Source organism: Scyliorhinus torazame, chromosome 10, assembly GCF_047496885.1.
Source record: "Scyliorhinus torazame isolate Kashiwa2021f chromosome 10, sScyTor2.1, whole genome shotgun sequence".
Lineage (NCBI taxonomy): Eukaryota > Metazoa > Chordata > Chondrichthyes > Carcharhiniformes > Scyliorhinidae > Scyliorhinus > Scyliorhinus torazame.
The window spans coordinates 60,015,900-60,160,078 of NC_092716.1; positions in this window are offsets into that span (position 1 = coordinate 60,015,900).

Genomic DNA, 144,179 nt, shown 5'->3' on the forward strand with positions numbered 1-144,179 from the left:
CATAGGGCACATATGACAGGGGCGAGGATGAGTAGGTTTTTTGGGGTGGAGGACAGGTGTGTGAGGTGCTCGGGGAGCCCATCAAATCACGCCCACATGTTCTGGACATGCCCGGCGCTGGAGGGGTTCTGGAGGGACTTTGCGAGGGCTATGTCCAAAGTGGTGAACACCTGGGTCAAGCCAAGCTGGGGATAGCATTATTTGGGGTATCGGACGAGCCGGGAGTCAGGAGCCGAAAGAAGCCGGTGTTCTGGCCTGTGCGTCCCTGGTAGCCCGGCGAAGGTTCCTGCTATTGTGGACGGATGCGAAGCCCCCAAGCGTGGAAGCTTGGATTAACGATATGGCAGGGTTCATCAAGTTGGAAAGGATAAAGTTTGCCTTGCGAGGGTCTGTGCAGGGGTTCTCCAGGCGGTGGCAACCATTCCTAGACTTTCTCGCGGAACGTTAGGTGGAGGTCAACAGCAGCAGCAACCCGGGGGCGGGGTGGGGGGGGGGCATTTGGTTTTTCTGTTTGTTTAGGTTAGAGTGGGGCATTTTTCCTTACTGGCGTGTTTATTTGTTAAATGGAGGTTATTGTATTTTGTTGGAAATCTCATGTATAATTTTTGCTTGTTTTATGCTTTATTCTTTTTTCTGGTTGGAGTGTTTTGTTGAAAATCGTTGAAAATTTGAATAAATATATTTTTTTTTAAAAAGAATAACAGGGACTTGCTTTCTCAGTAACCTGAGCAATATTGCTCAATCCAAACGAAAGGGTAAATAAATGAACAGACCATTCAGCCCTGCGTGTATTGAGGTCTTACGCTGTGCATGATTGCTTACATCACAGTCACTGAAATTTAAGACGTTTGCTGCATGTCTCACTTTCTAGTAGTTGTGTATACTTCACTATAAACAGGTAAGTGTTCCTTTACTTTAAATCTAATAATGGCTTTCAATCATCTAAATACATTTCCTGTACTGTGACTTTGAAGTAAGATTGTTTTTTACTTTGGCATGTAATTAATGCAATGTGGCAGCAGTTAATACAGAATTCCCAAATTTTGTGATTTTGTTTCTGCATTATGAGGGTGACCATCTTGCCACATCAAACATGACCTGCTATTCCTCCAGAAAGAGTTTTTCTTTTTAATTTAGAGTGCCCAATTATTTTTGTTTTCCAATTAAGGGGCAAATTAGTGTGGCCAATCCACCTACCCTGTACAACTTTGGGTTGTGGGGGTGAGACCCACGCAGACATGGGGAGAATGTGCAAACTCCACACGGACAGTGACCCGGGGCCGGGATTCGAACCCGGGTCCTCAGCGCCGCAGTCCCAGTGCTATCCACTGTGCCACATGCCGTCCCAGAAAGAGTTTTAACACTGACATGGACGACATTGAAAAATGCTTCTTTCACCTGACCATGCAGCTGCAATGTCTCAAATCTGGTTGTACAGAAACCAAACTTGTCTGAAAGTTCCATGCATTGATTTTAATGGAGCAAAAATTTTAAAAACACCTACTTGGATATTTTGGCTAGGAGCTGCATTGGTACAGCATGGCTCCAGCCTAGTTATCCACTTTGCATGCTGCTCTATCCCACATTCTAAACAACCCTTGACCCCCACCTGACCCAGCTTGACCCAAACTGCCCACGAATTGCCTGACCCAAAACCTGGCAATCTGAAATCTGGCAGGTCCTCAGTCCCGAGGATGCCAGATTTAAGGTACTGCACCTAGATAACTTAAAAATAGCAGAACCTTTGTAATGGGATTAGTAAACTGTTTATTATTTATGCCAATTAGATGATTTATTAAGGTGCTCATAAAAGCACACGTATGATTAAAACAGAAATATGGTTGTCTGTATTTTCTCATTGCCAATAATAACATTTTCATCATTTTATGACGTTAAGAAGCAAATATAAAGGCAATTTACAAGAAAAAAATGACTCAAAGAAATTTTAAGTCATTATTGTTTACCTAATTTCAATATTTTTGATTTCTTTTCAACAAAACAGTGAAAAAGAAACTAAATAGTAGGATTAGGCTACCTCAAATTTTAAAGCTACCTCAGAGATAGATGCTGGTTAATTATCATCTTTTATGTCCCCTAGCAATAATGCATGATTTAGTGCTTTCTCACAAGCTCATTTACCCCTTGTATTAGGTTAAACCATCCAATGAAAGTCTGGATGTAATCAAGCAAATTAAAGAGCTTAACTGGAAATTAAACACATGACCTTTTTCAAGGACTCCAACTTGCATTTAACCATCAAAAACTGAAGCAAAAAATGCAAAAAGCTCACAATCCAGGAGCCCTGCACTTCTTAAACAAAACAAAATAATAATTTAACAGAAAGTAAATAATTTATGGGCTTTATGCAAAAGAGCAAATGGTTAATCAGGTGTTGAACTGTTTTAGTTAAAGTTCCCAGTAAAGAAACTTTTGGAAATCTAGAGATCCTCAATGGCCTGCTGGTGATATTTTAAGAAGGATAGCAGGCTGAAAGTCATGCATAATAAAAAGCAGACCTGTAGAAATAAATGAAGAGTCATACTTGTAAAGTCTCGAGGTTGTTTCTCCACTTTGCATGCGATCACTAAGCTCATGTAAAGTAAGCTAATAATCTATGTATATCACAACACATCATGTATGTGACAGCATGTAGCCTGGAATATGGTGCAAGGCATGTGGGGTGTTTAGTTTTAGCTTAATATTGGATTTTTAAAAATGTATTAATTGGTTAACAGCTAGGTGTATTAAGAAATTACCTCCCTGTTTAACTTGACATGATTGGGGTAATTTTAACCAAACCACCAGGATGGAAAGTGGCAAGATTGGGCACAAGATTAGTTTTACTCCCCGCCCCTCCTGCCAGCGATGCCCCAGAGTGCCACTGGAAGATCACCTCCATTTAGCTGGCCGCCTCTCCACCTGATGAGACAGGGGTGGTTCAAACCGCTGTTGACAAAATGCTGCCGACATTGGACAATAGCCCTTAATAGGACCCTTTGCATATATAAATAAGTTATCTGCTTCGTTGTGGCAGGCAATCATTACAATCCTCTTTCTGCCTTTGACAAAATTCTCGAACACTTGAGACGGTGGAACAGTGGATCTGATCCCCTATGGTTCCCTGCAATTTAACTGCCCCCTGCCCCTCCCCCCACCACCCCCACAACCTGTTCATCCCTCAGGCAGGCCAGTAAAAATCTATCCATCAACGAGGTTTCTCTCCCCATAGATGCTGCCAGATCCACTGGGTATTGCCCAGCATTTTCTGTTTTTTGTTTGCTGGAATGTTTATGACCTTTAGTTTTGAGGGGATACTGGAGACGCTGGGGTTTTACTTTTGGGGCAGAGAAAGGTAAGAGGAAGGTGTCCGAAATCAGAAGTGGTTTTAATAGAATTAATGGGGAAAAGGTTTTCAGTGGCAGGATGGGTCAGTAATAAGATGATAGCATCTTGGCAGCCATTATATATAAGACATCCTGAAACAGCCATCACATTTTGGCACAGATACAGAAATAGAGCGGTTACAGTTATTCTGTCAATAGCCTGCAAAGATCAGAACCAGCTACAATCACTCAAATTTACTTACTTAGATAAATTGTTTTAAAGGAACAGGTAATGTTAACAGCTGAACATTCCAAACATTTTGCTAACCCCAGACTCCAAAACCCATGACCCGGGATTAACATTTTACTGTGTATTATTTGGTGTGAATTTGGGTGATTGAACCCGGTGGCATTTTGCTAACATGAGTAGTCAATAATCAGGCTTAGAAATTATTTATGGAAATATTAAAGGCCACATAATTAAATGTGCTCACACGAGATTCCTCTGTCTATAACATTAACCTAAGTATTAACTGTTAAATACATGGACTGCAGCGATTCAAGAAGGCAGCACACCACCAACCTTCTGAAGACAATTAGGGGTAGACAATAAAAATGTTTGCCGAGATAGCGTTGCCCACATCCTGCAAAAGAATAAATAACAAAAAAAATGTACTTATCGGGTTTACACAAGCAGGGCTGTACAACTGGAGGAAATAAGTGAGGTCATCTGGGGCAAAGGCGTGAGGAATTTCAAACTGAGGACAAAGATTTGAAAATAAATTCACTGAGACGCAGAGCCACTGGAGCTTGACAAGTATGGGAAACTGAGAACTTAGGATTTTCACATATCAGTGACAAAAATAGGGCTATCAAATTCACCTTCAACTTTTGTCCAGGCGCGTGCTTTGAGTTTTTTTATGATGGTTGCTACAAAATCATAATCAATTGTTGTCCAAAAGTTTTTGTAAAAATAAAGGTGACCAGAGAAATTATACTCCAAACAGTTTGGAATGTTGCTGCAATCTTTCAGTCACTAATTTTCTTGATTTTGATGATTCGTGAATTTCCTGAAGTTTGGGTCTGCATCTGGCTGGGCAGAGATCACAGGAGGCAAGTGCCGAATAGCATTACCAGAGCCATAGTGATCTCCTGGACTAGTTTCATTTGCCTATGGGTGTCAAGGACAAGTTTCCCAGATACCATTTTTTCCCAAACTGGCCTGAGTTTTTAACTTGCTTTTTCACCTCTCCATCATTGTTTATATATTCAAATGAAGCAGAGTTGACATTGTGATTGATAGATGATGGCTCCAAAAAGGCTAAAGGCTCCACTGTAAGCCAATATTAACATGAGCAACAATATGGCAGTGGTTTGAAAGGAAGCTGTTTGTGGATGGAGAAATGGTGCCTCAGTACAGTGGTCAGTCATGCTGGAGTGGCCCAGTTTGGCTTGACTTCATCAACTGTAACTCATAGGTGTCACTGCATTGGTCATCTCCCGACTATCCCTTTCCATGGATCGGTTCTTCAGCTAGCACCAGGCCTGAGAGTGCGTGGCCTAGCAGATAAGAGTCGCTGCATTGGAGCTGTTCAACAGGGGGCTTTTAGCCCAGAAGATCTCTGTAACAAAGCAGACTGGCCCACCAAAACAGGCAGTCTCCTTGGCCTTGAGCTTCTTGTTAATGGAGGGGTAGCAGGATATTAAGGATGGTCAAGTGTCTGCCAACAGAATGGGACTACCTAAGATCATAGACATAGATACATAGAAGAGAGGAGCAGGAGGAGGCCTTTTGGCCCTTCTATCCTGCTCTGCCATTTATCACGATCATGGCTGATCATCCAACTCAATAGCCTAATCCTGCTTTCTCCCCATAGCCTTTGATCCCATTCTCCCCAAGTGCTATATCTAGCCACCTCTTGAATATATTCAAGGTTTTAGCATCAACTACTTCCTGTGGTAATGAATTCCACAGGCTCACCACTCTTTTGGTGATGAAATGTCTCCTCATCTGTGTCCAAAATGGTTTACCCTGAATCCTCAGTCTGTGACCCCTGGTTTTGGATGCACTCATCATTGGTAACATCTTCCCTGCATCTACCCTGTCTAGGCCTGTTAAAATTTTATAAGTGTCTATGAGATCCCCCCCTCATTCTTCTGAACTCCAGCGAGAACAATCTTAACCTAGTCAATCTCTCCTCATATGACAGTCCCGTCATCCCTGGAATCAGTCTGGTAAAACTTTGCTGCACTCCCTCGAGAGCAAGAACATCCTTCCTCAGAAAAGGAGACCAAACTGCACACAATATTCTAGGTGTGGCCTCACCAAGGCCCTGTATAATTGCTTCTGTACTCGAAACCTCTCGCAATGAAGGCCAACATACCATTAGCCTTCTTTACCGCCTGCTGCACTTGCATGCTTACCTTCAGCGACTGGTGCACAAGGACACCCAGGTCCTGCTGCACACTCCCTTCTCCCAATTTACAACCATTCAGGTAGAAATCTGCCTTCCTGTTTTTGCTTCCAAAGTGAATAATCTCACACTTATCCAAATTATACTGCATCTGCCATTGATTTGCCTACTTGCCCAACCTGTCCAGATCATGCTGTAGGATCCCTGCATCCTCATCACAGTTCACCTTCCCACCAAACTTTGTATCATCTGCAAACTATGAGATGTTACATTTTGTTCCCTCATTCAAATCATTAATATATATTGTGAATAGCTGGGGTCCTAGACCTTTCTAAAACTCCATATTTTGCCTCATCGTCATTCCATTTTCACTTACCTATAATGTGACAGGTGAGGCAGTTTGGTCCTCACAGTCTCGCTTGCTTTGTTATTCAATGTTACATTTATGCTAAGGGCTTCAGCTGACGATTTAAGATCTCACTGCATCTGTTGCAAAAAAATCAAGAGGCTTGTCCTTGAACTCACAATGCTTCATCTTATACTGCCTGTGAAGTTTTGAGGGTTTTAAACTTTCATTTGCCAGTATTTCCCTGCATATAACACACATGAACTTTGCACCCTGATTTGCAGTGGCACAATGAATAATCCATACCTCAAGAAATCATCTTTATGCTACTTTGTTCCTTTTTCAGCTTCTTCATGGGTTGTTCATCAGAGGCCCTGGATCTTACACCAGCACTGCTGGCAGCTACAAAATGGAGGAATCTCTCTCGTGCCCAGAGCATGTAACATCAGCGCATGACCTGCTCTCTGCCACCGCTTCTTGAGGGAAGACTCCATTGATTTGTTAAAAAGAATCTGCTCCTGGGTCGGTAGATTGAAGTCAGGGGGAGGCAGTCTGCCTCACTGGGCTCCGTGCCTGCACACTGCTGAGAGAGAGTGCATGCATGGGACACATGCATGCATGGAATGGCCGGCATTCTGAAAGCCAGTCGCCACGGGCATTGCTAAAAGCCGGTCACGGCTGTTGGGCACTTCTTTCGGCAATCAGGAATGCCGCGACTGATAGCCTTACGGCCCTCCCGACACCGGCCCGCGACCCACTTGCAGGTCGTGACCCTGACTTTAAAAATGGCTGTGCGGGAATCTCCGTTTCGCCGGCCCCCGGGGGTTTCCCGACGGCGTGGGGTTACTCCACAATGGGAAACCCCATTGACCGGCCGGCATCACAGAGAATCCCGCCGGTGGGTCGAGGCAGAAAAGTGGCACGGCGGGGCAGAGAATCCAGCCCGGCTGTTCCTGAGGACATGGTCATATCATCAATTTCAGCATAGTTAACGGATATACCTGTGCTGGGGTGGATGCAGGTTGTCCTAAGACTCCTTTTCCTATCTATCTCTTCTATGCTTTGACTGTGATGTTGGTGCTGCATTGTAGCAGCACGGATTATTATATTCCTATGTTATTCTTGTTGGTTATGCATAAGCAATTGTACCCACAACAAATTTCCGTAAGGACAATAAAGTGTACTGAATGGAATTGGAAATTGAATTGAAATTGTAATTTCTGGCTTCTTTGCCAAATTGTCACATCTTTATCCTATGGGCTTTCCTGCTTTAATTAATGAATGTAGTAAGTGATTTGCCTTGAGCCAATTCATTCATTAAAATAAGTTGTTTACAGTGCAATTCCAATTAATCTCCGAGTTGTTACAATCCCTTTCAATACAGTACAAGAATCATTGCGCTTCACATCTAGCGAACTGCTTTGAAGGGCATTGGTACATTTCCGAGCTGAACTAACATGCACTGTGTATATGAGTGTACTTATGGAGAAAGTAAAACCAACGTAGGAAGCTTATAACATTAATTTTTGTAGAATTTCTCGAATTGTGATTACATTTTGTTACATTGTATTCATTAGTAATTGAAATTTGTTTTATAACCCACTTCAATTCCGAGTGTACCAGAATAGGCCGGCTAATGATTTTCATGACTTTCTGTCTGCAAAGTATGCTTGCTTGAAAAGCGATTGAGTCAAAATAGCTAGATTTATGACTTAAAGGTTCTTCAGTTCGACCGGGTCGAATTTCCACAGGGGTTCCCTGATCTTGTGCCACAATTTCAGTGGAAGATTGGCAGAATCTTCAGAGAAGAGGTATGTGTCGTCTCTCTGGAGTTTCGTCCCTATTCCAATAAATGACAAGCAGGAAATTGAGAAAACCTCTGCAGACATGATTGGTATATATGTTGAGCATTAGAGAGTGTTGCATTAATGCGAGTATTAGCTTGTGATTTACTATTTGGGCCGTAACACCTGACACCCATGGCACAAAGTACAACTTAGTAGCCATAAATGAAAAACATCCAGTTCAGTAGGACCATTAAATGCATCCAGTTATAAGGACGGGCATTTACACTTTCCACCTCTTGAGTAATCTTTTGCTTTGTCATAAAAATAGAGGTTGCCTCCCGAGTCACTTTTCAACAAAAGACCTACCTCCCGTTATCAGCTAAAAAAGAGGTCTTAGCAACTCAACGCCTTCAACCTTAAGGCGATGAAGTTGCACTGAGTATTAAACATCACTTGAGCGCATGGTAATTTTAGATCCCCCTAACACGATGTTCCACAGAAGAAAATGTTTCACTTAAAAAGTGATAAAGACAAATGGCAGTTTTCTCTTAACCATGTTGTAGCAGCGTCGTACCTGTAAAATCAGTCGGTCTCATCATGCAGGCAATGGCATATTGCCTGTTGTGTTCCCCTGCTGATTTACTCTGCATGTTTCTCAATAAAAATGGTCCCAGCTGCAAGATATTATTCATAATATTTGGATACAACAGTATTAGAGAACCACTGCTCTAGATAATGTGTTTCAATGGCAACCATTTATATTTCATAGTGAAGTTAACAGGGAAACAAACAGGCAAAATGTAAACAATATGGATGATGCGGCAACACAATTCCAAAGAATGGGCAGAAAATTCTATTCATTAACTTTGTGAAATATATTCATTCTCAGGTTGATGCGTGTTTCCCATCACTCCAAATTGAGGTAGAGTGCTCTCTCTCACTACACCAGGTTACAGTTTGCACATTCCCAAACCGAGGGCAGGATTTACGTCCGAATCTGGAGTGGGAGGAATGAAACCGGGCCAGCATGAAGATTTGTGTCACCGGCCGCTGTGCCAGTTTGTTCTCACTCCTCTGATTCTTGGCATGTTTGCTTAGAAGTGGAGTCGGGGGAAGGGGAGACATGGACACGGGCCGATTCAGATCAATAGCCAATTAAGCTTTTAATGAGCTTGTTGACAGCTCGTTATGAGCCAGTTTAGAATTTTTGTTGCTGCGACGGGTCACCAGTTATATAATGGATCAGAAACAGGCCAAGTGGAAGGAAGCAGCAACACAGCGGGGAACTAGACACGGTCACACCACCCAATTAGCTGGCCTCAGAGAAAGGTGCAATCAGAGGCCCTCAGCCAATGACACACAGCTACCGTCTGGTGAGCCGAGATAACTGAACAAGAATGCACTCGGTCACTGAAGAGGGCCGTGATCCTCCAATGATCACAGGAATGCCAGAGGGGAGTCCAGGAAGCATTGTGAGTGCAGCTAGCTGCAAGCAAGGCAACATCTGGGCATGGGAACATGGATGAGTAGCAATGAGGATCAACATCCACAGGAGCAGATGTAGAGCCCACAGCATGAAATGAAATGAAATGAAAATTGCTTATTGTCACAAGTAGGCTTCAAATGAAGTTACTGTGAAAAGCCCCTAGTGCCACATTCCACCGCCTGTTTGGGGCGGCTGGGACGGGAATTGAACCCACACTGCTGGCCTTGTTCTGCTTTACAAGCCAGCTGTTTAGCCCACTGTGCTAAACCAGTCCCTAACAGAAGGAAACACTCACGTATCCTTCACATAGATTTTCTGTATCCGACAATTTGCAAAATCATATAGTGAATGAAAAGCAGCCATCAGTGGCAACAATTCCTCAGCTATTCAGGTTTGGATATGAATGCTGGGTAATTCATGCACCAATACACCAACTATTACTTCGAAGTCACAAAAAATGAATAGAGAGAGAGAGAGAGAACATAATGGCCTATCTTGCTGTTAACAAGTGACACAGAAAACGAGTATTTTAAAGAAATATTAAGTGAAAGGGCAGGGTCATCTAATCTGCTCCATCGCTTCTCTTTTGGAAGAATTGAACAGGTGCCAGATTTCTCTATCTTTAATAGGGTCAGGTCTAATAGCTTGCTGTGGGTTTCACACAACTAATAAAAAGAATACCAACTACAGTATTTTTTCTTTTAAAAACTCGGCATTTATGCACATTTTACGGATCACAAAGAGATATTTAAAAATGAATGCACTATTCTCCCTTAAAAAGTCTCATCAAGTATTTCACTCGCAGCTATTCCTGCCTTACATTCTTGGGCTGTATCATTGTATCTCAATATTCCCAGCAGCGGTATACTGGAAGTACAGCTCAACAGGCAAGCTCATCTACATATGGCCGCTGGTCGTGTTCTGCGAAGTAACTTACAGAGACAAATTATGGTGTCAGGAAAAGAGCTCATTAAATTTTTATATCAGATTGTAGCGCTACCCTTGGTTCCCTAAGTGCTCATCCCTCTTGCTACCTCCTGGCTTCAAGCCCTCAGGGCCTCTGCAGAATTTGAAGGTGGTAAGTACAGCAATGATGACAAATGGTGTGTACTTATTCTCACAGAGACAAGACAAGTACAGCTTTGATTTGTGTACTGTGCGTGCGTAAAATGTAAATCCTTAATCTTTTCAGAGCACGGATGCGATAAACAATTAAAATTAACTGTGATGGCACAATTGCATTTTCAGTTGAAGTAGCAACACCACAGAATGAGTATTCATTTGTTATCTAAGCGAATGTGTATCTATGCATTATTGAAAATCTTGTGGAGGGCACTGATTTCCTGAACACACATCTTACTTTGTATTTTTGGTTATGTCAACCTTTCTGGTTGCAAGCTGTTCCAGCAACATTCTCATTTGGTTTCCCCAATAGAGTTGAAGGCCCCAAGTGGCTCTGGAGGAATTGTCTTAAGTCTCTCTGCCCACTCAGTCGCCACTTTGCATATAAAAAGAATTGCATTCATCAGTCGAACATGGCAGTTCCCTGAGTCATTTAGTTTTTTAAAAAGCAACACATATAATTAGATAAATTGTGGTACTGGTACATTTTATTGCCTCATGTATCGAATGTTCAGTTTTTCCACCTGTAGGGACAAGAATTCCTTCGATTTGTGTGTGTCAATATTGTGAATATTTTCTCGGTTAGGTTTTCTGTTGTTTTAGAAATGTTTACAATTTTGCTCGAAATATAAACCAACTGAAATCTTCAGAAATACAATTTGGGTGGCGGCTTTTCCGGCGCGTTTCTCGGTGGTGGAAGGCGGCCCACCATCAAGATCCCGCCACTGTCAATGGGATTTCCCATTGAATCCACCCCTTCTGCCCCTGCCAACAGAAATGTGCTGTGGGGGTTCGCCTTTGTCGGGACTGGGAGATCCCGCTGGCGAGAATGGCTGGAAAATCCACCCCTTAGTGTTCCTATACACTTTTCTCCCCCAAAGTCATAATGCTAGCTTCTTCACCGGCTCTGTACCAGAAAGTGTTAAAGAGAACCTAATGGTGTTTTGTAACAAATCAAACAATTACTCAGTGTGTTGCTTCTCATGAGTTGTCACAGAACTATTACAATCCGCCATAAGTCATGTTCATTTAAGAGGTGGGCCAGACATGCATCATGATCCACTCAGCAGTCTAGCTTATCTAAACAATAGTTCCATCTGCCAGGAGTGCAATGCCCTAACTGTGTCATAGAAAGAACTATGAATTTCACAAGCTCTCGATCACAGACTCCGCCGCGAGCTTTTCCACATTTACTGCAGAAGAAGACAAATGAAATCATTCTATAAAAACTAAACTGCTGGCATTTTCTCTTAAATAGTAATAAAGGTGCCATCTCTCCTGACATGTCAACACTTTGATTACTCTACGTTGAAGGAGAGGGCCCATTAGATCCTGTGCCTTGCACCAAACTATGCTCAGAGAGCAAAGATTCGCAATGATATTGGTTAGAAAGCCTCTCCGTATATGTTGCTGCTGCTTGCAGCTACTCCTATCAGGAGGTCTGCTGTCATGCTCTGCCATGCTCATCTGTCTTGTGCTCCCCACACATCTACTGTAGCTCATCTGCAAACACTCTGTGACATCCGTCATCGAAATACATCTAGGACAACCGCTCTTCCTGCTACCCTCCACTCAGCCCTCTAGAAAAGTCTCTGTATCTTTTCAACTCTGATCAAATGGCTGTAACACTGACATTTTCTTTTCTAGACGTCAATTTTGAGAGTTCTATTTGCTCTTGCAGTTTCAAGCGCCTCTTTATTTGTTTTATGGTCTGTATATTGAATTTTGTGCATCCACCTTGGCATCTATATTTCAATGGTTTCTATTTTCTTCCACTGACCTTTATTTACTGTCCAGGTTTCTGAGGCATAGGAAAGTGAATAGAATGTAGCATCTCCTGGTTTTTTCCTCGGCACAAGCTTCAGTTTCCTTGTGGTTAAGGCATCCGTCATCTTCACAAAATTACTTCCACCTATCTCTGTCCTTCCTTTAATTTCCGCACCGCGCCTTTTATCATTTGTCCCAAGTAGACAAGCTTATCTACTTGTTCCAGTCTGACACCATCCACATCAATCTTCACTCTGCTTTATTCTAATGTATTCATGTGTTCCTTTTAAATACCATTGACTTTGTCTTCATGGTGTTCATACTCGATCAGTATTCTAAATTTCTAGATTTTACTGGATCTACGATTCTGCAAATTGTACTGCGTTGTCAGTGTAAGTTTGAAAAGAACAATCAATCTGGTAATGAATAGTGCTAACATTTCAAACAATGCATGCAGTGTGACATAGTTTTCAAATGTGTCCAAATAACAAATCTCATTCCAGTGGTCGGAAAAACGATGATATGTAAATTCCAATAGGTATTGCTCTGCTGGACAACCTCCCAACCTCTCTCTGCCCTCCGCCAACTTGAACTCGTCTAAAATTCTGCTCCCAATATCCTAACTCACACCATGTTCATCCATCATTCATCTGTTCAGTAAGGTAATTATGCTTGGTATTCAATTGTACTAATTGCGTTAACATTTAAAGGAATTACTTTCAATTATAGTCAGTGTTCAATCATGTTAACATTCTATTTTGTAACTATTGAGACCACCAAGGGACTGCAGGGTGATTAGTTTGATGCATTTTAAACAGTTCATGTTTGTATAATGTATCCAGGGACAAACACTGGTTTGGACTACAGTTGCTAAAGTTTGATTGCAAACCTCTTTAACTCCTGATCTTAGTTGTACATTCAAGAAGCTATGTGGACTTTGCTTGAAATATAACCTTTGGATATGCAGGACTGCTGATATAAGAATGTAAATTAATCAAGGGAAGTGTATGTAGTTAGAAAGTAGCAGTATGTGTCAGTCACATGAACATAGCTAATCCGACTTTGACAAACCACAAAACAATTATGTGCCTTCAGAACCAGTCATCAGATAGAAATGGATTGCTCTCAAGGGAACCCTCATGTCAAACCAGGATACAAGAGCACAGCCCTACATGGGGGAAGCCGGAAAATCAACGGACTTAGATCTCGGATGGGAAGGGTGTGGGGAGGGGTCCCTCCATTCTGAAGTGGGATGCCCCCCTTTAAGATCCAGACCTCCCTCCCTCCTTACCGGCTTCTTCGCTGAGACCCTGATCAACCCCTATGTGCCCCACTGCCACCCCGGGCCTTCCTTAGCCTCCCCATCCTGGGAGTCCTTGAATTTGCCCTGGTCTCTGGACATAGGCGTGATTCTGCAACCCTGTTGCACTCAGCGCAGAGCCAGGTGCAACGGTGAATCCCGGGAAAGCCCCAAACCGGGCTCCGCGTGTGATGAACGGTTACTGCCTTATTATCATGTAAGGTGATGTCCCCTTTAAGACCAGGCTTGGAACCCTGGGGACTCCGCCTCTGGCTCCGCCCATCTGGGAGCCATACATAAAGGCCTGCCTCATGGTCTGTATAGCAGTCAGCTCTCGTCCAAATCTGTAGCATAGTTATTAGCCTAATAAAGCCTTCTTTACAGCTTAATCTCTAAGCATCATTATTGAGGGTACCTCAATTTATTAGGCTAAACTAGATTCAGGATGGACGCAGGCCTAAAACCAGAGAAGCTCAATCTGGAAGCACGAACGCCGGAGGCAAAGGAAATTTTTAAATACTGGCTGCGGTGCTTCGAGGCCTACCTGGACTCCGCAGAGACTCCCATCCTGGGGCCAGGCAAGCTGCGTCTACTCCACGCCCGGGTGAGTCACAGAATCTCTGCCACGCTCGAAAAGGCGACGATTTATGAGGAAGCGATTGAGTTGCTCCGCAAGCGGTTTGTCAAACCCGTCAATGAGGTGCACGCCCGGCATCTGCTCTCTACCTGCCGGCAGCGCTCGGGGGAATCGCTCGACGAGTTTGTTGAGAAACTCACCGCGCTGGCCAGGGACTGTGACCATCAGGATGTGACAGGGGAAGTCCATATGAACCTGCACATCAGAGATTCTTTCGTGTCCGGCATCCGCTCGACCTACATCCGGCAGCGACTGCTCGAAAACAGGGCAAAAGACCTCCAGGAGACGCTAACGCTCGCCTCCTCGCTGGAGGTGGCCCGACATAACTTGGGTACGTACCCCGCGGACTCTGCCAGCCCCCCCCGGACTTCCTCAGACTCGCCCGTATTACAGGCCTGCGCCACGCGGCGACCCGCTCACCATGGGGGCACACCTTGCTACTTCTGCGGGCAGGGCCAGCACCCACGCCCACACTGCCCAGCCCGCTCCGCGATCTGCAGCGACTGCGGGAAGAAAGGGCACTTTGCGAGGGTCTGCCTGGCCAGACCCAGGGGCCAGCAAAACAAAGAACAGCCGGCCCGAAAATCAGGCTCTCAGGCCTGCAGGCCTCGCAATGCTGCTGCGCACCGACCCGACACGTCCTCTTCTGACGAGTCATCAGCCTCGTGCGAATCATGGGAGCGGCCATCTGGTCGGCGGCCATCTTCTCGACCCGACACGTGCGACCAACGGCAGCGGCCATTTTACGACTCCGACTACCCGCGACTGGGTGCGATCACCCTCGATCAAACTCGGCCAAAACACCTGCAGAACTCCATGATGCAGGTCCAGGTCAACGGGCACGACACTGCATGCCTCTTCGACTCCGGGAGCACGGAGAGCTTTATCCACCCTGAAACGGTAAGGCGCTGCTCCCTACGCACCCATCCCACATCCCAAACCATAGCCCTCGCATCTGGGACCCACTCGGTACAAATCACGGGGTACTGTATTGCGGATCTCTCGATCCAGGGTGCCAAATACACCCGTTTCAAATTTTATATCCTCCCTCACCTCTGTGCCCTCCTGCTGCTCGGACTGGATTTCCAGTGCAGCCACCGAAGCCTGACACTGAAGTTCGGCGGACCCTTGCCCCCCCTCACGGTGTGCTGCCTTGCGACGCTGAAAGTCGCACCCCCCTCGCTATTCGCTAACCTCACTCCCGACTGTAAGCCCGTCGCCACCAGGAGCCGGCGCTACAGTGCCCAAGATATGGCTTTTATCAAGTCAGAGGTCCAGCGTTTACTGGGAGAGGGGGTCATCAAGGCTAGCAACAGCCCTTGGAGAGCGCAAGTGGTGGTAGTCCGGTCCGGGGAGAAGAAACGGATGGTCGTGGATTATAGCCAGACCATAAACCGATTCACGCAGCTTGATGCGTACCCCCTTCCTCGCATCGCGGAAATGGTAAATCGGATCACCCAATACCGAGTCTTTTCCACGGTCGACCTCAAATCTGCCTACCACCAGCTCCCCATCCGACCAAAAGACCGCCCCTATACTGCCTTCGAAGCAGCCGGCCGGCTCGTCCACTTCCTCAGGGTCCCCTTTGGTGTCACAAATGGGGTCTCCGTCTTTCAAAGGGCGATGGACCAAATGGTGGACCAGTACGGTTTGCGGGCTACATACCCGTACTTGGACAATGTCACCATCTGCGGCCATGATCAGCAGGACCATGACGCTAACCTCAAAGTTCCTCCAGACCGCCCGAGCCCTTAACCTGACCTATAACGAGGGCAAATGCGTTTTCCACACCACCCGGCTGGCCATCCTCGGCTATGTCGTGGAAGACGGGGTCCTAGGTCCCGACCCCGACCGCATGCGCCCCCTTAAGGAACTCCCTCTCCCCCGCAGCCTCAAGGCCCTCAAACGGTGCTTGGGGCTTTTCTCCTATTACGCCCAGTGGGTCCCCAAGTATGCGGACAAAGCCCGCCCACTCCTAAAGACCACCACTTTTCCCCTCTCGGCTGAGGCTCAATTGGCCTTCAACCGCATCAAGGCCGACATCATCAAGGCCGCCATGCACGCGGTGGACGAAACCATCCCTTTCCAGGTAGAGAGCGATGCATCAGACATCGCCCTGGCTGCTACCCTCAATCAAGGAGGCAGACCAGTAGCGTTCTTCTCCCGAACCCTCACCGCCTCCGAGATTCGACACTCTGCAGTCGAAAAGGAGGCACAAGCCATTGTGGAGGCTGTGAGACACTACCTCGCCGGTAGGAGGTTTACCCTCGTCACCGACCAACGGTCGGTCGCCTATATGTGCGACAACACGCAACGGGGCAAAATAAAAAACGATAAAATTTTGAGGTGGAGGATCGAACTCTCCACCTACTCGTACGATATCAAGTATCGTCCAGGGGAGCTCAACGAGCCCCCAGATGCCCTGTCCCGCGGCACATGCGCCAACGCGCAGGAGGACCGCCTGCAAGCCATCCACAATGACCTCTGCCACCCGGGGGTTACCCGGCTCGTCCATTTCATCAAGTCCCGCAACCTACCTTACTCAACCAAGGAGGTCAAGGCCATGGTCAGGGCCTGCCAGGTCTGTGCGGAGTGCAAACCGCACTTCTATCGGCCAGACAAGGTTCGGCTCGTGAAGGCCTCGGGCCCCTTTGAGCGACTTCAAGGGGCCCCTCCCGTCCACCAACCGTTATGCCTATTTCCTCACCGTGATCGATGAGTTCTCCCGTTTCCCATTCGCCATTCCCTGCACCGACATGACCTCAGCCACGGTGATTAAGGCACTGCACAGCATCTTCACCCTGTTCGGTTTCCCTGCTTATATCCACAGCGACCGGGGTACATCGTTCATGAGCGATGAACTGCGTCAGTATCTGCTCAGCAAAGGCATCGCCTCGAGCAGAACGACCAGCTATAACCCACGGGGAAACGGGCAGGTGGAGAGGGAGAACGCGACCGTGTGGAAGGCTGTCCTTCTGGCCCTGCGGTCGAGAAATCTCCCAACCACCCGCTGGCAGGAGGTCCTACCCGATGCCCTACACTCCATTAGGTCACTCCTCTGCACGGCCACAAATGAGACCCCTCATGAGCGATTGTTTCTCTTCCCCAGGAAGTCTACCTCCGGGGTCTCGCTTCCACCTTGGCTGACGGCTCCGGGACCTGTTCTTCTCCGGAGGCACGCGAGGAGCCATAAAACGGACCCCCTAGTTGAAAAGGTCCGACTGCTCCACGCCAGCCCCAGTTACGCCTACGTGGAGTACTCCGACGGCAGGCAAGATACGGTTTCCCTCCGGGATCTGGCGCCCGCTGGATCCTCCACCACAGACGCCCCTTCCCGCGCCGCTCCCCTGCAGGACCCGTCGCCCCCTACAACACACCCCCTTCCGGCCCTACCACCCGTTGGTGAGCTCCTACCGTGCACCCCCCCCTTGCGCCCCCCCTTTACACACCCCGCCGGCGCCGGCTCTGCTACCCCCGGCCCTGCCTAGTTCCTCTGCCCCGACCCGGACCGAAGCTCCGACCGCTGTGCTCCCGGATGTGCCCTCAACCGGGACGTCCGTGCCCGCCACACCACCGCCCGAACTGAGGAGATCGAGGAGGACGATCCGGCCGCCGAGATGGATGGACCTATGATGGCACTTCACCCCCGCCGGACTCCTTTTTAAACAGGGGGTGAATATGATGAACGGTTACTGCCTTATCATCATGTAAGGTGATGTCCCCTTTAAGACCAGGCTTGGAACCCTGGGGACTCCGCCTCTGGCTCCGCCCATCTGGGAGCCATACATAAAGGCCTGCCTCATGGTCTGTATAGCAGTCAGCTCTCGTCCAAATCTGTAGCATAGTTATTAGCCTAATAAAGCCTTCTTTACAGCTTAATCTCTAAGCATCATTATTGAGGGTACCTCACCGCGCCAGGCTGATCGAGGGTCACCTGACATGCTCCTCCCACCATGATCTGGATCTCGCCCTCATTGGGCATGATCCAGGTCATAATATTTAAATTAGCCTAATGGCTCATTAAATATCCAGATGCCAGATTCACCCGGCACCTGGGACTCACCAGTCGTGTAACCTCACCATGATGCTATTTAGTACTGGTTCACACAAACATGGAGCATGTCGTAATGGTACCTGGGGATGGGGGGGGGGTGCTCACAGGCCATTGGAAAACCCCCGGGTGGTCAGCGACAGGGCAGGGTGGTACCTAGCACATTGACACTGCCATCCTGGCAGCACCCCTCTGGCAGTGCCAGGGTGCCCATGTGCCAGGTTTAGCACTGCCAGGGTGTGGGCCCAGGGGTGGGCCTTGCTCATGGGAGGAGGGGTAAGGGGGGATTCCCAGGGTCCCCAAGAAGGTTGAGGGTGGAGGGGTCTAGAAACTGGGGCATAGCCTGAAACGGGGAGGAAAGATCGGAGCTGCCGGACTAAATAGCGCACCGATCTGAGAGCAGCCTTTCCTGTTGGCGAGATCAGCCAGTCGGAAATCTCTTTTCTTTAAGTACATCCAGCGAGTAGAAACCCTCCAAAGCCAAATAAAACCCGGCAAAGTGCTGCTGAACAATGGTGCTGCCACCGGTGATAAACACCCGCTAAACCTGATAACAGACTGCTTTAAATCAGCTGAATCCCGCCTATAGTCTCAGACTTTCTCATGCAATTCCTATTCAGTCCACTGCAACTTTCATCTGATTGGCTGGCAGCTCTCTAAAGTGGGATTTCCTCCCAAGTGAGGGGCCGAAGTCCCACCTGCAGCCACTTAACACTCATTCGAGCATGAAGTTGCTGTGGGACACTCGGAGCCGGCGGGAGAACGTTCCCCACCAACACTTCGGATGGTGGGAAGCAAGACACTGCCATCCGAAAAATTCAGGTTTATGTGATTGATTTTTAATCTGTTTATTAACATCTTAAAATATTTATCGACCGAAAGAAATGCTTTTGTTTTGATAAGGAGTGGTTGAAAGTGAAATGAAATGAAAATCGCTTATTGTCACAAGTAGGCTTCAAATGAAGTTACTGTGCAAAGCCCCTAGTCGCCACATTCCGGCACCTGTTCGGGGAGGCTGGTACGGGAATTGAACCGTGCTGTGGCCTGCCTTGGCCTGCTTTAAAAGCCAGCGATTTAGCCCAGTGTGCTAAACCTGCTGAGCCCATTCATTACCCCCAGGCAGAGTACTGAAGATGTGTAATGCCAAGGACAAGGTTCCAGCTGTATTCCAATAGGAAGAATGTACTTAAAAAAATAAGACAGGCAGCGAGAAGGCCAGTCTGTAAACCACGGACAAGTGAAAGCTATGTAGGTCGGGATAGTAGTCCCACTAACTCACCCAGCAGCACCACCAGCAGCCCCTCTCCTTACCCTGATAAAGCTCTCCAGCATTGGAGAGAGAGGAAATGTGAATTGTGGATGCCACTGGCAGTTTAAAAATGACAAAATGGTAACAGTGACTCTTTACTCCCAACAGAACAATCAAGGCCAAAGTCATTAACCCAGAGTGCTTCCGTAATTATGTCATTGCAACTGAACATATTAATTCAGCTCCTTCATACTGTTGGTTCAGTAACTCATTCAGTTGATGCAGCGTCATGTTAAATAAAAGGTTTATTAAAAATCAGCAGAAGGAGATAGAAAGGAAGTAAGACATGACAACGATAATACCTTTTACCTATTAAAAGTATGCAGTTTGCTGAGACTCCTGAACATTGCAGCAATATGGCCAGGGTGACATTTTATAGATTAGTTCATAAAGCAAAATGAAACTGAAATTAACTTATTAAATGTTCATATTGTAATTTAGAAAGCATAGTGCACTCAAAATGAGCTCAAATCTGACCTTGAAGGTGAAATAGCACCCTGAATTGATGCCAGAATTGTTGTGTTATGTAATTTGGAATAACACAAGCTGCCACTTGATGCAGTTTTGAGTAAAAGATGCTCCAGACTTTGAAGTGAGTTCAGTGTATTTTATTGAACTTTTAGAACAGTTCTCAATGAGTTCGACTCTCTGCTAATCTAAATGTAGTAACTCAGTCTAACTGAACCAGCCTTGCTCTAAGCCACGTGCTGGGGATACACCCTCTCGCACTCTGTAGATGTTGGTCTGTGGAAAGAGGCGGGGTGTGAGTGCCTCATCCCTTTTGTAGTGAGATAACACCCCAGAGTGTCGTGACTGCTCATTGGTCGTGTCCTATTCTGTGTGTTCATTAGCTGCATATTTTCATATCATGACATCTCCCCTTTTTTTATGTTTTGTTGGCATATGTGAATGTATTTACATGTGAATGAGTCTGTCTAACATGGCTGATGGAGGACAACAGAACAGAGCAAACAAAACAAACGTTCACAAGTCCAGTCTCTGAGGTTTTCGTCTGATCCTGATCGACCTCTGGAGAGGTGGCGGAGGGGACGACTGCGCCTTGACAGGTGGATGGAAGCCTGACTGGTGACCTCATGGTGCGAGGTATCAGGAGGTGGCAATTCAACATATGGAAATGGAGGAGAAAGTGGTTGCGGGCAGGCAACTTTGCACAGTGCCCGTCGATTCCTTCGCACGATGGAGCCATCAGCCATACGTACAACATAAGAGCAGGGCACGGCCTGTCAAACAACAACAGCTGGGGCAGACCACCCACCATCCGGTATCTTGATCCTGACAGTGTCTGCCACGGATAGCACGGCCAGATCGGTGGCATGGGCATCAGAGCCCTGCTTTTGACGGTCTCTGAGCTGCTGCATCTTCTGCAGCACCGGGAGGTGATCCAGGTTGGGCAAGTGTATGGCTGGAAGTGTCGTCCGCAGGTCCCTGTTCATCAGGAGTTGAGCCGGCGACATGCCTGTGGACAGTGGGGTCGCCCTGTACGTGAGCATGCAAGGTGTATGTTGGAAGCAGAGTCCGCGGCCTTGCAGATGAGCTGTTTCACAATGTGCACCCCTTTCTCGACTTTTCCATTGGACTGCGGATAGTGCGGACTGGAGGTGACATGTTGAAAATTGTATGACCTGGCAAACGTGGACCATTCTCGACTGGTAAAACACGGGCCATTGTCGCTCATGACGGTGATTGGGATTCCATGTCTTGAGAACATCTCCTGACAGGCTTTGATGACGGTCTGAGAGGTAAGGTCCAGGACCTTCAGCACCTCAGGGTAATTTGAGAAATAGTCAATGATCAATACGTAGTCGTGACCATTCGCATGAAAGAGGTCGATGCCAACCTTGGACCACAGAGAGGTCACTATGTGATGCTGTTGGAGCGTCTCCTTGCTCAGCGCTGGCTGGAACTGCTGACAGGTAGCATAGTTCAGGACCATGTTCGTGATGTCCTGGCTGATGCCGGGCCAGTAGACAGCTTGCCAGGCTCTGCGTCTGCACGTCTCGACACCCAGGTGTCCCTCATGAATCTGGCACAGCACCAAGCTCTGGGGACTGAGTGGAATGACAATCCTGTCCAGCTTGAGGAGGATACCATCAATCACCGTCAGGTCATCCTTCACATTGTAAAAATTGTGGGCACTGCCCTTTCTGCCAGCCATTGATGAGGTTGTGGATGACGCGCTGCAAGAAGGGGGTCTTTGGCTGTCTCATCACGGATGAGAACTACCTTCTCATCTGTCGTCAGGAGAGTGCGAGCTCACAGCTGCACCTGGGATTCGATGTGTTGGATGATCTCAGCGGCTCACTGGGCGAGGTGACGGAGGGGGACAATGCATCAGCGATGATGAGCTCCACGTACACACGAACCCCTTCAATCACTTCCATCATCTGCTCCATGATGCGATGGAATATCTCCAATGCCGAGATGATGCCAAATGGCATGCGATTGTAGCAGTATCTGTCAAAAGGCGTGTTGAAGTGGCAGAGCCTTCTGCTGGACTCTTCCAGCTGGATTTGCCAAAATCCCTGTGATGCATCCAATTTGGTGAAGAAGCGCACATGTGCCATCTCACTCGTGAGTTCCTCCCGCTTCAGGATGGGGTAGTGTTCCCGTATGATATTCTTATTGAGATCCTTGGGATCAATGCAGATGCGCAGGTCCCCCGAAGGCTTCTTTACGCACACCATCGAGCTGCCCCAGTCAGTCGGTTCGGTGACCTTGGATGTGATGCCTTTTTGTTGAAGATCCTTGAGCTGTGCCTTCAGGCGCTCTCTCAGTGCAGCAGGGACACGTCATGGTGCGTGGACCACTGGCTTGGCATCAGGTTGTAGTTGAATCTTGTATTGATACGGCAGTGCCCATCCCGTTGAACACATCTGGAAACTGGGCGAAGATGTCGTCGATGCCGACCTGAAGATCCACATGGGAGGATGTCGTGGTGTAAACCCGTTGAATGAGGTTCAGCTGCTTGCAGGCGTGCGCACCTAGTAGGGATGCCCTGTCTGGCTTAACAATTTCAAAGCGTAACCGTGCCTGTGTGTGTGGGTTGGGTATGTGCAGATGGCAGAATCCCAGTGCCGTGATGGCATTCCCGTTGTAATCCAGGAGCTTGCAGCCAGCTGGAAGGACCGTGGGGGGCTTTTTAATGTGTCTGAAGTCTGCCTGTGGGAGGAGGTTGACAAAGGCACCCATGTCCAGATTGAACTGGATGGGGCAGTGGTTGACCTTCATCACTGCTCGCCATTCGTCCTCGGAATCCACAGCTAGGATTGACTGGACTTGCGATGAGTCTGGTGTGGCATATTCATACGTTGTAATAATGCCCACACGGTAGGCGTTGTCCAGGCATTCATCATCTGGATCCATTGCACTGCCGGGATCAGAATCCTGTAGGCGTTGTTGCACACTTCAGATGCGCCGTCGTCGGAATTGGGAACGCTAGCTCCTGACTGGTGGTGCAGATTTGCACAGGGCTGCATAGTGGCCTGGCTTCCCGCAGTTTAAACAGCATCTGCCTCTTGCAGGGCAGTGTTTCTTTAAATGGGCGGTGCCACAGTTCGAACACGTCATGACGTCGGCATCCTGACGCTCCGTACGTCGTTGCACATGCGCAGTTCGGTTCTAAGACGCCTGCACCTGCGCAGTGCGGGTTTCAGCCGCTTCGTTATCCCGTTCGCATCGTGCATGCGTCGGGCCCCGGGAAGAGTGCACAAAATGGCCGCTTTCATCAATGTTGAGGCGCTGCATCTGGGAGATGGCCAGCACACTCTCCACCTCGTGGGAGGCTAGTTTATCATTTTCTGCCGTTTTGTACTGGGAATAGCGATTTTCAGCGTGCTCATGTGTTGATCCCCAAATTTCTTTCTCTGTCAGTCTGGCCTCAATAAAAGTTGAGATGGATTCGCACGTAAAAAGAAGTTATTTATTTAGCTTGCAAGCTTGATTCATTTCATAGAAATATAAGAGACATCCAGTTTCCTATATCCCAGAAAGCGAATGAACAAAGAAACAAAGGGATCTCTGCAAATCAATTCAAATGGTATCAAGTTTCACATACTCGACGGACATAGGTCAGCCTATGTCCCTCCTGACCTGTTCGATCTATTCTGATTGGTTCACTTCCAATCCCTTTCTCTGGCCCCTATCAATGCAGCATCACTCTCATAGACACACCTCTTCCTGCTTTTTCCATGCGGTCTCAAACCCCTTTGTCCCTAACTGCCAGAATCAAAGTGGCTTATTTCTACATTACATTAACTAGTATCTCTAAAGTAACTATTTTATATCACATTCGTCATTCCCTCCTTTTATCATTCCATGATAACCGAACTATCCAATCCATAGCTACGGTTCCTCATCTAAAAAGATCTGTCGCTGCATTTCCAATTCCTGTCTTAGCCCCCCTTCATCTGCCTCACCCTCATGGATTTTAACAGTTAAATTTTTTTTTTCCGGTGATTGGGGCGGTGATCTGATCTAGTGCACCCCGCATTCTACCCATCACACATTTAAGGATGGCCAGGCCCACAAAGATGCAGCCGATAGCTACCACTAGATACATGGCCATATTTATCAACCAGTCCTTCCATCCTCCAAATCCCCAGTTACCCCAAGAGCCAGGATCCTGCATCCCGTCCAAGTGATCCCGTATGCGATCCATAAATTTAGTAATGTTAGCGGTCAAGTCCTGAACACCCATGATACACTTGCCCTGTACTATGGCGCATACCCCACCCTCACGGGCCAGAAGATAGTCAAGAGCATGCCGGTTCTGCATTGCAAACAACCGTAGCTGAGACAACCCCTTGGTTATTGCCCCGAGGGCTCCCAAGGTTTACTACCCGGGTTTTCCTCAGTTTGGCCTTTAACTAACTTAAGTGTATCTCCCGGTAACCTACGTTCTAGCTGTACTTCCCTTCTCATACGCCCCGTCCTCTCTCTAGTCCCTTTCTCTTTCTCATGGTCTCTTCCTACACTCTTCTGACAGCCTGATTTTACCTTTATTGTACCACTCTTAACACATCCAAAATCAAATTTACACGTATTCCAAAAACAAGGCAATGTCCATATAATGTTCCCTTCCCATCGCCGGGACCGGTGCAGCTGCTTCATGACTCCTGCATTCTCCTTAACTTTGATGACCTTCCATGAGTCGATACCATGTCCTCGTATATGGGGGCAGCGAAGAACATCACCTTTGCATAGGTGATGTATCCTTGTACATTGGTTGGGGCTACACAGATACATAATATTCCCCTTTTCCATGTCCACCGCCAATAACACGCCAAGCGAAGTGAGGCCAAATATCAGACAGACGATGCGTAGCCACTCCATCATGCTCCACACCTGTAAAATAGCACTGGAGAAGGGAGGCAGGTTAGTATCCGACCTTTTACAGTAGTGGAGATGGACTCAATTTACAGTGATGTAGGTGGAACCAAGCACTTCGCCCCTCCACTTTAACTGCTGTGGGGGTGGTAAGGAGAACTTGGAAGGGCCCGTCCCATCGCGGCTCCGACCCCTTCCTAGTCCAATTTTTGACCATGACATAACTACCGGGCTGGACTGAAAGTGAGCTAGGTACTGGGGCAATGGCTGGTGAGCCGCGCGGACTTGGCCATGGAGTTCCTTGAGCACTTGCGTAAGGGCTAGAACATAGGTGGTCATTTCTTCAGTCATCTGATGAAACTGAACCCGTCTGGGAACCTGCAGGCTCCAAGGAGTTCTAAGAGGCCTGCCATAAAGAATCTCGGCGGGAGAGAGCCGGGCTGGTCCCGCAGGTGTAACCCGCAGCTGGACGAGGGCAACGGGGAGCAACTTAAGCCATGTCAGTCCCGTGTCTGCTCTTAATTTAGCCAATTTAGTTTTGAGGGTCTGATTGTGTCTCTCAACCAACCCGGCCGCCTGCGGTCTGTAAGCACAGTGTAACTGCTGGCGTATGCCCAACTGGGAGCAAAACTCCTTGTTAATTTGTCCAATAAAATGAGGCCCATTATCAGAACTTAACTGAGCTGGTATACCGTACCGGGGAATGATTTCCCTCATCAAGACTTTAACCACAGTAGCAGCTTTACTATAGATAGTCGGATACGCCTCGACCCATCTGCTGAACACATCCACAATGACCAAAACATATTTGTAACATTGACACCTTTCCAACTCAATGTAATCCATTTGGAGCGTCTCAAAGGGACCACTGGGCAACGGGGTTTGCCCCTTCCCACAAGGGATACCTTTTCCGGTGTTATATTGCTGACAAATCAAACACCGATTACTGATACTTTGGGCCAACCCCTGCATTTTAGGGTGCCACCAAGTGTCCAGCAACAAATCACTAGTCCCTCGAGCCCCACAATGAGTTGCAAAGTGTACACATTCAATGACCCATAAAGCCAGCACATCAGACATACAAGTCTGATGTGCAGGCGTGGTCCATAAAGAGGAAACAGAATCATATGTACAACCTAACCGTTTCCACATTTGTTTATCACTCTCAGGAGCGTCCTCCTGTAACCTTATGACGTCTTGGATGGTTGGCATTGGCTTGTCAGAAGCAGACATATTCATAGTAGATCGTTTAGTCTGACTTAACATCTTAGGCACCATCACTTGCTGAATTTGCGCGGCTGTCCGCGCTGCACAATCTGCTCGTTCATTACCAACGTCAACTGGGGTTGTACCATTCGTGTGGGCAGCGCATTTAATAACGGAAATCTGCGCGGGCATAAGGAGGGCCTGCAGTAGGTCATTAACTAAACCCCGGTGGGATATTTGACCACAAATAATCATGTCAGGTTGTTCTGACGAAATGTCACTCAAATCGCCCCTTATTGTGGTAGTTTCCTGAATCAAGGCTAAACAGTCGTGGCCAGGTGCGTCTTCATGGACAGGGGGACCACTAAGAAAACAGGCTGGATTGATAGTGGTACAGTATTTAAATGTCAGACGTGGATTGTTCAAAAGGTATATCTCATACCTATTCTGACGAGCTGCGGTAAGATGCTGACCATTCGCCCCATATCCCTGGCATGGTACTGGTCATGGACCTGACGTGTAATATGAGGGCTTACCGAAGCTGACTGTGGCCATAAATGTGGTGATATTGTAACAAAATCGGCTGTACCTTCTTTTCCCGTGACTGTGGCTGTAACCTTGACTGGCCATTCGGCCTCAAGTAATGGCCGGTATTTGTCCTCCAACTCCCTGTTTCGTCCAGTTCTGTCATAGGCCAGGGTAACGTGATGCAGTGACTGTTCAACGTCTAACGTCCACCACTGGGGGGTGATAGAAATATAGCACTGTTGTCTCATCCTCCTCTTCGCTGATCCACCCACCCAAAGTCACTATATTGGGGCTCCTGCTGGTAAACTACCATTTCTGCCGCTTGTTGGGGTCGCAGATCATCCTTTTTCATTACATACTCAGTCTTAACCTTTGTAACTGAGCCTCCTTCTTGGCCTACACCCTCCTTCCAGTAAAATCTGACTGCCCTTGCCATCTGGGAAGGGTCGTTCTCTGTCCAATTCATGTTATTACATTTCACAGCAGTAACCACAGAAGGTGGTAGGCAATGCATTAACATAGCACAGTATTGAGGGGAATTCTGACCATTTTGATACAGCAAATCGCCTGACTGCCCCCGGTAGATTTCATTAAAACGCTCCAGACATTCCTCTGGCTCTTCAATCTTCCTAGGTTTTAGGTCTAAGATAACAGAAAGATTTATGGGCCTTTGAAATGTGCTATTCAACGCATTCAAGATCTGTGTCCTTCTTTTCTCTATTTGCTCTCTTTTTTTTTAAACTTAAAAATGTTTGAAAATTCAAATTGAATTACTGCAACTTGCAAGCTTAGCTCTGATCTCAACTCAGAACTAAATTTACAATTTGCTTAACACAAACTTGTATAACATTTACAACTTAATTATTTCTTTATCTTAACAATTTTTCTTTTAACAAGTTTTTTTTTTCTTTTACATACACATAAGTATTAGCAAAATCAACTATCATCTCCAGATTGACACTTTTTAAAATGGTGTCCATGATCTTCTTTAAGTTTCTATTAATCTCCAGATAAAATGAGATAAACCTTATTTCAAGTAAGTAAAACTTAAGATTCTGGCAATTTCAATCAATTGCTTTCGAAAATAATAACTTTTATCAAAGAGGTGGAGAAACCCACTGGTTTCCTTTAATTAATTCAAAACGTAACTTTGCTGGTGTTCACTGACTCAAAGGAAAGGTATCCAATTACACTACGGCTGCTGCTGTTATCTCAAAGCCTGAGTGAGAAGCATTGTCTGTTTTCAACTCCGCCTGCTACTGTTAACCCTTTGAGAGACTTCTGCTTCAACCAATATGTAGCATTCCTCACAATCTCAACTAGACCTCGGAACTTTACAGTCCAAGGAGACAATTTTAGCTTAATCAACTATATATTTAAAACACTCACACATAGAGTTGAACCATCTTCAGATTTAAAAACAGTTATACTGGACTGAACCTCCATCTATTGAAGTCCCATCAGCCCCTGAACCCATATAATAGACTGAACCTTCATTAATGAAGTCACATCAGCCTCTGAACCCTTATAATAGACTGAACCTTCATTAATGAAGTCACATCAGCCTCTGAACCCTTATAATAGACTGAACCTTCATTACTAAAGTCCCATCAGCCCAAAACCCTAACCCAAGCCGAAACAACAATATGAAATCCCATCAATTAAAGTGCTAATCCCCAGACTGACCTGTGATTTCGTCGAGGCGGTCTTTCTGTGCCAACCGCGAGTGACCAGACTAATCAGACGATAAGAAGAGGGGAACAATCAATGCGCGGTCGTTTTCCAGTTCTACATTGAGGGCCCTTTGCTCCCCATCCTCCTGTTCATAATCAGTCTAATTCTGATTTCGCAGTTGGATCAGGATCGCCCTGAGAAATCCCGGTTTTCGGCACCAAATGTTGATCCCCAAATTTCTTTCTCTGTCAGTCTGGCCTCAATAAAAGTTGAGATGGATTCGCACGTAAAAAGAAGTTATTTATTTAGCTTGCAAGCTTGATTCATTTCATAGAAATATAAGAGACATCCAGTTTCCTATATCCCAGAAAGCGAATGAACAAAGAAACAAAGGGATCTCTGCAAATCAATTCAAATGGTATCAAGTTTCACATACTCGACGGACATAGGTCAGCCTATGTCCCTCCTGACCTGTTCGATCTATTCTGATTGGCTCACTTCCAATCCCTTTCTCTGGCCCCTATCAATGCAGCATCACTCTCATAGACACACCTCTTCCTGCTTTTTCCATGCGGTCTCAAACCCCTTTGTCCCTAACTGCCAGAATCAAAGTGGCTTATTTCTACATTACATTAACTAGTATCTCTAAAGTAACTATTTTATATCACATTCGTCACATGCACTGTGCATGTTTCAATCGTGACTGGCAGGGTCATCTGCTTGATCTTCAGTAACTGCTCTCTCAGGGGATCAGGGTGAACTCCAAAAACGATTTGGTCTCTGATCATGGAGTCAGTGATATCACTGAAGTTGCAGGATTGGGCTAGCAGTCTAAGGTTAGTTAAATATGAGTTGAAGGATTTGTCTTTACCTTGCAATCGCTGCTGGAATATGTAGCGCTCGAAGATTTTGTTGGTGTCCACCTCACAGTGGCTGTCAAACTTGTCCAGGATGGTCTGAAACTTTGTCTTGTCCTGGTCTTCGGCGAAGTGAAAGGAGTTGAATATTTCCAAGGCGTGATCACCCGCTGTGGTGAGGAAAAGAGCTATCTTCCGTGCATCGGGCGCACCATTGAGGTCTTATGATTCGACGTAAAGCTGAAATTTCTGCTTGAATGTCCGCCAGTTGGCACTGAGATTGCCAGAGGTCCTGAGCTGGTGAGGAGACGGTATCTTTTCCATTGTGCCGGTATACATTCGCTGGTCGTCACAGATCTTGCTGAGGTGAACTAATTAGATTGAACAGACTCCTGGTATCATGTTGTGTTATATAATTTGGAATAATACAAGCTGCCACTTGATGCAGTTTTGAGTAAAAGATGTTCCAGACTTTGAAGTGAGTTGAGTGTATTTTATTGAATTATTAGCACAGTTCTCAATGAGTTCGACTCTCTGCTAATCTAAATGTAGTAACTCAGTCTAACTGAACCAGCCTTGCTCTAAGCCACATGCTGGGGATACACCCTCTCGCACTCTGTAGATGTTGGTCTGTGGAAAGAGGCGGGGTGTGAGTGCCTCATCCCTTTTATACTAAGATAACACCCCAGAGTGTCGTGACTGCTCATTGGTCGTGTCCTATTCTATGTGTTCATGAGCTGCATGTTTGCATATCATGATAAGAATAACACATTTCAATGGTTCGTTTCACTTCAGTAGGGATTCAGATATAAAACTCCCAGGAGAAGTGGAGGTCAAATTACCTCCTCTCTTCCTCATTTCAGTCACCAATTTCTCCCTACATATTTACCAAGTCTTCCTAGGTTCCCATTTCACACATACCCCATCCTGCACATTAGATGTTGCCAAGTTATTTAAGCTTAAAATGGCTGTCAGGGGCCGCGTGTTAATACATTTGAACGCTCATCTTTTTGAAAGATCATGATCTGAAATGTTAACCCTGTTTCTCTCTCCCTGGAGGCTGCCTGACGTGCTGGCTTTTCAATAATCCGCCCAGCTGCACATGCTTTTTTAGCAGTCATGGAGGAGACGGGAAAGGAGAGTCAAAAAATGGTTTATATCCGAAAAGAACCTATTGACAAGTAAGAGGGACATGGTGGTGTAGTGGTATTGTTGCTGCGCTAGTAATCCAGAGACCCGGAGTAATGCTCCGAGGACCCAGGTTCAGATCCCACCACTGCAGAGATGATTTAATTTTGGGGCAGCACGGTAGCATTGTGGCTAGCACAATTGCTTCACAGCTCCAGGGTCCCAGGTTCCATTCCGGCTTGGGCCATTGTCTGTGTGGAGTCTGCACATCCTCCCCGTGTATGCGTGGGTTTCCTCTGGGTGCTCTGGTTTCCTCCCACAGTCCAAAGATGTGCAAGTTAGGTGGATTGGCCATGATAAACTGCCCTTAGTGTCCAAAATTGCCCTTAGTGTTGGTTGGGGTTACTGGGTTATGGGGATAGGGTAGAGGTGTTGACCTTGGGTAGGGTGCTCTTTCCAAGAGCCGGTGCAGACTCGATGGGCCGAATGGCCTCCTTCTGCACTGTAAATTCTATGATAAAGAGCCTGGGACTGGTCTGGAGCTTGGCTCCTACCTTGACCCGCTTTTATGGGACTGAATTAAATATCCCGCTGATGGGCCTCAGCCCCCTCAGCGGGGGAGCTCATACTCCACGAGGCTCACGGGGAGATTAATTGGATCGTACCCATGGGTCTCGTGGGAGTTATAACAGCTTTAATAATATAATAATCGTTTATTGTCACAAGTAGGCTTCAATTAAGTTACTGTGAAAAGCCCCTAGTCGCCACATTCCGGCGCCTGTTCGGGGAGGCCGATACGCGAATTGAACCCGCGCTGCTGGTCTTGTTCTGCATTACATGTCAGCTGTTTAGCCCACTGTGCTAAACCAGCCCCCTTTATAACTCCACATGGATATAAACAGTTGACATAAGCCATCGGACTGTCATAGCCAAGTTTAACTAGCTTCAATTGACCTTGACAAACACTCACTTCCAGTAAGAATTCCTACAATTCAATATGAAACAGGAAGACTGGTTGGTTTTCTCCAGCCTAGGCAGGGCATTGAGGCTTATTGCAAGATCCATCCCATTAGAATCTTACCACATTCATAGCCTCATTAGAGAGGTCCCATTGTATATATGTTTAACAATTTGACAATTTATTATAATGTCTTTCATTGGAATTTCTACCAAGCTTTTAGTCACCCATCCTACTAACTTCGTCCTTGGTTTGTTGTCATGCTTGTGTCTGATTACACTCCTGTAAACTTCCTTAGTACATTTTCCTACATGCGAAGGTGCTACACAAATGCAAGTGGTTGTGGTTATAATATATTTCACGTAATATACTGATGGACTTGTTCCAATGGTTGAACAGCTGCTCTCTTACTCCAGTAAAGTTCATAGGAACAAAAGGCACATATCACTGCCCAAAGCCTGCTTCATTCATATCCCAAAATCAACCACAACTCATACTTCACATGCAAAGCTTCACTTCGCTTTCACGCATGTCAAACTGCTACAAGCCACACAGCCATGTGTCACAGCTTGGACACACTGGGGCGAGCTATGCAGCGATGCCACGCACATCTCCCAGACAGATTGCACCAAACTCACTGGTACACTTCCCTCTCTCTTGGAGGACATTGAGGTGTCACACAACCGCAAACAGCTGCACATAACCCATCACCAATCAACCAGGGCCAAGTGTCCTGACTCCGGAGGAAGAGACATCATTCACCATCATTGGAATAAGACTGAGCCCTGGGCAGTGGCAGGGCTGAAAGTATTTAAGATGAAAGTATATTCATAATCAATCTTCTCACATCCTGCTCCCTCCTCATCCCACAATTTACAAATTGCTGATGGTGTAAGCATCCACCTCATGATTCCCCGTCTCCCCTCATAGCAACACTACCCTTGTGCCTTTCTCCTTTCTGATACCCGAGCACAGTCACCTGACCAGGCAGTGTTGCATGTGAAAGACGAGGAAGAGGAAGAAGAGACTGATCATTGATCATTTTAAAAAGCAGCATCGCTCACTCTGATACTAACAATCATCAGCTCAGCTACTGACAATGGCCATACTTCTGTACTTCTACAATAGCTCTGCATATGGGCAAGATACCAGGCACAACCTAGTTGCAGAAAAGGGTAGCACAGATATCAGTTTGTGGAGGTTGAAATTGCACATGTGTTCTGCTGCAGGGGTCTCAGGTGAGGACTGTGATGGGATAGCATATAGAAAAAAGCTGAAGGACTGCTTGGTGTAGTGACAGGACTGACAGAAAGTATGTAATCAATGGCAAGGAGCACGAAGGAGGCACCAACCTTTCTCATGGCTTTGTATAGAATCTCCAACCAATCGTTTCTCGTGTGAAGCCTGTGGACAATTCCATTAACACACAAATGGTGCCAATCGTGATGCAGCATCTGAAAGCATAAGCTTCAGTTTGTAGTGGAAGCTCAGACACAAGTCAGGCAATATCAGCTTGTTCCCACAAATACTCAGACTGTTTCCACAAGGCTCCAGATACCAGAGTTCAAAGGGACCAGCAAAATTTCACAACATTCCAGTCATCTGCCTTCTAACAGATGACTAGGATTCAGCCAGCACCCTGGGACTGACAGTGGCTCTCTGAACCAAGTTGCTGTCCCCTATCTGCATTTGGCTGCATTTGACCTCCCACCACTGCCATTCAGCCAGTGCCCTTGCTGCTGTTACCCATGCCAAGGTGGTCTAAAGTCAGGTAAGTGGGGCCAGAGTTGCATGAGTTGTGCTAGGCCATCGACAGTCTTTCCCACTGAAAGTCACCAGCCTCCCATGAACCATGCTGCAGCCACTGATGTAGCACGACATAGGAACATTAGGACAAGCAAAAATACGTGGATGGCAGGAACTAAGGGAATGCACTGGAATGATTAGCTCACTGCAGGATCAAATATCAGATGGTTTGATGGACTAAGTTGGTTTGAAGTGTTTGTTTTTATGATGAAATGGAGAAAGCACACACACTTTTTTACTCAGAGGGTGGTGGGAGTTTGGAACTCGCTGCCTGAAGGGGTAGTGGAGGCAGAGACCCTCATAACATTTAGGATGTATTGAGATGTGCACTTGCGATCCCAAGGCATACAAGGCTATGGACCAAGTGCTGGTAAATGGGATTAGAATAGTTAGGTGGTTGTTTTTGACCAGCCGAGACATGGTGGGCCGAAGGGCCTTTTCTGTGCTGTATGACTCTATGACTCTATAACTGTTCCTCATTGAGGTTGATCGAGAAAAATGTCCCCTATAAACCCTGGGGGATAAGGCCTCTTGCTAGTAACTCTTCTTCTCCTTCTTTGTGCAACTTGCCATGCTCTGTGTCACCGCTGCTCATTCTCCCTGCCCTGCCGCAGGTCAACAAACAAAGAACAAAGAAATGTACAGCACAGGAACAGGCCCTTCGGCCCTCCAAGCCCGTGCCGACCTTACACTTCCTGGGTCCGTATCCCTCTATTCCCATCCTATTCATGTATTTGTCAAGATGCCCCTTAAATGTCACTATCGTCCCTGCTTCCACCACCTCCTCCGGTAGCGAGTTCCAGGCACCCACTACCCTCTGCGTAAAAAACGTGCCTCGTACATCTACTCTAAACCTTGCCCCTCTGACCTTAAACCTATGCCCCTAGTAATTGACCCCTCTACCCTGGGGAAAAGCCTCTGACTATCCACTCTGTCTATGCCCCTCATAATTTTGTAGACCTCTATCAGGTCTCCCCTCAACCTCCTTCGTTCCAGTGAGAACAAACCGAGTTTATTCAACCGCTCCTCATAGCTAATGCCCTCCATACCAGGCAACATTCTGGTAAATCTCTTCTGCACCCTCTCTAAAGCCTTCACATCCTTCTGGTAGTGTGGCGACCAGAATTGAACACTATACTCCAAGTGTGGCCTAACTAAGGTTCTATACAGCTGCAACATGACTTGCCAATTCTTATACTCAATGCCCCGGCCAATGAAGGCAAGCATGCCGTATGCCTTCTTGACTACCTTCTCCACCTGTGTTGCCCCTTTCAATGACCTGTGGACCTGTACTCCTAGATCTCTTTGACTTTCAATACTCTTGAGGGTTCTACCATTCACTGTATATTCCTTACCTGCATTAGACATTCCAAAATGCATTACCTCACATTTGTCCGGATTAAACTCCATCTGCCATCTCTCCGCCCAAGTCTCCAAACAATCTAAATCTTGCTGTATCCTCTGACAGTCCTCATCGCTATCCGCGATTCCACCAACCTTTGTGTCGTCTGCAAACTTACTAATCAGACCAGTTACATTTTCCTCCAAATCATTTATATATACTACAAAGAGCAAAGGTCCCAGCACTGATCCCTGTGGAACACCACTGGTCACAGCCCTCCAATTAGAAAAGCATCCTTCCATTGCTACTCTCTGCCTTCTATGGCCTAGCATGTTCTGTATCCGCCTTGCCAGCTCACCCCGATCCTGTGTGACTTCACCTTTTATACTAGTCTACCATGAGGGACCTTGTCAAAGGCCTTACTGAAGTCCATATAGACAACATCCACTGCCCTACCTGCATCAAACATCTTAGTGACCTCCTCGAAAAACTCTATCAAGTTAGTGAGACACGACCTCCCCTTCACAAAACCATGCTGCCTCTCACTAATACATCCATTTGTTTCCAAATGGGAGTAGATCCTGTCTCGAAGAATTCTCTCCAGTAATTTCCCTACCACTGAAATAAGGCTCACCAGCCTGTAGTTCCCTGGATTATCCTTGCTACCTTTCTTAAACAGAGGAACAACATTGGCTATTCTCCAGTCCTCCGGGACATCCCCTGAAGACAGTGAGGATACAAAGATTTCTGTCAAGGCCTCAGCAATTTCCTCTCCAGCCTCCTTCAGTATTCTGGGGTAGATCCCATCAGGCCCTGGGGACTTATCTACCTTAATATTTTTTAAGACACCCAACACCTCGTCTTTTTGGATCTCAATGTGACCCAGGCTATCTACACACCCTTCTCCAGACTCAACATCTACCAATTTCTTCTCTTTGGTGAATACTGATGCAAAGTATTCATTTAGTACCTCGCCCATTTCCTCTGGCTCCACACATAGATTCCCTTGCCTATCCTTCAGTGGGCCAACCCTTTCCCTGGCTACCCTCTTGCTTTTTATGTACGTGTAAAAAGCCTTGGGATTTTCCTTAACCCTATTTGCCAATGACTTTTCGTGACCCCTTCTAGCCCTCCTGACTCCTTGCTTCAGTTCCTTCCTACTTTCCTTATATTCCACGCAGGCTTCGTCTGTTCCCAGCCTTTTAGCCCTGACAAATGCCTCCTTTTTCTTTTTGACGAGGCCTACAATATCTCTCGTTATCCAAGGTTCCCGAAAATTGCCCTATTTATCCTTCTTCCTCACAGGAACATGCCGGTCCTGAATTCCTTTCAACTGACACTTGAAAGCCTCCCACATGTCAGATGTTGATTTGCCCTCAAACATCCGCCCCCAATCTATGTTCTTCAGTTCCCGCCTAATATTGTTATAATGCAATATATAATATAAAGGGGAATGGAAACTACAGCACCCATAACTGGAACTAATTTCAGTAAGCAGAGCTCTTGGAATTAGAACCAAGGTCTTCACCACATGCCACACCACTCTCTGTAGACTTCACCAACTTGAGTAGCCACACAAACATGAAGCATGTTATAGGCAGAGTTAAGAGAGCCTACAACCAACAGAGCAGATCAAAGCTCTGAAGTCATTTCACACCCAGTCATGAATGGTGGTGTACAATTAAACAACTAACAGGATTCTTTCGACAGAATACCCCGCTTCTGAGCTGCTCTTGTAACCATAGTATATATCATAGATTATCATAGAATTTACAGTGCAGAAGGAGGCCATTCAGCCCATCGAGTCTGCACCAGCTCTTGGAAGTGCACCCTGCCCAAGGTCAACACCTCCACCCTATCCCCATAACCCAGTAACCCCACCCAACATTAAGGGCAATTTTGGACACTAAGGGCAATTTAGTATGGCCAATCCACCTAACCTGCACATCTTTGGACTGTGGGAGGAAACCAGAGCACCCGGAGGAAACCCACGCACACACGGGGAGGATGTGCAGACTCCGCACAGACAGTGACCCAAGCCGGAATCGAACCTGGGACCCTGGATCTGTGAAGCAATTGTGCTACCAAAATGTTACCGTGCTGCCCTAATATATATATTAAATTATATAATATATATATATATATATATATATATATATATATTGTCATGAGAATGTCGCTTTAAGAAATGTTTGGCTGCTCATATTACTGCAGTGATGTCAGAGTGTGGGTGGAGCTGGGCTGTCTGTCAGCGTTTAACTTTCATTTTAGGCTGTTTGCTGCAGGGTGTGTTTTAGTTTCGTTTTCAGTGTTGAAGCTGAAGCCAGACAGAGCAGGTGTACTGTTGATCTCTCTGCCATCAAAAGGCTATCTCTTGATCATTTGGTGAATTCAGAATTATAAATGTTTTCAGTAGTGACTTTAACCTGATGTGCTTCTGTTAAAGGTTTTGTTTTTAAATCGTATGGATGTTAAAAGGAAAGCTTAAAGGATTACTTAGTGTTGTATTCTTTGGGGGTTGTATTTGAATTAATGGTTGCTAAGATATTCACTCTCTGTTTCAAAAAGGTTAACTTGAGTTCATAGAATAAACATTGTTTTGCTTTAAAAATTACTTTTCCATTTCTGCTGTACCACACCTGTAGAGTGGGCCGTGTGCTCCCCATACCACAATCTATTAAAAGTTGTGGGTCAGGTGAACTCCATAATACACTTTGGGGTTCTCTAAACCCTTGCCCATAACAATATATGTATGGCTGGTGCAGTTAGGTTTCTGCCCAGCCCCAGGATGTTGATGTTGGTGGATTCGGCAATGGTAATGCTGCAAGCGGGCATGGACTGCCTCATTATTTGATGGTTTATGAATCGAACTGAACCTGCTGCTATCAGAAAACATCACTGCTTTGGCTGTCATTTCAATTTGCTGCCAAAAGAAGGTCGCTGATGATGTAGCTGAAGATGGCTGGGCCGAGGATACGGCCCTGAGGAATTCTTGCAGCCTGATCCTTGCACTGAGATGATTGGCCTCCAACAACAATCAACCTTTGTCCCCAATATGACTCCAGCCAGTAGAGAGTTTGCTCCCTGATTCCATTGACTTCAATCTTTTTTAAAGTGTTTTTATTGGAGTTTTAGCACTTTATATCAAAATGTACAAACCAGAGTAAAAATAACAACAATATGTGCATCATAGGTCGTCACAGCATCTGCGAGCATAGTCCCAGTAGTAACCTTTTCTTATTTATGATGGTGTGCATAGTAAAGACAATATAGGGGTTGTTTAGCACAGGGCTAAATCACTGGCTTTGAAAGCAGACCAAGGCAGGCCAGCAGCACGGTTCAATTCCTGTAACAGCCTCCCCGAACAGGTGCCGGAATGTGACGACTAGGGGCTTTTCACAGTAACTTCATTTGAAGCCTACTTGTGACAATAAAATCATTTTCATTTCATTTTCATGTTGTTTTATTTACAGTTACGGAGGGAGTCACAATAAACCATTGGTTATAAAGGCTGAGACGGCTGCTCTGTCTCCCGGGTCCTTTAGGTGTGGGAGGGGCCTGTGCCCCTCCAGGTTTAGGGCCTCACTCCCCATTTCTCCTCTGTGTTGAGTGCATTCTCCCATTTCCCCCCGGCTGTTCTCCCAGCCCCCCATCCCCACCCCCCTCCCTCCCTTCCTGTCAATTTTACTACAACGGGTAGAGATAGACGGGTTGCATCTAAACCGGAGAGGCATAAATATCCTGGCCGCGAGATTTGCTAGTGTCACACGGGAGGGTTTAAACTAGTATGGCAGGGGGGTGGGCACAGGAGCAATAGGTCAGAAGGTGAGAGCATTGAGGGAGAACTAGGGAATAGGGACAGTGTGGCTCTGAGGCAGAGCAGACGGGGAGAAGTTGCTGAACACAGCGGGTCTGGTGGCCTGAAGTGCATATGTTTTAATGCAAGGAGCATTACGGGTAAGGCAGATGAACTTAGAGCTTGGATTACTACTTGGAACTATGATGTTGTTGCCATTACAGAGACCTGGTTGAGGGAAGGGCAGGATTGGCAGCTAAACGTTCCAGGATTTAGATGTTTCAGGCGGGATAGAGGGGGATGTAAAAGGGGAGGCGGAGTTGCGCTACTTGTTCAGGAGAGTATCACAGCTATACAGCGAGAGGACACCTCAGAGGGCAGTGAGGCTATATGGGTAGAGATCAGGAATAAGAAGGGTGCAGTCACAATGTTGGGGGTATACTACAGGCCTCCCAACAGCCAGCGGGAGATAGAGGAGCAGATAGGTAGACAGATTTTGGAAAAGAGTAAAAACAACAGGGTTGTGGTGATGGGAGACTTCAACTTCCCCAATATTGACTGGGACTCACTTAGTGCCAGAGGCTTAGACGGGGCAGAGTTTGTAAGGAGCATCCAGGAGGGCTTCTTAAAACAATATGTAAACAGTCCAACTAGGGAAGGGGCGGTACTGGACCTGGTATTGGGGAATGAGCCCGGCCAGGTGGTAGATGTTTCAGTAGGGGAGCATTTCGGTAACAGTGACCACAATTCAGTAAGTTTTAAAGTACTGGTGGACAAGGATAAAAGTGGTCCGAGGATGAATGTGCTAAATTGGGGGAAGGCTAATTATAACAATATTAGGCGGGAACTGAAGAACATAGATTGGGGGCGGATGTTTGAGGGCAAATCAACATCTGACATGTGGGAGGCTTTCAAGTGTCAGTTGAAAGGAATACAGGACAGGCATGTTCCTGTGAGGAAGAAAGATAAATACGGCAATTTTCGGGAACCTTGGATGACGAGTGATATTGTAGGCCTCGTCAAAAAGAAAAAGGAGGCATTTGTCAGGGCTAAAAGGCTGGGAACAGACGAAGCCTGTGTGGCATATAAGGAAAGTAGGAAGGAACTTAAGCAAGGAGTCAGGAGGGCTAGAAGGGGTCATGAAAAGTCATTGGCAAATAGGGTTAAGGAAAATCCCAAGGCTTTTTACACTTACATAAAAAGCAAGAGGGTAGCCAGGGAAAGGGTTGGCCCACTGAAGGATAGGCAAGGGAATCTATGTGTGGAGCCAGAGGAAATGGGCGAGGTACTAAATGAATACTTTGCATCAGTATTCACCAAAGAGAAGGAATTGGTAGATGTTGAGTCTGGAGAAGGGGGTGTAGATAGCCTGGGTCACATTGTGATCCAAAAAGACGAGGTGTTGGGTGTCTTAAAAAATATTAAGGTAGATAAGTCCCCAGGGCCAGATGGGATCTACCCCAGAATACTGAAGCAGGCTGGAGAGGAAATTGCTGAGGCCTTGACAGAAATCTTTGGATCCTCGCTGTCTTCAGGGGATGTCCCGGAGGACTGGAGAATAGCCAATGTTGTTCCTCTGTTTAAGAAGGGTGGCAGGGATAATCCCGGGAACTACAGGCCGGTGAGCCTTACTTCAGTGGTAGGGAAATTACTGGAGAGAATTCTTAGAGACAGGATCTACTCCCATTTGGAAGCAAATGGACGTATTAGTGAGAGGCAGCACGGTTTTGTGAAGGGGAGGTCGTGTCTCACTAACTTGATAGAGTTTTTCGAGGAGGTCACTAAGATGATTGATGCAGGTAGGGCAGTAGATGTTGTCTATATGGACTTCAGTAAGGCCTTTGACAAGGTCCCTCATGGTAGACTAGTACAAAAGGTGAAGTCACACGGGATCAGGGGTGAACTGGCAAGGTGGATACAGAACTGGCTAGGCCATAGAAGGCAGAGGGTAGCAATGGAGGGATGCTTTTCTAATTGGAGGGCTGTGACCAGTGGTGTTCCACAGGGATCAGTGCTGGGACATTTGCTCTTTGTAGTATATATAAATGATTTGGAGGAAAATGTAACTGGTCTGATTAGTAAGTTTGCAGACGACACAAAGGTTGGTGGAATTGCGGATAGCGATGAGGACTGTCTGAGGATACAGCAGGATTTAGATTGTCTGGAGACTTGGGCGGAGAGATGGCAGATGGAGTTTAACCTGGACAAATGTGAGGTAATGCATTTTGGAAGGGCTAATGCAGGTAGGGAATATACAGTGAATGGTAGAACCCTCAAGAGTATTGAAAGTCAAAGAGATCTAGGAGTACAGGTCCACAGATCACTGAAAGGGGCTACACAGGTGGAGAAGGTAGTCAAGAAGGCATACGGCATGCTTGCCTTCATTGGCCGGGGCATTGAGTATAAGAATTGGCAAGTCATGTTGCAGCTGTATAGAACCTTAGTTAGGCCACACTTGGAGTATAGTGTTCAATTCTGGTCGCCACACTACCAGAAGGATGTGGAGGCTTTAGAGAGGGTGCAGAAGAGATTTACCAGAATGTTGCCTGGTATGGAGGGCATAAGCTATGAGGAGCGATTGAATAAACTCGGTTTGTTCTCACTGGAACGAAGGAGGTTGAGGGGCGACCTGATAGAGGTATACAAAATTATGAGGGGCATAGACAGAGTGGATAGTCAGAGGCTTTTCCCCAGGGTAGAGGGGTCAATTACTAGGGGGCATAGGTTTAAGGTGAGAGGGGCAAAGTTTAGAGTAGATGTACGAGGCAAGTTTTTTACGCAGAGGGTAGTGGGTGCCTGGAACTCACTACCGGAGGAGGTAGTGGAGGTTGGGACGATAGGGACATTTAAGGGGCATCTTGACAAATATATGAATAGGATGGGAATAGAAGGATATGGACCCAGGAAGTGTAGAGGATTGTAGTTTAGTCGGGCAGTATGGTCGGCACGGGCTTGGAGGGCCGAAGGGCCTGTTCCTGTGCTGTACATTTCTTTGTTCTTTGTTCTTTGTAAGTCCTTGATGCCACATTTGGTCAAATGCTGCCTTGATGTCAAGAGGAGCCACTGTCACTCAGATCCTTGGTTTATGCGTGGTAGAAGACTGTAATGAGGTCTGAAGTTGAGTGGTCTTAATAGAACCCAAATCATCTGGCAATTGATGAGTATTTGTTAGTTGGCAGCATTGTCGACGACGCCTATTACCTTGCGGGTGATTTCGAGGAGTTTAATAGGATGGTAATTATATAGTAAACAGAACTGTAAACAGCTGGGAAAATTTCCACTTTGGAGGGCAGCTGTACTGGAACAGCTTGGCTTGAGGCTTGGCTTGTTCTGGAGCATGATTCCTCTGTGCTGTAGCCAGGGTGTTATCGAGGTCCACAGCCCTTATATTCAGTGCACGCAACCATTTCTCGACACCACACGGAGTGAATCAAATTGACTAATGATTGGATTCTGTAATGTGTTTAAACATTGTGCTCTGTGTAAGTTTCATTTTTAAATTTGATATGAGGTATTTCAATTTTCTTAACATATTTATGGGGCAGTGTAGGAACTGCTATTTATATAGGGCTATGGGGTGTATTTTCTTTCCAATGGGATTGTTTCTAGTAACTTTTCTGTCATAAATTTTCAAATAAGGGTCTAAATGTATGCAAATTGGAGCATGCACATTTTCTACCCATTTACAATCCAATTACACTGTGCACGCTACCCTCCCATTTCCAGGGGTCAAAAAGGGTAACTCCAGATGGAAAAGGGTTCTTAAGGATGCAGTTGCAATTTAATGATTTTTCAATGGCTTTTCACAGTTCGCTTTTAAAAATCTTTTTTGTTATTTTTCCTGAGGTTATTTTAAATTATTTTAATTGCCCTATTTAGTTAAATTTGTTTTTGTGCATCTTTCATCTTGCAACACAACATTTTCTGAATGCCCTTGGAAACAATCTGGCCAAATATTATCTGCAAAATTGACAGGAAAACCATTGTAATTGAGGTTTTTGCAAAGAAATGGGAAGAAGCGCAGGCATGGATAGATTAAACAATGTTCATCCCAGAGAGAAACTGCAATGCGTAGAATCTGATGCCAATTGGTAGAACAATTTCATGTTAGAATTACTTTCACAGCACCAGCGCACAATTTCATGAAGAACATGGTAACGGAAGCATGACAGGAGATGGCCAGTCCCACTGCTGGATTGAGTGAACTTGCCACCACACCTCCAATCATACCTGCAGGAGCTGGCATATCTATCAGGCACTGACTGAGCACAAACAAACTTTGCCACTCCAGGTCAGCGTAGAGCCCATCGCAGCTCAGTGGCATCAGCTGCAAAAGACACCTGCAGTCAACCTCCATCTCCAGGACAGAAATGCCACTGGCAGGCAAGGTTGTGGTAATCACCGCTGATCTATATATTAGGTGCTTTGTGGTAAGGCCCTGTACTACAGGTACGGGGGCCTGCCTGCTGGCTCCGCCCAGTAGGCAGAGTATAAATATGTGTGCTCCCTATACAGCAGCCATTTCGCCAGCTGCTGTAGGAGGTCACATATCTTAGAGTGATAAAGCCTCAGTTGTACTCAACTCTCGTCTCTGTGCAATTGATCGTGCATCAATTTATTACTCTAAGATTTTCAGAAGGTGGACGTCCGCATCAAGCCAGATCGCCTGCAACTGGATCCGCAAACAAGCAACGCCAAAAAGAACTTTCAACACTGGCTAGCTTGTTTCGAAGCTTACATCAGGTCTGCACCAGACCCAATCCCGGAAGCTCAGAAGATCCAGATACTCTGCTCGCGGCTGAGCTCCAATGTCTTTCCTCTTATCCAGGACGTGCCGAACTACGCCGAAGCCATGGCGCTACTGAAAGAGAATTACGCCCAGCAGACGAACACGCTCTTCGCCAGACACGTAATCTCTACTCGCATTCAACTCCCTGGTGAGTCCGTAGAAGATTTCTGTCGTGCTTTAATTCCTCTGGTCAGAGATTGTGACTGTCAGGCCGTCACGGCCATGGAGCCTTCGAACCTCCTCATGCGGGACGCCTTCGTTATGGGCATAGGGTCAGACTTCATACGCCAGCGACTTTTAGAGGGGGCCACGCTCGACCTCGCAGCAACAAAAAAACTGGCGCTATCGATGACGGTCGCCTCGCGCAATATTCAGGCCTACACCCCCAGCCACGCGGCCCACCCCTCCTACACATCGTTGTCTCCGCAGACAGCCGCCCCACTGGGGGCCTCACCCAGTCAATACGCCTGTGCCACATGTCAGCCAGCCAAACCCAGGGGCCCCCGATGTTACTTCTGCGGGCAACAGAAACACTCCCGCCAACGCTGCCCGGCCCGCACCGCCCTTTGCAAGGCCTGTGGCAAGAAGGGGCACTTCGCTGCGGTGCGCCAGGCCCGCTCAGTCGCCGCTATTGCCCCGACCCCCCTCGCGTACGGACAATGGGCGGCGCCATCTTCACCTCCCCGGTCCACGCATGGCCAGTGGACGCCTCCATCTTCTCCCCCTCAGACCACTCGCGGCCAGTGAGTGCCACCATTTTCTCCCCCTCAGACTACGCGCGGCCAGTGGGCACCGCCATCTTCTCCTTCTCGGACCACATGCGGCCCATGGGCGCTGCCATCATGCCCACCCCAAGGTCATCAGGCGCCGCCATCTTGTCTGCCCCACGGCACATGGGCACCACCATTGTTCCAGGACCCGTGTCCCCCGGGCACCCCATCGTTCGACACCAGCAACAACCAGCCACGACTCGCCTCGGTCACGATCGACCAGTCTCGCCGGCACAATCTAGCCACCGCCTTGACAAGCGTAAAGATCGATGGGCCCAAGACCTCGTACCTGATGGACTCCGGGAGCACCAAAAGCTTCATCCATCCAGATACGGTAAGGCGCTGCTTCCTTGCGGTAAACCCCGCCAATCAAAGAATCTCCTTGGCCTCCGGATCCCACTCCGTGGTGATCTGGGGGTGCTGTATAGTCACACTCACGGTCCAGGGCGTAGAATTCAGTGGCTTCCGCCTCTACATCCTCCCTAACCTCGGCGCTGCCCTGCTACTCGGCCTGGACTTCCAGAGTAACCTCCAGAGCCTAACCTTGAAATTCGGTGGGCCCCTACCACCCCTTACTGTGTGCGGCCTCGCAACCCTAAAGGTCGACCCACCTTCCCTCTTCGCAAATCTAACCCCGGATTGCAAACCCGTCGCCACCAGGAGCAGGCAGTACAGCACCCAGGACAGGACCTTCATCAGGTCCGAGGTCCAGCGGCAGCTTTGGGAAGGCATCATCGAGGCCAGCAACAGCCCCTGGAGAGCCCAAGTGGTAGCGGTGAAAACTGGAGAGAAACACAGAATGGTCGTGGACTACAGCCGGACCATCAATCGGTACATGCAGCTCGACGCGTACCCCCTCCCACGCATAACTGATATGGTCAATCAGATTGCACAGTACCGGGTCTTCTCAACGGTAGACCTCAAATCCGCCTACCACCAGCTCCCCATCCGTAAGGTGGACCGCCCATACACTGCCTTTGAGGCAGATGGGCCGCATCTACCATTTTCTCAGGGTTCCCTTCAGCATCACCAACGGGGTCTCAGTCTTCCAAAGGGAGATGGACCGAATGGTCGACCGGTACGGGTTGCGGGCCACCTTCTCATACCTAGACAATGTCACTATCTGCGGCCACGATCAGCAGGACCACAATGCCAACCATGCCAAATTTCCCCACACCGCCACTCTCCTAATCCTCACCTACAACAAGGAGAAGTGCGTGTTTAGCACGACCCGCTTAGCCATCCTTGGCTATGTGGTCCAGAACGGAGTCTGGGGCTCGAGCCCGACCGCATGCTCCCCATGGCCCCTCATGGAGCTCCCCATTCCCCACTGCCCCAAGGCCCTCAAAAGCTGCCTGGGATTCTTTTAATACTTTGCCCAGTGGGTCCCAAACTACGAGGACAAGGCCCACCATTTCCCCCTGACGGCCGAGGCTCAACATGCCTTCAACCGTATTAGAGCCGATATCGCCAAGGCCGCAATGCATGCAGTAGACAAGACGCTGCCCTTTCAAGTGGAGAGCAGCGCATCAGACGTCGCCCTAGCCGCCACTCTCAATCAGGCAGGCAGGCCAGTGGCATTCTTTTCCCGCACCCTTCATGCCTCCGATATTCGGCACTAGCCCGTTGAAAAAAAGGCCCAACCCATCGTTGAAGCTGTGCGGCATTGGAGGCATTACCTGGCCGGCAGGAGGTTCACTCTCCTCACTGACCAACGGCCGGTAGCCTTCATGTTCAATAACACACAGCGGGGTAAGATCAAAAATGATAAAATCTTGAGGTGGAGGATCGAGCTCTCCACCTACAACTACGAGATTTTGTATCGCCCCGGCAAGCTCAACGAGCCCCCAGATGCCCTATCCCAAGGTACATGTGCCAGCGAACAAATGGACCGACTCCGGGCCCTACACAATAACCTTTGTCACCTGGGAGTCACACGGTTGTACCATTTCATAAAGGCCCGCAATCTGCCCTACTCCGTCGAGGAAATCAGGGCAATCACCAGGGACTGCCAGGCCTGTGCGGAGTGCAAACCGCACTTCTACCAGCCGGACCGCGTGCGCCTGGTGAAGGCCTCCCGCCCCTTTGAACGCCTCAGCGTGGATTTCAAAGGGCCCCTCCCCTCCACCGACCGTAACACGTATTTCCTCAGAGTGGTCAATGAATGCTCCAGATTCCTCTTCGTCATCCCTTGCCATCCATATGACGTCTGCCACCGTCATCAAAGCCCTCAACACAATCTTCGCTCTGTTCGGCTTCCCCGCCTACATCCACAGTGCCAGGGGATGCTCATTCATGAGTGATGAGCTGCGTGAGTTCCTGCTCAGCAGGGGTATCGCCTCGAGCAGGACGACCAGCTATAACCCCCGTGGAAACGGGCAGGTGGAGAGGGAGAACGGGACGGTCTGGAGGGCCGTCCAACTGGCCCTACGGTCCAGAAATCTCCCGGCCTTCCGCTGGCAGGAGGTCCTCCCCGATGCACTGCACTCCATTCGGTCGCTACTATGCACCACCACTAACGACACATCCCATGAACGTCTCTTTGCCTTCCCCAGGAACTCCACATCCGGGGTGTCGCTCCCGACTTGGCTCACAGCTCCAGGAGCCGTATTCCTCCGTAGGCAAGTCCGACTCCACAAGGTGGACCCGTTGGTTCCGGTGGACCGTCCTAGGCGCTAGCTGCAGAAGTAGCGAACATATATGCCGTCCACACATTTGCTAATCCTGTGGATTGATGTACAGATCGCCATGGGCAGCGTTCTTTGATGACGGATCATTATCGTCCTGAATCACAAACTCACTTTCTCTCCACAGATGCTGCCTGGCCTTCTGAGCATTTCCAGCATTTTCTGTTTTCATTTCAGATTTCCAGCATCCACAGCTGTTGTGCTTGTGGATGGACAGCATTCTCACATCTTTCCCACTGAATAGCAAGTCATTGCCCAATGTCACCCGCCCTGTTGCATTTCACAGAGCTGCAGGGTCACTGATGTTAGGGATGTTTCCTGGCTGCTGGTGCCCGCACTTTAGCCAGCTCTGCAATGTGACTCATTCGTTTTACTTCCTCAAACTCAGTAATTATATCTTCGAGGTGTGCAGCTATGTTGATGCTTGCAAACAATGTTGAAGCAGATGCTTTGAGACTTTACCTTATCCTGTGCCAATGGTAATCCTGGTATATTCCTACTCCAGGACCACAATGACATAAAAACGATACCTGTCGGAATGCTGGCTCGTGGGCACAGGGCTTAATTTTGTCGGTGGGGTGAAGGTCCACCTCCAAGAGTGAAAACAGAAGGGGACCCCGCATCTGTCGGCGGTGGGTCACAGTGTGGCATATTGCCAGAGGCAGCCAATTGAAAGGTTGTCAACAGAGCCACTGTACATTTAAGGACAGCAGCCCACCTCCAAGTGATGTTGGTCCAATTAAATGGCCAGCAGCTCAGTAGCCTCAGCAGCACCGCCACTGTGACCAGTGAAGAGGCTGCATATCCAGGCAGGGGGCACATCATTAGGGGGAACTCTCAAAGACGCGTAAGTTGGCTTGGGAGACAGTGGGACCAGGGACGTAAGCCTGGTTATCGGGTTTTAGGGGATGAGTGGGGGCCCTGAACAATGGCGGCGGCTCACTGCGAGGACAGCTGTTGGCTCCAGGGAACTCCTCCGTGGACCTTGGAGGGCCCATAAAGGTTGGATGCCACACTCCCCCAAGAGCCATTGGGAGGTCATCAGGTTTCACTGTGATTTCTGCTTATAATGGCAAGTCTTCCCAAAGGCAAAATGCATTCTCTGCATTCGTTGGGCGGGATTCTCCGATGGCGAGTCAGAGTGTCCGCGCCGTCGTGAACGCTGTCGCATTTCATGACGGCGCGAACGGGCCGCCGGCAGCATCGATTCAGGCCCCGGAAAGGGACCAGCAGCGGGGCCGTGAGAAATGCGGTGGGCGTGGCACCAGAGCGGCTCCGTCATCGCGCGACACGTGGAGCGGGGGGGGGGGGGGGTGGGGGGGGGGTGGCCGGGGGAACTCTCGGGGTACTTACCCTGGCTGCCCTCGTCAGGTCGTGGAGCTTCTTGCGGCACTGCTCTCCAGAACGTGGGGTGTGCCCCACAGCGTTAACGGCGATGCCCACGTCACACCAGTTGCGCCTGACTGTGCTGGCCGTGTGCCGGTGGCCATGTCTTGGGCACAGGATTGCCCTCCGCTCTTCCACTGTGACCAGTAGTGTCTCCAGGTCATTGTCCCGGTACATGGGTGCGGCACGGCGGGGTGCAGCCATCTCTCTGTGTCGGGGCCTGTGCGCAGATCGCACATATTATGTTCATGAACACGTCCCTGTTCTCCAATGGTGGACGCATGGCGACGTGCACCCCATCAATATCCCCCTGGACCATTGGTATCCTGGCTATGGAGGTGAATCCTGCAGCCCGGGCATCCTGGTGTGCGCAGTCCTCTGGAAACTGGATGTACCGGTCGGCGATGGCATACAGGGCGTCGGTGACTGCTCGGATGCACCGGTGCCTGGGAGATACCGGACAGTTCCCCGCTCGGCGCCTGGAACGGCCCCGTCGCGTAGAAGTTGAGGGCAACCGTCACCTTGACGGCCACCGGGATAGCATGTCCTCCCCCCGTTCCATGTGATGCCAGGTGTGCCATGAGGTGGCATATATGTGCGACAGTCTCCCTACTCATCCGGAGTCCCTGCCTGCATGCCCTGTCCGGCAGGTCCTCGAAGGACATGCGGTGACGGTACACTCGAGGCCTCATGGGGCACCTCCGGCGCCTTGGCACAACCACCTGCTCCTCCTACTCCCCTTGCGCCCCATCAAGATCGGTATCCTCGTCCTGTGCATCCCCATCGATGTGGCGGTCATCGCCCCCCTCCGCCTCCTCCTGCACCTGTCGGGCGGGCGGACCTGCAGCCTGAGCGGGTGGCATGGGGCCCTCTGCAGCCAGTCCGTCTGCTGCAGCCGCCGCTGCCGCAGCTGCTCTGAGCCGCCTGCGTCGACGCTGCCAAAGGGCCACCTGCAGGGCAGCGGCTCCCGCCACGGCGGCAAACATTGCTGGCTGGTGCCAAAATATTATGATCTGCAGGAGGGAGGGGAGGGATACAACATGTTTAACGATGGCACATTGACACCTCGACAGCCAGGTGCCATGGGATACATGTGTGTCCCAGTTGGCTACCCCCCTCCTCCCACCCCCTCCTATTCCCCCCCCCCAGCATGGCGGCACCCTTCCCCAAAACCCCTCCCCCCCACCCCCGCCAGCACCGGCCATGGATGCCACAACATGCTGCCTCAGAAAACGCCAGCCGCTCACCTCCTCACCACGCATCGTCAGCCAGCACGACTGGCTGCCAAATTTATTTTGCAGGTGTGAACCACGACGACGTGACCTGGGGTCATGCCGTCAGGACTTCGGCCCATCTGGGCCGCTGAATAGCGGGGGGCCCGGAGAATCGCCAAACTTAGCACCTCGGGCGATTCTCCGGGCGGCGCGGCGCCGACCTCGATGACGCTGATTCCACCGGTTGGGAGAACGGCGGAACGGCGTCGGACCAGTGTCACGCGGAAATCCGGCGCGAACAGCGATTCTCCCGAACGGCGCAGCATGGGAGAATCCCGCGCCATCCCATGTGTGTGGGAACGAGTGTGAAGATCGACTGGACAACAGGTGGATGGCACCGACTTGCATGATCCCTGAGGCTTCACCTTTTTCCACATCCTCTATGTTCCTATACCACTGGGGTATAATGTTTATATTCTTTTCTTTCAGGATTTAAAAAATAAATCTATTTTTTGTCGCTCCTGTTATGTCTGTTTTCCCTCAGGGTAGGTTGCCAGTCACAACTTCACAAACGCCAAAGGCTCACTACACATGCTGAATCCCCACTGCCCTTCCTTACCCCATAAATTAATAATAATGGGACAAATGTTCAACCTTCAGCATGCTAGATGCTAAGGTCAAATTCAACTTGAACTGAAATTAGCGCTGTTCGACCTGTAATAGGAGACAATTCTTTTTCTGACTTCGGGGTTTTGAAACAGGCATAAACTGCTTCACACAAAGCTGTGATGTGGAAACTAGTTATATTCAGTAACTAACACACAGAGCGGAGAATAGATTGATTACAACAAAATTATTCCATGAATAGAAAAACGTATTCCTCCTTCCAACCAAATAATAATTCAACTCGCTTTACTGAAAATAGGCTGCACTGATGAACAACAAAGGATAACATGCTTCTAATTTCTGTTCCGTTTTCTTGGAAGGGTTTTAGTCAGAATAAATTCCATTGGTTTCAAGAGTGAATCTTTACTTCCAGTCACATTATCCTATCATAGGGGATGTATTGAGTTTTATAGGACTCGTCTCCAGTCAGTTTATTTTTAGAGTCAACAGCTATTGCCATGCACCATCTAAGGATTCATGATATCTTTGATCAATTAATGGGATTTGAAGTGTGAGCGAGAATATTGCTTCTATGGATTGCAATTCTGCTGCTAAATTAGAAAATGCCAATATCTATTTAAGCCTTTTCTGAAGCATGGACTGCAACAATTTTGACACCAACAACCCATTTAACATTTTCCTCTTTTGCTCATTTGGATAAAAATTTCAAAATAAATGATGCAGCTCCATTGAAAACATCATTATCAACTCAGTAAAAAAAACTTTATCCTCACTCCTGGGTCCTCAATTATCCAACAACATTCAGAAAGCTCAAGACCATCCAGGTCAAAGCAGGCTGCTTGATTGGCACCCTATCCATCAAAAACATCCTCTCCCTCCAGCACTGAAAAGAAATGAGGCCCTGTGGAGTCTTCCAGCCAGAAGCGGCAGCAGTGAGCAGATTTCACGCCCTGCAAGTTTCCCTGACGTCAAGCGCCCACCATGTACATGCGTTTGGCGCCAAATCACAGAGCAGAGCTGCTTCCATTTTCTAGCTGCTAGCAAGAAGACTGTAAAGATGGATTGTTTTCTTAAAAGTAAGAGACGCCAGAGATCAAATATGCAGTGTACCTATTGGTCAGGATCTCAGAACAGAATCTATTGGAGAGAGCTACACAGGAGAGTCCAGGGTAGGACAGAGCAGTGCCAGTGTTAACCCTGTACAGAGCTCCTGGCCCTCTGGTTAACAGCCCAAAAAGAAGAAGCAATATAAAGATGATTTCTTAGGGTATGGTTTTGTCAATTGTGTCAATGCACGCAAGGATGCAAAGCCCATGTGTGTTATATACAGGGAAGTACTTGCAAGTGAGATGAGAAGATTAAAATTTTGAAAGAGAAGTGGTGGGTGAAAAATTCCATTTGAGGTTGAGACCCCAGAGTCAGTTGTTAACTGAGAACTGACTCCAAATTAAAAGACTATGCTGCTGTAGCTGACCTGTGACACCACGTTAAAAACATTGGAAACACACCAAAGGCCCATGAGGCTGTCTGCATTCTGAAAAGGTGGGCTGGATTCTCCGCAGCCCCGCGCTGAAATCGCGTTTGGTGCGGGGGCGGAGAATCGACTTTTACACCTGAATCGGGTCTGGCACCGCTCCCAAATCGTGCTTGGGTCCCCTGAGAATCGCTCACCCACGAAACACGACGTGCAGCTGTGCAGCCATTGCCAGAGGCCCTCCCAACAAAACTCTTATCCCGACCGGCCGAATTCTCGACGGCGTGGTTCTCATGCGCGGCGGCTGCGGACTCAGTCCGCGCCTGCCCTGGTGGGGGACGGGGGGGTCAAGCACTGGGGGGGTGGGGCCTTATGGGTGGCTGGGGTGGCGATCGGGCGGGTCAGATGAAGCGGCGTGGGGCAGATCGGTGGGACCTTGTTTCCTGGTCCTGGTCCGCGGTCCGAGTCCGCCATGGCGCTCGGTGCGGCGCTGGAGGCCTCCACCGTGCGCATGTGTGGACTCGAAACGGAAGTGCCAAAACTACGTGAAGCTCTCCGGGTCCTTGCCTGCCCCTGAAGGTCAGTGAATTGCTCTGTATTTTTTTGAGGAAGGTCTGGAGTGAGACACCAGCGTTTTTACATCAGCGTTGGGACATAGCCCCATTTTTGGCCCACTCTCCTGCTTCCTTTCCTCCACAACCGTATCTGAGAAAATAATGGAAAATGGTGGCTCATGCAGAGTCGGATACAGTGAAGCCTTCGACTATCTATTCACCTCCAGTTTTGTTTTTTAAAATTAGATATTTTTAGCAATACAATAGGTTACAATACCGATACCAATAAAGTGACGGATCTCCATATTGGGGAGCACCAGCGCAGTAGTCACTAGAAAATAATTACCACAGCAATCAACTTTATTTATATATTTATATCACATCTTTCAGGTTATAAAATGTTCCAAGGGGTTTCAGATGAATGTTATAGAATTTGATACCAAGCCACGTAAGGAGATATTAGAACAGTTGACCAAAACCGTGGTCAAAGAGGTAGGTTTTAAAGAATGTTTAAAAGAAGGAAAGATAGGCAGTAAGTTGACAACAGGAAGGAATCCCAGAGCTTCGGACCTGGGTAGCTGAAGGCACAGACGGCAATGGTAGAATGGGGAAAATTAAGGCTGCTCAAGAAGCCAAAAGTAGGAGGAGCATAGACATCTCAGAGGATTGGCGGCTGAAGGAAATTACAAAGATCGAGCAGTGAAGTCAAAAAGGGGTTTAAAATTAAGGATCAGAATTTTAAAATCGAGGTCATGCTCCAGAACCAGAAATCAATGTAGGTCAGCGAGCACAGGGGTGATGGCTGAATGGGACTTGGTGTGAGTTAGGACAAAGGAAAATACAGAGGACAGAGTTTAGGATGACTTCAAGTTCATAGAAGGTAGAGTGTGGGAGGCCAGCCTGTAGTGCATTGAAATAGTGGAGTCAAAAGGTAACAATAGTATGAATGAGGGTTTCAGCAGCAGATGTGTTGGCACTGGGCAAAGTTAGGTGATGTTACCAAGGTGAAAATAGGCAGTCCTGTACACTAACGTATTTTGTGATCAAATATAGCACCGAGCTTCTGAACAGTCTGCATTAGTCTCAGACAGTTGACGGGGAAGAATAGACTTCAGAGGTTAAGGAATAGAGGCTGTCGTGGAAACTAAAGTCAGTGGCTTTGGTCTTCCCAATATTTAAGGGAACCTCTGCTCATCCAGCACTGGATGTCAGATGAGCAGCGTGACAATTTAGGGGCAATGGAGAGATCAGGAGAGTGGTGGTGAGATAGAGCTGGCTGACATCAATGTACCTGTGCACACTGACACTGTGATATCGCCAAGGGACAACATATAGAAGGGGCCAAGTGTTGAGAACCAGCTGTAACAGTGCAGGGATGGGAAGAGAAGCCATTGCAGGTAATTATCTGGCTATGATTCAATAATAGATAAGAGTGGATTCAAACAAGTGCAATCCCACTCTCCTGGATGAGGGACATTGGAAGAGGATAAATGCACCGATTATTGTTACTCACGGAGTGCCACTTGGAAATGGGTTCAGCCATTATTGTTCACAATCAATAATAATGATCAGGATGAAGGCACTGAAGAAAGTTTCAGAAAGTTTACAGATTAACCTTGTATGCGAGAATAAATTTAATAGGTATTCTTCTGGCAGTAGACATATATATATATTTATCATATTGAGCTCCAAATTGCCCAATCAATACAACTGGAAAGCATCATAGTATTCTTGTGCAAGGCCTTGTCTATAAAATTAGGTCCAGTTTTAGTCCACTCACACGGTAGGTGATAGAGGCTCTGGAAAAGTCTCAGGAAAGATCTTTAGTCACTATGATAAGCTTAAACAGCTGGGTCATTTTACTCTAGAAAAGCACAGACATTAGTGAGATTTAATGGCAGTATATAAAGTACTAAGTAGACTAAACTGTTCCCCTGTGGATCATCTATTTGAGTGAGATAGATTTGGGAGAATCAGGATACATGCAGGCAAGTTATGCAAGCTTGGATATGCTCAATGGACTAGCTGTCCTTGCTTGCTCATCATTTTCACATCTTCCTGAGAAACTGACCAATCAGCCCATCATTATTTTCCCTCATGTCACCTGGTTTAATGTAACTGTCCTGCTCAACTCCCAAGTTATTTTATATTTCATCTTTTTCATGCAACTATCTAATTTCTTTTCAAAAGAACTTATCATCTCTGCTTCAAGAACAGCTGAGAATGCTAAGCCTCCATGCGAACACCTTTTGTAATCTCCTGTTTGATTTTTCTGTAACTAAGTTTTCATATTCTCAACAGCATTTCACAAACCAGGTACAAAATTTGTCACTAATTCCGCCACAAGAACCCTTCCGAATCTTGAAGGCAACATCACCCTTTAACCTTCTCGGCTCTAATTGATCACCCTTGGCAACATCTCGCTGAATTTCCGTTAACCCTTTCCTTTGTTTTGATTTTCTTCTTGAACGAGGGTAGCCCCAATTTCTGACCCCCAAGTTAAATATTTAAGAACTTCATTGATAGAAAATCCTGTTAGCTCCTGGACATCCAGATAACTCATCCTGATGTTCCAAGAAAGGGAAATGCGGCTAAATTAATTTAAAATGCCGAATTAGATTTTATTTTTGATTTATGCAACACTGAAACTCTGGCACATAACTCTGTTATTTTAAAAGTACAGATATGGGGCAGGATTCTCCGGTCCCGATGTGTTTCTCGGCAGCGCGTCATTCGTTGGCGGTGGGATTCTCTCTTCCCGCTGCTTGACAATAGGATTTCCCATTTAAGCCACCCCACGCCGTCGGGAAACCCGCAGGTGGGGTGCGCTGCCAGCGGGAAAAGTGAATCCCAACTCCAGAGAATTACGGCCAAGATCAGACTTTGTTTGTAAACCTTTTGGATGTTGTTTGAAGTGCTGTATCACACATGAGGAGATACTTCAATTTACTGAAGCCCCATTTAGCAAACAGTTTACAACTTTTCTGTTTCGGCCATGTAGATCAAACAAAAGAAATTCTGGGACCATATACAATTTCACAGAATCAAGCATACCCCAAGCAAATTCCCTATCAAGACCGATAGTTGGAAATTCTCAGACAAGTATGGAGCAAATACATTTCCATACAGTTCAACTGACCTTCATGTTCAATTGTAGAAACCAGCTTGACGTTAGTTGGACTGCAATAATTGCCACTTTCCTCTATTAAATGTAATGTTAGCAAAACTGAATTGAAGCTTAAAAACACTAGCTTTCCTTTAACTGGCGTGCGTACACTTTTCCAATACCCATTGTCAAAGAGCATTGCTGAACTTGACAAGTGAAATGACATGATCAGCAACCATGAATCCTGACTGACATTATCTCCTTCTGGGCAGAAAGCAATTTATGGGAAAACTCTGCAATTTAGTGCTCTCGAGATTTAAACATTTGAACAGGTAATCATTTTTGTGGAAATTGCAGGATTTGTCATTTAATGAATTTAATTTTCCTGTTCAGTTCCTTTCACCTTTCATTTACTTTTCATAACCAAGGTTTTAATTGATAGCTCCCACTTGTTTTTGAGAACATTGCCCATAATTTATTTTCAACCATTTTTTGTTATACTCGCACTTATTGAGGTCAGTTGTTGTTTTATTTATCACCTCTCATTTCTTGCTGTCCTTTACATAACTACTTTCCCCGCTCTGAGCTCACACAGGAAAGCAGGTACCCGCTTTCATGATCTCATCTGAATTGAAGTTTATAAATGTTTGTGTAAGATCTTCGCCCAGGGCTTTGATTCATGTTTTTATTAACTTGTTGACATTTTGAAGGTTTATATTGGCAGAGGTTTGCTGGTGAAATGTATCCATACCCAAGAAGATATGAGCACCAAATCCCAGACCTTTTTAAAGTTCCAAGCAATAAGCAGTGGACTTGCCTGCAATTATAACTTTAGTGACTTAATCTTCCTTGTAAAGAACAAAAGATCAAAGAACAATACAGCACAGGAACAGGCCCTTCGGCCGTCCAAGCCTGCGCCGATCACGTGTCCTATCTAAACCAACCGCCTGTATCCTCTATACCCCATCTGTTCATGTGTCTATCCAGATAAGTCTTAAAGGTCACTAACATATCTGCCTCAACCACCTCACTTGGCAGTGCATTCCAAGCCACCACCACCCTCTCTGTAAAAAACTACCCCCGCACATCTCCACTGAACCTATCCTCCCTCATCTTGAACTTGTGCCCCCTTGTAATTGTCATTTCCGCCCTTGGAAAAAGCTTCCAATTGTTTATCCTACCTATACCCCTTATAATTTTATAAACTTCTATCAGGTCGCCCCTCAGCCTTCGTCTCTCTCTAGGGAGAACAATCCCAGTTATTCAATCTCTCCTCACAGCTAATACCCTCCACACCAGGCAACATTCTGGTAAGCCTTTTCTGTACTCTCTCCAAAGCCTCCACGTCCTTCTGGTAGTGCGGTGACCAGAATTGGACACAGTATTCCAAATATGGCCAAACCAATGTTCTATACATTTGCAACATAATTTGCAAGCTTTTATACTCGACACCCCATCTTATGAAGGCAAACATGCCATATGCTTTCTTTACCACCATTTCCACCTGTGCTGCCACTTTTAAGGATCTGTGGACCTGCACGCCCAGATCTCTCTGTGTCTCTATGCTCCTGATGGTTCTGCCATTTATTTTATAGCTCCCACCTGAATTGGATCTACCAAAATGCACCACTTCGCATTTGTCCGGGTTAAATTCCATCTGCCATTTCTCTGCCCAATTTTTCAGCCTATCTATTTCCTTCTGTATCCTCTGACAGTCTTCATCATTATCAGCAACTCCTGCAATCTTCGTATCATCCACAAACCTGCTAATCAGACCCGCTACGTTTTCTTCCAAGACATGTATATGTATTACAAAGAGCAGAGGCCCCAGTACTGCTCCTTGTGGATCACCACTAGTTACAGACCTCCATTCAGAAAAATACCCTTCCACTGCTACCCCCTGTCTTCTATGGCCAAGCCAGTTCTGGATCTATCTAGCTAGTTCACCCCTGACCTCAAGTGATTTAATCTTTTGCACCAGCCTGCCATGAGGGACCTTATCAAATGCTTTACTAAGATCCATGTAGACAACATCCACAGCCCTTCCCTCGTCAATCATTTTTGTCACCTCCTCAAAAAAAACTCAATTAAAAGGAAGTTATCAAGTCTCTCCAGTGAAGAGACAAGGTCTGAACATTCGCAATCATTCTAATTGTAAAATATAGAGAGGTCATGAAATCACAAATAACAGCTCTCAGTCATGATGAAACTCCAAATTTACAGAGGCAACGTCACATCCAAACCAATGCTAGTGCACCAGCGATAGATACACAATTTATTCAAATGGACTTGTGTAGTTCTCCTATTCATTACAATATGTCACATGTGGATATTTTTGCTCATGTGCACTTGGGAAAGGAAGAAACCATCAGAAAATATTTTTTGGGCAGTTGTCAAGTATTTTTAAAGTTTGACGACAGGATCTTCTGGTCCTGCTGAAAGTCACTACCGATAACGTGTTGCCCGGCGGTGGGGCGGACAAGCCACGCAAAATGCCGCAAACGTCGACGGGACCGGAATATCCCACCAGTGGCAAATGGGGAGCCGTCTCTGCTGCTGGGAAATATGCCACAGTGGGGGTGGATCATCCCTCTCCTTTGCTGTGTCTAATTATCAGAATGTTATTATAGAATAATCCAATTTACAGTACAGGAGGCCATTCGGCCCATCGGAAAGAGCACCCTACTTAAGCCCAGACCTCCACCCTATAATGTAACCACCTAACGTTTTGGACACTAAGGGACAATTTGTCATGGCCAATCCACCTAACGTGCACATCTTGAGACTGTGGGAGGAAACCGGAGCACCCGGAGGAAACCCACGCAGACACGGGGAGAAAGTGCAAACTCGTCACAGTCAGCCAAGGCTGGAATTGAACTCAGGTCTCTGGAGCTGTGAGGCAGCAGTGCTAGCCACTGAGCCACCGTGCCACCGGAGAGGGTTTCCAGGAGAGGTTAATGTCCTTACTACCAAGGAGTTGACATCTTCCGTGGGGACTCTTTGAAAAAACCTCTCTCGGCAGGTGCTGCGGCACAATGGTGGAAAGGCATCGACCACAATGAGTATGATTGCAAATAAATCGAACAACAGCCTCCACCCCATCACCCATCCCCTGGCCCTATCAAATCCCCCCTCCCCCCAAACCAACAGAAGGACTTTCTGGGCATTCCCGCTGGTGAGATCTTCTGGTGGTTCCAATGGCGACCCCTCCCCCACCCATTGTAGCGGGTTCCCTGAAGATGGAGAGTGTGATCAACGGGAAACCCTGTTGAGTACACTGGGACCAAAGGATCCCGCCGCCTGCCAATGGTAGGCCATCTCCACAAAACCTGCTGCAAGGGTGGGAAATCCTTCCCCAAGAAAGAAGATATTGGCTGGGGTTTTCTTCTCCTTCCCGCAGTGTGTGCAATGATGGCAGGAGGGGAAAATATCACAGGATCAAAAATGATAGTTTCTTGTCGCCGGGAAAACAGGTCACAATCTGTCTTTCCAATCTTCAGGGGCAATTTGAATTCATTAGAATATCACTAATGCTCATTATCAAGGCTGCCTGCCAAAATTACACCCCTACACTTGATAAAAATGTCACATCAGTTTTTAATCAGATTGACATGCATCACAACCGGATATAAGCAGCATGCACCGAGCGAGCTGCACTTTGTTCGTGACTTTGAGATACATTCTCCTACCTGGTACTGTGCTGTGTTTGTGACTCACCTACTTGGTATTGTGCTGTGTTTGTGTATCACCTACCTGGTACTGTGCTGTGTTCATGTATCACCAACCTGGTATTGCACTGTGTTCATGTTTCACCTACCTGGTATTGTGCTGTGTTCATGTTTCACCTATCTAGTATTGCGCTGTGTTCATGTATCACCTACGTGGTCTGCGCTGTGTTCATGTATCACCTATCTAGTATTGCGCTGTGTTCATGTATCACCTATCTAGTATTGCGCTGTGTTCATGTATCACCTACGTGGTCTGCGCTGTGTTCATGTATCACCTATCTAGTATTGCGCTGTGTTCATGTATCACCTATCTAGTATTGCGCTGTGTTCATGTATCGCCAACCTGGTATTGCACTGTGTTCATGTATCACCGACCTGGTATTGTGCTGTGTTCATGTTTCACCTATCTAGTATTGCGCTGTGTTCATGTATCACCTACCTGGTATTGTGCTGTGCTCATGTATCACCTACCTGGTATTGTGCTGTGTTCATGTTTCACCTATCTAGTATTGTGCTGTGTTCATGTATCACCTACGTGGTATTGTGCTGTGTTCATGTTTCACCTATCTAGTATTGTGCTGTGTTCATGTATCACCTACCTGGTATTGTGCTGTGTTCATGTTTCACCTATCTAGTATTGTGCTGTGTTCATGTATCACCTACGTGGTCTGCGCTGTGTTCATGTTTCACCTATCTAGTATTGCGCTGTGTTCATGTATCGCCAACCTGGTATTGTGCTGTGTTCATGTTTCACCTATCTAGTATTGCGCTGTGTTCATGTATCGCCAACCTGGTATTCGCTGTGTTCATGTATCACCGACCTGGTATTGTGCTGTGTTCATGTTTCACCTATCTAGTATTGCGCTGTGTTCATGTATCGCCAACCTGGTATTGCGCTGTGTTCATGTTTCACCTACCTGGTGTTGCAATGTGTTCATGTTTCACCTACCTGGTATTACACTGTGCTCATGTTCCACATATCTGGTATTGCAATGTGCTGGTGTCTCCCCTATGTGGTATTGTGCTGTATTCATGTATCACCTACCGTGTATTGTGCTGTGTTCATGTTTCACCTACCTGGTATTGCAATGTGCTTGTGTCTCATCTACCTGGTATTGCAATGTGCTTGTGTCTCACCTACCTGGTATTGTGCTGTGTTCATGTTTCACCTATCTGGTATTGCACTGTGTTCATGTTTCACCTATCTGGTATTGCACTGTGTTCATGTTTCACCTATCTGGTATTGCAATGTGCTTGTGTCTCACCTATCTGGTATTGCGCTGTGTTCATGTTTCACCTACCTGGTGTTGCAATGTGTTCATGTTTCACCTATCTGGTATTACACTGTGTTCATGTTTCACCTATCTGGTATTACACTGTGTTCATGTTTCACCTATCTGGTATTGCAATGTGCTTGTGTCTCACCTATCTGGTATTGCGCTGTGTTCATGTTTCACCTACCTGGTGTTGCAATGTGTTCATGTTTCACCTATCTGGTATTACACTGTGTTCATGTTTCACCTATCTGGTATTGCAATGTGCTTGTGTCACACCTACCTGGCACTGTGCTGTGTTCATGTTTCACCTATCTGGTATTACACTGTGTTCATGTTTCACCTACCTGGTATTGCAATGTGCTTGTGTCACACCTACCTGGCACTGTGCTGTGTTCATGTTTCACCTACCTGGTGTTGCAATGTGCTTGTGTCACACCTAACTGGTATTGTGCTGTGTTCATGTTTCACCTGCCTGGTATTGCAATGTGCTTGTGTCACACCTACCTGGTGTTGTGCTGTGTTCGTGTTTCACCTACTTGATATTGTTCATGTGTTTGTGTTTCACCTACCTCGTGAAATGAAATGAAATGAAATGAAAATCGCTTATTGTCACAAGTAGGCTTCAAATGAAGTTACTGTGAAAGCCCCTAGGTTGCACTGTGTTTGTGTTTCACCAACTTTGTATTGTGCTGTGATCGTGTTTCACCAACTTTGTATTGTGCTGTGATCGTGTTTCACCTACTTGGTATTGCGCTGTGTTCGTGTTTCATCTATCTGGCATTGCGCTGTGCTCGTGTCTCACCTAACTGATATTCTGCTATGGCTGTCCACCACCATCCTGGTATTGCACTGTGCTCGTGTCTCACCCACCTGGTATTGCACTGTGCTCGTGTCTCACCCACCTGGTATTGCACTGTGCTCGTGTCTCACCCACCTGGTATTGCACTGTGCTCGTGTCTCACCCACCTGGTATTGCACTGTGCTCGTGTCTCACCCACCTGGTATTGCACTGTGCTCGTGTTTCACCCACCTGGTATTGCACTGTGCTCGTGTCTCACCCACCTGGTATTGCACTGTGCTCGTGTCTCACCCACCTGGTATTGTGCTGTGCTCGTGTCTCACCCACCTGGTATTGCAGTATGTTTGTGTCTCACCCACCTGGTATTGCGTTGTGTTCATGTCTCACCCACCTGGTATTGCATTGTGTTCATGTCTCACCCACCTGGTGTTGCAGTGTGTTTGTGGCTCACCCACCTGGTATTGCATTGTGTTCATGTCTCACCCACCTGGTATTGCGCTGTGTTTGTGGCTCACCCACCTGGTATTGTGCTGTGTTCATGACTCATCTATCGGTATTGCGCTGTGCTCATGTTTCACCGATCTGGTATTGCGTTGCGTTTGTAGCTCACCCACCTGGTATTGCGCTGTGCTCGTGTCTCACCCACCTGGTATTGCGCTGTGTTCGTGTCTCACCCACCTGGTATTGCGTTGTGTTTGTAGCTCACCCACCTGGTATTGCGCTGTGCTCGTGTCTCACTCACCTGGTATTGCGCTGTGTTCGTGTCTCACCCACCTGGTATTGTGCTGTGTTCATGTCTCACCCACCTGGTATTGCGCTGTGTTCGTGTCTCACCTACCTGGTATTGCGTTGTGTTCGTGTCTCACCCACCTGGTATTGCACTGCATTCATGTCTCACCCACCTGGTATTGCGTTGTGTTCATGTCTCACCCAACTGGTATTGCGCTGTGTTCGTGTCTCACCCACCTGGCATTGCGCTGTATTCATGTCTCACCCACCTGGTATTGCGCTGTGTTCATGTCTCACCCACCTGGTATTGCACTCTGTTTGTGTCTCACCCACCTGGTATTGCGCTGTGTTCATGTCTCACCCACCTGGTATTGCGTTGTGTTCATGTCTCACACACCTGGTATTGCACTCTGTTTGTGTCTCACCCACCTGGTATTGCGCTGTGTTCATGTCTCACCCACCTGGTATTACGTTGTGTTTGTGCCTCACCCACCTGGTATTGCGTTGTGTTTGTGCCTCACCCACCTGGTATTGCGTTGTGTTCGTGTCTCACCCAGCTGGTATTGCGCTGTGTTCATGTCTCACCCACCTGGTATTGCGCTGAGTTCATGTCTCACCCACCTGGTATTACGTTGTGTTCATGTCTCACCCACCTGGTATTGCGCTGTGTTCATGTCTCACCCACCTGGTATTGCGCAGTGTTTGTGGCTCACCCACCTGGTATTGTGCTGTGTTCATGACTCATCTATCGGTATTGCGCTGTGCTCATGTTTCACCGATCTGGTATTGCGTTGCGTTTGTAGCTCACCCACCTGGTATTGCGCTGTGCTCGTGTCTCACCCACCTGGTATTGCGCAGTGAGTGTGGCTCACCCACCTGGTATTGTGCTGTGTTCATGACTCATCTATCGGTATTGCGCTGTGTTCATGTTTCACCGATCTGGTATTGTGTTGCGTTTGTAGCTCACCCACCTGGTATTGCGCTGTGCTCGTGTCTCACCCACCTGATTTTGCGCTGTGTTCGTGTCTCACCCACCTGGTATTGCGTTGTGTTTGTAGCTCACCCACCTGGTATTGCGCTGTGCTCGTGTCTCACTCACCTGGTATTGCGCTGTGTTCGTGTCTCACCCACCTGGTATTGTGCTGTGTTCATGTCTCATCCACCTGGTATTGCGTTGTGTTCATGTCTCACCTACCTGGTATTGCGTTGTGTTCATGTCTCACCCACCTGGTATTGCACTGCATTCATGTCTCACCCACCTGGTATTGCATTGTGTTCATGTCTCACCCAACTGGTATTGCGCTGTGTTCGTGTCTCACCCACCTGGCATTGCGCTGTATTCATGTCTCACCCACCTGGTATTGCACTCTGTTTGTGTCTCACCCACCTGGTATTGCGCTGTGTTCATGTCTCACCCACCTGGTATTGCGTTGTGTTCATGTCTCACCCACCTGGTATTGCACTCTGTTTGTGTCTCACCCACCTGGTATTGCGCTGTGTTCATGTCTCACCCACCTGGTATTGCGTTGTGTTTGTGCCTCACCCACCTTGTATTGCGCTGTGCTCGTGTCTCACCCACCTGGTATTGCACTGTGTTCGTGTCCTACCCACCTGGTATTGCCCTGTGTTCATGCCTCACCCACCTGGTATTGCACTCTGTTTGTGTCTCACCCACCTGGTATTGCGCTGTGTTCATGCCTCACACACCTGGTATTGCGCTGTGTTCATGTCTCACCCACCTGGTATTGCGTTGTGTTTGTGTCTCACCCACCTGGTATTGCGCTGTGTTCATGTTTCACCCAACTGGTATTGCGTTGTGTTTGTGCCTCACCCACCTGGTATTGCGCTGTGTTCATGCCTCACCCACCTGGTATTGCGCTGTGTTCATGTCTCACCCACCTGGTATTGCGCTGTGTTCGTGTCTCACGCACCTGGAATTGCGCTGTGTTTGTGTCTCACCCACCTGGTATTGCGCTGTGTTCATGCCTCACCCACCTGGTATTGCGCTGTGTTCATGTCTCACCCACCTGGTATTGCGCTGTGTTCGTGTCTCACGCACCTGGAATTGCGCTGTGTTTGTGTCTCACCCACCTGGTATTGCGCTGTGTTCATGCCTCACCCATCTGGTATTGTGCTGTGTTCGTGTCTCATCTACCTGGTATTGCCCTGTGTTCGTGTCTCACCTACCTGGTATTGCGTTGTGTTCGTGTCTCACCCACCTGGTATTGCACTGTGTTCGTGTCTCACCCACCTGGTATTGCACTGTGTTCATGTCTCACCCACCTGGTATTGCGTTGTGTTCATGTCTCACCCACCTGGTATTGCGCTGTGTTCATGTCTCACCCACCTGGTATTGCGCTGTGTTCATGCCTCACCGACCTGGTATTGTGCTGTGTTCATGTTTCACCCATCTGGTATTGCGTTGTGTTCATGCCTCACCCATCTGGTATTGTGCTGTGTTCGTGTCTCATCTACCTGGTATTGCCCTGTGTTCGTGTCTCACCTACCTGGTATTGCGTTGTGTTCGTATCTCACCCACCTGGTATTGCGCTGTGTTCGTGTCTCACCCACCTGGTATTGCACTGTGTTCATGACTCACCCACCTGGTATTGCGCTGTGTTCATGTCTCACCCACCTGGTATTGCACTGTGTTCATGTCTCACCCACCTGGTATTGCGCTGTGTTCATGTTTCACCCAACTGGTATTGCACTGAGTTCATGTCTCACCCACTTGGTATTGCGATGTGTTCATGTCTCACCCACCTGGTATTGCGCTGTGTTTGTGTCTCACCCACCTGGTATTGCGCTGTGTTCATGCCTCACCCACCTGGTATTGCACTGTGTTCATGTCTCACCCACCTGGTATTGCGTTGTGTTCATGTTTCACCTACCTGGTATTGCACTGTGTTCATGTCTCACCCACCTGGTATTGCGTTGTGTTCATGTCTCACCCACCTGGTATTGCACTGTGTTTGTGTCTCACCCACCTGGTATTGCGCTGTGTTCATGCTTCACCCACCTGGTATTGCACTGTGTTCATGTCTCACCCACCTGGTATTGCGTTGTGTTCATGTCTCACCCACCTGGTATTGCGCTGTGCTCGTGTCTCACCCACCTGGTATTGCGCTGTGTTCATGTTTCACCCATCTGGTATTGCGTTGTGTTCATGTCTCACCCACCTGGTATTGCGCTCTGTTCGTGTCTCACCCACCTGGTATTGCGCTGTGTTCATGTCTCACCCACCTGGTATTGCGCTCTGTTCGTGTCTCACCCACCTGGTATTGCGCTGTGTTCATGTCTCACCCACCTGGTATTGCGTTGTGTTCGCGTCTCACCCACCTGGTATTGCGCTGTGTTCGTGTCTGATCCACCTGGTATTGCGCTGTGTTCATGTCTCACCCACCTGGTATTGCGTTGTGCTCGTATCTCACCCACCTGGTATTGTGCTGTGTTCGTGTCTCATCCACCTGGTATTGCGCTGTGTTCGTGTCTCATCCACCTGGTATTGCGTTGTGTTCATGTCTCACCCACCTGGTATTACGCTGTGTTCATGTCTCACCCACCTGGTATTGCGTTGTGTTCATTTTTCACCTACCTGGTATTGCACTGTGTTCATGTCTCACCCACCTGGTATTGCGTTGTGTTCATGTCTCACCCACCTGGTATTGCACTCTGTTTGTGTCTCACCCACCTGGTATTGCGCTGTGTTCATGTCTCACCCACCTGGTATTGCATTGTGTTTGTGCCTCACCCATCTTGTATTGCGCTGTGCTCGTGTCTCACCCACCTGGTATTGCACTGTGTTCGTGTCTCACCCACCTGGTATTGCCCTGTGTTCATGCCTCACCCACCTGGTATTGCGTTGTGTTTGTGCCTCACCCACCTGGTATTGCGCTGTGTTCATGCCTCACCCACCTGGTATTGCGCTGTGTTCATGTCTCACCCACCTGGTATTGCGCTGTGTTCGTGTCTCACGCACCTGGAATTGCGCTGTGTTTGTGTCTCACCCACCTGGTATTGCGCTGTGTTCATGCCTCACCCACCTGGTATTGCGCTGTGTTCATGTCTCACCCACCTGGTATTATGCTGTGTTTGTGTCTCACCCACCTGGTATTGCGCTGTGTTCGTGTCTCACCATCCTGGAATTGCGCTGTGTTTGTGTCTCACCCACCTGGTATTGCGCTGTGTTCATGCCTCACCCATCTGGTATTGTGCTGTGTTCGTGTCTCATCTACCTGGTACTGCCCTGTGTTCGTGTCTCACCTACCTGGTATTGCGTTGTGTTCGTGTCTCACCCACCTGGTATTGCACTGTGTTCGTGTCTCACCCACCTGGTATTGCACTGTGTTCATGTCTCACCCACCTGGTATTGCGCTGTGTTCGTGTCTCACCTACCTGGTATTGCGTTGTGTTCGTGCCTCACCCACCTGGTATTGCACTGCATTCATGTCTCACCCACCTGGTATTGCGTTGTGTTCATGTCTCACCCACCTGGTATTGCGCTGTGTTCATGTCTCACCCACCTGGTATTGCGCTGTGTTCATGCCTCACCGACCTGGTATTGTGCTGTGTTCATGTTTCACCCATCTGGTATTGCGTTGTGTTCATGTCTCACCGACCTGGTATTGTGCTGTGTTCATGTTTCACCCACCTGGTATTGCGTTGTGTTCATGCCTCACCCATCTGGTATTGTGCTGTGTTCGTGTCTCATCTACCTGGTATTGCCCTGTGTTCGTGTCTCACCTACCTGGTATTGCATTGTGTTCGTATCTCACCCACCTGATATTGCGCTGTGTTCGTGTCTCACCCACCTGGTATTGCACTGTGTTCATGACTCACCCACCTGGTATTGCGCTGTGTTCATGTCTCACCCATCTGGTATTGCGCTGTGTTCATGCCTCACCCACCTGGTATTGCACTGTGTTCATGTCTCACCCACCTGGTATTGCGTTGTGTTCATGTCTCACCCACCTGGTATTGCGCTGTGTTTGTGTCTCACCCACCTGGTATTGCGCTGTGTTCGTGTCTCACCCACCTGGTATTGCGTTGTGTTCATGTTTCACCCAACTGGTATTGCACTGAGTTCATGTCTCACCCACCTGGTATTGCATTGTGTTCGCGTCTCACCCACCTGGTATTGCGCTGTGTTCGTGTCTGATCCACCTGGTATTGCGCTGTGTTCATGTCTCACCCACCTGGTATTGCGCTGTGCTCGTATCTCACCCACCTGGTATTGTGCTGTGTTCGTGTCTCATCCACCTGGTATTGCGCTGTGTTCGTGTCTCATCCACCTGGTATTGCGTTGTGTTCATGTCTCACCCACCTGGTATTACGCTGTGTTCATGTCTCACCCACCTGGTATTGCGTTGTGTTCATGTTTCACCTACCTGGTATTGCACTGTGTTCATGTTTCACCCAACTGGTATTGCACTGAGTTCATGTCTCACCCACTTGGTATTGCGTTGTGTTCATGTCTCACCCACCTGGTATTGCGCTGTGTTTGTGTCTCACCCACCTGGTATTGCGCTGTGTTCATGCCTCACCCACCTGGTATTGCACTGTGTTCATGTCTCACCCACCTGGTATTGCGTTGTGTCCATGTTTCACCTACCTGGTATTGCACTGTGTTCATGTCTCACCCACCTGGTATTGCGTTGTGTTCATGTCTCACCCAACTGGTATTGCACTGTGTTTGTGTCTCACCCACCTGGTATTGCGCTGTGTTCATGCTTCACCCACCTGGTATTGCACTGTGTTCATGTCTCACCCACCTGGTATTGCGTTGTGTTCATGTCTCACCCACCTGGTATTGCGCTGTGCTCGTGTCTCACCCACCTGGTATTGCGCTGTGTTCATGTTTCACCCATCTGGTATTGCGTTGTGTTCATGTCTCACCCACCTGGTATTGCGCTGTGTTTGTGTCTCACCCACCTGGTATTGCGCTGTGTTCATGCCTCACCCACCTGGTATTGCACTGTGTTCATGTCTCACCCACCTGGTATTGCGTTGTGTTCATGTTTCACCTACCTGGTATTGCACTGTGTTCATGTCTCACCCACCTGGTATTGCGTTGTGTTCATGTCTCACCCACCTGGTATTGCACTGTGTTTGTGTCTCACCCACCTGGTATTGCGCTGTGTTCATGCTTCACCCACCTGGTATTGCACTGTGTTCATGTCTCACCCACCTGGTATTGCGTTGTGTTCATGTCTCACCCACCTGGTATTGCGCTGTGCTCGTGTCTCACCCACCTGGTATTGCGCTGTGTTCATGTTTCACCCATCTGGTATTGCGTTGTGTTCATGTCTCATCCACCTGGTATTGCGCTCTGTTCGTGTCTCACCCACCTGGTATTGCGCTGTGTTCATGTCTCACCCACCTGGTATTGCGCTCTGTTCGTGTCTCACCCACCTGGTATTGCGCTGTGTTCATGTCTCACCCACCTGGTATTGCATTGTGTTCGCGTCTCACCCACCTGGTATTGCGCTGTGTTCGTGTCTGATCCACCTGGTATTGCGCTGTGTTCATGTCTCACCCACCTGGTATTGCGCTGTGCTCGTATCTCACCCACCTGGTATTGTGCTGTGTTCGTGTCTCATCCACCTGGTATTGCGCTGTGTTCGTGTCTCATCCACCTGGTATTGCGTTGTGTTCATGTCTCACCCACCTGGTATTACGCTGTGTTCATGTCTCACCCACCTGGTATTGCGTTGTGTTCATGTTTCACCTACCTGGTATTGCACTGTGTTCATGTCTCACCCACCTGGTATTGCGTTGTGTTCATGTCTCACCCACCTGGTATTGCACTGTGTTTGTGTCTCACCCACCTGGTATTGCGCTGTGTTCATGCTTCACCCACCTGGTATTGCACTGTGTTCATGCCTCACCCACCTGGTATTGCACTGTGTTCATGTCTCACCCACCTGGTATTGCGTTGTGTCCATGTTTCACCTACCTGGTATTGCACTGTGTTCATGTCTCACCCACCTGGTATTGCGTTGTGTTCATGTCTCACCCAACTGGTATTGCACTGTGTTTGTGTCTCACCCACCTGGTATTGCGCTGTGTTCATGCTTCACCCACCTGGTATTGCACTGTGTTCATGTCTCACCCACCTGGTATTGCGTTGTGTTCATGTCTCACCCACCTGGTATTGCGCTGTGCTCGTGTCTCACCCACCTGGTATTGCGCTGTGTTCATGTTTCACCCATCTGGTATTGCGTTGTGTTCATGTCTCACCCACCTGGTATTGCGCTGTGTTTGTGTCTCACCCACCTGGTATTGCGCTGTGTTCATGCCTCACCCACCTGGTATTGCACTGTGTTCATGTCTCACCCACCTGGTATTGCGTTGTGTTCATGTTTCACCTACCTGGTATTGCACTGTGTTCATGTCTCACCCACCTGGTATTGCGTTGTGTTCATGTCTCACCCACCTGGTATTGCACTGTGTTTGTGTCTCACCCACCTGGTATTGCGCTGTGTTCATGCTTCACCCACCTGGTATTGCACTGTGTTCATGTCTCACCCACCTGGTATTGCGTTGTGTTCATGTCTCACCCACCTGGTATTGCGCTGTGCTCGTGTCTCACCCACCTGGTATTGCGCTGTGTTCATGTTTCACCCATCTGGTATTGCGTTGTGTTCATGTCTCATCCACCTGGTATTGCGCTCTGTTCGTGTCTCACCCACCTGGTATTGCGCTGTGTTCATGTCTCACCCACCTGGTATTGCGCTCTGTTCGTGTCTCACCCACCTGGTATTGCGCTGTGTTCATGTCTCACCCACCTGGTATTGCATTGTGTTCGCGTCTCACCCACCTGGTATTGCGCTGTGTTCGTGTCTGATCCACCTGGTATTGCGCTGTGTTCATGCTTCACCCACCTGGTATTGCACTGTGTTCATGCCTCACCCACCTGGTATTGCACTGTGTTCATGTCTCACCCACCTGGTATTGCGTTGTGTCCATGTTTCACCTACCTGGTATTGCACTGTGTTCATGTCTCACCCACCTGGTATTGCGTTGTGTTCATGTCTCACCCAACTGGTATTGCACTGTGTTTGTGTCTCACCCACCTGGTATTGCGCTGTGTTCATGCTTCACCCACCTGGTATTGCACTGTGTTCATGTCTCACCCACCTGGTATTGCGTTGTGTTCATGTCTCACCCACCTGGTATTGCGCTGTGCTCGTGTCTCACCCACCTGGTATTGCGCTGTGTTCATGTTTCACCCATCTGGTATTGCGTTGTGTTCATGTCTCACCCACCTGGTATTGCGCTGTGTTTGTGTCTCACCCACCTGGTATTGCGCTGTGTTCATGCCTCACCCACCTGGTATTGCACTGTGTTCATGTCTCACCCACCTGGTATTGCGTTGTGTTCATGTTTCACCTACCTGGTATTGCACTGTGTTCATGTCTCACCCACCTGGTATTGCGTTGTGTTCATGTCTCACCCACCTGGTATTGCACTGTGTTTGTGTCTCACCCACCTGGTATTGCGCTGTGTTCATGCTTCACCCACCTGGTATTGCACTGTGTTCATGTCTCACCCACCTGGTATTGCGTTGTGTTCATGTCTCACCCACCTGGTATTGCGCTGTGCTCGTGTCTCACCCACCTGGTATTGCGCTGTGTTCATGTTTCACCCATCTGGTATTGCGTTGTGTTCATGTCTCATCCACCTGGTATTGCGCTCTGTTCGTGTCTCACCCACCTGGTATTGCGCTGTGTTCATGTCTCACCCACCTGGTATTGCGCTCTGTTCGTGTCTCACCCACCTGGTATTGCGCTGTGTTCATGTCTCACCCACCTGGTATTGCATTGTGTTCGCGTCTCACCCACCTGGTATTGCGCTGTGTTCGTGTCTGATCCACCTGGTATTGCGCTGTGTTCATGTCTCACCCACCTGGTATTGCGCTGTGCTCGTATCTCACCCACCTGGTATTGTGCTGTGTTCGTGTCTCATCCACCTGGTATTGCGCTGTGTTCGTGTCTCATCCACCTGGTATTGCGTTGTGTTCATGTCTCACCCACCTGGTATTACGCTGTGTTCATGTCTCACCCACCTGGTATTGCGTTGTGTTCATGTTTCACCTACCTGGTATTGCACTGTGTTCATGTCTCACCCACCTGGTATTGCGTTGTGTTCATGTCTCACCCACCTGGTATTGCACTGTGTTTGTGTCTCACCCACCTGGTATTGCGCTGTGTTCATGCTTCACCCACCTGGTATTGCACTGTGTTCATGTCTCACCCACCTGGTATTGCGTTGTGTTCATGTCTCACCCACCTGGTATTGCGCTGTACTCGTGTCTCACCGACCTGGTATTGCGCTGTGTTCATGTTTCACCCACCTGGTATTGCGCTGTGTTCGTGTCTCACGCACCTGGAATTGCGCTGTGTTTGTGTCTCACCCACCCGGTATTGCGCTGTGTTCATGCCTCACCCACCTGGTATTGCGCTGTGTTCATGTCTCACCCACCTGGTATTGCGCTGTGTTCGTGTCTCACGCACCTGGAATTGCGCTGTGTTTGTGTCTCACCCACCTGGTATTGCGCTGTGTTCATGCCTCACCCATCTGGTATTGTGCTGTGTTCGTGTCTCATCTACCTGGTATTGCCCTGTGTTCGTGTCTCACCTACCTGGTATTGCGTTGTGTTCGTGTCTCACCCACCTGGTATTGCACTGTGTTCGTGTCTCACCCACCTGGTATTGCACTGTGTTCATGTCTCACCCACCTGGTATTGCGCTGTGTTCGTGTCTCACCTACCTGGTATTGCGTTGTGTTCGTGTCTCACCCACCTGGTATTGCACTGCATTTATGTCTCACCCACCTGGTATTGCGTTGTGTTCATGTCTCACCCACCTGGTATTGCGCTGTGTTCATGTCTCACCCACCTGGTATTGCGCTGTGTTCATGCCTCACCGACCTGGTATTGTGCTGTGTTCATGTTTCACCCATCTGGTATTGCGTTGTGTTCATGCCTCACCCATCTGGTATTGTGCTGTGTTCGTGTCTCATCTACCTGGTATTGCCCTGTGTTCGTGTCTCACCTACCTGGTATTGCGTTGTGTTCGTATCTCACCCACCTGGTATTGCGCTGTGTTCGTGTCTCACCCACCTGGTATTGCACTGTGTTCATGACTCACCCACCTGGTATTGCGCTGTGTTCATGTCTCACCCACCTGGTATTGCACTGTGTTCATGTCTCACCCACCTGGTATTGCGCTGTGTTCATGTTTCACCCAACTGGTATTGCACTGAGTTCATGTCTCACCCACTTGGTATTGCGTTGTGTTCATGTCTCACCCACCTGGTATTGCGCTGTGTTTGTGTCTCACCCACCTGGTATTGCGCTGTGTTCATGCCTCACCCACCTGGTATTGCACTGTGTTCATGTCTCACCCACCTGGTATTGCGTTGTGTTCATGTTTCACCTACCTGGTATTGCACTGTGTTCATGTCTCACCCACCTGGTATTGCGTTGTGTTCATGTCTCACCCACCTGGTATTGCACTGTGTTTGTGTCTCACCCACCTGGTATTGCGCTGTGTTCATGCTTCACCCACCTGGTATTGCACTGTGTTCATGTCTCACCCACCTGGTATTGCGTTGTGTTCATGTCTCACCCACCTGGTATTGCGCTGTGCTCGTGTCTCACCCACCTGGTATTGCGCTGTGTTCATGTTTCACCCATCTGGTATTGCGTTGTGTTCATGTCTCACCCACCTGGTATTGCGCTCTGTTCGTGTCTCACCCACCTGGTATTGCGCTGTGTTCATGTCTCACCCACCTGGTATTGCGCTCTGTTCGTGTCTCACCCACCTGGTATTGCGCTGTGTTCATGTCTCACCCACCTGGTATTGCGTTGTGTTCGCGTCTCACCCACCTGGTATTGCGCTGTGTTCGTGTCTGATCCACCTGGTATTGCGCTGTGTTCATGTCTCACCCACCTGGTATTGCGTTGTGCTCGTATCTCACCCACCTGGTATTGTGCTGTGTTCGTGTCTCATCCACCTGGTATTGCGCTGTGTTCGTGTCTCATCCACCTGGTATTGCGTTGTGTTCATGTCTCACCCACCTGGTATTACGCTGTGTTCATGTCTCACCCACCTGGTATTGCGTTGTGTTCATTTTTCACCTACCTGGTATTGCACTGTGTTCATGTCTCACCCACCTGGTATTGCGTTGTGTTCATGTCTCACCCACCTGGTATTGCACTCTGTTTGTGTCTCACCCACCTGGTATTGCGCTGTGTTCATGTCTCACCCACCTGGTATTGCGTTGTGTTTGTGCCTCACCCATCTTGTATTGCGCTGTGCTCGTGTCTCACCCACCTGGTATTGCACTGTGTTCGTGTCTCACCCACCTGGTATTGCCCTGTGTTCATGCCTCACCCACCTGGTATTGCGTTGTGTTTGTGCCTCACCCACCTGGTATTGCGCTGTGTTCATGCCTCACCCACCTGGTATTGCTCTGTGTTCATGTCTCACCCACCTGGTATTGCGCTGTGTTCGTGTCTCACGCACCTGGAATTGCGCTGTGTTTGTGTCTCACCCACCTGGTATTGCGCTGTGTTCATGCCTCACCCACCTGGTATTGCGCTGTGTTCATGTCTCACCCACCTAGTATTATGCTGTGTTTGTGTCTCACCCACCTGGTATTGCGCTGTGTTCGTGTCTCACCATCCTGGAATTGCGCTGTGTTTGTGTCTCACCCACCTGGTATTGCGCTGTGTTCATGCCTCACCCATCTGGTATTGTGCTGTGTTCGTGTCTCATCTACCTGGTACTGCCCTGTGTTCGTGTCTCACCTACCTGGTATTGCGTTGTGTTCGTGTCTCACCCACCTGGTATTGCACTGTGTTCGTGTCTCACCCACCTGGTATTGCACTGTGTTCATGTCTCACCCACCTGGTATTGCGCTGTGTTCGTGTCTCACCTACCTGGTATTGCGTTGTGTTCGTGCCTCACCCACCTGGTATTGCACTGCATTCATGTCTCACCCACCTGGTATTGCGTTGTGTTCATGTCTCACCCACCTGGTATTGCGCTGTGTTCATGTCTCACCCACCTGGTATTGCGCTGTGTTCATGCCTCACCGACCTGGTATTGTGCTGTGTTCATGTTTCACCCATCTGGTATTGCGTTGTGTTCTTTTCTCACCGACCTGGTATTGTGCTGTGTTCATGTTTCACCCACCTGGTATTGCGTTGTGTTCATGCCTCACCCATCTGGTATTGTGCTGTGTTCGTGTCTCATCTACCTGGTATTGCCCTGTGTTCGTGTCTCACCTACCTGGTATTGCATTGTGTTCGTATCTCACCCACCTGATATTGCGCTGTGTTCGTGTCTCACCCACCTGGTATTGCACTGTGTTCATGACTCACCCACCTGGTATTGCGCTGTGTTCATGTCTCACCCATCTGGTATTGCGCTGTGTTCATGCCTCACCCACCTGGTATTGCACTGTGTTCATGTCTCACCCACCTGGTATTGCGTTGTGTTCATGTCTCACCCACCTGGTATTGCGCTGTGTTTGTGTCTCACCCACCTGGTATTGCGCTGTGTTCGTGTCTCACCCACCTGGTATTGCGTTGTGTTCATGTTTCACCCAACTGGTATTGCACTGAGTTCATGTCTCACCCACTTGGTATTGCGTTATGTTCATGTCTCACCCACCTGGTATTGCGCTGTGTTTGTGTCTCACCCACCTGGTATTGCGCTGTGTTCATGCCTCACCCACCTGGTATTGCACTGTGTTCGTGTCTCACCCACCTGGTATTGCGTTGTGTTCATGTTTCACCTACCTGGTATTGCACTGTGTTCATGTCTCACCCACCTGGTATTGCGTTGTGTTCATGTCTCACCCAACTGGTATTGCACTGTGTTTGTGTCTCACCCACCTGGTATTGCGCTGTGTTCATGCTTCACCCACCTGGTATTGCACTGTGTTCATGTCTCACCCACCTGGTATTGCGTTGTGTTCATGTCTCACCCACCTGGTATTGCGCTGTGCTCGTGTCTCACCCACCTGGTATTGCGCTGTGTTCATGTTTCACCCATCTGGTATTGCGTTGTGTTCATGTCTCACCCACCTGGTATTGCGCTGTGTTTGTGTCTCACCCACCTGGTATTGCGCTGTGTTCATGCCTCACCCACCTGGTATTGCACTGTGTTCATGTCTCACCCACCTGGTATTGCGTTGTGTTCATGTTTCACCTACCTGGTATTGCACTGTGTTCATGTCTCACCCACCTGGTATTGCGTTGTGTTCATGTCTCACCCACCTGGTATTGCACTGTGTTTGTGTCTCACCCACCTGGTATTGCGCTGTGTTCATGCTTCACCCACCTGGTATTGCACTGTGTTCATGTCTCACCCACCTGGTATTGCGTTGTGTTCATGTCTCACCCACCTGGTATTGCGCTGTGCTCGTGTCTCACCCACCTGGTATTGCGCTGTGTTCATGTTTCACCCATCTGGTATTGCGTTGTGTTCATGTCTCATCCACCTGGTATTGCGCTCTGTTCGTGTCTCACCCACCTGGTATTGCGCTGTGTTCATGTCTCACCCACCTGGTATTGCGCTCTGTTCGTGTCTCACCCACCTGGTATTGCGCTGTGTTCATGTCTCACCCACCTGGTATTGCATTGTGTTCGCGTCTCACCCACCTGGTATTGCGCTGTGTTCGTGTCTGATCCACCTGGTATTGCGCTGTGTTCATGTCTCACCCACCTGGTATTGCGCTGTGCTCGTATCTCACCCACCTGGTATTGTGCTGTGTTCGTGTCTCATCCACCTGGTATTGCGCTGTGTTCGTGTCTCATCCACCTGGTATTGCGTTGTGTTCATGTCTCACCCACCTGGTATTACGCTGTGTTCATGTCTCACCCACCTGGTATTGCGTTGTGTTCATGTTTCACCTACCTGGTATTGCACTGTGTTCATGTTTCACCCAACTGGTATTGCACTGAGTTCATGTCTCACCCACTTGGTATTGCGTTGTGTTCATGTCTCACCCACCTGGTATTGCGCTGTGTTTGTGTCTCACCCACCTGGTATTGCGCTGTGTTCATGCCTCACCCACCTGGTATTGCACTGTGTTCATGTCTCACCCACCTGGTATTGCGTTGTGTTCATGTTTCACCTACCTGGTATTGCACTGTGTTCATGTCTCACCCACCTGGTATTGCGTTGTGTTCATGTCTCACCCAACTGGTATTGCACTGTGTTTGTGTCTCACCCACCTGGTATTGCGCTGTGTTCATGCTTCACCCACCTGGTATTGCACTGTGTTCATGTCTCACCCACCTGGTATTGCGTTGTGTTCATGTCTCACCCACCTGGTATTGCGCTGTGCTCGTGTCTCACCCACCTGGTATTGCGCTGTGTTCATGTTTCACCCATCTGGTATTGCGTTGTGTTCATGTCTCACCCACCTGGTATTGCGCTGTGTTTGTGTCTCACCCACCTGGTATTGCGCTGTGTTCATGCCTCACCCACCTGGTATTGCACTGTGTTCATGTCTCACCCACCTGGTATTGCGTTGTGTTCATGTTTCACCTACCTGGTATTGCACTGTGTTCATGTCTCACCCACCTGGTATTGCGTTGTGTTCATGTCTCACCCACCTGGTATTGCACTGTGTTTGTGTCTCACCCACCTGGTATTGCGCTGTGTTCATGCTTCACCCACCTGGTATTGCACTGTGTTCATGTCTCACCCACCTGGTATTGCGTTGTGTTCATGTCTCACCCACCTGGTATTGCGCTGTGCTCGTGTCTCACCCACCTGGTATTGCGCTGTGTTCATGTTTCACCCATCTGGTATTGCGTTGTGTTCATGTCTCATCCACCTGGTATTGCGCTCTGTTCGTGTCTCACCCACCTGGTATTGCGCTGTGTTCATGCTTCACCCACCTGGTATTGCACTGTGTTCATGTCTCACCCACCTGGTATTGCGTTGTGTTCATGTCTCACCCACCTGGTATTGCGCTGTGCTCGTGTCTCACCCACCTGGTATTGCGCTGTGTTCATGTTTCACCCATCTGGTATTGCGTTGTGTTCATGTCTCACCCACCTGGTATTGCGCTCTGTTCGTGTCTCACCCACCTGGTATTGCGCTGTGTTCATGTCTCACCCACCTGGTATTGCGCTCTGTTCGTGTCTCACCCACCTGGTATTGCGCTGTGTTCATGTCTCACCCACCTGGTATTGCGTTGTGTTCGCGTCTCACCCACCTGGTATTGCGCTGTGTTCGTGTCTGATCCACCTGGTATTGCGCTGTGTTCATGTCTCACCCACCTGGTATTGCGTTGTGCTCGTATCTCACCCACCTGGTATTGTGCTTTGTTCGTGTCTCATCCACCTGGTATTGCGCTGTGTTCGTGTCTCATCCACCTGGTATTGCGTTGTGTTCATGTCTCACCCACCTGGTATTACGCTGTGTTCATGTCTCACCCACCTGGTATTGCGTTGTGTTCATTTTTCACCTACCTGGTATTGCACTGTGTTCATGTCTCACCCACCTGGTATTGCGTTGTGTTCATGTCTCACCCACCTGGTATTGCACTCTGTTTGTGTCTCACCCACCTGGTATTGCGCTGTGTTCATGTCTCACCCACCTGGTATTGCGTTGTGTTTGTGCCTCACCCATCTTGTATTGCGCTGTGCTCGTGTCTCACCCACCTGGTATTGCACTGTGTTCGTGTCTCACCCACCTGGTATTGCCCTGTGTTCATGCCTCACCCACCTGGTATTGCGTTGTGTTTGTGCCTCACCCACCTGGTATTGCGCTGTGTTCATGCCTCACCCACCTGGTATTGCTCTGTGTTCATGTCTCACCCACCTGGTATTGCGCTGTGTTCGTGTCTCACGCACCTGGAATTGCGCTGTGTTTGTGTCTCACCCACCTGGTATTGCGCTGTGTTCATGCCTCACCCACCTGGTATTGCGCTGTGTTCATGTCTCACCCACCTAGTATTATGCTGTGTTTGTGTCTCACCCACCTGGTATTGCGCTGTGTTCGTGTCTCACCATCCTGGAATTGCGCTGTGTTTGTGTCTCACCCACCTGGTATTGCGCTGTGTTCATGCCTCACCCATCTGGTATTGTGCTGTGTTCGTGTCTCATCTACCTGGTACTGCCCTGTGTTCGTGTCTCACCTACCTGGTATTGCGTTGTGTTCGTGTCTCACCCACCTGGTATTGCACTGTGTTCGTGTCTCACCCACCTGGTATTGCACTGTGTTCATGTCTCACCCACCTGGTATTGCGCTGTGTTCGTGTCTCACCTACCTGGTATTGCGTTGTGTTCGTGCCTCACCCACCTGGTATTGCACTGCATTCATGTCTCACCCACCTGGTATTGCGTTGTGTTCATGTCTCACCCACCTGGTATTGCGCTGTGTTCATGTCTCACCCACCTGGTATTGCGCTGTGTTCATGCCTCACCGACCTGGTATTGTGCTGTGTTCATGTTTCACCCATCTGGTATTGCGTTGTGTTCTTTTCTCACCGACCTGGTATTGTGCTGTGTTCATGTTTCACCCACCTGGTATTGCGTTGTGTTCATGCCTCACCCATCTGGTATTGTGCTGTGTTCGTGTCTCATCTACCTGGTATTGCCCTGTGTTCGTGTCTCACCTACCTGGTATTGCATTGTGTTCGTATCTCACCCACCTGATATTGCGCTGTGTTCGTGTCTCACCCACCTGGTATTGCACTGTGTTCATGACTCACCCACCTGGTATTGCGCTGTGTTCATGTCTCACCCATCTGGTATTGCGCTGTGTTCATGCCTCACCCACCTGGTATTGCACTGTGTTCATGTCTCACCCACCTGGTATTGCGTTGTGTTCATGTCTCACCCACCTGGTATTGCGCTGTGTTTGTGTCTCACCCACCTGGTATTGCGCTGTGTTCGTGTCTCACCCACCTGGTATTGCGTTGTGTTCATGTTTCACCCAACTGGTATTGCACTGAGTTCATGTCTCACCCACTTGGTATTGCGTTATGTTCATGTCTCACCCACCTGGTATTGCGCTGTGTTTGTGTCTCACCCACCTGGTATTGCGCTGTGTTCATGCCTCACCCACCTGGTATTGCACTGTGTTCGTGTCTCACCCACCTGGTATTGCGTTGTGTTCATGTTTCACCTACCTGGTATTGCACTGTGTTCATGTCTCACCCACCTGGTATTGCGTTGTGTTCATGTCTCACCCAACTGGTATTGCACTGTGTTTGTGTCTCACCCACCTGGTATTGCGCTGTGTTCATGCTTCACCCACCTGGTATTGCACTGTGTTCATGTCTCACCCACCTGGTATTGCGTTGTGTTCATGTCTCACCCACCTGGTATTGCGCTGTGCTCGTGTCTCACCCACCTGGTATTGCGCTGTGTTCATGTTTCACCCATCTGGTATTGCGTTGTGTTCATGTCTCACCCACCTGGTATTGCGCTGTGTTTGTGTCTCACCCACCTGGTATTGCGCTGTGTTCATGCCTCACCCACCTGGTATTGCACTGTGTTCATGTCTCACCCACCTGGTATTGCGTTGTGTTCATGTTTCACCTACCTGGTATTGCACTGTGTTCATGTCTCACCCACCTGGTATTGCGTTGTGTTCATGTCTCACCCACCTGGTATTGCACTGTGTTTGTGTCTCACCCACCTGGTATTGCGCTGTGTTCATGCTTCACCCACCTGGTATTGCACTGTGTTCATGTCTCACCCACCTGGTATTGCGTTGTGTTCATGTCTCACCCACCTGGTATTGCGCTGTGCTCGTGTCTCACCCACCTGGTATTGCGCTGTGTTCATGTTTCACCCATCTGGTATTGCGTTGTGTTCATGTCTCATCCACCTGGTATTGCGCTCTGTTCGTGTCTCACCCACCTGGTATTGCGCTGTGTTCATGTCTCACCCACCTGGTATTGCGCTCTGTTCGTGTCTCACCCACCTGGTATTGCGCTGTGTTCATGTCTCACCCACCTGGTATTGCATTGTGTTCGCGTCTCACCCACCTGGTATTGCGCTGTGTTCGTGTCTGATCCACCTGGTATTGCGCTGTGTTCATGTCTCACCCACCTGGTATTGCGCTGTGCTCGTATCTCACCCACCTGGTATTGTGCTGTGTTCGTGTCTCATCCACCTGGTATTGCGCTGTGTTCGTGTCTCATCCACCTGGTATTGCGTTGTGTTCATGTCTCACCCACCTGGTATTACGCTGTGTTCATGTCTCACCCACCTGGTATTGCGTTGTGTTCATGTTTCACCTACCTGGTATTGCACTGTGTTCATGTTTCACCCAACTGGTATTGCACTGAGTTCATGTCTCACCCACTTGGTATTGCGTTGTGTTCATGTCTCACCCACCTGGTATTGCGCTGTGTTTGTGTCTCACCCACCTGGTATTGCGCTGTGTTCATGCCTCACCCACCTGGTATTGCACTGTGTTCATGTCTCACCCACCTGGTATTGCGTTGTGTTCATGTTTCACCTACCTGGTATTGCACTGTGTTCATGTCTCACCCACCTGGTATTGCGTTGTGTTCATGTCTCACCCAACTGGTATTGCACTGTGTTTGTGTCTCACCCACCTGGTATTGCGCTGTGTTCATGCTTCACCCACCTGGTATTGCACTGTGTTCATGTCTCACCCACCTGGTATTGCGTTGTGTTCATGTCTCACCCACCTGGTATTGCGCTGTGCTCGTGTCTCACCCACCTGGTATTGCGCTGTGTTCATGTTTCACCCATCTGGTATTGCGTTGTGTTCATGTCTCACCCACCTGGTATTGCGCTGTGTTTGTGTCTCACCCACCTGGTATTGCGCTGTGTTCATGCCTCACCCACCTGGTATTGCACTGTGTTCATGTCTCACCCACCTGGTATTGCGTTGTGTTCATGTTTCACCTACCTGGTATTGCACTGTGTTCATGTCTCACCCACCTGGTATTGCGTTGTGTTCATGTCTCACCCACCTGGTATTGCACTGTGTTTGTGTCTCACCCACCTGGTATTGCGCTGTGTTCATGCTTCACCCACCTGGTATTGCACTGTGTTCATGTCTCACCCACCTGGTATTGCGTTGTGTTCATGTCTCACCCACCTGGTATTGCGCTGTGCTCGTGTCTCACCCACCTGGTATTGCGCTGTGTTCATGTTTCACCCATCTGGTATTGCGTTGTGTTCATGTCTCATCCACCTGGTATTGCGCTCTGTTCGTGTCTCACCCACCTGGTATTGCGCTGTGTTCATGTCTCACCCACCTGGTATTGCGCTCTGTTCGTGTCTCACCCACCTGGTATTGCGCTGTGTTCATGTCTCACCCACCTGGTATTGCATTGTGTTCGCGTCTCACCCACCTGGTATTGCGCTGTGTTCGTGTCTGATCCACCTGGTATTGCGCTGTGTTCATGTCTCACCCACCTGGTATTGCGCTGTGCTCGTATCTCACCCACCTGGTATTGTGCTGTGTTCGTGTCTCATCCACCTGGTATTGCGCTGTGTTCGTGTCTCATCCACCTGGTATTGCGTTGTGTTCATGTCTCACCCACCTGGTATTACGCTGTGTTCATGTCTCACCCACCTGGTATTGCGTTGTGTTCATGTTTCACCTACCTGGTATTGCACTGTGTTCATGTCTCACCCACCTGGTATTGCGTTGTGTTCATGTCTCACCCACCTGGTATTGCACTGTGTTTGTGTCTCACCCACCTGGTATTGCGCTGTGTTCATGCTTCACCCACCTGGTATTGCACTGTGTTCATGTCTCACCCACCTGGTATTGCGTTGTGTTCATGTCTCACCCACCTGGTATTGCGCTGTGCTCGTGTCTCACCGACCTGGTATTGCGCTGTGTTCATGTTTCACCCATCTGGTATTGCGTTGTGTTCATGTCTCACCCACCTGGTATTGCGCTCTGTTCGTGTCTCACCCACCTGGTATTGCGCTGTGTTCATGTCTCACCCACCTGGTATTGCGCTCTGTTCGTGTCTCACCCACCTGGTATTGCGCTGTGTTCATGTCTCACCCACCTGGTATTGCGTTGTGTTCGCGTCTCACCCACCTGGTATTGCGCTGTGTTCGTGTCTGATCCACCTGGTATTGCGCTGTGTTCATGTCTCACCCACCTGGTATTGCGTTGTGTTCGCGTCTCACCCACCTGGTATTGCGCTGTGTTCATGTCTCACCCACCTGGTATTGCGCTGTGCTCGTATCTCACCTACCTGGTATTGTGCTGTGTTCGTGTCTCATCCACCTGGTATTGCGCTGTGTTTGTGTCTCACCCACCTGGTATTGCGTTGTGTTCATGTCTCACCCACCTGGTATTACGCTGTGTTCGTGTCTCACCCACCTGGTATTGCGCTGTGTTCATGTTTCACCCACCTGGTATTGCACTGTGTTTGTGCCTCACCCACCTGGTATTGCGCTGTGTTCATGTTTCACCCACCTGGTATTGCGCTGTGTTTGTGCCTCACCCACCTGGTATTGCGCTGTGTTCTTGTCTCACCCACCTGGTATTGCGCTGTGTTCATGTGTCACCCACCTGGTATTGCCTTGTGTTCATGTCTCACCCATCTGGTATTGCGCTGTGTTCATGTCTCACCCACCTGGTATTGCTTGTGTTCATGTCTCACCCACCTGGTATTGCGCTGTGTTCATGTCTCATCTACCTGGTATTGCCCTGTTTTCATGTCTCACCTACCTGGTATTGCGTTGTGTTCTTGTCTCACCCACCTGATATTGCGCTGTGTTCGTGCCTCACCCACCTGGTATTGCGCTGTGTTCATGTCTCACCCACCTGGTATTGCGCTGTGTTCTTGCCTCACCCACCTTGTATTGTGCTGTGCTCGTGTCTCACCCACCTGGTATTGCGCTGTGTTCATGTCTCACCCACCTGGTATTGCCTTGTGTTCATGCCTCACCCACCTGGTATTGCGCTGTGTTCGTGTCTCACCCACCTGGTATTGCGCTGTGTTCATGTCTCATCTACCTGGTATTGCCCTGTTTTCGGGTCTCACCTACCTGGTATTGCGTTGTGTTCGTGCCTCACCCACCTGGTATTGCGCTGTGTTCATGTCTCACCCACCTGGTATTGCGCTGTGTTCTTGCCTCACCCACCTTGTATTGTGCTGTGCTCGTGTCTCACCCACCTGGTATTGCGCTGTGTTCATGTCTCACCCACCTGGTATTGCCTTGTGTTCATGCCTCACCCACCTGGTATTGCGCTGTGTTCGTGTCTCACCCACCTGGTATTGCACTGTGTTCATGTCTCACCCATCTGGTATTGCACTGTGTTCATGTCTCACCCACCTGGTATTACGCTGTGTTTGTGTCTCACCCACCTGGTATTGCGCTGTGTTCGTGTCTCACTCACCTGGTATTGCCTTGTGTTCATGTCTCACCCACCTGGTATTGCGCTGTGTTTGTGCCTCACCCACCTGGTGTTGCGCTGTGTTCGTGTCTCACCCACCTGGTATTGCGCTGTGTTCGTGTCTCACCCACCTGGTATTGCCTTGTGTTTGTGCCTCACCCACCTGGTATTGCCTTGTGTTCATGCCTCACCCACCTGGTATTGCGCTGTGTTCGTGTCTCACCCACCTGGTATTGCACTGTGTTCATGTCTCACCCATCTGGTATTGCACTGTGTTCATGTCTCACCCACCTGGTATTACGCTGTGTTTGTGTCTCACCCACCTGGTATTGCGCTGTGTTCGTGTCTCACTCACCTGGTATTGCCTTGTGTTCATGTCTCACCCACCTGGTATTGCGCTGTGTTTGTGCCTCACCCACCTGGTGTTGCGCTGTGTTCGTGTCTCACCCACCTGGTATTGCGCTGTGTTCGTGTCTCACCCACCTGGTATTGCCTTGTGTTTGTGCCTCACCCACCTGGTATTGCGCTGTGTTCGTGTCTCACGCACCTGGTATTGCGTTGTGTTCATGCCTCACCCACCTGGTATTGCGCTGTGTTCGTGTCTCACCCACCTGGTATTGCGCTGTGTTCGTGTCTCACCCACCTGGTATTGCGCTGTGTTTGTGCCTCACCCACCTGGTATTGCGTTGTGTTCGTCTCTCACCCACCTGGTATTGCCTTGTGTTCATGTCTCACCCACCTGGTATTGCGCTGTGTTTGTGCCTCACCCAACTGTTATTGCGCTGTGTTCATGTCTCACCCACCTGGTATTGCGCTGTATTTGTGCCTCACCCACCTGGTATTACACTGTGTTGGTGTCTCCAGGAGGCTATCTCTGGCATGGCTCCATATACCAAACTAGTGGGAAGGCAGGGATGGGTTCTAATGTGCTACAGGTTTGTGTATTTGGTGAGGAGACGATAGAGGCATTGGAATGTGCTAGAGGGCATAGGACCGATAGGATGCCAGGGGGGTATTGAATGTAGACACATGACTGAAGGGAAGAAGACTGGGAGCAGAAATCTCATGGCCGGATTTTAAAGAGAGTCAAGGGAGACAATCCCTGGCAGAACGGCTGACTTTAGAAGTGCTGATGTAGTGACTTGACTGTCCTTGTCCTAGTCCAGGGAGGGGAGGGTTTGTCAGTCCACTATCAGTAGTACCCGGTATGTTGTGTGAAGGGAATGGTCTGTACCTCGCAAACCGGTCTGGCAGGGGGGGTGGTTTCTGGCATAGTAAATGGTCACAGATGGTACAGTCACAGTCAGGAGAGGCATCTGAAACCTGTAGTTCAGAAACAGATACTGCAGGCATTATAACCTGCATGGGACTCATCCAGCCGGGAATGATAGGTTCCTTGTGTTGATTGAACTGTGAGTTAACCAGCATTAGTATAAGAGGTCAGCTTCCATAGCAGCTGACAGGAAAGAGTGAGGACCCTGAGATGTGTAACCAGGTCCTGTGTAATACTGCTGTTATTCTGAATAAACGCCTTCGTCATAATATGCACTCATGTTCATAATGAGATACAGACAGGCAGTGATGGACACACACAGGAACCAATCACCACACAGAATACAGAACAACCAATCACCAGGCAGGACACTACAGGGTACATTACCAGTATAAAACACACGAGGCAGGAAGGCTCGGCCTCTTCGTACTGGTGATAGCTGTGGCAACAGTCAGGGTGCAATGTACAGTCAGCCCCTACTACACATGGCTGGGCAAGCCAGACCAAGGTTAGCAAGCTTAGATTAATAGGGTGTCGACCCACAGCGAACTGTATACATTACTCGGCAAGTTCAATAAAGCAGTGTTGAACCATCTACAGCATTGGAAGCCTGTTTTCAAGTGATACTGCATCGAGTTGCAGTCCGTGTTAATCCAACATGTATAACATACCAGTCTTTCTTATGGACTCTTAGGACTCTCCTTTGCTGTTTACTTCAGTAGGGGTGGGAACGTAATGGTATCATGGTTGGGGATGGCCCCTGTATGTCACAGTGCAGCAGGCCTCCAGATGAGCAGGGGTTAAGAGGAGGTGTGGAATGGGCTCAATTGTATTTACATAGGTGGAAAGTCTTTACTCTAGAGGGCCGAGATTTGGAGGGTCCTGACCAGCTTTGGGTCTCCTTCTGTGGAGCAGATACAACCTCCTCGGCCTGTGGAGCTTGTGGTGATGGGGTCTCAGGAAGAGGGGATTGGGAATGGTTGGACACTTGTAATAAAATCAGGTAAGTTTTCAGTTGATGGAAGATTTGTTTACTGAAGGAAGATTCATTTGGGAAAATGAAGAAGAGCCTTGCTATTGTACAGTAACAGAGCTCCATCAAGTGCCAAACACAAACATTTCTGTAAATGTTTTTCGGACCTCCAATATTAAGTGGTTATTTTTGACAAAACTAGAGTACAGATCGCAGCTGCATTTCCCTATTCAGCTGAATGAGAATGCAGGCCCAATGCCAAAATGTCTATAATATATAATATCCTGGTAGGTAGAGTCCACATCCTTTGCTCAGATATTGGGATCACATCAGAAAATCTATAATTGTTGATGTCCTTCATAAAGGCTTTCAGATTATTAGGCTGTGTAAGACATTCGGAAGCTCTTTCACCATGAAAAGCAGTTATTATGCTGTCAACTGGCTAGACGTGTGCACAGAAGAAACTTATGGACAATAAGTCACAGGATTGTATCTATTGCAATTAATTCACCATCACCATCCATCAGGACAAATTCAGAAAACAATAATACATGCCTCTCTCGTGAAGGCACGCAAGTCATCATTTCTCAGTCAAATCTCTTTTTGAAAAAAAAATCAATGTTTATTTCAAATATAAAATAAAAACAGGAGACATTGGGAGCAGGTCTGACAGCGGAGAGTGGGAGGGGAACAGAAATTCGGCTGAACTTTGATTTCTTCATGTAAAAATAAATTACAAAGAGTTATCCAGATTCAAAACGTTAGTTCCCTTCTCCCTCCACAGATGCTGTCAGACCGGCAGAGATTATCCAGTACAACGAACAAAGAACAAAGAAATGTACAGCACAGGAACAGGCCCTTCGGCCCTCCAAGCCCGTGCCGACCATGCTGCCCGGCTAAACTACAATCTTCTACACTTCCTGGGTCCGTATCCCTCTATTCCCATCCTATTCATGTATTTGTCAAGATACCCCTTAAATGTCACTATCGTCCCTGCTTCCACCACCTCCTCCGGTAGCGAGTTCCAGGCACCCACTACCCTCTGTGTAAAAAACTTGCCTCGTACATCTACTCTAAACCTTGCCCCTCTCACCTTAAACCTATGCCCCCTGGTAATTGACCCCTCTACCCTGGGGAAAAGCCTCTGACTATCCACTCTGTCTATGCCCCTCATAATTTTGTAGACCTCTATCAGGTCGCCCCCTCAACGTCCGTCGTTCCAGTGAGAACAAACCGAGTTTATTCAACCGCTCCTCGTAGCTAATGCCCTCCATACCAGGCAACATTCTGGTAAATCTCTTCTGCACCCTCTCTAAAGCCTCCACATCCTTCTGGTAGTGTGGCAACCAGAATTGAACACTATACTCCAAGTGTGGCCTAACTAAGGTTCTATACAGCTGCAACATGACTTGCCAATTCTTATACTCAATGCCCCGGCCAATGAAGGCAAGCATGCCGTATGCTATCTTGACTACCTTCTCCACCTGCGTTGCCCCTTTCAGTGACCTGTGGACCTGTACACCTAGATCTCTCTGACTTTCAATACTCTTGAGGGTTCTACCATTCACTGTATATTCCCTACCTGCATTGGACCTTCCAAAATGCATTACCTCACATTTGTCCGGATTAAACTCCATCTGCCATCTCTCCGCCCAAGTCTCCAAACAATCTAAATCCTGCTGTATCCTCTGACCTTCCACTAACCTTTGTGTTGTCTGCAAACTTACTAATCAGGCCAGTTACATTTTCCTCCAAATCATTTATATATGCTACAAACAGCAAAGTTCCCAGCACTGATCACTGCGGAACACCACTGGTCACAGCCCTCCAATTAGAAAAGCATCCTTCCATTGCTACTCTCTGCCTTCTATGACCTAGCCAGTTCTGTATCCACCTTGCCAGCTCACCCCTGATCCTGTGTGACTTCATCTTTTGTACTGTCTACCATGAGGGACCTTGTCAAAGGCCTTACTGAAGTCCATATAGACAACATCCACTGCCCTACCTGCATCAATCATCTTTGTGACCTCCTCGAAAAACTCTATCAAGTTAGTGAGACACGACCTCCCCTTCACAAAACCATGCTGCCTCTCACTAATACGTCCATTTGCTTCCAAATGGGAGTAGATCATGTCTCAAAGAATTCTCTCCAGTAATTTCCCTACCACTGAAGTAAGGCTCACCGGCCTGTAGTTCCCTGGATTATCCTTGCTACCCTTCTTAAACAGAGGAACAACATTGGTTATTCTCCAGTCCTCCGCGACATCACCTGAAGAGAGTGAGGATCCAAAGATTTCTGTCAAGGCCTCAGCAATTTCCTCTCCAGTCTCCTTCAGTATTCTGGGGTAGATCCCATCAGGCCCTGGGGACTTATCTACCTTAATATTTTTTAAGACGCCCAACACCTCGTCTTTTTGGATCTCAATGTGACCCAGGCTATCTACACACCCTTCTCCAGACTCAACATCTACCAATTCCTTCTCTTTGGTGAATACTGATGCAAAGTATTCATTTAGTACCTCGCCCATTTCCTCTGGCTCCACACATAGATTCCCTTGCCTATCCTTCAGTGGGCCAACCCTTTCCCTGGCTACTCTCTTGCTTTTTATGTACGTGTAAAAAGCCTTGGGATTTTCCTTAACCCTATTTGCCAATGACTTTTCGTGACCCCTTCTAGCCCTCCTGACTCCTTGCTTAAGTTCCTTCCTACTTTCCTTATATTCCACACAGGCTTCGTCTGTTCCCAGCCTTTTAGCCCTGACAAATGCCTCCTTTATCTTTTTGACGAGGCCTACAATATCTCTCGTTATCCAAGGTTCCCGAAAATTGCCGTATTTATCCTTCTTCCTCACAGGAACATGCCGGTCCTGAATTCCTTTCAACTGACACTTGAAAGCCTCCCACATGTCAGATGTTGATTTGCCCTCAAACATCCGCCCCCCCCCAATCTAGGTTCTTCAGTTCCCGCCTAATATTGTTATAATTACCCTTCCCCCAATTTAGCACATTCACCCTAGGACCACTCTTATCCTTGTCCATCAGCACTTTAAAACTTACTGAATTGTGGTCACTGTTCCCGAAATGCTCCCCTACTGAAACTTCTACCACCTGGCCGGGCTCATTCACCAATACCAGGTCCAGTACCGCCCCTTCCCTAGTTGGACTGTCTACATATTGTTTTAAGAAGCCCTCCTGGATGCTCCTTACAAACTCTGCCCCGTCTAAGCCCCTGGCACTCAGTGAGTCCCAGTCAATATTGGGGAAGTAGAAGTCTCCCATCACCACAACCCAGTTGTTTTTACTCTTTTCCAAAATCTATCTACCTATCTGCTCCTCTATCTCCCGCTGGCTGTTGGGAGGCCTGTAGTAAACCCCCAACATTGTGACTGCACCCTTCTTATTCCTGATCTCTACCCATATAGCCTCACTGCCCTCTGAGGTGTCCTCCCGTAGTACAGCTGTGATATCTTCCCTAACCAGTAGCGCAACTCCGCCACCCCTTTTACATCCCCCTCTATCCCGCCTGAAACATCTAAATCCTGGAACGTTTAGCTGCCAATCCTGCCCTTCCCTCAACCAGGTCTCTGTAATGGCAACAACATCATAGTTCCAAGAACTAATCCAAGCTCTAAGTTCATCTGCCTTACCCGTAATACTTCTTGCATTAAAACATATGCACTTCAGGCCACCAGACCCGCTGTGTTCAGCAACTTCTCCCTGTCTGCTCTGCCTCAGAGCCACGCTGTCCCTATTCCCTCGTTCTCCCTCAATGCTCTCACCTTCTGACCTATTGCTCCCGTGCCCACCCCCCTGCCATACTAGTTTAAACCCTCCCGTGTGACACTAGCAAACCTCGCGGCCAGGATATTTATGCCTCTCCAGTTTAGATGCAACCCGTCCTTCTTATATAGGTCACACCTGCCCCGGAAGAGCTCCCAGTGGTCCAGATAACGGAAACCCTCCCTCCTACACCAGCTGTTTAGCCACGTGTTTAGCTGTTCTATCTTCCTATTTCTAGCCTCACTGGCGCGTGGCACAGGGAGTAATCCCGAGATTACAACCCTAGAGGTCCTGTCTTTTAAATTTCTGCCTAGCTACCTGAACTCCTGCTGCAGGACCTCATGCCCCTTCCTGCCTATGTCGTTAGTACCAATATGTACAACGGCCTCTGCCTGTTTGCCCTCCCCCTTCAGGATGCCCTCTACCCGTTCGGAGACATCCTGGACCCTGGCACCAGGGAGGCAACATACCATCCTGGAGTCTCTTTCACGTCCACAGAAGCGCCTATCTGTGCCCCTGACTATAGAGTCCCCTATTACTATTGCTCTTCTGCGCTTTGACCCTCCCTTCTGAACATCAGAGCCAGCCGTGGTGCCACTGCTCTGGCTGCTGCTGTTTTCCCCTGATAGGCTATCCCCCCCCGACAGTATCCAAAGGGCGGGGGGGTGGGGGGGGGGACAGTATTTTCTGTCTTTGTTTTTAATTTCTTCAGCCTTGGGATAGTCCGCTTGGAGGCATCGGGGGATGGGCATGGGGTGGTGTTTGGAGAGCAAATAGCAAGGAATTACTTTGCACTACGGACTCTGCTGCCGTATGTCACCCCCCCCCCCCTCCATCCCCGCACCCCTGGTCCCATCGGTGGCCAGCACCATGGGGTCCACTGGCCCTGGCATCCACCCCTGATGCCAGGTTGGCCGACGAGCAGGAAGTGGGGGAGGGGGAGGATGGATAGAACATGGTGCCCGGGCAGGCACGGAAGGCCTGGGCCAGAGTGCACCGGACCCCCTAATCGCCTCCAGGTTCACCAACTAGGGGGCATGGCCAACAACATGGACAACTCCTCCCACCCACACACCCCACCCAGCCAACCACCCACTCCCATGACCACCCTCCCTGCGCCACCTCTCCCCTCCCTCCTTCCAAGCACTTCTGTGATTCCTACTTGCCTCACTATGGGGTGTGGGCCCTGGGTTGGAAGTAACAGGGGTGTGGTCCATGGGTTGGAGGGTGATGATGACCCACTCTGGGATGAGCTCTGGTGCTCCGCACCATCTGACAACGTCTGGCCCTGCCCATGGTGGCACTTTCCACCATCCAGCTGGGTGATCCCTGTATGCTAGCTGGCCATTTCTTCACACAGTCCCAGCGAACCGTTGGGGTGGCGGATGTGGGGAACGGTAGGGAGGTATGGGGTGGAGAGGGATGGGGGTGGGGCGGGATACCGCAGTGATTAGCGGTGGCTGAACTGGAGTCCCTGGCCCCAGCCCACCCCAAACATCAACCCATCTCCCCCCATTCTCCAGCCAGCCCAGCCCATCCCTCACACCCTTCTGACAGAGCACCGAGGCAGGTTGTAACGTTGTGAACAGGTGTTTATTGGGAAACAGTGAACATTTTTGTGGAGATTTGTGCCCTAGCCCCAACGCTATACTGTGTACTTGCCAACTTAACTGGTGTCTACCTGTCTGACCTTATGGGCCCTAACGCTAGTTGAGGTGGAACATCAGGCGGTACATCAGAAGTGGAGGCAGACTGCTGCGGTCCTGCCCTGTAACCTGGGTCCCCTTTGGCGGCCCTGCTCTGGAGCATCCGGGCCTGGATAGGCCCTGCAGTCACTCAGGTGTCCCAGGTGGCATGGTGGCAACCTGTTCTGTACTCTGCCCAGCAGATGCGCCAGGGACTGGAAGGAGGGAGTCCAAGGTGCTGTTGTGTTCCAGAGCCACACCTGCGGGAGTCATCGGCACGACTGCACCAACCTCCCCCCCCCCCCACCCCCTCAAGATGCCCGATGGCCCCTAGGCTACACGTTGGGATCGGGGTGTGATCAGAGGTAACCCCTGGGGCTCCTCCAGTGACTGCGCCACCTCCCTCTGTGACTGGCTCAGGTGGGCCAGCACCCAGGCAATGCCACCGACGCCTTCAGCCATGACCCGCTGTGGCTGGGACAAGCTCTGGAGCGCTGCTGCAATGTACTGGTGGCCCTGGCACATGGCTGCCTGTGACAGGGCAGCCCTGGCCTGTGCCTCAGCCACCGCCTGCACAGAGTGCCCCTGGTCTTGGGCATCCTGATCGATGGCCAATACCTTTGCCCCCAAAGCCTCCACCATGGATGCCACCCATGCAGTGTTGGCCTGGGTGGCACAAATGGTCAACACCGCCTCGTGCCCCTGCTGGTATTTGGACTCCTTCTCATGTGCGACGGCCCCCGCCAAATTATGCACATGTATGCCCACCATCCTGAGAGTGTACATGACAGTTACATCCTGGGGCACTTGGAGATCCCCCTTGTCTGTGAGGACCACCCAAGGATGACGGGTTGACTCATGAGGGATAAGGGATACTCACTGAGGTCATGGCTGATGACGCCAGTGCAGAAGCCTTAGACCGAGGTGGGGACACGATATAATGTGTCCTACGTTGCCACCTGCGCTGTCATTGAGGGTGTATCAGCCTGCTGGAAATTTGGTTCCGATCACTCAACTGCTCTGGTGGTGCCTTACAGTACACCCGCAGAGGGTCTCCCATTTTATAGTGGCCTGCTGTGCCCTCCACAACCTAGCACAGCAGTGGGGTGACGTGGGCCACATTACCCGCCCTTCCCTCCTTTCTCCTCCCTCCCCGTTATCTCCCCAGCACTCTCCCCATTATCTGCACCATGGTATTGACGCCCTCAGTGGTGGTCTTCAGTGACTGGGCCACACTCTGGAGTCCCTCAGCAATGTCCATCTGCATCTGGGACACGTCCCTCAGCAACTGGGACATGATGGGGCAGCACAGTGGTACTGTGGTTATCACTGCTGCATAACAGTGCCAGGGACCCTAGTGACTGTCTGTGTGGAGTTTGCACATTCTCCCCGTGTCTGCATGGGTTTCCTCTGGATCCTCCAGTTTCCTCTGTGTGGGGTTTGCACATTCCTCCCGTGTCTGGGTGCTCCAGTTTCCTCCCAAAGTTCAAAATATGAGCAGGTTAGGTGGATTGGTCATTCTAAATTGTCCCTTAGTGTTCAAAGGTTAGATGGGATTACAAGGATAGGGTGGGGGGATGGACCTAGGTAGGGTGCTCTTAAGAGGGCCGAATGGCCTCATTCTGCATTGCAGGGATTCTATAATTCTATGATTCTATGTCGAGACCCTCAGCCTTGTCACAGTCTGAGCCATGCCTTGGACACCGCTACTCAAGATGCAGACGTCGTGCTCCAGGTTTTGCACTGTGGTCACCACATTAGCAGTGCCACACATTGTGAGCACCATCTCCTGCACTTGCACCCTCTGGGGCTCCTCCAATCAGCCTTGCTGTCATTGGAATGTCACTGACACCATCTTCTGAATCTCACTGCTGTGTCCTGGGAGAAGCTGGTCCAGAGGCTCAGCATCTGGCTGGGACCCAGCTGTGTCCTGGGATCCAGCAGACCTCCAACTACTGTCTCTCTTTGATTTTCCTTCCTCCAGCTGATGTGCATCAGCAATTGTGTGGTGCTCACCAGATTGTGCCCCAGAAGCCAGTCCACTTATGTATTCACCGTGGCGTGTGTCTCTGTGCTGGTGGCAGGTACAGGTGATAGCTACAATGCCTCGACGGTGGTCTGCCCGGAGTTCTCCTCCGAGATGGTCTCTTGTATGGCGGGGGTTGGGGGAGGGGGGGGGGAATGACTCCGGATGGCCCGGCCTCATCAGATGGAGATCATGCGAGACAATGGGCATGTGGGCAGCAAGAGGGAAGGATCATTTTGTCTGACATAACTACTCACCTGAGACAGGTAATCTGAGTGAAGGGGCAGTGGATCCTCACCTCTCTGGCGCAGGCCAACCTCACTGTTGGTGACTGCTCTCCCTGGTCAACCCTGTGATCTCCAGGGCCCGTTCCTCATAGGGAGTGAGGACTCAAATCTCTGGAACTCCACTCCCCATCTTGGCCCTTTCCCATTTATTATTGGCTGTCTTCTCCTGCGGAGACAAAGAGAGGTCTTTGTGAGTCACACGTTTGATGGATCGGGGAGTCTATAGCAGGTGGCATGTGTGGGCACCGCACCTGGACATGGAGGGGTTGTGCTGGTGGGTGCCAAGGGGTGCTGGGGCACCAGCTCAAAGATCGGATGTTGGGACTGTGCGAGATGTCAGCCATGAATTGGGGGAGGGTGTATTTGGGAATTTGAGGAGTGGCAGGTGGATCTGATGCCAGGAGAGAGGTGGTAACTTATCCTAACAGCTCGTTTGTCTTCTTCCGACATTGGATGGCGTCCTCCTGGTCATTCTGCCCACGCTGATAGCCACTGCCACTGCCTCCCAGACAGCATGGGTGACCCTGCTGCTGGTACTCCAAACACTTGGGGGAACAGGGTGACTCATTCACGGCATCGAGGAGCCTTGTGAGGTTGCCATTCCCAAAGCGATGAGCAGGTCTGCACACTGCCATGCTTGTGTTGACTGGGAGTGAGTGCTGAGGGAGCATTTAAAAGCAGCTCCCCCTTATTAGCAGTGAGCTGCTGAGGGGTGAGGTGGGCAAATCAGACGGCGAAGGAGCCAGTAATGTTGTTAATCTCATGGGGGCTCATGTTTGGCACTAAGTGCCGTTGAATATGGGCTGCGATCTTACCAATGCGGCCGTTGTGAAACACAACGCCAAATGCACCCAAAACCGGGCTTTGAAATGTTGCTGTTGAACCCGTCCTTGGCGTTTGATTATGTGTATCTACTGACTCTTCTCTGGTCTGTCTGCTGTTCATCAAGCCTGGGTGTGGTTACTGGGAAAGATAAATAAAAGCCAACAGTAAACTTGTGGCTGAAGACACTTTAAAAGCATTGTAAAATAAAGCTCCTGTTTACACAAAGGTGTCATCTCTGCATATCTCCGAGGCATAAAACACATTTACTGTGCATAATTTGGCTGCCACTTTTCTTTACAGCACAACAGTAACTATACGTCACATAGACCTTATTGGTTATCACAATCATGAAAAGGGGCGAATACATTTCTTTCTTCCATTTTCATTTGAGTGGGTAACTTCTGCACTGGTTTATTGGTAAAAGTTTAACAAAGTCTCAATGAGGGAAATTGTGTATTTTCTCACTTTTCTTACCAATTAATCTTTCCAACATGGTAACAGTCCTTTGAAGGATGCCAAACAGAGACAAATAATCTATCAGCACTTCCTACTAACCTGATATCCCGATGTACTCATCTACCTTTTCACAAAAATGAACAAGCAGAGGGAAATGAGGCCGGTGAATTTCTTTCACATGTAAATAAATGTGACAAGAGAGTAATGTAAAGTAGGTCAGAAACTAAAAGAGTCAAACATCAAGTGATGGTGGAATGTAGAGTACCATCCAAAATGGCCCAAATTAAATCACTTTGAAGTACCTGTTTGATTTAGCTTCTAGTCATAGAACAGTGTGAAATCAGTTTCCATTGAATGGCATGTATCAGCTATTAATGGAAAGTATAATCATTTCAAACTGGAACTTTTCTTTCAATCAGTGACAAAATCGACAAAAGAAAAGAATATTCATGAAAACAGCTGCTGTGAAGTTCATCTATTTTTGACTTAATTGAATTCGAGCATTTGTGAAGGAATATAATATATCCAAATAATTCAGCAATAAGCGCCAAAATCAGTCTTCCCTATATATTTATACACTTACATCTTTAATAATCTTTCTGCTAGATCTGCAAACTATTTACAATGAATGCATTTTCCTCCTTTTAGTTGGCTAGTTTGTTCACTGGTAATGAATAGGAATAATGATGCTAATTGTCTGAAATGATCACTGCGAGACTGCTTCAGATTAGGTAGTCACACCAAAATAAAGTATAATGCATGATTTTAAGAGATTACGCCATCATTCACTGCTGAAATGCATCTGCATTGTAGATGGATAACAGTATTTTGGAAAATAATTATCTGTACATAATTAAATCTTTAGGTTGGTTTCAGAGCCACATACCAGCCCACTGATATCAAGGTGCAATGTTGAAAGTGCAGTAATGCACGTAAATCAGACTTTGATCAATGGAGGCATCGTAGCCTCTCTCAACCTGTTTTAACAAATACAGCTGAATAACAAAATGGCCAGGATTTTCCTGTCAGCAGTGAAATAGCAACGTTCACCATGCAAAAGATTCTAGACTTACCTTGCTTGTTGGCTGCAGTGAAGCGTACATTTTGCTGCAGGGCCTACCATTGGGACAAGGGCTTCCAATGTGGCACAGTGTGGGAGAAAGGACAGAAACATTTGCGAATGATTTTGATTTTTGAGTGAGGGAAAAGTTCCGCTTCCCCTTGTGACATTGTGAGCTGAAGACACAGCCCATGAGGTCCAGACTTCAGCTGAATGAGAGGGAAGCCTTTATGATTTTGATTCTAAATCAGGGGCTGGATTCTGCATTCCCCTAGCCGCGTGTTTCTCAGCGGCGCATTTCCATACTCCTGCCCCATATCATGGCATTTCCCATTGAAGCCACCCCACACCGCCAAGGAACCCACAAGTGGGGTTGTGCTGCCGGTGGGAAAAATGACTCACAACGGCCGGAGAAATCCGGCCCAGACCTTCAGGTTTTCGTAGGATCCCGTTAGAGATCAATGATCATAGAATCATAGAATTTACAGTGCAGAAGGAGGCCATTCGGCCCATCGAGTCTGCACCGGTTCTTGGAAGGAGCACCCCACTTAAGCCCACGCCTCCACCCTATCACCATAACACAGTAACCCCACCACACCTTTTTTTTTGGACACCAAGGGAAATTTATAACGGCCAATCCACCTAACCAGCGCATCTTTGGACTGTGGGAGGGAACCGGAGCACCCGGAGGAAACCCACGCAGACACGGGGAGAATGTGCAGACTCCGCACAGCCAGTGACCCAAGCCGGGTATCGAACCTGGGACCCTGGAGCTGTGAAGCAACTGTGCTAATCACTGTGCTGCCCTACATGATGTTTGATTTAAAGTGGCCAAAGCTTGAGATTCAAGGCACTTGCACAGTGAATAAAGCCACAAAATTCCACAGGTTTTCAGCAAACAAAAATAAACTCTATTAACCAAGATCAGAGAGAGAAAACAATTCATATCTATCCTTATCTCTAAAATTAAAAACTAACATGAGGCAAATATGAATTAACCGGCAAACGTCCCTTACACACCCACACGACACATTAGATAGCAAATGCAATAGCTCCCTGTTATAACCCACCCGAGACCTTCGGGTCTAGGGAAATCAGTCTCCCCATGAGCCTGGCCAAATACGAGCTCCCCCGTTAAGGGGGCACCCTAAATCATCCATGGTTAAGTTCTGTATAAAATCGGCCAGGAATGGTACCGACAGAGCAGATCCGGCTGGGATCTGATGTATATAGTGAATACTAGAGTGTTGCAATAAACCAAGTTTTCTTTAACCTTCTCGCTTTAGATTCATTTGTGGTCTACAAAACCCCCATAATTTTCTCAGCAACCCACCCAGAAGTCAGTGAACACTGAGAGTTAGTTATCAATCTTGTTAAAGCTCAGTATTCCTCACAACTCTTCCAAACATTTCACTTTCAAAAATATGGGGCGGGGTTTTCCTGCCCTTATCCACCGGCAGGATATTCCGGTCCCACGGAGAGCTCCCCAGAAGCAGGATGGGCAAGCCACGCAAAATGCCATCGGCATCGGCAGAACCAGAGGATTCCGTCGGCGGCTGACGGCAGGTCGCCTACGCCACCAGAAAACATGCCGTGGGGAAGAGGAAGAGGGGGAGCGGATAATCCCATCCTATGTCTCTGAATTTCTTCAAAATCTGCTCCGAAATGGACTGCCTCAATGATTTCACACCTCCCAGGATATCAATATCATCTCCTGAGATTCCTTTCCCTTGGTTTGCAGAGTCTTCAATCCAATGTCTACGTATTGGCACAGTATCAGCTCTTAAGTAGCTTCAAGAGGCTGGCATTGCCACAAGATTTTGCCAGCTCCAATCTCCCCAACAATGCCAAGCTGTTTAGAAGGGTGAGGGGTGACTTCATTGAGGTAGAGAAAAATCCTGAATGATCTTAACAAGTTGGACGTGGAAAAGATGTTTTCTCATACCAATAACGTAGATGAGAGGACCAGGTGTAATGTATCTAAATTTCCCATTGATACAAAGGTGGGAGGGAAAATAAGTTGTGGGGAGAGGCTGCAGAGAGACATAGACAGGTTAAGTCAATGGACAAGAGGTGCAGACATAATGGAAGGGGAGGGGGCGGCGTGGAAGAGGCTAGAGATGGCGTCCTGTGTGGGCACGAGTCTGAGGGCGCTGGTGACGGCACCGTTGCCGCTCCCGCTGACAAAGTACACCATGAGTCCGGTGATGGCGGCGACTCTGAAGATTTGGGGGCAGTGCAGGCGTCATAGGGGTGAGGTGGGGGCCTCGGTTTGGTCCCCGATTCGAGAGAACCATCGGTTCGTCCCGGGAAGGATGGATGGGGGGTTTCTGAACTGGCTTCGGGCAGAGTTTAAAAGAACGGGGGACCTGTTCATTGATGGGATGTTTGCGAGCCTCGGGGCGCTGGAGGAGAAATTTGGGCTACCCCCTGGAAACACTTTTAGATATATGCAGGTGAGGGTGTTTGTGAAATGGCAGGTGAGGGAATTCCCGCTGCTTCCAGCACGCAGGATTCAGGACGGGGTGATCCCGGGGGTATAGGTTGGAGAAGGCAAGGTCTCGGCGATTTACCAGGAGCTGCAAGAAGAGGAGGAGACCTCGGTGGAGGAGCTAAAGGGAAAATGGGAGGAGGAGCTTGGGGAGGAGATAAATGAGGGACTGTGGGCTGATGCCCTGAGTAGGGTTAATTCTTCCTCCTCTTGCACCAGGCTCAGCCTGATGCAGTTTAAAGTCGTTCACAGAGCGCATCTGACAGGGGCGAGGCTGAGTAGGTTCTTTGGGGTGGAGGACAGATGTGTGAGGTGCTCGGGGAGCCCAGCAAATCACACCCACATGTTCTTGACGTGCCCGGCGTTGGATGGATTTTGGAGCGGCTTTGTGAGGACTATGTCCAAGGTGGTGAACACCCGGGTCAAGCCGAGCTGGGGGTTGGCATTATTTGGGGTATCGGACAAGCCGGGAGTGAAGGAGGCGAAAAAGGCCGGTATTCTGGCCTTTGCGTCCCTGGTAGCCCGGCGGAGGATTTTGCTATTATGGAAAGATGCGAAGCCCCCTAGCGTGGAAGCTTGGATCAATGACATGGCAGGGTTCATCAAGCTGGAGAGGATAAAGTTTGCCTTGCGAGGGTCTGTGCAAGGGTTCCTCAGGCGGTGGCAACCGTTCCTAGATTTTCTCGCAGAGCGTTAGGAGGAGGTCAGCAGCAGCAGCAACCCAGGGGGGGAGGGTTTTTTTATTCTGGGGTGGCGTTTGGGTTAGGGTGGGGTGTTTCCCTATTTGTGTTTTAATTGTTATATGGGGGGTTATTGTAGTTTGGGGAAATTCTATGTATAATTCTTGCAGGTGGTGTTCTTATGTTCTTGTTTCTGTAGGGGGGGGGTTTGTTGAAAATCTGTTGAAAATTTGAATAAAGATTTATTTATTTTTTAAAAGAGGGGCAGTCAGGCTATAATGGAGAAGTGTGAGGTGTTGCAGTATCCGGACCAAACCACCATTTATATTAGGGAACCGAATGAGACCCCAACAATTTTTCAATTTGTAAACTGTGAAGAAAGAACACTTCGCTCCGGGAGTGATTCCACTCACAAAGTACGGATCTTTAATATTAAAACAAATGTTATTATTAACGCAGGATTAACTCCATTATCACCCAGGAAAAAAGAGCTCTTCAATTAACAGGTAAACAGTTCTAAAAAAATAATGAAGATCTTTGAGCTACTTTCCCACCTACTTCCAAACTTTCAATTGAGCAAAATCCACACACACAGGTCAAATGCCACTTATTAATATAGTTAACACTCAGTGGCTTACAGATCTATTCACAAAATCCTTGGGAGAGAAGCTTTCAGAAGTCAGTCTGAGAAACACACCTCCTTTCCTCACAATCTAGAGCTGAGCTCAACAAATGAAACTCAAAGCAACAGACATAGGTCAGGATTGAAAAACAAAATTAAAAATCAGGCCGAGCTCCTCCCATGAGTGACATCATAGCCTGCCTAGCTGTTAACCCTTTAATCACAGCTTTTAGGGCGAGATCTACTGGCCGCATTGCGCCCGAAAAGCAGCACGGCATGGTCGGTAGATGCCGGGAGATCCCTCTCCCGGGGTTAACCCGGCTCGCAGCGCCTCACGAAATCAAACGCAATCTCGTGAGACGTCGCAATGTGAATGCTGCATATTGTGGGTGGGATTACTTTCTGGCAAATCTGCATATTAGAGTGAGACAGCTAGTATATTGGTAATGTCACTGGACTCGTAATCTCCCCCCCAAAAAATTGTTACCGGGCGAGTTAGCAACTGAGCGTTGGGAGATGTCATAAGCCGCACAGGACTCATGGAGTGGGAATGATTGTCTTCCCCATGTCACTTGCGAAGTCTGAGCTCCCAGTTAAGAGGGCGGGAGGAGGCTCAATTCATGTTGTATGTAAGGTCAGCCAGTTCGGCATCGACCTCATAAGACCCGGTTGGGATCCACCGGGAGTGGTAAATTATAGCCTTGTAAAGAAACCTAAGTTTCTTTGGCACAACTCGGTGTGGACTCTCCGTAACTTCATAAAACTGGTGACGAGGATGGGATTGGGACCATCATGACCCATCAGATGGGCTGGTCAAGAGTGACCGATCTCTTTTGCCTCCCATACGCTGGCTGCGGCTGAACGTAAATACGCATAGAGTGAGAAGAGTGGGGTCTGGCGGTGGTCCTCAGGTTGAAAAAGTTTCATCAATATGACTGCGGCCGCCATCTCTACCTTGTTATGGACCATAAGCCCTTGCTAGGTCTTTTCCACAAGGATAAGGCAATCCCGCCCATTACCTCTGCACGGATCCAGCATTGGGCCCTGTTGCTGGCTGCTTATGAGTATCCATTCGCCATCGACCAGGTACCCACAATGTGCAGGCCGACGCGCTGAGCCGGCTACCTTTCCCGGCCAATTCTGACAAACTCTCCCCCCCACCCCCAAAATAGACGAAGTGGTCACCGCCTTTAATTTCATGGATTCCTTACTGGTCACCGCATCGCCTGTCCGCGACTGGACTCAGACGGATCCCATTCTCACCAAGGTGAGGCATTTAGTATTATATGGCGGCCATATAATACTAAACATATAATGGCCACATCAACAGCTGCCAGACGAGTTGCGTTTATGTGCAGCCTCGGCCGCGCGTTCCCTGCTGAGGCCCCCTATCTATCCCAGGAGCCGTTTTATAGCATTGTCCTTCTCGGTGCTGCGAACGCTGGGAATCAAATGGTTAAACACAGTCATTATGGGACTTTATTCCCATTTAGTTAAATCCCTCCTTGTAACTCTGTTTCTCTCTCCACAGATGTTGCCGGACCTGCTGAGTATTTACAGCATTTTCTATTTTTATTTCAGATTTCCATCATCTGCAGTATTTCGGCTTTCAATCTTTTGAGTATTACTTAATTGATTTAAAATGACCAAATTCGCTATCCTGAAGCATTGAGACGAAAGTTAGGAGTCATTAAAATATGGAGCATAATCCTTTATTCAAGTTTTATTAATAGAATTTATGTAGCAAACTGTACCTCTAGTACTACTGACAATGCAGGGGGGAGATGCCGGCGTTGGACTGGGGTGAGCAGAGTAAGAAGTCTTACAACACCAGGTTAAAGTCCAACAGGTTTGTTTCAAATCACTAGCTTTTGGAGCACTGCTTCTTCCTCAGGTGAATCTGAGGAAGGAGCAGTGCTCCGAAAGCTAGTGTAAACCTGTTGTACTTTAACCTGGTGTTGTAAGACTTCTTACATTACTCACAATGACATATTAGATGCAGGTGTCATTTGCAGCTTAGTGCCAAACATTCCTTTGAATTTCGCAATGACTATTACTGCTATTTCTATTTCCCAGTCTCCTGATCATTTCATTTTGTTGTCAGGTTCTGAATTATAGGCAGCATTTTATTGGGATTGCAGTTAAGTGTTTCGGCTGTGCAGATGCAATTTTAAAATGTATAAAATGTAATCAGTACCTCCAGCAGAGACTCAAGTATAAAGCAATTCTTTATATCTAATGCAGGTCAAAAGGAGAAAGTCCTTGAGCTGTATTGTTTTCCCCACAAGCTGGCAGGCAACTAACTGAGAAGGAAAGAAAGACTTGAACTTATATAATGCCTCTCATGACCTCAGGACATCCCAAAGCACCTTACAGTCAATTAAGTGCTTTTTGAAGTGTTATCGCTGTTGTAATATACGATGTACTGCAGTCAATTTATGCACAGCAATGAGATACTAACTAGATAATCTGTTTTTAGTGATGTCAATTGAGGGATTCACTTTGGCCATGTCACGGGGGACAATTCTGTTGCTTTTGTTCAAAACAGTGGGATCCAGTGATGTGCGATCCAGTGATGTGGTATCCGGTGATGCTGGGTCGATTGCTGTGGTATCCATTGTTTTGGGGTCCAGTACTGTGGAATCCAGTTCTCTGGCATCCAGTACTGTGGGATCCAGTGCTTGAAATGCAGTACTGTGGAATCCAGCACTGTGGGATCCAGTGTTGCGGGATCTGTTGTTGTGGCATCCAGTGCTGTGTAATTCAATGCTGTGGCATCCAGTGTTGTGGGATCCATTGATGCAGGAACCATTTCTGTGGCAGCCAGTGCTGTGGGGTCCAGTACTGTGGAATGCAGAGCTGTAGAATCCAGTGATGAGCGTTCCTGTGTTGTGGAATCCAGTGTTGTGGGATTCAGTATTATGGACTCCATTTCTGTGGGATTCAACAGTGTGGAATCCAGAGCTGTGGGATTCAGTATTGTGGAATCCAGTGCTGTGGGATTCAGTATTGTGGACTCCATTGCTGTGGGATTCAGCAGTGTGGAATCCAGAGCTGTGGGATTCAGTATTGTGGAATCCAGTGTTGTGGGATTCAGTATTGTGGAATCCAGTGCTGTGGGATTCAGTAGTGTGGAATCCAGTGCTATGGGATTCAGTATTGTGGAATCCAGTGCTGTGGGATTCAGTATTGTGGAATCCAGTGCTGTGGGATTCAGTATAATAATCTTTATTGTCACAAGTAGGCTTACATTAACACTGCAACAAAGTTACTGTGAAAAGCCCCAAGTCGCCACATTCCAGCGCCTGTTCGGCTGAGTATTTACAGCATACAGAGGGAGAAGTCAGAATGTCCAAATTACCTAACAGCACGTCTTTTGGGACTTGTGGGAGGAAACCGGAGCACCCGGAGGAAACCCACACAGATACGGGGAGAACGCGCAGACTCCACACAGACAGCGACCCAAGGGGGAATCGAACCTGGAACCCTGGAGCTGTCAAGCACCAGTTCTAACCACTGTGTTATCATGCCATCCACTGGAATCCAGGGGAATCCAGTATTGTGGAATCCAGTGCTGTGGGATTCAGTATTGAAGAATCCAGTGCTGTGAGATTCAATATTGTAGAATGCTGATTCAGTATTGTAGAATCCAGTGTAGTGGGATTCAGTATTGTAGAATCCAGTGTTTTGGGATTCAGTATTGTAGAATCCAGTGTTGTGGGATTCAGTATTGTAGAATCCAGTGTTGTGGGATTCAGTATTGTAGAATCCAGTGTTGTGTGATTCAGTATTGTAGAATCCAGTGTTGTGGGATTCAGTATTGTAGAATCCAGTGTTGTGGGATTCAGTATTGTAGAATCCAGTGTTGTGGGATTCAGTATTGTGGAATCCAGTGCTGTGGGATTCAGTATTGTAGAATCCAGTGTTGTGGGGTTCAGTATTGTAGAATCCAGTGCTGTGGGATTCAGTATTGTAGAATCCAGTGTTGTGGGATGCTTTGCATTCAGCTCAGAGGACAGGTGGGTCCTTGGTTTAATATTTCAGCCAAAAGGCAGCACGTCAGACAATGCAGCAACCCCTTAATACTACACCAGAGTATCAGCCTGGATTTTGTGCTGGAGTCTCTGGAGTGGGATTTGAACCTTATGTTTCCGACCCTGAGGTGAGAGCTCAGAGGAAAAATAGAATAAATTGTCCCTTTACTAATTCACAAAAATAAATTATTGTACCAAACATACCAGAAACCAATTATATGTTCACTTAGCTAAATATGGATTTGACAGTTTGCAAACATTGCATTTGATGAAAATAGTTTGTCTCATATTAAAAATTAGTTTAAGGGGGGATCATGTGATGCAGGCACGGGAAGATTGGAGCCAATACGCAGAACCTATGAGGTACTTCTTGCAGGGCAATGGTATCTTGGGGGAAGACCAACAAAACATGATCCTCCTGATAACCTGTGGGGCCCCGACTTTTGGGATTATAAAGAGTCTCACTTACCCAGCTGTACCAGACTCCAAATTGTTTGCTGAGTTGGTTGTACTAGTGGCTGAACATTATGATCCGAAACCTTCCGGTATAATGCAACGATATAAGTTCAACACGGCTGTGCGGTCTCCCAGTGAGTCGGTAACTGACCTTTCGACCTTGCCTTAGGTGGCTGGTGGAACACTGTGAGTTCCGGCCATCCCTCTCGAAGATGTTGAGGGATTTTTTAAAATATAAATTTAAAGTACCCAGTTCATTTTTTTCCCAATTAAGGGGCAATTTAGTGTGGCCAATCCACCTACCCTGCACATCTTTGGGTTCTGGGAGTGAGACCCATGCAGACACGGGGAGAATGTGCAAATTCCACAGGGACAGTGACGAGCAGTGGGATCGAACTATGGTCCTCGACCCTGTGAGGCAGCAGTGCTAACCACTGCGCCACTGTGCCACCCCTATAGATGTTGAGGGATAGGCTTGTTGGTGGAATAAATAACATGGTCACACAAAGGAGGTGTTGGCAGAGGCCACATTAGATGTAAAATGGGCCATTGAGTTGTCATTATCCCGTGAAAATGCAGAGGAAGGGTTGCGGAAGCTTCAGGGGTCCGTGGACTATTGGGTCCATAGTTTCATCCGCACTCCATATAAGATTCCTGCAGCATCACACGGGAGTGCTGGCCAAATCACCTCCCAAAAGGCAAAACAAGGCCCAATCCCGCAGTCGGGCCCAGTACACAGGTGGCCATGTAGACCTGTGAGATACCTCCCCCAAGAACGATGGGGAGGGCCGACCACATAGCTAGATGTGTGGATGGAGAAGACGTGGTGGCCAGGGCTGCCAGAACCAGCAAAGAAAATGCCGTCGAGTGCAGGCAAAGAGGTCACCACACTCCAGAGTCTTACACGTGCCCCACCAGAGAAGACAATATGGTGCAGCTCAACTACATCATGTCCCCAAAGGCGGCACCGATCCGGGTCACATTCCAAATGAAGTGCATCCTCGGGAAATGGAGATGGACACGGGAGCTGCTCTCTCCATTGTGGACTAACAGACCTTTCACTGGCTTATCTTACCAGTAACATTGCGAGACGCCAATGCTAGGTTAACAACCCATATAGGTGAACCGCTGGGCATCATGAGGACCATCGTGACTCCGGTGACACATGGACAGCAATCAGTCAGGCTTCTCCTAGTCGTGGTACAGGGGTCGGGACCCAATCTGCTGGGGCCTGACTATTACAAGTCCTCCATTTTGACTGGCACAAATTTTCCGGATGAGCAGCAGAAACTTGTATGAAGTCCTGGGCAAGTACCCTGACGTACTCCAGGAGGGACTGAGCAAAGTAAAGAAGGCCAAGGCGCATATAAAAAATGGACTCAGATACTCAACCCAGAAAGTTTAGAGCAAGGCCTGTTCCCTGTGCCTTACTCGCCAAAGTTGTTATAGAGCTGCAACGCCTCAAGGATCTGGGAATCATACGTCCAGTACAGTTTGCAGAGTGGACCACACTCGCAATATCAGTTGTGAAGCCAGACAAGCCTGTACAGCTTTGTGGGGCTCGCGGTGAACAGGGCTTCGTGCCTGGACCATTACCCGATGCTGAGGGTGGAAGGTTTATACGTAAATCTGGCTGGAGGGTGTTCCTTCACAAAGCTTGATATGGCCCATGCCTATTTGCAGGTGGAACTGGACTCCTTATTCAGGAAAGTTGCAACTATAAACATCCATAGAGGGCTATTTGAGTACACCCTCCTCCCGTTTGGGGTCTCGTCAGTACCAGCAACCTTCCAAGAGTGATGGAAGGTATTCTTCAGGGGCTGCCGAAGGTAGCTATATATTTAGATGGCACGTTCATCATGGGTGCCACCGATAGGAAAGATGGTAGCCATGATGTGGGGATGCCGGCGTTGGACTGGAGTGAGCACAATACGAAGTCTTACACCAGGTTAAAGTCCAACAGGTTTGTTTCGATGTTACTAGCTTTCAGAGCGCTGCTTCTTCCTCAGGCGCCTTCAGGACGCGCGACAACGCAGAATCGCCGAGCAGAAACTTATAGCCAAGTTCCGCACACATGAGTGTGGCCTCAACCGGGACCTGGGATTCATGTCGCATTACATTCATCCCCCACCATCTGGCCTGCGAAATCCTACCAACCGTCCTGGCATGACACAATTCACACCTCTTTAACCTGGGGTTACCCCATCTCTAGATTTGTAAAGATGTAATCACCTGCTAATGGTCGCATTCCAAGCATTGTTTGGCATCTTTGAATTTGTCTATATATATGTTTCTGGAACATACCTCTTCATTCACCTGAGGAAGGAGCAGCGCTCCGAAAGCTAGTGACATCGAAACAAACCTGTTGGACTTTAACCTGGTGTTGTAAGACTTCGTACCGATAGGAAACACATGGACAACCTCCAGGATGTGCTCAGGCGGTTCTCCCAAGATGGCACCCAGCTGAAGAGGAGCAAATGCATATTCAGAGTGATGACGGTAATGCACTTGGGTAGAGGGTGGACAGGGATGGCCTACATCCTATGGAGGAGAAAGTTCAGGCCATAAAATAGGCCCAAACTACGAGGAATGCCACGGAACTATGATCGTTTTTACGCCTGGTGAATTATTATGGGAAATGTCCCCTATTGCTTTTACTTCAAGGACTCTGGCAGATGTGGGACAACGCTATGCCCAAATAAAGAAGGAAGGCTTGGAGGTGATATTTACAGTTAAGAAATTCCATCAATACGTCTATGGGCAGCACTTCTCCATTGTGACCAATCACAAGCCTCTGTTGGCCCTCTTTAAAGAGGACAAGAGGATTCCCTCCATTGCATCAGCCTGGATTCAGCATTGGGCACTTCTGCTTGTGTCATTTGAGTACTCATTCCAACACCCTCCGGGTACATAGACCACGCTGAAGTCCTTAGTCATCTTCCGCTATTCATGAGCCCCCCGTCCCCACAAGTGGTGGACGAAGTAGTGGCGACCCTGAATTTTAAGGATACTCTTCCGGTGATGGCTGTTCAAATTCAAACATGGATTCAGCGAGATCCTAAGTTAGCAGAGCTCCACCACATGGTATTAAATGGCGGATTTGCAGGAGAACTTCCAGCAGCCCAACAGCACTGTGCCCAGAAACTCCAAGAGCTAAGTGCGGAGCTCACCTAGCCATCCCATCACATGATCAGGAGTACCTCCTGAAAGATCTACACTTTCTACACTCACCGGGTGCCTCGAAGATGAAGATGCTGGCTTGGAGCTATGTCTGGTGGCCTTGCATCGGAGGGACATAGAGCGAGTACGCAGTTGCCTGGCATGTCAGAAGCACCAAAAGCTCCCGTTGGCGGCTTCCCTTCATCTCTGGGAATGGCCAGGACATCTATGGGTGAGGCTGCATGCTAATTTTGCAGGCCTTTCATGAGGTCCACGTTCCTCATTGTCATGAAATGGCTTGATATTTATAAAATGACCTCAATGATATCAAGGGCCACCATTGAGAAGCTGAGATGCTCGTTCAGTGCCCATGGGATCCCTGAAGCCCTGGTGACGGACAATGGAATGGCATTCATGAGCGAGGGGTTTGCTGCATTCACTAAACTGAACGGTATCCGGCACATTAGAACTGCCCGGTACCATCCCCCACCGAACGGCCTGACTGAAAGGGCAGTTCAGACATTAAAAAAAGGTATAAAGAAGCAGACCACGGGCTCCATAGACACACAACTGGCACGGTTCCTTTTTAATTATAGGACATCGCTGCACATGACGATAGGGGTAGCCCCAGCAGAACTGCTGATGGGCCACAGGCATAGTACCGGTTAAGCCTGACTTACCCAACCTGGGTGGGAAAGTGGAGGTTCAGCTAGAAGCACAGAAACGACTCAATGACCATTGTTAGTCAGGGCAGAAGTTCCAATCAGAGGAACAGTTTGCGCCCATACCTTTGGAGATGGGGCATTCTGGTTCCCTGGAGCCGTGATCAAGAGGACGACGCCGGACCCCTATAAAGCCAAGGTCCAAGGGAAAATTCAATGAAAACATTGAAGTAGGAGACCGCACTACACAACTCCCGACCAGAAACGTTGATGTCTCCACCATGCTAAGAACCCCTCAACCAGGGGACCCAACCGGCTATAACGCATCATTACCCTAGATGTTTGTATCTAAGCCTGACATCTCTGTTCCCACCATTATTGATGTGGTAGGTGGATTTAGCATTTTCTCTGGTGACAAGATTAATTCTACCAAGTCTGAAGCTATGCCAGTGGAAGGGTTGAGGGGTAAACCACACCGATTTGCTAACTTCCCATTCAGATTCTCTCCTTCAGGGTTTACTTATCTTCGTATTGTAATTACTCCTTTCTTTAAGCAACTGTACAGGGACAATTTTCCTCAATTGATTGCGTGTATTCGTCGGACGTGACTCGTTGGTCCTCCCTACCGATATCGTGCCTGCTTGGGTTTACATTGATTAAGAAATAATTTGTTGCCTAGATTGCTGCGTCCTTTACAGGTGTTGCTCATCTCATTGTCTGCCAGGGTCTTAAAGGAGATCAATGGAATGATCAGCCTGTTCATACGGAATAAAAAGAAGCCTCGTTTGAAGTTGGCCAAGTTGCAGCTCCCAGGTTATAAGGGGGATTGGGGGTGCCGAATATTATAATATACCATGTAGCCTTTACCTTAGGTTCATAAGGAACTGGGATAGAGAGGCCCCACCCCACTTGGCTCGATATTAAAGCAGGGCGGTCAGTGTATCCTTTACAGGCCGTGTTGTTTTATGAGGACTTTAGATTTGGCTCTCCTAGGTATGCGAATCCTATCATCATTAACACTTTTAGAGCGTGGAGGGTGGTCCATCAATTACTGGAGAGATCTAAACTGACTTCCGCTCTCTCTCCCAGTCAGGGCAATGTGGACGTCCAACCAGATCTTATGGACCATGGATTTGATATTTGGAAAGATGGAGGTATTTGTAAGCTGGGAGATAAGTTTAGTGATGCATCCTTGTCATCTTTGAGCAGCTATGCTGGCATTTGACATTCCGAGAAACTCCTTTTTTTAAGTATCTGCAACTTTGAGAGTTTATCCTTAATAATCCTGATTTCGGCAGAGCCTAAACAGTTAATGAGCAAGTTCTATGATACTTTGTATTCTGGACCCTGTGAGAGTATATTGGGTAGATTGCAGTCTTGGGAAAGAGTTTTGGCAACTAACATTGCTAAGGAGACATAGGGCAGTATATGGGATAATGCCAATAAGATTTTGGTATGTAAGAGAGTTAACAGAAAGATACTGCACCATTTTCACATTACGCCAAGTTTGAGACATAGGTTTAATCCGGCTATTTACCGGTGTGTCTAAAGTGCCTGGTAGGCAAGGGTGATCACATACACTACATATGGTCCTGTATCAAGATTCAATCCTATTCATCTGGTGTAGTTAAGGAGTTTGAGAGGATACTTGGCACAGCCTTGGAATTTGATTCTTTATTCCCAAGTCTGGGTCTTTCAGATAGGCGAATTATTGACGCCAATGAAGAGAGGCTGTATAACATCCTAGGTTTCGCAGATCGGAAAAATATCTTCTACTCCTGGATTAGTCACAAGTATCCTTCGATTTAAAATTGGCATAAAACAGTTATGGATTGTATCCCTATGGAATGCCTGACTTCTGTATTCCGTAAAGTGTGGGACCCCTATCTCAAATTTATAGGCTCCTCTCTGTCTAACCTGCTCGTGCAAGGTTTTCTGTGACCTATGTTGCAAGTCCTGATTTCACTATACATTAAGGTGTGCATCTTGTTATGTCATTCTACAATGTTTGCATGGCTTCATCCTCTTTCCACCCCCCATTCCATGTAAACATAGGATTTAGCAGTGTGTAAAATGATTATAAGCTATGCTTGAGCTTAATCATACAGACTTAGGAGTATTATTATAGGCTTAGGAGATGCTTGGGCTCTGAACAGTGAGTAGCTGTAAGCCGGTTGTTCTATAAATCTACTTCCTTTTATTTAAGTACACACTTCAGTTTGGTTGCTGGCACTCGTGTTTAAGTCAAAATGTGGGTATAAGGCTCGCGATAAGACAGGAGAACATTATTTAAGATGACATGACTTAGGAGTGCTGCATTGTCATGGATACAGTACTTTAGGTCGGTGTGAAAATGAGTCCCCACTTGCCCATTCCAATGGTTCGGGTGGATGCTGCAGATCACATGGTCCTGTCCACAAAGCTGGGAGTTTCTGGGTTATGTGGCCCATATCCGTCCCTCAACAAATACTATCAAGAAACAGATCAATTGGTCCTTCAATTCATTACTGTTTTTGTGACCCAGAATGGCTGCTACAGTATATTATGAACTACTATGGCTGTGCAGCAATCTTCATGTATTGTTTCTGGTACAGCTCCCTGCCATGGGGTAAAATAGAATGGCAGGCAGAGGTGAGTGATAGTTGTAGATATTTAAATTTATAGCAGTGAAGAGATTGCTGAGCAGTTTGTGAAATGAGATTAAGTCAGCTTCAAAATTCGGCTGCACTGAAACATGCAGGATTTTAGTTTGCTTCCCATTTGCCACCCTGCCCTCTGCTGACCTTCTACGTAAAGTTACATACCAAGCTGGATGCCAGTTTATCCAGATAAGAGGATCATTTGTGAGCTTGTAACTCAGTAGATGTACTGATCTTAAGCAGATTGTAACATACTGCTGACAAGTAGCTGCAGGATTAGTTGTGATACAAGTATTGGTACAAGATAGTAAGAGTAATAGAAAATGCCATTCAGCCCATCCCCACTTGAGCCATCAGTCTGATAGAGTTTCTGGACAGAATTTGAACACGTTTAATACCCACCTTGCATGACTCCCATATCTCTCCAGTTTATGCTGAATCTAAAATTGATCAAAATCCCTTTCAAATGCATTAACTAAGCCAGTATTCATTGCACGTTTTGGCAGTCCATTCCATAAATTGGAACATCCATACAGAAATAGATGGCTTTGTCGTTCTCTGGGTTTATAACCTCATCCTTCTACTCTGGTTTGCACAGGGGACGCATGTCACTGGCGAGTAACCCAGAGGTCTGTGTGATGCTCTCGGGACATGGGTTCAAATCTGACCATGGTATCTGGGGCACCTTAAATTTAATTAATAAATCTGAAATAAAGTCTTAGTAATGATGATCATGAAACTACTGGATTCTTGTTAGATGTGGAAATCTTCTGTTCTTACCTGGGTAATTTACATTTAACTCCAAACCCACAGCAATATGGTTAACTAGTATCTAACCTTGAAAGCCACCCGGTTGTACCGGCATCAACCTTAGCATCAGAATAACAAAGGCATGGGGTGAAATTCTCCAGAAACGGCGCGATGTCCGCTGACTGGCACCCAAAATGGCGCCAATCAGACGGGCATCGCACCGCCCCAAAGATGCGGAATGCTCCGCATCTTTGGGGGCCGAGCCCCAACATTGAGGGGCTAGGCCGACGCCGGAGGAATTTCCGCCCCGCCAGCTGGCGGAACCGGCCTTTGTTGCCCCGCCAGCTGGCGCGGAAATGACATCCCCGGGCGGCGCATGCGCGGGAGCATCAGCGGCCGCTGACAGTTTCCCATGCATGCGCAGTGGAGGGAGTCTCTTCCGCCTCTGCCATGGTGGAGGCCGTAGCGGAGGCGGAAGGGAAAGAGTGCCCCCATGGCACAGGCCCGCCCGCGGATCGGTGGGCCCCGATCGCGGGCCAGGCCACCGTGGGGGCACCCCCTGGGGCCAGATCGCCCCGCGCCCCCCCCCCAAGGACCCCGGAGCCCGCCCACGCCGCCTTGTCCCGCCGTTCAAAAGGTGGTTTAATCCACGCCGGCGGGACAGGCAATTTATCGGTGGGACGTCGGCCCACCCGGGCCGGAGAATCGAGCGGGGGGGCCCGCCAACCGGCGCGGCCCGATTCCCGCCCCCGCCGAATATCCGGTGCCGGAGACTTCGGCAACCAGCGGGGGCGGGATTCACGGCAGCCCCCGGTGATTCTCCAACCCGGCGGGGGGTCGGAGAATGACGCCCATGATCTTTGACACTGCAGGATCCTCTCCCAATGGGAAATTGGGAGAGATGTCCCACAGGCACGTCAAGCAACAACCTAACAGTCATTCACACTGAATCACCTTAAAGCCAAAGTCCAAGGTTCCTCCATCACTATCCCTGTCCTGTTTTACTACCAGGGCATTAGTAACTGAGATGGCAGCATATTGGCATAGCCGGGAGGGAGTAGCCTTGGGAGCCCTCAACTCCAAAGTCTCCAAATTCCATGAAGTGTTGTGGCATCAGGTCAAATATGGGAAAGGCAATCTCCTGTTGAGTACCACCCACTTCCCTCCCCGCAGCTGGTGAATTGATTTTCCTCCACATTGAACACCATCCGAAAGAAGCACTGTGCAAGGACACAGAACCTAGGAATGTGCAATGAGCACTCCTACCAATCGTGTCATGGAGAAATTTGCAACACTGGGGCTTTGATAAAGTAGGATTTTCCCTCCTGTTGGCTTTCTCATTACTTGCCACAGCCCAGCGTGACAGAAATATCCACAATCACTGGCACTTTCTCACGGGCAATTAGGGATAGGCAATAAATGCTGATCTTCCAAACAACACTTATGTCCTATAAATTAATAAAAAGAAAGTGTCCTACATTGATGTTATTGATTCTATGACTCATTGTTCCAAACACAATGGATTTAGCTTCCTGAACATCGTAGGCCAATGATCAAAAACATTCAGCACTCAGAATTTCTTTAATGCCTCAGTACATGTCCATATCGACTTACATATATTACATCAACACCAGCTACTTGCATTCCTATTGCACCTTTAACATAGTAACCTGCTCCAAAGTATTTGGAGTGTAACCAGTGACACTGACAAAGTGTCAAAGGAGACATTTGGTGACCAAAAATATCTTAAAGGATGAGAGAGCAGTGGAGAGGCAGAAAGTTTGAGAGAGAGAGAATAGCTAATGGCACATCCATCAATGGTTAGCAAAGAAGGTGGGAGATGCATCAGAGGTCAGAGTTGAGGGAATCGAGAGCTCTTAGAGATTACTGGGACTGGAAGATTAAGCAGAAATAGAGGGGCGATTCTCTGGGGCTATTAGCCCCAGACGGGATTCATGATGGCCCTTTGAATCGGGCATGAGGCCAAAACGGGATTCTCGCCGGGCGTCAAACCATAGAATGATAGAATTTACAGTGCAGAAGGAGGCCATTCGGCCCATCGAGTCTGCACCGGCTCTTTGAAAGAGCACCCTACCCAAGCCCACACCTCCACCCTATCCCCATAACCCAGTAACCCCACCCAACACTAAGGGCAATTTTGGATACTAAGGGCAATTTAGCATGGCCAATCCACCTAACCTGCACATCTTTGGACTGTGGGAGGAAACCGGAACACCCGGAGGAAACCCAAGCACACACAGGGAGGATGTGCAGACTCCGCACAGACAGTGACCCAAGCCGGGAATCGAACCTGGGACCCTGGAGCTGTGAAGCAATTATTCTAACCGCCATGCTACCCTTTGTGAGTCTCCCGGCCCACTCTGCTGGCCCCGATCAGGCACTCGCCCAGAGCGGGAAAGAACCTGATCCCTACTCATTTACATTAATTGGAATGTCATTATCGGGCAGGAAGCTCAATTCAACAGTCTCCGGTGATGCTCCCATCCTCCCAGTTGAAGGGCGCGATTTGGTGCAGGTCCTGAAAAGTGAGGACAAGGCCCCATGGATTCTGAGGGGGAGCAACAAGGTAAGTGCCCTTCTGAGCTGTGTTGTGCAGTGTAGAGCAATTTTTTTTCAAGTGACCTGGGGGTAGCAGGGGCCAATGCTGGTGCGGAGAGGTTGACCTCGGGGGGGATACCACGGGATGGGGGTGCCATGACTGAACTATATCATGGTCATGGTGCGGTTAAAGAGAAACAACTCACTCCTTAGATGTTACATTCAGGTACCTGACTGGTGATAGTGTTGATTCCTGTCTGTTTCGTGTAAGAGCTGTGAGGTCTCCTGCTCACTTAGAATTCCACAAACCCTGAGCACCTGGAAGCCTCATAGTTGTATCAGCATTCCGTTCAAAGACTTCATTTTTGATACAGTCAGGTAACACTCCATTTAGGTTCAAGCGCTTTCTCTTGGCCCCATAGCTGGTCAGTCTGGTCTCATTTTTATCACACTGCATTATTTTTAAAATCTCAGACTTTTTCTGGAGAGCAGTACACAAGTTCTTACACAACTTTTATTGGAAACACTGGCTAGCTGTATGAACATCTCCACCACATATGCAGCTGACACAGTTCTGGTAATAAGGCACGAGGGGTGTGGAGTGGGGAATGGGCTGCTATTTGTTGTTAAAGTGCCAGGCCCTACAGTGGCTGCACCTCTGTCTGGAGAGTAGCAACCTGACAGGAAGAAGGTGTCTTGATATTCAATCCTGATCATCCACCGGACATCCTTTTTCGCCTCTGAGAGCACCAGTTCCCTCGCACATTCCTGCCAGCCTTGAGCCTCCTAGCAACTGTCCATCATCAATGATAAACCAGCTATCACCCCAGGCCCAATCTCCAAATACGATTCAAGTGACGAGACAGTGATAATCAGGGCCTAAGCCTCACAGTCAGGAGCCACGGGGGGGGCATCCACTTTCACCAGAACATGATGCGCACCATCAGGGGGGCTTAGCACAGTTGCTTCACAGCTCCAGGGTTCCAGGTTCGATTCCCGGCTTGGGTCACTGTCTGTGCGGAGTCGGCACGTTCTCCCCGTGTGTGCGTGGGTTTCCTCCGGGTGCTCCGGTTTCCTCCCACAGTCCAAAGATGTGCAAGTTAGGTAGATTGGCCATGATCAATTGCCCTTAGGTTAGGTGGGGTTACTGGTTTATGGGAATAGGCTGGAGGTGTGGGCTTAAGTGGGGTGCTCTTTCCAAGAGCCAGTGTAGACTCGATGGGCCAAATGGCCTCCTTCTGCACTGTAAATTCTATGAATTCTATGATTATTATTTATTTTTATTTTTTTAATTTAGAGTATCCAATTCATTTTTTCCAATTAAGGGGCAATTTAGCGTGACCAATCCACCTAGCCTGCACATCTTTGGATTGTGAGGGTGAAACCCACGCAAACACGGGGAGAAAGTGCAAACTCCACATGGACAGTGACCCAGAGCTGGGATCAAACCTGGGACCTCGGCGCCGTGAGGCTGCAGTGCTAACCCACTGCGCCACCATGCTGCCCTTAATTCTATGATTAGTATTGATGAAGTGAAGGGAGAGATCACCGGACCAGAGGCCAAGGACAAAAATGAGGGGCCATGGGGCAGTGTCCATGACCGTACAAGCTAGCTGTTGTAGGCAACAGCTCCTCAAGGCTGCGCTGAGTGGTGGAAATGGTGAGGGAAGGTCAGCTTTCACACGCAGGATGGCCATGGGATTTGGGAGGACTTGAAGGTCAAAGGATGAATGACTTTGCTGATTTTTTCTCTCTCCCCCTTCTCCACTGCCTCACGTTAAAGATAAATTTTGGATTGGAGCCAACCTAGCTAGTAATATTCCTGGTGACTGCTGCCGAGGCAGATAGATGGTGATGAGAGTGCCGAGGCCAGCCCAGGCTTGACCTAACACCACATGAGCCTGCATCGAATATCAAGGGGCTGTCACTGAGGCTCAGGTTCCGGCCACCCAATTGGCCGAGGTGGGGGTCAGAAGACAGTGCTACTGTGGCCAATGTGTCTACAGGAGGTGCTTTAAATGAGCTTTCAGACAACATGTGCTGAAGAAGACTCCAGCTTCACAGGGAGACCATGTGGCACCTGTGCCAGGTTCGCGCAGACCTGCCGCCAAGAGGAGGACGAGGACACACACTCTGGGTGACCTTCAAAATCATGCCTGCCCTGAATTTCTTTACCTCTGGTTCTTTCCAGGGTGCAGGTGGGGACCTGTGCAGTATATCATAGAATCATAAGAATCATAGAATTTACAGTGCACAAGGAGACCACTGGGCCCATCGAGTCTGCACCGGCCCCTGGAAAGAGCACCCTACCTAAGCCCATACCTCCACCCTATCCCCGTAACCCAGTCATCACACCTAATAGTTTTTTGGACACCATGGGCAATTTAGCATGGCCAATCCACCTAATCTGCACATCTTTGGACTGTGGGTGGAAACCGCAGCACCCGGAGGAAACCTTCGCAGACAGGGGAGAACGTGCAGACTCCGCACAGACAGTGACCCAAGCCGGGAATCGGACCTGGGACCCTGGAGCTATGAAGCAACTGAGCTAACCACTGTGCTACCATGCCACCCATATATATCTCAGATATCAGTGCACAGGTGCACCCGCAAGATGACAGATGCCTGTATGTCCGGGCATCAGACTACATCACATGGCCCACCAGGATGCCCGTGCAGCAGGAGTCTCTACAATTGATGGGATTCCCCGGTTACAGGGGGCAATTGATGACACCTATGTCATCCTTAGAGCGCTGCCGGAAAAGAGGAGGATCCCGCCGACGGAGAATTCCACTGAACATTTCTGACAGTGTAGCACTCGCTGAATGCTGTCATGAGGCATCAGTTGTGATCATGTGCTCATGTCCAGGAATGGAGTGGGAATTGAATTATGGTGCCTCCTGCCTCAAGTGAGAGGGTGCTACCAACTGAGCCACATCAACCCTTCAATTTAATAAGGACTTCTGATAATATGCAATCCTGACAAAACAATAAAAGGGGGAAGACAATCCAAAACAAAAAAGCTCCAACATTTTTGGCCCTTAGAGTATCAACTAAAAATAAGGATTTAGGTTTCCAACTTGCCACCAAGCCATAAAACGGGAATTGCTGATCGGTTACCTCTTATAAAAACTCTCCAATTTGCAGTTCCTTGATTTAAATCTAAGCAAGTTCAAAATTTTCCACAGTGAATCAGACACTCAGTAGAAGAAGCAAAACCACATCGCCCAGGGGTGAAAAAGGAATGTTGAGCTTATTTTCTAAATTAGCTATGTGATTTGAAAGCAAGCTGCAAACATATTAATTTCAACACATGTTTCATTTTACCAAAAGGTTTCACTTTTGGTTAAAGTCTGGGCAGAATGTGACATGGGATATACAGAATATCTCTGTCAAATAATTTCAGGATTTTCAGATGAAACATGAATTTTAATAGCCCTTCATGTAAACATAAAGTGGTGATTTCCATCCCCATTGTTCTTCAAGGCTTAGAAAATATGCCTATATTATATGCCAATATATAGCATAATGGTTAGCACTATGGCTTCACAGCGCCAGGGTCTCAGGTCCGATTCCAGCTTGGGTCACTCTCTGTACAGAGTCTGCACGTTCTCCCCGTGTCTGCGTGGGTTTCCTCCAGGTGCTCCGAGTGTCCCAAAAGGTTAGGTGGGGTTACTGGGTTACAGGAATAGGGTGGAGGCGTGGCCTTAAGTAGGGTGCTCTTTCCAAGAGCCGGTGCAGACTCGAAGGGCCGAATGGCCTCCTTCTGCACTGTAAATTCTATGATTCTATGATAGATTAATCACAGCTGTCTAGTTCTATGTCGAGGTCCAATGTGCAAAGAAGCTTTTTAAACAAAGATATGCTGCTTCCCAATTCTGTACTTCCCATTAACCACCAAAGCCCACAGGCCGAGAAGAAAAACCACTGCTGGACGCAATCAACCCTACAGGCAGTTGGGAGTTTGATGGTGCAGTTACACACCTTTCATTTTATAAACATCTACTTAATAGTCAATGCATTTTCACTCACATTTTCCAACATCAAATATCATTTCTAATTCATGTTATAGTTCAGAGTCTCTCCCAGATGTCCATAACAATAAGGTAGTCTCCGTAAGCTGGTCTATATCTTCCATGACCAAAGCTTGAAAATGAACGCATGATCTGACGGAAAGTGCACACAACACACAGCTACCCATTTCCTTTTTTGTCATGTCTTTCACACTTCAGGTGGGTGGGCACTACAAATGACACTACAAATGCTACATTGTTAGTTTGTTAGTTTGTTTATTATTTACAGCACATTCAGCCTGGCTCCCAAAAGAGCAACCTTGATAGTCCCATTCCCATACCCTGTGCTAGATTCTCCACTCCCACGTCGGTTGGGAGAATCGCCTGGGCCTCCAAAATTTCCCGGGACGCCAGTCCGACGCCCTCCCGTGATTCTCCCAAGCGGCGGGAACGGCCCCGTCGAGTTCCGCGGGCCGCAGGCCGGAGAATCGCCGGAGACACCCAAAATGGCGATTCTCCGGCACCCACGCTTTTCTCAGGGCCGGATGGGCCGAGCGGCCAGGCCAAAACGGCGGGTTCCCCCCGGCGCCGTCCACACCTGGGACGAAATTCTCCGGTATCGGCGCGATGTCTGCCAACCGGCGCCCAAAACGGCGCAAATCAGTCGGGCATCGCGCCGCCCCAAAGGTGCGGAATCATCCGCATCTTTGGGGGCCGAGCCCCAACTTTAAGGGGCTAGGCCCGCGCCGGACTAATTTCCACCCCGCCAACTGGCGGAAAAGGCCTTTGGTGCCCCGCCAGCTGGCGCGGAAATGACATCTCCGGGCAACGCATGCGAGGGAACGTTAGCGGCCGCTCACGGCATCCCCGCGCATGCGCTGTGCAGGGAGTCTCTTCCGCCTCCGGCATGGTGGAGGCGGTGGCGAACACAGAAGGAAAAGAGTGCCCCCACAGCACAGGCCCACCCGTGGATCGGTGGGCCCCGATCGCGGGCCAGGCCACCATGGGGGCACCCCCCTGGGCCAGATCGCCCCGCGCCCCCCCCGGACCCCGGAACCTGCCCGCGTCGCCTTGTCCCGCCGGTAAGGTAGGTGGTTTAATCTACGCCGGCGGGACAGGCATTTTAGCAGCGGGACTTCGGCCCATCCGGGCCGGAGAATCACGGGGGGGGCCCGCCAACTGGCGCGGCGCGATTCCCGCCCCCGCCGAATATCCGGTGCCGGAGAATTCGGCAACCGGCGGGGGCGGGATTCACGCCAGCCCCCGGCGATTCTCCGACCCGGCGGGGGCGGGATTCACGCCAGCCCCCGGCGATTCTCCGACCCTGTCAAAATTGTTCAGAATTTTGAACATCTCAATAAGGTTGCCTCTTAATCTACTCTGCTCCAAAGAGAACAAGTCCAATTTCTCCAACCTTTCCTTGTATCTAAAATTCCTCATTCCTTGTATAATTCTAGTAAATCTCCTCAGCACTCTCTCCACGGCTTTAACATCCTTCCTTAAATAAGGTGCCCAGTGCTGAACATAATACTCCATTTATGGTCTGAGCAATGATTTATAGAGGTGCAGCATCACGTCTTTGCTATTTTACTCTGCTGGATAATCAAGAATGTAACCAAATGAGGGCAGTAGCAGAGGAAAGCATTGAAGGAGAAAGTGCCGTCAGTCATTTCAAATGCTGCAGAGGTGTCATGGAAGACAAAGAGAGATAGCACACCATGGTGAGAGCCACACAGAATGTCATTTACAGCTTTGCTTAGGGCTGTGGCGGGGTGGAAACCTGATTGAAGATTCAGACATGCATTAAGCAGACAAATTGGCGCAGCTTTGTGACGAGGTAACATATTCAAGGGCATTGAAAATGTCAGTCAGATTTGGGACATTAGTTTGCAAGGACTGTAGGCTTGAGGGTGAGTTTATTAAAAAGTGGGTGGGGGGTGGGTGGGGGGAGTGCAGTGACTGATAACCGCAGTTTTGGAAGAGAACGGGATAGGGCCCAAAGAGATTGCGCCATTTTACAAAAATGCCTGCTACTTTGCAAGTGCAGCAAAGAGAAATTGGGTGGTGGCAGGTTAACCTTCTCAAGGGCAATTAAGAAGGAGCAACAAATGCTGGCTCTACCTACAAAGCAAACATCCCACAAAAGAATATTTTGCAAGTTGGAATGGTGTCAAGGGAGCAGGAGGTGAGACATAGATAAGAAAGCTCACAGAGGAGTGGAGTGCAGATAGGAACAAGGGGTGCGATTGTCCGACCCGGTGGCGGGAATCTCGCCCCCGCCGTGTCGCAAATTCTCCGCCACCGGATATTCGGCAGGGGCGGGAATAGTGCCTCGCCGGTCGGCGGGAATCCCCCGGCGATTCTCTGGTCCGCGATCGCCCGAAGTCCCGCCGCTGTCAACCCACGCCAGCTGGCGTGGATTGAACCACCTTTGGGACGGCGGGGGATGGCGGGGGACGGCGGTGCAGGCGGGCTCCGGGGTCCTGGGGGGGGCGCGGGCGGGCCTGTGCCGTGGGGGCACTCTTTTCCTTCCGCCTTCGCCATGTTCTCCACTATGGTGGAGGCGAAAGAGACCCCTTCCACTGCGCATGCGCGGGGATGCCATGAGCGACCGCTGACGCTCCCGCACATGTGCCGCCCGGCAAAGTCACTTCCGCGCCGGCTGGCGGGGCACCAAAGGCCTTTCCTGCCAGCTGGCGTTGCGGAAATTAGTCCGGCGCGGGTCTAGCCCCTCAAGATAAGGGCTCAGCCCCTCAAGATGTGGAGAATTCCGCACCTTTGGGGCGGCGCGATGCCGGACTGATTTGCGCCGTTTTTGGTGCCGGCTGGCGGACATCGCGCCAATTACGGAGAATCCCGCCCAAGATTAGGGAAATAAAACATGTTTCAAGGCTCAGCCAGTGGGAACCTGTGGAAATGTAGCTTGGTGAACAAGGGAAAGGGAAGCTACAAAGGCAATTGAACATAGATGGTCTGAATCTTTTCCAGAATTGGGCGGTCTCATAGATTTTGATGTGGTCCGGTTAAATATTATGATGGATGGCTGAATGGTACCAGATAACTCAAGTCTGTGTGCCTGGACATGAAGGAGCGAAGGTGAGAAACACGTCAGAGGAACCTCTGGAATGTGAGAGGTGAAACTGGTCTACAACAATGAAAAACATGCTTGTAGTGAATCAGCAGTCACATTTTCACTGCATCTGACTGAGGGGGAGATCCTCTGTCCTCCTCGCGGAAACTGTGGGTTTCCAATTGAATCCACCCATGCTGCCGGGAAAACTGGGGTGGGGATGTACCATGGGCGGGACTGGAAGATGCTGCCAGCGTGAATAGCCGGAGGATCTTGCCTATGTATTTTCCAATGTCATGGAAAATATTGTCGAGATTTTTAATTGCACATCAAATAAAAGTGACAGTGAGACTAGGAAATAAATCTCCAAAAGGAATTTGGACTATTATTCTGTGACCTTCAGTGTAAAGAACAATGAATACAATGAAAAATCAGCTGTTGAATCAGTACAGCCCTGCCTCACAATGCTGATGTAAACCAATTTCACCTTAGGAATAAGGGAATGAACGGTGGAGGGAGTGAATGGTTACAGAAGTATCATGGCAAATGGCTGGCTAAAGACTTGCTAGCTGGGTACTTGGAAGTACTTTTCTGTATGACTTTACAAAGCACATTTCAGTAAATGAAAAATAGCTCACCATAATACATATAGATATACTGATGATTAATCAAAGTACGCATTTGTTTAAAAACATGAGAGCCTGCTGAATGAGGATCAATTCATTGTTCTTAGCAATGATAAATAAGCAGCTTATTTGTCAATACATTTTACCCTAAATTTTCAACATTAAATATAATTGATGATGCATGCCACAGTTCACGGCCTTTCCCAGCTGTGGTCACAGCAATGAGGTAGTTTTCTTAAGTAGACACAATTATTATATGAAAAGCAACATGAATGGAGTAACATATTACAGAACTAACAATGATCTTTTATCACATTATTTCACATCAGAGATTGAAATGCACTGAAATCAGCACAATGCTAAAGTGTAGCTTTCAGGTTAAACTAATTGTCTAATTATTCACCAGAAATAGGAGGGTAGATGCTGCACTCAACCATGTAATTGTACTGATGCAGAACTGACGCAGGGATTAGCAACCTGTGCAGAGAGGCCTGAGGCATGTTTTTGAGTCCAATCCAGCCTGTGACTTTCCAGCCGAATTAACACCCAGAATCACATGCAAAATTATGTAAACGATTATTTGGCTTTTGTGCTGTGGATATGCTTTTTGATTTCAAGCCAAGTCTGAATAGGTCAAAAAGAAACTCTTTAAGTGTGACAGATCTGTAAAAGAAAAACACATCTCAGATTATGTCTCCTTGTCTTTACTTTGCCCTTTCACTTTACACTGTCTCATTAGTTTTTTTAAAATATCTATGAATGCCTATTAATTAATAATGTTAACTGTCATGATTAGCATTTTTTTAGTAATTTATCATTGCTGAGAACAATGGATTGATTCTTGATGTGTTGGGTGTTCTGGATCACAAACAGGTCACCAACACTGGAAGTGGTGCAACTCTATTTTATTACAAGGTTAACTATATTAACATACTTGAACTGTGGGTAAATACGATACCAGCTTTAACTGTTGACCCTTGCCTAGTCCTAGCCAGCTGATGCACTCAGCACACGGTGAATGTCTGTGTTGCAGGCTGTGAGCTCTGTGCTCCGAGCTGGCTGCTACTAGAATGAGCGGGAACTCTCCTGTCCCCTGTCTTTATAGTGTGTGTGCTCCCACTGGTGATTGGCTGCGGTGTTGTGTATGCTGATTGGTTCCACCTCATGTCCATCAGTGTGTGTGTGTGTGTCTGCACCATGATATACTGGTGTATATTATGACATTCCCCATTTTATATAAAGAACATGTGCCTGCGTGACAATAAATATCATGTAGTGAATGTACCTGACTATGTGTGTGCGTGTTATTTACATGACTATGTACATGAGGCTAATCTATTTACACGGGAAGATGCCTGGTGCAGAAAAATATGGTGTCACACCAACAATGAAATGACCATTATATACAAACTACTGGAACGATGAAACAGGATAACAGAACAGATCAAATCTCATTCAGCAAACTGTCATGTTTTCAAACAAATGTATAATTTATCAGTATATCTACAATGGAGAGGTTTTATTAATTGATACAAATCTATTGCCGGCAAAACAATCCAAATGTGCAATAGGCATCTGTACGTTTTGCAGTCTGCTAGCAGGTGAGAATAATAAGGAAATGTTTGATGCAGTTCACTTGATTTTCTGCAATGTGCTCCTTCTGGGTTTCGCAGATTTCCTCTCACTGAAGAGGTTCATAAAATTAAAGGGCAAAATCAAACGGCTGCGCCCAACACGGGACGTGACGAGGCTGGTAAATCTACAACAAATGCTTTTTAAAAGGATAATCAACTAGTTACAGGTTAAGTGCTCATTGATTTCTACTGGCTGTTATGTGGACGTAGAAGTGTTCAGTAGCTTCAGTTGTTCAAAGCTGCTGAGGGCTGCAGGGAATGATATGGCAGGTGCTGAAGGCCTTGGTCCTGACTTCAAGGATTTTGTGCCAACCACGTGCTCTCAGACAAAGGTGCAGGGGTTTGCATCCTCTTGGCAAACAGCATGACTGGGAGAATGAGCAGTGGATCTCCAGAGAACGAGGCACTGCTGGCAGAGAGAAGAAGAGAAGGAGGAAGAGAGAGTTCTCACCAGGAGACACGGTAGCACAGTGGTTAGCACTGTTGCTTCACAGCGCCAGGGTCCCAGGTTCGATTCCCTGCTTGAGTCACTGTCTGTGCGGAGTCTGCACGTTTTCCCCGTGTGTGTGTGTGTTTCCTCCGGGTGCTCCGGTTTCCTCCCACAAGTCCCGAAAGACGTGCTGTTAACTGAATTGGATGTTCTAAATTCTCCCTCAGTGTACCCGAGCAGGCACCGGAGTGTGGCGACTAGGGGACTATCACAGTACCTTCATTGCAGTCTTAATGTAAGCCTACTTGTGACAATAATAAAGATTATTATCATTATTATATACTCAAGGGGCGAAATTCTCCCCCAACGGCGCGATGTCCGCCGACTGGCGCCAAAAACGGCGCCAATCAGACGGGCATCGCGCCGGCCCAAAGGTGCGGAATGCTCCGCATCTTTGGCGACTTAGCCCCAACATTGAGGGGCTAGGCCGACGCCGGAGGGATTTCCGCCCCGCCAGCTGGCGGAAATGGCGTTTGTTGCCCCGCCAGCTGGCGCGGAAATGCAGCGCATGCGCGGGAGCGTCAGCGGCCGCTGACAGTTTCCCGGCGCATGCGCGGGAGCGTCAGCGGCCGCTGAAAGTTTCCCGCGCATGCGCAGTGGGGAGAGTCTCTTCCGCCTCTGCCATGGTGGAGGCCGTGGCGGAGGCGGAAGGGAAAGAGTGCTCCCACGGCACAGGCCCGCCTGCGGATCGGTGGGCCCCGATCGCGGGCCAGGCCACCGTGAGGGCACCCCCCGGGGTCAGATCGCCCCGCGCCCCCCCCCCCCCAGGACCCCGGAGCCCGCCCACGCCACCTGGTCCCGCCGGTAAATACCAGGTTTGATTTACGCCGGCGGGACAGGCAATTCCTGGGCGGGACTTCGGCCCATCCGGGCCGGAGAATTGAGCGGGGGGTACCGGGGTACCGCCAACCGGCGCGGCCCGATTCCCACCCCCGCCCAATCTCCGGTACCGGAGACTTCGGCGGGGGCGGGGGCGGGATTCACGTCGGCCAACGGCCATTCTCCGACCCGGCGGGGGGTCGGAGAATGACGCCCAAGGTTTTCAGGGAGCAATTCTCCTACTTGAATCTCAGTGAAGGTGTGTCAGATGTTTCCATTTTTCGAAGGATATTCATACTAAAATCTGCCCCCCACTGCAACTAGAATGCCAACATCAAAGCAGGGCGAGCATGGCTGCGAAGGTGAACTTTATACATCTGTCTACTTCGTGTTGGAGCAGGCAATATTTGTAATATCTCTCACTCTTCTGTCTATTGTTGGGCTCTGTAGGAGTTCTGAATACATTTCAGTCTTTCATTGACCGAGAGAATCAGGCCAGCAAGCATGCAGCTTTTCAAGGATTGCAGGCATTCGCCAGCACAGAGTGCCATTGACTGCACACACTTTGGTTTGTGGGCATCACACATCAACTCTGAAATGTGCCACAGCTGAAGGGATTCTATTCCTCAATATCCATCCAGTGTGTGATCAAAAAACAGCGTATTGTGCAGGTCAGTGCACTGTATCCTGGAAGCAGTCACAATGGCTTCATTCTGGGGCAGTCTATTGTGCCAGTAGCATTTGAGCCACCAGGATGAACCAAAGGATAACTACTGGAGGACAAGTACTATACCGGGACAACATGATTCATGATTCCAGAATGAAACCCACACACATGATGGAAGCATATAGACATCTAAAGGCATATTGTCACGTGAAATGTGATACAGCAGAAAATTGGAGTGATTAAATCATGTTTTGCTGCCCGGACTCCACTCTGGATGAGCCCTATAATACTTGACAAATCATTTGTTATATTTCAGGGTTGTCTACTGCATGCTGCAGAACCTTTCCACCATGTTTGCATAGCCCTTGTCACCAGCTATACATAGGAACATAACAGGAATAGACTAATGGAATACCTCTTGCATTCTGTTCCTCGAGCTATAAAGACCGATGTTCCATTTAACTCCTCAAGCCTGTTCCATCATTCAGTTAAATCATGGCAAAATCTATCAATCTCAGATGTAAAATTTACAGTTCATTACAATCACTTGTAATCTGGAGCGCACGGCGATATAGTGGTAATGTCATTGGCCTAGTAATTCAGAGGCCCAGGCTAATGGCCTGAGGACATGGGTTCAAATGCCACCATGGCAGCTGGTGAAATTTAAATTCAATTCATAAAAATCTGCAGTTGAAAGCTACGTGACGGTGACCATGAAACTATCATTACTTGTACCCAACTGCTTCACTTCATGTGCTTTAGAGAAGGAAATCTGTCATCCTTAACCGGTGCCTGGCCTGCCTGTGACTCCAGACCCACAGCAATGTGGTGGTCTCCTATATGCCCTCCCAATTGACCTGGTAAGCCACTCAGTCCAATGACAACAACTGCTGTCTCAGCCAGAGACACCCGCATCCCACTAAAGAATAACAAAAGAAGAGAATTCCACAACTCTGCCACCCTTTGTGTGCAGAAGGGTTTCCTAATTTCCCTCTTGGTCTGACTCTAACTTTTAGGTGATGTCCCCAAACCAGCTGGAATAATTTCTCTCTATCTATTACATTTGTTCTCTTCAAAATCATGAGAACTTCCATCAAATAACACTTTAACCTTGTAACTTCCAGGGAATACAGCCTGAGTTTGTGTAATCGCTCCTCATTATTTGACCCTTAGAATCCAGGGCTAATTCTCGTAAATCTACATTGCACTCCCTCCAAGGTCAATATATTCTTCCTAGGGTACGGTGCCCAGGCGTGGTCTCAGGTATGGCCTAACCAGGGCTTTGTACAGCTGATGCATGACGCCTACCCCTTGTATTTTAGTCCTCCAGATATAAAGATCAGAACCCCATTAGTGTTTGAGATTATTGATGACATTTTAATGATCTGTGTACCTGGGTCCCCAAGTTTCTTTGGAACTTCACTTTTTCTAGCTTTTCACCATTTAAAAAGTGCCTTGTTCTGTCATTTTTAGTTCCAAAGTGAATGGCCTCACATTTGTCAACATTGAAATCCATTTACCACAGTTTTGCCCATTGACTTTATCTATTAATATCTCTCATAAATGTATGCTTCAACCTTGACTCCTCACAACGCTGCCTACTTTCTCTTCGCATTATTGGCAAATTTGGATATTTGGCTTCTGATCCGATCATCTCAGTTGGTAATAGGTGGATAGCCGCAACACAGAGTCCTGTGGGACATCACTAGAGGTGGCCTCCCAGTTAGAGTAGTTATATGGCAAAATGCTGAGGGGAGGAATGGAGAAGGTAATAAACACAGCCCCTTTCTTGCCAGTCCCTGATAAACTCATCTGACTGTGATAGTAGTAAACATAACTTCCATTTCCTAACTCACCAACAATCTCTTTGATACTGAACATTACTGTGTCTACTTGGCCGCAATTCTAAATTAAAAGCTTCCATCAAAATAAACATTTCAAACCAAATTTGTAAACGAAAACATACCATATTGTTCCAAACATCTGATCAGCATTGTCCGTTCCCTTAGTGCCTGCCTCCCATTGCTTTTCCTATCCTAATGTTCCTATACAATGCTACCCCAATAGCTGCAGCATGGCTGCCGGATTGCTGCTGGCTCTCAGCTGACGGTTCCACAGGGACGCCCTGGAGTAAGTCTGGGTGCAGAAGGTCTGACTTTGGACTGCACCACCTCTTCACGGGTGGCAGAGGTCTGGGCTGGCTGACAGGCACCAGAAAGGAAACTGAAAAGAGTGACAGTGATGGGAGGCTGAATGCTGTCACCCTGACAGAGGAGAGCAGACTCACATTCTACAGAATTTCTGCCACTCATCCAAGCTGTTGGAGGGCAAATGGTTGGATTGCGGTGACACCCTGCGAGCCCCATCAAATACTGACATCCACAGGCAATAAAGCAGCAAGCTCAGCTTCCATGAGAGCAGTCTGAGCTTGTATGGCTGGAAGTTAACCTTTCATGACTTCAGTCTGAGCTTCCACTGCACCAGCCAGGCATTCCATTTAAGCTGTAATGGAAGCTGAGACATCAGTGGCCAGATACTACAGCACTCTTGGAGTTGGTCTCACTTACACACTAAAAATGATGGGTTCAAAGCTTAGCACAAATCTATGCACCAAGTTGATGCCAGACTCTTCCATGCACCTTGGCACTGACCACAGGCTTCCTGGCAGGCCTGCCAATGCACCAAGCCTTTTATTGTGCATACAAACCAGCCTTTCTCCTACTGGCCACCCCTTTAAAATGCCCATTGCATCCAAACTCTTGTGCTACCTCACCTCCAACGACATGGCTCCAGCATTACCCTTTCTTCCAGTCTTGTGTGAAGTCCATTCATACCCAGTACCTCATAGGGGTGGGAACCTATGCAAGGCGTCAGAGGAGGGGGCAATCAAGGACAAAAACTAAAGACAGCAAGGGAAATAAGAAAAGTAATTGGCAGAGAAACCAAGGGCCAGATTCAAACAGTGAAAATATTGGGAGCAGGACAAGTAATGTTAAAAAGACAAGCTTAAAGGCTTTGTTCCTTAACGCACGTAGCATTCACAATAAAGCGGATGAACTATTCGTGCAAATAGATGTAAATGGGAGCAGACGCATGGTAGCATAGTGGTTAGCACTATGGCTTCACAGCACCAGGGTCCCAGGTTCGATTCCAGGCTTAGATCACTGTGTGCGGAGTCTGCATGTTGTCCCCGTGTCTGCGTGGGTTTCCTCCGGGTTATCCAGCTTGTTCCCACAAGTCCCGAAAGACGTGCTGTTAGGCGAATTGGACAGTCTAAATTGTCCTTCTGTGTACCCGAACAGGCACCTAACTGTGGCGACAGGGGGCTTTTCGCAGTAAATTCATTACAGTGTTAATGTAAGCCTACTTGTGACAAGAAAGATTACTATTATTATGATATAATCAGGATTATGGACACATGGTTGCACGGTGACCAGGGATGGCAAAAAGGAAAAGGCGTTGGAGTAGCATTGCTGGTTAAAGAGGAAATTAACACAACAGTGAGGAAGGATATTAGCTCCAACAATGTGGAATCTGTATGGATCAAGCTGAGAAACACCAAGGGGTAAAGAATGTGAGTGGGTGTTTTATATAGACCTCCAAATTTTAGGGTGATGTTGAAAATGGCATTAAAAAGGAAATAAGAGAAGCATACGATAACAGAACACCTGTAATTATGGGTGATTTTAATCTGCAAATAGATTAGGCAAATCAAATTAGTCACAATGCCGTACAGAAGGAATTCCTAGAGTGTATACGGGATGGTTTTCTGGATCAATATGTTGAGGAACTAACTAGAGAACAGGCCACTCCCGACTGGGTATTGTGCAATGAGAACAGAATTATTGGCAATCTAGATGTACGAGATCCCTTGGGGATGAGCGACCATAATATGATAGAATTTTTCATCAAGATGGAGAGTGAAGTAGTTGATTCTGAGACTAGGGTCCTGAATCTTAATAAAGGAAACTACGATGATATGAGGCTTTGATCCAGGGCAGCAAGGTGGAGCAGTGGGTTAGCCCTGCTGCCTCACAATGCCGAGGTCCCAGGTTCGATCCCGGCTCTGGGTCACTGTCTGTGTAGAGTTTACACATTCTCCCCGTGTTTGCGTGGGTCTTGCCCCCACAACCCAAAGATGTGCAGGCTAGGTGGATTGAACACACTAAATTGCCCCTTAAATTGAAAAAAAATTAATTGGGTACTCAAAACTTTTTTTTTTTAAATGAGTTGGCTTTGATCCATTGGGGATGACTGTAGATAGGCAATGGCAAATATTCAAGGGCTGCATGGGGGAACTACAACGATTGTTTTTTCTTATCTAGCACAAAAGTAAAATGGGAAAGCTGACCAATACAAGGCTTACAAGGGAAATTACAGATAGTATTCAATCCAAGGAAGAAGCATACAAATTGACCAAGAAAAAAAAACAGGCCTGAGGTTTGGGAGCAGTTTAGAATTCAGCAAAGGAGGACTAAGGGATTGATTAGGAAGGGGAAAATGGAATAGGACAGTAAGTTCAGAGGGAACATAAAAACTGACTTTAAAAGTTTCTATAGGTATGTGAAGCGAAAAAGATTGGTGAAGACAAATGTAGGTCCCTTAGAATCAGAAACAGGGAGATTTATAATGGGGACAAATAAATGGCTGAGCACCTAAATATACATAATTTCGTTCTGTCTGGACACAAATAAGGTACCAGAAATGTTGGGAAATGCAGTGTTTAGTGAAAGGGAAGAATTGAAGGAGATCAATATGAATAGAGAAACTGTGTTGGGGAAATTGATGGGATTGAAGGCTGATAAATCCCCAGGGCCTGAAAATCTACTTCCCGGAGTACTTAGGGAAGTGTCTCTAGAAATAGTGGATGCATTGGTGGTCATCTTCCAAGATTCTACAGACTCTGAGACAATTTCTACCAATTGGAGGGTAACTAATGTAACCCCACTATTTAAAAAGGGAGGTAGAGAGAAAACAGGGAATTATAGATCAGTAAACCTGACATCGGTTGTGGGGAAAATTATTGAATCCATCAGCAAAGATTTTAAAGCAGAGCACTCAGAAAACAGTGGCAGGATTGGGTACGGTCAGCATTGATTTATGAAGGGGAAATCATGCTTGACAAATCTATCAGAATTCTTTGTGGATGTAACTGGTAGAGTTGATGAGGGAGAGCCAGTGGATGTGGTTTATTTGGACTTTGAGAAGGCGTTTTGACAAAGTCCCTCATAAGAGATTAGCGTGTAAAATTAAAGCGCATGAGATTAGGATAGTGCATTGAGATGGATAGAAAACCGGTTGGCAGACAGGAAACAAAGAGTAGAATTAATGGGTATTTTTCCAATTGGCAGGCAGTCACTAATGTGGTATTGGTGCTGAGACCCCAGCTATTCACAATATATATTAATGATGAAGATGAGGGAACAAAATTTAACATCTTCAGATTGGCAGATGACACAAAGTTAGGTGGGAGGGTGAGCTGTGACGAGGATGCATGGATCCTTCAGTGTGATTTGGACAAGTTGAGTGAGTGGGCAAATGGATGGCAGAGACAGAATAATTTGGATAAATGCAAGGTTATCCACCTTGGTAGACAAAATGGGAAGATAGGCTATTATCTGAATGACCATAAATTAGGAGAAGGGCCAACAAGACCTGGGTGCCCTCGTACATCAGTTACTGAAGGTAAGCATGCAGGTACAACAGGCAGTAAAGAAGGCAAATGGTATGCTAGCCTTCAGAGCGAGAGAATTTGAGTACAGGTGCAGGGATGTCTTGCTGAAATTACACAGGACCTTGGTGAGGCCACAACTGGAATATTGTGTGCATTTTTGGCCGCCTTATCTGAGGAAGGATATTCTTTCTCTCGAGGGAGTTCAGCAAAGCTTTGTCAGACTGATATCTGGGATGGCAGGACGGACGTATGAGGATTGAATCAGTTAGGATTGTATTCACTGCAGTTCAGAAGGATGAGGGGGGGAACTCATAGAAACCTACAAAATTCTAACAGGACTAGACAGGGTTGATACAAGAAGGATGTTCTGATGGTGGGGTATCCAGAACCAGGGGTCACAGTTTGAGGATACGGGGCAGACCATTTAGGACAGAGTTTAGGAGAAATGTCTTCACCCAGAAAACTGTGAGTATGTGGAATTCGTTACCACAGGAAGTAGTTGACGCCAAAACATTGTATGTCTTCAAGAGCCAGTTAGATATAACACTTGGGGCGATGGGGATCAAAGGATATAGGGTGAAGGAAGCATTAGTCTATTGAGTTGAATGATCAGCCATACTCATTATGAATAGGAAAGCAGGCTCAAAGGGCTAAATGGCCTCCTCCTGCTCCTATTTTCTATGTTTCTATCACATTCAGAGCCAGCCTCTGAGCTATCCTCTGATTTATGCATTGGCAGTATCTGAGCTGGTGGCTGCAATATGAAAGTGAGTCAGTGTTTCCTTTGCATCACTGTCTTCCTGCTCTTCTGCCAATGCCTGGCCAGGTTGCATTTCTTGGGTGTCTGGAATAGAAATGGCACAAAGGTAAAGTTGTGGTGAAGGAAGAAAAAATGTATGCTTCCATGTGTAGGTTGGAAAATCGAAGGAGATGGTGGGATGAGGGAGAAGTGGAAACTGAGAAGGAGGTTGAGGTGTAAGGAGGCCAACATCCACAATCTCAGCAATGACCACTCCGATGATGACTAGAACCATTTTCTGCATTGAAGTGAGGACATGTAGCCGTGCCTGTCCCCCACCAGTTACATCTTGTTGCCTATGGTTTTGCACTACCTTGCCCGTAAGTGAGGTGGAAGTGTGTTGGTGAGTGTAGTACAATGTGTTTGTCATGGTTAAATAAGTCACATTGTCTGGCAGCTGTGGGGTGTCCATTGACAGTTTGCAACAGTATTAAGTATGTGAGGATGAGGTGAAGTTATGAATGAGGTAAGAATTGTGATTGATACAGATTGTTGGTTGGTGAGCAATAGGGATGTGGTGTATAACACAGTCTGTGAGGCTAATGCTGCAATTAATAAGATTGCTAGCATCTGACGATACATTCTCTGACCTTAATCACGTGCACAATGTCAGCAAACCTTTTGCGGCGCTCCATGCAGGTCCTCAGTTTAGATGTTTGGCATTGATGGCCATAGTTATCTGATCCCACTGCCATCTCAAAGTTTGTCTGGAGAGCCTCCTGGCCCTATGTGGATAGTGGACAGCACTCCTCCTCTGCACATCCTCAATCTCGGCCTCCAATCCATCAGAAAATCCTGGCGCCTTCCCTATTCCATGTGTCATGGGAGTGCCCCTTTAAGAAATGTTTTGTATTATCAAATGGCTTCAGTGATGTCATTGTGTGGATGGAGCTGGGCTGTGGCTCTGGGCTTTTAGTTTCGTTTTTGAGCTGGGAGCTGGCTGGGCTCTGAGTTTTACTTTCATTTACACATTTGGACGCTGGATTCAGACAGAGAAGTCTTGTGTGTGTCTCTCTCTCTCTGCATGTTAAAAAATGTCTCCAGATCACTTGATAATTTAAAAGTGATAACTGTTTTCTGGAAGAAATTCAAACCTGCTGTTTTGGTAAAAGGGTTTTCTGGTTCATTGGATGTTATTATTAAGTTGAAGCAGCGAAGAGAAACTTATTCAGGGTTATACATAGAGTACTGTAGTTGTGTGGGGTATTTATGTTTGTGGTTGATAAAAATGCTTATCGTGTGTGTTTATAAAAATGTTCACTGAATTTGTAGAATAAACTTTGTTTTTGATTAAAAGTGCTTAAGGCCTCTGTTGAATAACACCTGAAAGGTAGACCCTTCTGCTCCTCATAACCAAAATCTAAACAGTTGTGGGTCAGGTGAACTCCATGATACACTTTGGAGTTTTCTAAACCCTGGCCCATAACACATGTTATGCCATTATTGTGCCTAACCCAAGTCAAACCCACTTTACAGTGACTGTAAGTATCTAGTCCAGCTGAATTATTCCAATTCTAATTCTTTGCCCACACCTAGTGATGCACTAAGACTTTTGTCTGCTTCCATAGCTTTTTAAAAAAATGTTTTTATTGAGATTTTTGTGCAATACAAAACAAGGATAAGCGCAGGCAAACATTAGGAGACAGAGGATAAAGAAAAATATTTTCACATCAGTCAGTTTCTATTATTTATACCGTTGTTTTTCTTGCATCATTTACAGTGGTGGTTACGATTTTCTGTTTTCCATTCCCCAATAGTTTTTCGATTCTGACTGTTTCCCCTCCCCTTTTCCTTCCCGTGCCCCTTCTGGTCATTTGTGGTGCATTGTGCACGTGGAGGTAGAGTTTACCCTGTGCATTGCTTCGCTCCAGAGTCCCCATCCTATTTCAAGTCCCAAGTCCTCCTCCTCCCATCAAAACACTTCACTCCCTTGCCGGCTGCATTAATCTGAGGAAATTCAAAAGACGTTTAGCAAAGTAAAGGCAATAAATTCCATACCAATGTGAGTTTCTGAACAGCGGATTGGGTGCACGTGCGAACAAACAGCTTGGAGTTCTGTTCACGTCTAACTGAACTGGTCCATGATGAAAATGTGCTGGATGTTCTGTATCATGTTCCAGAACACGTGATAGGAAGCTTACAGCCAAGCTAATAACAGATATGCAAAGAAGCAAGAGTGAAAAGGTGCAGTAAATTGGATAATAATAAGAAGCAAAGATTAATAATCGATGATGGTAGCTGTGATTGGACAGCTTTGACTATTACATACCTTAGGCATTTTTCATGTGACCTCTACAATCACAATATTTATAAATAATCTTGAAGGTAGTTACATTGACAATTTTATATCAGTGAAAAATGGTTTTGGAGACCCATTGATTGAACAGTAGAAACATCGGTAACCATTTAGCAACTGAATTATTATAGTTTTGTCATGGGCAGCACTGTGGCGCAAGTGGTTAGCACGGTTGCCTCACGGCACCGAGGTCCCAGGTTCGATCCCGGCTCTGGGTCACTGTCCGTGTGGAGTTACACATTCTCCCCGTGTTTGCGTGGGTTTCGCCCCCACAACACAAAGATGTGCAGGCTAGGTGGATTGGCCACGCTAAATTGCCCCTTAATTGGTAAAAATGAATTGGATATTCTAAATTTGTAAAAAAGAGAAATTATAGTTTTGTCACGCAAGCCCATCAAGTCTGCACCAGCCCTTGGAAAGAGCACCCCAGTTAAGCCCATACCTCCACCATATCCCCATAACCCCACCTAACCTTTTTGGACACTAAGGGCACTTTAGCATGGCCAATCCACCTAACCTGCACAACCCTGGACCGTGGGAGGAAACTGGAGCACCCAGAAGACACGAGGAGAACACGCAGACTTCGTACAGACAGCGACCCAAACCAGGAATCATATCTGGGACCCTGGAGCCGGGAAGCAACAGTGCTAACAACTGTGCCACCGTGCTGCCCCCTGTGAATGCTCTTGACTGCTGAATTGCTCCCCGACTGGAAGGGAACATTCCTGCCTGGTGATTGTTGTGCGATGTCCCTTCATCTGTTGTCGCAGTGTCCGCATGGTCTCGCCCATGTACCATGCCGCGAGACATCCTTTCCTACAGCGTATGAGTTGGACAACATTGGCTGAGTCGCACGAGTATGTGCCGTGTACCTGGTGGGTGGTGTTCGCACGTGTAACGGTGGTATCAATGTTGATAATCTGGCACGTTTTGCAGAGGTTGCCATGGCAGGGTTGTGTGCTGTCGTGGTCGCTGTTCTCTTCAATCCCTCACTCAGAAGTAAGAAAACACAGAATTTTCCATTCTCTTTCAAGTTATTATAGCAAAATAACAGATTTGTTTAAAGTCTCAATCATAATACAAATGTATACACACATTAAATAACCATGAAAAAGAACTTAAAACAACATGCATGCGAGACCAGTTCTCTGTTGCGAGTCCGCTCCGCGACCGCTGCTAGCGAGGACGGAGAATTTCGCGCTCAGCCAACTCTCCCAGTCACTGTAGCGAGTCCGGAGAATCCCGCTGCCGAGAACGGATGGAGAATCCTGCCCCAGACAACAGAGGATTGATAACCCTTTAGTTCAGTGACAGCCATTCAATAAGATCATCGCTGATCTGACTGTTGCCTTAACTCCACCTTCTTTTGAACACCCTGAAGATATAGGGTGTGGTTCACTGGCCTCGTTGCCCCCGACTTGGTGTCAGGATGTGGCTGCTGAATCTCATGAGAGGCCTGCCATGAGATTTGCGACGCTCAAAACATCGTGCAAGATTGAACGGAGTCTTGCGAGACATCTTGCTAGCTGAGATCCAGATATGCATATGTAATGGGTCATTTAAATATGCACCACCGGATTCTCCCGGGGCCCGGGATTCATTGGCCACGCCTAGGGGACCTCGCCAGGGCGCCGTTTAGTACTGGTCCACACAAACATGAACCAGTTGTAACGGCTCCTCGGGGGCATATCCCAGACCATTGGAGACCTCCGGGTGGGCATTGGACAAGGTGGCACCTGGCACTCCCTCTGGCACCTGGGCACCTTGGCACTTGGAGGCTGGCTGGGGCACTGCCAGGGTGCCAGGCTGGCAGCACCAAGGTGCCAGCATGCCAGGTTTCCTGTACCAGGGGTCTGGCCCGGGGTGCATTGCCCATAAGAGGTGGGGTGAGGGGCGGCTAAAAGAAGTGGTAAGTTGGGGAGGGAGGGGATCCGGAGGCCGTGGTGGGGTCGCCGAGGCAGGTCAAAAGATCTGCCTCCATCCGTGAGTAGTCCTCAGTCTGCTGATGCCAAGGGCTAGCACTGGCACCATGTGGAACACAATCGTTTCTAATGAGAAACAGTGCCGAGTTTGCCGGTTTCACAATTCATACTCAAAGGCTAACAAGCTGCAGCCGCACATACACACACTGCACTCCCCACACATTCCATCCCAGTCAACAAGATGGCAGCGAGGAGAGCAGCACCAAGGTTCGCAGACCCTCTTGGATGCCGTGGAGGAGAGGGGGTGATCCCGTATCCCGGCCTGGGAAGAAGGCTGTCAGCCGCCGCACTTCGGCGTGCCTGGGCGCAGGTGGTAGAGGCCGTGAGCGCCGTGGGCAACACCGTCCGGACGAGCCAGCAGTGCCAGAAAAAACTGCACAACCTTCTCAGGACGGCCAGGGTGAGTAGGCAGCACTGTAGCTCAGCACCAGCCACCATCCCACACACCTGTAACCAGATCCCCCCAACATGGAGAGCGGGCGAACCCCCACCCTGCAACACATGCCGGTACCCATACCGGCTGCCATGGCCAGGTGGCCATTGAGGCCACCATCTACCCACCCCCTAGGCTGCATGCGCCGGACTGTCTAACACTGTCATCTTCTGTTTTCCACCGCCCACCCCCCCCCCCCCCCACCCCGCCCCCCCAGGAGAAGGCCGCGCACAACTGCCGGAAGCGGGAGCAGACAGGAGGAGCACCACCAGTCCTGCAGCCCCTCACCTTGGCCGGGTAGAGGGCCCGAGACGTGGTCGGCAGCCCGGAGGAACGGGAGGCCGCCGAGGTGGAATTTGGCCACAGGCGAGGAAGTGAGACCCTCTGAGTTGCGGTTCCCTGTGATACATGTCAAGCCGCCCCCCCCAAAAAAACACCCTCATCACCCCCACACCCCCACCACCCTCATGCCAACATCACCACCCCCACCCACACACCCACCGCCACTCCCCATGGTCCTTGGTATACTCATGTGTCTTGTCTTGTGTCTTGCAGGATCTGCTGGAAATGGGGCATTGTAGGTAGCGGCACTCTTGTTTTTTGGGGGCCTCAGCGGGCAACACCCCTCCAAGGCAGCATTCAGTCACATTTCCTGCACCCCATCTCATATGGACAGGGCAGCCCCAGGTTCGATCTCCGGTGTGGGTGAAATGATATCTGGACACCTTGGTGCTGTCAGTCTGGCACCGCCACCTGGACAGCTTGGCAGTGCCAGGCTGACACCTGGGTGGCACTGCCAAGGTGGCCAGGTGGCACTGCCAGAGTGCAATGTTGTCAGTGCCATGGTGCCCAGGTGGCATCAGCAGTGCCTTGGTGCCACCCTACCCAGGGGCCAACCACTCGGGGGTCTCCAATCACCTGGGAGACCACTGCAAGTGCCGTTCCTCCTGACTCCCTTTTGTGGGGACTAGTGATAAATGGCGGCCGGCTATGGTCTCCTTGACGAGGCCGATATATCTGGGGTTCTGGCTAGATCCAGGTTGGCATTGTTAACTAAGCAGATAAGCTCACTTAACTATGCAAGTCTGGATCCCGCCCACTAGATCTCGCGCGGCGTGGTGTCTGTCGGGAATCCCGGAAGATCTACCTGCCGCGCCCATCCCAATTCCCGTGGGACGTGACCAGTAAATCACACCCAAAATGTCTCTGTTCCTGGGAAAACATGTTTAAGAGCCATGACCATCGCCAGATTATGGATAAATGGCCTGCTGAGTAATTGCATTTATGTTAAATATTGGGGCTGAAACATTGTTAAATACCGAACCATAATAATCAAATACAACAGTATTTAGCTGCATGTGAGCATTAATTCCTCACCTTTCAGTTGTCTACTGGTTCAGTCTAAAAAGAATACTTGCACAGTTGCTCCATACAATTGACATTATCTCCATGGTGCATGCACTGATACTTCTGGTGCTCAACAGAGCATTTTGCAACACTTATTTCCAAACAGCTGCTATAGCAACCAATACAGTCCAATAAAAACAAAAGTGCAGATGCACAATATCAAAAGCCATTGCACCCAGCATAACATTTATACACACACACACCCACAACAGATCAAAATCATCATGACTCCTTGTTGATTGTGATTTACTAAAACAATTCCAAATGTAAAACCAAGAGCTGCGCACGCTGGATAACCCTTCAGGTCTGTTCTTTATAATTCCACATGCAAAACCAGGTTAGCTATACAAACCACCGCCAAACGTCAACAACAGCAACACTCCATATCAGAACACAGTATGAAATGAGTGCTTTCCTACCTCACGATTTATAATACAGACCAGTAGATCTGTGAATTCTTCCAAATCAATGGATTTCAAGTTCTCCTGCCCAACTTTGAGGGTGTGATTCTCCGGCCTCCTTGCGCTCTCACACAAGCGAAACGAGGCCAGTGAAAAGCGGGAGAGGCCAAAAACGAGAACCGTGCCAGGTGCCAAACAGTTTGCAATGCAACTGCCCCGCTCCCCTCGGTCAAATCGGGATCTCGCCGTAGTGTGGAGAGTAACCAATTATCACCACTAAGCCCCGTTTCCATACAATTAACGAGAGCCACCCCATATCCAACAGCCTCCCGTTATTCAGCAGCCTCCCCAGCAAGTGCTCACGCTGGTGCCAATTAGTACTTCTCGGCCTCTGTGGGGAGCCGAGGAGGTGAGTAGCCATCTTTGCTTGCAGGCAAAGAGCTTGGGGTGCTGGGCTTGCCAGCCCAATGCTCAGTAGGGGGTGAGGGAACCTTCCGCATGGTGGAGGGAGGCACTGAGGGGGGCAACCGGGGGGGGGGGGGGAACCGCTCGCGGCACCACTCTGCCAACCCCAAAATAGTTTACCCATTCCGGAGGCAACCCATGTTCCTGCCCGTCTGCCCCACCGATCTTCCATACCCCCCACCGACTGCCGAAGCCCCTGGCCGTGCAGCCGAAGGCTTTCATTGGTAGGGAAGTGGCAATCATGGTTAAGTGAGCACTTCACACATGCCAAGTGGATTCCCGTGGGTGGGCGGGCCAGGTAGCATGTGGAAGTCATTGTCTAGCATCCCAATCACACCTTGATGCCTGGACACTGTGCTTGAACACTGCAGGAGGCAAAACTTGCAACATCTGCACACCCAAGAATGGGACACAGATCCGGGGACATGACCAAGGCCAGAAGTCTTGGGTGCCACGGGGAGGGGGAGAAAGCTGGAGAGATAGGCCAAGGGATCGAAGGTCAGCCCACAGTGCAGAACAAAGCGATAGAGATGTCACAATGGTGGTGAACAAAGCACTATCCCGATGGTGCCCCCCCCCCCCCCCCCCACCAGGCTCGGGGGCTAGAAGGCCTCGTCACACTTGTCGGTGACACATGCACAGCTGTGCCACCGAGGTGTGTATAGCTGCGCTGGTGGAGGATAGGGATGACAATTGTGCTGCGAATATGGTTGTATCCTCGGCGATCTCGTCCAAGGTGGTCCCTTTGGAGGCAGGAGAGGGTGCCGTGCGGGATGTGCTGGCACCGTCAGCTGGAGGACCTGCGGCAGAATGGACATGTGGTCAGTGAGAGGGATAGGGCAGTCAGGAAGGCAATAAGAAATCACGTTTGGCATGTCCTCCGGGTGGCGCCCAGTGGTTCCTCACCTCTGCGACGTCTTCCAGCCTCCATGTGGCTGACCTCTCTGTCCTCGGTCACCCCAGTTACGTCCAGGGCACCCCCCTCAAAGGAGGCAAGGATTCTTAACTCTGGCATGCCACTACCAGTCTGGGCCCCCTCCCAATGATTATGGTAGAGATTACCCTGAGGAGATTGTCATGTGAGAGTACTTTTAAGACATGGATTTTTAAGCAATGTACCTTGAAGAAAACAGTGATGTCAGAGAGTGGGTGGGGCTGAGGTCAGGTCAGCCATTTTGCAGTTTAATTTTGCAGGTTTTTAGTTTCAGTTTTGAAAAGAGCTGGGTGTGTGTCTGTGTTTTGCAGTGAACTGGATATCTGCCATGAAAGACTATCTCTGGATCATTTGGGTAATTTAAACTTATAATAGTGAAGCCTTTAACCTGATGTGATTTTGTTTAAAGGTGTTAAGTCTCTTGGAAGTTTGAAGGAACATTTTAAGGAATTATTTACTGTTGCAATATTTTCTGAATTATCTTTGAAGTAAGGGGTGTTAAGAGATCCAATGTTTATTTAAGATGTTAAGTTGAGTTCATGGAATGAACAGTGTTTTGCGTTTAAAAACCCACGTGTCCATAATTGTAATCCCACACCTAGGGAAAAGCCGTGTGCTCGGAAAAGCATCAAATACATTGATGGGAGAGGTTGGTTGAACTCCATGATACATTTTGGGGTTCTGAAAACGCCTCGCCCATAACAAGATACAGAGAGGGCATCGTTAGCCACATGTGTGGTTCACAATGGTGGGAGGGGGGCGGCTAATGGGAAGGGAGGATGGAAGTGGCGGGGTTGAAGGGCGATGGGGGTGGAGGGAGGGTTATGGGTCACACGGGGAGTTGGGGGGGTGGATGCTCACGGGCGGGGGGGGGGGGGAGGGGGGCATTGGTGTCTACTCATTAATGCTGTCCAGTGTAGGTTGTTTGTCTTTGTTCAGCACAGAAGGCCAGCCTCCTGGTCACAGTCCCCGAGCTGAGTGCTGCTGCCATCGCGTCCCAGGCAACACTGGCTGCACTATGGCTCACCCTCCGGGACCCTTGAAGAAATAGGGCATCCCTCCTGGGCTCCACAGCGTCTAGCAGCCTCCCCAGATCTGCACCCCCGAATCTTGAGGCTGGTCTCCTGGTCATCATTGTTGTGAGCTGGCTGGCGTTGGCTGAGCAAGTGCAGCTTAATTGCTGCTCGACCTTGTTAGCGGGGGTCTGGCAAACGCGGTCCCGATGAATCAGCTGGCAAGCCTTCATATGCGGCAAGGCCCGTGAGGCCTCGTTAGGTAGACCAATTAACATTGAATTGCGTTTCCGGCCTCGCTGGGCCGAGCGCCGAGAAGCTCACGGCAATTCCCGCTCGCTGCCACATTTGGAATTTCTTTGGGAGAATCCCGCCCACAATTATGGTGATCTCATATTTGTTTCATATTATAGCATCTCCTGTTATGAGCCAGCTTTGCTTTTAAAGATAAGTTCAGTGGGGACTGTCATAATATACACCAGTATATCATGGTGCAGACACACACTGATGGACACACAGTGGGGCCAATCAACATACACAACACCGCAGCCAATCACCAGTGAGAGCACACGCACTATAAAGACAGGGGGCATCAGAGTTCCCGCTCATTCTAGTAGCAGCCAGCTCGGAGCACAGAGCTCACAGCCTGCAACACAGACATTCACCAGGTGCTGAGTGCATCGACTGGTTAGGACAAGGCAAAGGTCTTTAGTTAAGGCTAGTATCATATTAACCCACAGTCTGAGTAAGTTTAAACAGTAAATGATTCAATAAAATAGTGTTGCACTATTTCAAGTGTTGGTGACCTGTATGGGATCCAGAACACCCAACACATCAGGGACCTAGTGCGAATTTGGCCCATGTAAATCTCTCGATGCAGTGCACATTTATTTTCCATCTTTGCATTGTAATGTAATTTGCATTTTCACTTCTATTTGCCTTACACTTGACTGCATTAGTATGTCTCTGCACAAAGGTGTGACAAAGGTGCTGTGTTTTAACAGTTACTGCTTTTTGCAACCTGGTGGCTGCTTGATTGCAATTTTCATATCTTACCATTGCGCAGTCCACATTTCTTTTTCAAAATCTCCCACAAAACCCCCTAAGAGGGATACAAAATTCTCCCATTTTGTAAACCTTCAAATGAGTGTCTTTTGGTGGCTATTCTCCCGCATTAGAAATCTGTACAGTACGTGCCCAGTCCAATCTAAAAGGTGAGCTTTTCCAATTTTCTCCACAGCCATCTTGCACACTTCACAACTTAAACTAACACTGAAAGCAAAGAACCGTAATTCTCTCCTGGCATGATTCAACATCATGCATTCACACTGTTGTGTAAGCAGCTCATAAATATCAACTGGAGGCAGCATTACTTCCATATTTGTGAACTGAGGATAATGTCGTACTTGGCAACCTATCAATCTGACAGCTCCTGGTGGCTACTGGCTTTGCTGAAGACTTCACATTTTCACATGATGCTGAAGGCAGAAAAAATAATGTGTCAACATTAACAAGTCACATCCGAGTTAGAACTTTCTGTATTTACTAAAACTGCTTCTGTGAAAATGTCAGATTTCTCCATGAGGAGTATGCAATTCTCCTTTGATTCCTGTGATGCTCTGGCACCATTCCTGTCACTGCCAGCACAATAAGGTCATGTCACACTAAATCTGCCAATTTTATCTAACTCAGTTCATTGCACTGGTGTTAAAAACCTTTTTTTCAATGAGTCAATTATTTTGCCTTTTAAAAATCCACATAGGAGCATAACCAAAATCATCGGGCAGGAAAATAATGTCCCTTGCTTTCATTACATTTAGTTTTAATTCAAATTTTTAATTCTCATGGATACAAAACCTATCCTGGTTATAAATAGTTGACTGAAAAAGGAAAGCCTATCATCTGTTCACAGTGCTTTCAATGAAATGTATGAAAGTCGTCACAATTTTATTTTTTATTTTTGTTCATACATTTACAGGATGTGGGGCGAAATTCTCCGGAAACGGCGCGATGTCTGCCGACTGGCGCCCAAAACGGCGCCAATCAGACGGGCATCATGCCGCCCCAAAGGTGCGGAATGCTCCGCATCTTTGGGGGCCGAGCCCCAACATTGAGGGGCTAGGCCGATGCCGGAGGAATTTCCACCCTGCCAGCTGGCGGAAACGGCCTTTGTTGCCCCGCCAGCTGGCGCGGAAATGACATCTCCGGGCAGTGCATGCTCGGGAGCGTCAGCGGCCGCTGACAGTTTCCCGCGCATGCGCAGTGAAGGGAGTCTCTTCCACCTTCGCCATGGTGGAGACCGTGGCGGTGGCGGAAGGGAAAGAGTGCTCCCACGGCACAGGCCCGCCCGCGGACCGGTGGGCCCCGATCGCGGGCCAGGCCACCGTGGAGGCACCCCCCGGGGTCAGATCGGCCCGCACCCCCCCCAGGACCCCGGAGCCCGCCCACGCCGCCTTGTCCCGCCGGTAAGGTAGGTGATTTAATTTACGCCGGCGGGACAGGCAATTTATCGGCGGGACTTCGGCCCATCCAGGCCAGAGAATCGCGCGGGGGGGCCCGCCAACAGATGCGATTCCCGCCCCCGCCGAATATCCGGTGCCAGAGACTTCGGCAACCGGCGGGGGCGGGATTCACGCCAGCCCCCGGCGATTCTCCGACCCGGCGGGGGTCGGAGAATGTCGCCCGTGGTTATCGCTGGTAATGCCAGCATTTACTGCCCATACCTAGTTGGGGTACACATACTGTGCTGTTAGGGAGAGTGGCGATACACTTCCAAGAAGTAGAATGGTGATATACTTCCAAGTCAGGGTGGTGAGTGACTTGAAGGAGAACTTCCAGGTGGTGAGTTCCCACGTATCTGCTGCTCTTGTCTTCTAGATGGTAGTGGTCGTGGGTTTGGAAGGTGCTGCCTAAGGAACCTTGGCAAGTTCCTGCAGTGCATCTTATAGATGGTACACAAGACGGCCACTGACGTCGGTGGTGGAGGGTTTGAAGGTTTGTGGAAGGGATGGCAATCAAGCAGCTACTTTGTCCTGGATGGTGTCACGCTTCTTGAGTGTTGTTGGAGTTGCGCTCATCCAGGCAAGGGGAGAGTATTCCATTACACTCCTGACTTGTGCCTTGTGGGTGTTGAGCAGGCTTTGTTGGGTCAGCAGGTGAGTTACTCGCTGTAGGATTCCTAGTCTTTGACCTGCCCTGGTAGCCACAGTATTAATGTGGCTAGTCCAGTTCAGTTTCTGATCACCCCCAGGATGTTGATTATGGGGGATTCAGTGATAGCAATGCCATTAAATGTCAAGGGGCAGTGGTCAGATCCTCTCTTGTAGCAGATGGTCATTGCCTAGCACTTGTGTGGCACGAATGTAATTTGCCACTTGTCAGCCCAAATCTGGATATTGTCTGCTTTTGGACATGGACTGCTTCATTATCTGAGGAGTCGTGAATGGTGCTGAATAGTGTGCAGTCATCCACGGACATCCCCACTTCTGACCTTATGATGGAAAGGAGGTCATTAATTTTTTAATTTTTGTTATAAATTTAGAATACCCAATTCATTTTTTCCAATTAAGGGGCAATTTAACATGACCAATCCACCTACCCTGCACATCTTTGAATTGTGGGAGCAAAACCCACGCAAACACGGGGAGAATGTGCAAACTCCACATGGAGGTCATTAATGAAGTAGCTGAAGGTGGTTGGGTCCTTGGACACTACCCTGAGGAACTCCTGCAGTGATGTCCTGGAGCTGAGAAGATTGATCTCCAACCATCACAACCATTTTCCTTTGTGCCAGGTATGACTCCAACCAGCAGAGAGCTTTCCCCCTGATTCCCATTGATTCCAGTTTAGCTAGGGCTCCTTTATGCCATAGTCAAGAGCTGCCTTGATGTCAAGGGCATTCACTCTCACCTCTAGCGTTCAGCTCCTTTATCTATGTTTGAACCAAGGATGTAATGAGAACAGGAGCTGATTGACCCTGGCGGAACCCAAAATGAGCATCCGTGAGCAGGTTATTGTTGAGTAAGTGCCTCTTGATAGCATTATTGTTGACTCCTTCCATCACTTTGCTGATGATGGAGTAGATTGATAGTGTGGTAATTGGCTGGGTTGGATTTGTCCTGCTTCTTCTGTACAGGACACACCTAGGTAATTTTCCACATTGCCGGATAGATGCCAATGGTGTAGCTGTACTGGAACAGCTTGGCTAGGGGTACAGCAAGTTCTGGAGCACAATTCTGCAGTACTAGTGCCAGAATATTGTCAGGGCCCAAAGCCTTTGCAGTATCCAGTGCCTTCAGCCATTTCTTGTATCACGTGGATATCACGTGGAGTG